The sequence below is a fragment of the Phocoena phocoena genome, chromosome 3 (genome assembly GCF_963924675.1).
Source record: "Phocoena phocoena chromosome 3, mPhoPho1.1, whole genome shotgun sequence".
In the NCBI taxonomy this organism is placed as follows: Eukaryota; Metazoa; Chordata; class Mammalia; order Artiodactyla; family Phocoenidae; genus Phocoena; species Phocoena phocoena.
The window spans coordinates 152,799,157-152,940,275 of record NC_089221.1 but is presented as its reverse complement, the minus strand read 5'-3'; the positions used below and the strand labels follow the sequence as shown (position 1 = coordinate 152,940,275).

Below are 141,119 nucleotides of genomic sequence, written 5' to 3'. Positions count from 1 at the left end.
CCTTTATGCTGTAGTTGTCATATGTCACATGTACATCTACGTATATTATAAATCCCATAAAACAATGTTATAGTTTTGCTTTAAATAGTTGCTGTGGATTGTAAAGAAATTAAGAGGAAAATGTTCTTTACTAGATATTTACCATTTTGGATACTCTTCAGTTCTTCCTGATGATCTGAGTCTGTGTAGTGTCATCCCCTTCAGCCTGAAGAATTGCCTTTAGCATTTCTTACAGGGTGGGTCTGCTGGTAACAAACTTCCTTAATACTTTTATTATCTGAAAAATGTCTGATTTCATCAGCATTCTTTTTTTTAAGGTTTATATACAAATTTTCTTTGTCTTTTTTTATTTTAATTTTTTTTTAACATCTTTATTGTGTCTGGTTTTTAAATCTTTCACTTATTTCTTAATCTTTGCCTTAACCATTCCATGGTTAAAATAAATGAATTAAGCAAATGCTATTTTATAATTAGTATGAAATCAAAAATACAACTTTTTCCCAAAAGTTAATTGCTGAGCTTGGTTTTCAAAGAGAACGAATCAGATCAGAATTCATCTTTTACCTCCTTATCTAGCTCTTCTTCCTGATTTTCTCAGTTCTGTTAATATTATATTGGTTTTGTCAGTCATTCAAGTTGAACTTCTTAGGATCAATATCTTCTGAATTATCAAATGCTGCTGTGTTTCTTTCAAAAACTACACCTCTGACATCCATTTAGTTTCCATCTGCATTTCTGAAATCCTGTTCATTGTGCACTGTTCTGTTCAAATATCATTCATTGGATTCTGTGCAATTTAGTTCCAAAACACTCAATCCAACAAACATGTATTGAGTACCTCATCATCATTCTTGAAGGATATTTTCACTGAATATAGAATTTTGGGTTGATAGGTTTTTCCCTTTTAGCAATTTAAAGATTTTCTTCCACTATCTTCTGACCTCCACAGTTTCTGATAAGAAATCTGCAGTCATTCAAATTGTTTACCCCTATAAATTGAAAACAGGTCACATTTTCCTCATTCTCTTTGTATGTTAAGTAATTTTGGATTGTATCCTGGACATTGTGAATGTTATATTGTGGATATTCTAGTGTGTGTTTTATTCCTCAGAAAAATATTATATTTTGTTTCATCAGACAGTTAACTAGGTTGGAATCAAGCTACACACTCTTGTTTAGGGAAGCAGTCCATATCTCAGTTTGGTTCTTTATCTTTAACTGGAGTCTGTCTAGTGCAAGAGTGGTTCTGGAGTCAGCCAGGGACCTGGGCAGAGTTTATTCACAGAATATGGGGTTTTTCCTCTATGGTTTCTCCTCCCAGAATATTAGTCACTTTGGATTTGTCTGATGTTTTCTTATGATTAGATTTAGGTCAAAACATTTTTGGCAGGAAATAATAACAAAGAGAGTGTTGTATTCTTCTAAATGCATCATGCCTTTGTCAGTTTGGACTGCTCTAACAAAGTACCATAGATTGAGTGGCTTATAAACAATGGAAATTTATTTCTCACAGTTTTGGAGTCTGTAAGTCTGTGATCAGGATGCCAGCATGGTTGGGTTCTGGTGATAGCCCTCTTCTGGGTTGCAGACTTCTGACATCTTGCTGTGTCCTCACGTAGTGGAAGGAAAGAGCTCTGGCCTCTTCAGTCCCTTATAATGGCGCTAATCCCATTCATGAAGGCAGACCCTCTCGACCTAATCACTACCCAAAGGCCCATATTCTAATACCATCACACTGGAGGTTAGGATTTCAACATATGAGTGTTGGGGGAACACAGATAATTCAATCCGTAACACATCACATCAGGGGGCAAATGATATCAGTTTGTGCTATTGGGGTTGTTAAATTTGATCCTCTAAGGTAATGTCTACCAGATTTCCTTCTGCAAATGTACCTTTTCCCTTTGTAATCAGTATGTCATCTGTGGGGTAATACTTTAAGGCTGTATGAACATCCTGTTCCCTAACAGGCATTCACCCATGGTTTTAGCATCCATTGGTGAGTCTTGCTTAAATTAATTGTGGTTATTGTAGTAAATGGTGATTTTTGTATTCCTGCCATTCTTCTGCATTAATTAGCTGACATTCTTCTGTAGAAAGAAACTTTTCCCTTTCCCATTAATTTTTTTAATGTGGTATGGATTCATTTTTTTAAATTTAATGTGTCATAATTCATTCTTTCTAGTAGTCATTTTGTTGTCCAAATTTGACTGGTGAAAGTCCCTTCAGGTGTCTTCTGTAACTTTTTGTCATGTGCCCGTCAGTTTTTTGAGCACTTCCTTACTTTTTAGTACAAGAAGTTGTGAGGTTGCTGTGACTTTTCCTGCTTCAGTCCTAGAATTTTACCATTTATCCACAGGTTCCATTCTTAATCATTATGCTATTTTGCCTTCTAACAATTTTTTTTTAAGCAGTACATCTTCATTGTAGAAGATTTAAGTGGGAAAAAAAATTTTTTTAATTGAGGTAACATTGGTTTCTTACATTGGAAAATTTTACTCAGAAAAAACTCACCCATGATTTGTTCCAGTTCAAGCCACTGTTAACAGTTTGATGTGTATCTTTTCCTTACTTTTTTGGTTTTATTTACACGCATACCTTGTTTCGTTGTACTATGTTTTATTATGTTTTTCTACAAATTAAATATGTGTGGTAATCCTTTGTCGAGCAAGTCTATCAGCACCATTTTTCCAATAGCCTTTGCTCACTTCATGTCTCTGTTTCACATTTTGGTAATTCTTGGCAATATTTCAAAGATTTTCATTCTTGTATTTGTTATGGTGATCTGTGATCAGTGATCCTTGATGTTACTACTATAACTCACTGAAGACTCAGATGATGGTTAGCATTTTTCAGCAATAAAGTATTTTTAATTAAGCTATGTACATTTTTTTTTTAGACATAATGCTGTTGCATGCTTAAAAAACTATAGTATACTAAGTACCTACTGTATAGCACAGGAAACTCTACTCAGTACTCTGTAATGGCCTATATGGGAAAAGAATCTAAAAAAGAGTGGATATATGTATAACTGATTCACTTTGCTGTACACCTGAAAGTAACACAACACTGTAAATCAACTATACACCAATATAAATTAAAAAAAAAAAAAAAAGATTACAGGGCTTCCCTGGTGGCGCAGTGGTTGAGAGTCTGCCTGCTGATGCAGGGGACATGGGTTCGTGCCCCAGTCTGGGAAGATCCCACATGCCGCGGAGCGGCTAGGCCCGTGAGCCATGGTCGCTGAGCCTGCGTGTCCGGAGCCTGTGCTCCGCAATGGGAGAGGCCACAACAGTGAGAGGCCCGTGTGCCGCAAAAAAAAAAAAAAAAAAAAGATTACAGTATAGTGTAGATATAACCTTCATATGCATTGGGAAACCAGAAAATTTGTGTGGCTCACTTTATCACGATATTTGCTTCATTGCACTTGTTTGGAACTGAACCCACAATATCTGTGATGTTGCCTGTAGTTAGCTTTGAACAGCAGGTTTGTTTTGAGACTGTTTTTTATTTTTATTGTTTAACAGTATAATGAATCCCTATGAACCTGTTTTCCAGCTTCAGCAATTACCAACATATGACCAGTCTTTTTTAATGTATAACATTCCTCACATCCACCTCCCACTAGATTTTTTGAAGCAATTTTCAGGCATATTATTAAATATTGTAATATTAAAAGATAAGGACTATTTTTTAAAAAATACAGCCACAGTACCATTGTCACACCAGTCAGCATCTCTCTTTCCCCAGTCATATCATAATTTCTTTCTTAATGGTTTGTTCAAATCAGGGTCCAAACAAGGTTTATGTGTTACATTTGGTTGAAGTCTTTCAAGTTTCTTTTAATCTGTTATCCTTATCTCTTCGTTTTCTTTATAGTTTATTTGTTAAAAGATTGGCTTTTTGTCTTTCAGAATTTCCCTCCTGAATTTTGCTGATTGTATCCCTATTCTATCTTTGGCATGGTCTTCTGTTCGGTTTGTTTTTTTTTTGTGTGTGTGTATAATTGCTTTACAATGTTGTGTTCGTTTCTGCTGTACAATGAAGTGAATCAGCTATATGTATACATATATCCCCTCCCTTTTGAACCTCCCTCCCACCCCACCCCCCTCAATCCCACCCATCTAGGTCATCATACAGCACTGAGCTGAGCTCCCTGTGCTATAACACAGGTTCCCACTAGCTATCTATTTTACACATGGTAGTGTATTTATGTCAAACCTAATCTCCCAATTCATCCCACCCTCCCCTTCCATCCAACCCTGTGTCCACACATCTGTTCTCTACATCTACATCTCTATTCCTGCCCTACAAATAGGTTCATCTGTGCTATTTTTCTAGATTCCACATATATGCATTGATATATGATATGTTTTTCTCTTTCTGACTTAACTTCACTCTGTATGACAGACTCTAGGTCCATCCATATCTCTACAAATGACCCAATTTCATTCCTTTTATGGCTGAGTAATATTCCATTGTATATATGTACCACATCTTCTTTATTCATCTGTTGATGGACATTTAGGTTTGTTCCATATCCTGGCTATTGTAAATAGTGCTGCAGTGAACATTGGGATACATGTGTCTTTCTTTTTTTTAATTTAATTTATTTATTTATATTTGGCTGTGTTTAGGTCTTCGTTGCAGCACGCGAGTTTTCTCTAGTTGCAGTGAGTGGGGGCTACTCTTTGTTGCAGTGCGTGGGCTTCTCATTGTGGTGACTTCTCTCGTTGTGGAGCACAGGCTCTAGGCACGCGGGCTCAGTAGTTGTGGCTTGCGGGCTCTAGAGCACGGGCTCTAGAGCACAGGCTCAGTAGTTGTGGCACATGGGCTTAGTTGCTCCGCGGCATGTGGGATCTTCCCAGACCAGGACTCAAACCTGTGTCCCTTGCATTGGCAGGCAGATTCTTAGCCACTGCACCACCAGGGAAGCCCCTACAGGTGTCTCTTTGAATTATGGTTTTCTGAGGGTATATGCCCAGGAGTGGGATTGCTGGGTTATATGGTAGTTCTATTTTTAGTTTTTTAAGGAATATCCGTACTGCTCTTCACAGTGGCTGTATCAATTTACATTCCCACCAACAGTGTAAGAGGGTTCCCTTTTCTCCACACCCTCTCCAGTATTTATTGTTTGTAGATTTTCTGTTGATGGCCATTCTGACCAGTGTGAAGTGATACCTCATTGTAGTTTTGATTTGCATTTCTCTAATAATTAGGGATGTTGAACATCTTTTCATGTATTTGTTGGCCACCTGTATGTCTTCTTTGGAGAAATGTCTATTTAGGTCTTCTGCCCATTTTTTGACTGGGTTCTTTGCTTTTTTTTGATATTGAGCTGCATGAGCTGTTTGTATAACTTGGAGATTAATCCTTTGTCCGTTGCTTCGTTTGCAAATATTTTCTCCCATTCTGAGGGTTGTCTTTTTTGTCTTGTTTATGGTTTCCTTTGCTGTGCAAAAGCTTTTAAGTTTGATTAGGTCCCATTTGTTTATTTTTGTTTTTATTTTCATTAGGAGGTGGGTCAAGAAAGATCTTGTGATTTATGTCAAAGAGTGTTTCTCATATGTTTTCCTCTAAGAGTTTTATAGTGTCTGGGCTTGCATTTAGATCTTCAGTCCATTTTGAGTTTACTTTTCTGTATGGTGTTAGGGTGTGTTCTAATTTCATTCTTTTGCATGTAGCTGTCCAGTTATCCCAATAACACTTATTGAAGAGACTGTCTTTTCTCCACTGTATATTCTTTTTTAAAAAATATTTTTAAAAAATTAATTGATTTATTTATTTTTGGTACATTGGGTCTTTGTTGCTGCGCGTGGGCTTTCTCTACTCTTCATTGCTGTGCACGGGCTTCTTATTGCGGTGTCATCTCTTGTTGTGGAACACGGGCTCTAGGCATGTGGGCTTCAGTAGTTGTGGCTCATGGCCTCGGTAGTTGTGGTTCACAGGCTCTAGAGCACAGGCTCAGTAGTTGTAGCTCACAGGCTTAGTTGCTCCGCGGCATGTGGGATCTTCCCAGACCAGGGATCACACCTGTGTCCCCTGCATTCACAGGTGGATTCTTAACCACTGCCCCACTAAGGAAGTCCCTCCACTGTATATTCTTGCCTCCTTTCTCATAGATTTGGTGACCATAGGTCTGTAGGTTTATCTCTGGGCTTTCTATCCTGTACTGTTGATCTGTATTTCTATTTTTGTGCTAGTACCATACTGTCTTGATTACTGCAGCTTTGTAGTATAGTCTGAAGTCAGGGAGCCTGATTCCTCCAGCTCTGTTTTTCTTTCTCAAGATTGTTTTGGCTATTCGGGGCCTTTTGTGTTTCCATACAGATTGTAAAATTTTTTGTTCTAATTCTGTGAAAAATGCCATTGGTAATTTGATAGGGATTGCATTGAATCTGTAGATTGCTTTGGGTAGTATAGTCATTTTCACAATATTGATTCTTCCAATCCAAGAATATGGTATATCTCTCCATGTGTTTGTGTCATCTTTGATCTCTTTTATCAGTGTTTTATAGTTTTCTGAGTATAGGTCTTTTGCCTCCTTAAGTGGGTTTATTCCTAGGTGTTTTATTCTTTTTGTTGCATTGGTAAATGGGATTGTTTCCTTAATTTCTCCTTCTGATCCGTCATTGTTAGTGTATAGGAATGCAAGAGACTTCTGTGCATTAATTTCGTATCCTACAACTTTACCAAATTCAGTGATTTGGTAGTTTTCTGGTGGCATCTTTAGGATTTTCTAAGTGTAGTATCATGTCATCTGCAGACAGTGACAGTTTTACTTCTTTTTCAATTTGGGTTCTTTTTATTTCTTTTTCTTCTCTGATTGCCTTGGCTAGGACTTCCAATACTATGTTGAATAATGTGGTGAGAGTGGACATCCTTATCTTGTTCCTGATCTTAGAGGAAATGCTTTCAGTTTTTCACCATTGAGAATGATGTTTGCTATGTGTTTGTCGTATATGGCTTTTATTATGTTGAGGTAGGTTCTCTCTGTGCCCACTTTCTGGAGAGTTTTTATCATAAATCGGTATTGAATTTTGTCAAAAGCTTTTCTTGCATCTATTGGGATGATCATATGGGCTTTCTCCTTCAATTCGTTAATATGGTTTATCACATTGATTGATTTGTGTATATTGAAGAATCCTTTTATTCCTGGGGTGAACCCCACTTGATCATGGTGTATGATCCTTTTAATGTGCTGTTGGATTCTGTTTGCTAATATTTTTTCAGGATTTTTGCATCTGTGTTTATCAGTGATACTGGTCTGTAATTTTCTTGTGATATCTTTGTCTGGCTTTGGTATCAGGGTGATGGTGGCCTCGTAGAATGTGTTTGGGAGTGTTCCTCCCTCTGCAATTTTTTTGGAAGAGTTTGAGAAGGATAAGTGTTAGCTCTTCTCTAAATGTTTGATAGAATTGGCCTGTGAAGCCATCTGGTCCTGGACTTTTGTTTGCTGGAAAATTTTTAATTACAGTTTCAATTTCATTACTTGTGATTGGTCTGTTTATATTTTCTAATTCTTCCTGGTTCAGTCTTGGAAAGTTGTTACCTTTCCAAGAATATGTCTGTTTCTTCCAGGTTGTCCATTTTTTTTTTTTTTTTTTTTTTTTTTGTGGTACGTGGGCCTCTCACTGCTGTGGCCTCTCCCGTTGCGGAGCACAGGCTCCGAACGCGCAGGCTCAGCAGCCATGGCTCATGGGCCCAGCCGCTCCGCGGCACGTGGGATCCTCCCGGACCGGGGCACGAACTTGTGTCCCCTGCATCAGCAGGCGGACTCCCAACCACTGCGCCACCAGGGAAGCCCCAGGTTGTCCATTTTTATTGGCATATAGTTGCTTGTAGTAGTCTCTTATGATCCTTTGTACTTCTGTGGTACCAGTTGTAATGTCTCCTTTTTCATTTCTAATTTTATTGATTTGAGTCCTCTCCCTTTTTTCTTGATGAGTCTGGCTAAATGTTTATCAATTTATCTTTTCAAAGAACCAATTTTATTGATCTTTGCTGTTATTTTCTTCATTTCTATTTTATTTATTTCTGCTCTGACCTTTATGATTTCTTTCCTTCTACTAACTTTGGGGTTTTTTGTTCCTCTTTCTCTAGTTGCTTTAGCTATAAGGTTAGATTGTTTATTTGAGATTTTTCTTGTTTCTTGAGGTGAGATTGAATTGCTATAAACTTCCCTCTTAGAACTGCTTTTGCTGTGTCCCATAGGTTTAGTGTTGTCGTGTTTTTGTTGTCATTTGTTTCTGTGTGTTTTTTGATTTCCTCTTTGATTTCTTCAGTGATACCTTGGTTGTTTATTAGTGTATTGTTTAGCCTTCATGTGTTTGTGTTTTTTATAGTGTTTTTCCTGTAATTGATTTTTCTTTTTTTCTTTCTTTTTTTTTTTTTTTTTGCAGTACACAGGCCTCTCACTGCTGCGTCGTCTCCCGTTGCGGAGCACAGGCTCCAGACGTGCAGGCTCAGCGGCCATGGCTCACGGGCCCAGCCGCTCCGCGGCATGTGGGATCCTCTCAGACCAGGGCACGAACCCGTGTCCCCTGCATCGGCAGGTGGACTCTTAACCACTGCACCACCAGGGAAGCCCTGATTTTTCTTTTAAATGCCCTTGGTATTGTTTTCTTTTAAACTTATTTATTTTAATTTATTTATATTTGGCTGTATTGAGTCTTTGTTGCTGTGTGCGGGCTTTCTTTAGTTGCCATGAGCGAGGGCCCACTCTTCTTTGTGGTGCACAGGCTTCTCATTGTAGTGGCTTCTCTTGTTGTGGAGCATGGGCTCTAGGCACACAGGCTTCAGTAGTTGTGGCATGCAGGCCTTAGAGTGCAGGCTCAGTAGTTGTGGCACACGGGCTTAGTTGCTCCTCAGCATGTGGGACCTTTCCGGACCAGGACTTGAACCCGTGTCCCCTGCATTGGCAGGTGGATTCCCAACCACTGTGCCACCAGGGAAACCCTCCTGTAATTGATTTCTAATCTCATAGCCTTGTGGTTGGAAAAGATGCTTGATACAATTTCAGTTGTCTTAAATTTTCCAAGGCTGGATTTGTGACCTAAGATGTGATCTGTCCTGGAGAATGTTCCATGTGCACTTGAGATGAAAGTGTATTCTGTCGTTTATGGGTGGAATGTCCTATAAATATCAATTAAATCTATCTGGACTGTTGTGTCATTTAAAGCTTGTGTTTCCTTATTTATTTTCTGTCTGGGTGATCTATCCATTGGTGTAAGTGGGGTGTTAAAGTCCCCCACTATTATTGTGTTACTATTGATTTCCCCTTTTATGGCCGTTAGTATTTGCCTTATGTGTTGAGGTGCTCCTATGTTGGCTGCATAAATCTTTATAATTGTTACATCTTCTTCTGATTGATCCCTTGATCATTATGTAGTGTCCTTCCTTATTTCTTGTAACAGTCTTTATTTTAAAGTCTGTTTTATCTGGGTTGAGTATTGCTACTCCAGCTTTCTTTTGATGTCCATTTGCATGGAATATCTTTTTCTATCCCTTCACTTGCAGTCTGTATGTGTCCCTATGTCTGAAGTGGGTCTCTTGTAGACAGCATACATATGGGTTTTGTTTTTGTGTCCATTTAGCGAGCCTGTGTCTTGGTTGGAGCATTTAATCCATTTACACTGAAGATAATTATGTAGATGTATGTTTCTGTTACCGTTTTCTTAACTTTTGGGGGTTTGTTTTCGTGAGTCTTTTTCTTCTCTTGTGTTTCCCACCTATAGAAGTTCCTTTAGCATTTGTTGTAAAGCTGATTTGGTGGTGCTGAATTCTCTTAGCTTTTTAAAGCTTTTTATTTCTCCATCAAATCTGAATGAGATCCTTGCTGGGTAGAGTAATGTTGGTATTTGGTTGTAGGTTTTTTCCTTTCATCACTTTAAATACATCCTGCCACTCCCTTGTGGCCCTCAGAGTTTCTGATGAAAAATCAGCTGATAACCTTATGGTGATTTCCTTGTATGTTATTTGTTGCTTTTTCCTTGCTGCTTTTAATATTTTTTCTTTGAACCTAATTGTTGTTAGTTTGATTAATATGTGTCTTGGTGTTTTTCTCCTTGGGTTTGTCCTGTTTGGGGCTCGCTGCACTTCCTGGACTTGAGTGACTATTTCTTTTCCCATGATAGGGATGTTTTCAACTATAATCTCTTCAAATATTTTCTCAGACCCTTTCTCTTTCTCTTCGGCTTCTGGGACCCTATAGTTCGAATGTTGGTGTGTTTAATGTTGTCCCAGAGGTCTCTGAGACTGTCCTCATTTCTTTTCATTGTTTTTTCTTTATTCTGCTCCGTGGCAATTATTTACACCATTCTATCTTCAGCTCACTTATTTGTTCTTCTGTTTCAGTTATTCTGCTGTCGATTCCTCCTAGTGTATTTTCCATTTCAGTTATTGTGTTATTTATCACTGTTTGTTCTTTTTAAATTTATTTTTTTATTTTTCGTTGCGTTGGGTCTTCGTTGCTGCACACAGGCTTTCTCTAGTTGTGGCGAGTGAGGGCTATTCTTCATTGTGGTGCGCAGGCTTCTTATTGTGGTGGCTTCTCTTGTTGCAGAGCACGAGCTCTAGGCATGCGGGCTTCAGTAGTTGTGGCACTTGGGCTCAGTAGTGGTGGCTCATGGGCTCCAGAGCTCACGCTCAGTAGTTGTGGTGCATGAGCTTAGTTGCTCTGTGGCATGTGGGATCTTCCCGGACCAGGGCTCAAACCCATGTCCCCTGCGTTGGCAGGCAAAGTCCCAACCACTGCGCCACCAGGGAAGTCCCCATCACTGTTTGTTCTTTATTTCTTCTAGGTTCTTGTTAAACATTTCTTGTGTTTTCTTGATCCATGCCTCCATTCTATTTCTGAGATTTTGGATCATCTTTACTATCATGACTCTTAATTCTTTTTCAGGTAGGTTGAGTATTTCCTCTTCATTAATTTGGTCTCGTAGGTTTTTACCTTATTCCTTCATCTGTAACATATTTTTTTGTTGTCTCTTTCTTTTTTATTTTTGATGGGCGTGACTCTGTTCCTGTCTTGCTGGTTGTTTGGCCTGAGGCGTCCAGCACTGGAGTTTGCAGGCAGTTGGGTAGAGCCGGGTCTTGGTACTGAGATGAGGAACTCCAGGAGACCTCACACCGATTAGTATTCCCTGGGTTCTGAGGTTCTCTTGTTAGTCCAGCAGTTGGACTTGGTGCTTCCACCACAGAAGCTCAGGCCTGACCCCTGGCCTGGGAGCCAGGATCCTGCAAGCCACATGGAAAAAAAAAAAAAAGGCAACAAACAAAAAGGAGTAGAACAATAACAAAGAATAAAAAATAAAGTAAAACTAGAAAAATAAAAAATATATTAGAAAAATATATATAAATGAAATAACAAGGCATAACAGAACCACAACAGCAAAAAAACAAAAGCCAGAAAAGGCCTTTGCATTGGGGGTTGCGGGGGAGGGGGCTTAGGCTTAGGACCTGTGCAGCCAGAAAAGGCCTTGGTGGGAGATGCGGGGTCTAGGCTCAGGACCTGCACAACTGGAAAAGGCCCTGGGGGGTGGCGGGGACGGGGCTTAGGCTCAGCATGGCCGGAGGGGTCCCCAGAGGGCAGAGGTTCAGGCCCAGGATCCCAGCAGGCTCGCTGGGGCCTGAGTGGGGAGGGGAAATGCTGGCTGAGTTCTTTGATACCCCAAAGGTCTCTCCCTGTCCCTGCTGTTCCCTTCACATGAGTGGGCTCCTCCGGACACGGGGACCCCTCCCCTCCTTCAGCTGCCCCTCAGGAACACCAGCCCCGTCTGACCTCCACTTCTACCCCCTCTCCCTACCACATCCTACCTGGTCACACAGGGGTTCCTCCCATCCTCTTAGGTGTCCAGGGTCCCCCACCAGCACCTGGTAGGTGCCCTAGTTGTGAGGAAACGTGAACTCTGCGTCCTCTTACTCCACCATCTCGACTCCGCTGCCCATGGTCTCCTGTTCTAAACTATAATTTCTGGAAACTTCTATTTTTTTTTTTTTTTTTTCCGGTACGTGGGTCTCTCACTGTTGTGGCCTCTCCCATTGCAGATCACAGGCTCTGGACGCACAGGCTCAGCGGCCATGGCTCACGGACCCAGCCGCTCTGCGGCATGTGGGATCTTCCCGGACCGGGGCACGAACCCGTGTCCCCTGCATCGGCAGGTGGACTCTCAACCACTGCGCCACCACCAGGGAAGCCCCTGGAAACTTCTATTTTGATATGAGGCTTGATCAGATTCAGTTTAGATTTTTTTTTTTTTGACAAAAGAGTAGCTCATAGGTGGTATTATGTATTTCATACTGCATCAGATTGTGAGAAACATACTGTCTGGTTGTCTTTCTTTTATGGTGTTAAGATTGACTAGTGGGATCAGCCTAATCCATCCATCAGAAAGCCCAGCTTTCAGCTAATAGTCATTGATGATCATTGCCCAGATCTGTTATTTCATTAGGGGTGTCTCTCAATATTAAAATAATTTTTTAAATTGTAAGACTAGTCTATGCTCATTGAAAAAAATTGCAACATAGAAAGATAATCATCCAAAAATAACCACCCGCCTAATTCCCCTACCCCAATTACAGTTAACATTTTGGTGTATTTCCTTTCAGTCTTTATTTTGAATTTCTGCATAGTATTTCATTCTGTATTTGAACACTGGGTTGTTTAAAATTTTCATTATTATAAATAATGCTTTGATAAAATATCTTTGTCTTATGATCTTGTCTAAATGCAGATGATTCCCTCAGAATAGATTTCTAAATTTTAATTCATGGGTCAGAAAATATGAATTATTTAAAAATTCTATATATATATTGTCAAACTGCTTAAATAAAAATGCCAGCTGTTAAAGGAAAAGATTGTGCTATAAATATTATGCACAAGTATTAGTAGGAGCTAGACAAGTGACTGTTTTTCTAAGGTCTCTAAATTATTCAGTGCCTCATAGATTGAGGAATTTTGTTCATAAAAATATAATGGTTGTAAACCCTTTATTTCTATATCCTAAGTAGGAGTTTATGGTTTAAGGATTTTTCTCAGTATTAATTCTTTCCTTGAAGTCTCAGGGTGGTGGGGGCACTGCCAAGCTTTTTTTTTTTTTTTAATTTATTTATTTTTGGCTATGTTGGGTCTTCATTGCTGAACGTGGGCTTTCTCTAGTTGAGGCGAGCAGGGGCTGCTCTTCATTGCAGTGCGTGGGCTTCTTATTGCTGTGGCTTCTCTTGTTGTGGAGCATGGGCTCTAGGCATGCGGCCTTCAGTGGTTGCAGCAGGCGGGCTCAGTAGTTGTGGTGCACAGGCTTAGTTGCTCTGCGGCATGTGGGATCTTCCTGGACTAGGGCTCGAACCTGTGTCCCCTGCATTGGCAGGCAGATTCTTAACCACTGCGTCACCAGGGAAGCCCCAAGCATTTTTTTATATGAGTACTTTTGCCTTCTATGGAAAAGTGTTGAGGAAACCAGGCTAACACTTCAAATGCAGGGGTCAGCTATAGCAGCAGTAAAGACTAAGGTCAAGAGCTCAACATTCAAGTGTACCTTCTTGAGAAAGCAAGGTTATCTCTAACCTTGAAAAGAAATTGCTACAACTTGAGTAGGGACAGGGCGCTTGTGTGGCTTCTCTGCAACAAAGAGGGCAGTTTGGTATTGTGGTACTGGCTTTGGAGTCTAACAGACTTGGAATCATATCTTACCCCAGGTATTTACAGGATTGAAGCCTCTGAGCCTTTATTTTTTCATCTGTTCGTTGGACCTAGTGATGCGTGCCTTTTTTAGGGTTGCTTATACTTAGGAAGTATCAACATAGTCATTAGGATTTTTTAGTTAGAAGCTATCACTAGTAGAATAAGGTTATTAAGTCTAGTACCTGAGAGAATAAGAATTTGTTTACTGAATGAGGCATATAGGGTCTTTTTATTTCAAGAGTATTTCAAATTGAACACCTGCCTCACCATATACAAAAAATATATTGAAGACGTAAATGTAAGTACTAAAACTATAAAACTGTCTTAGGGGTAAATTTTTTTTTTTTTAACACTTCCTTTGTGAAATTTATTTATTTATTTATTTGGCCACACCGTGCGGCATGTGGGATGTTAGTTTCCTGACCTGGGATCGAACCCGCATCCCCTGCATTGGAAGCAGAGAGTTTTAATTGCTGGACCGCCAGGGAAGTCCCTAGGGGTAAATATTCATGGCTTTAGATTTGGCAGTGGATTCTTAGATATGACACCAAAAGCACAAGCAACGAAAGAAAAAAATAGATAAATTGGACTCCATCAAAATTTAAACTGTTGTGCATCAAAGAACACTATCAAGAAAGTGAAAAGAAAACCTACAGAATGGGAGAAAATATTTATAAATCATATATCTGATAAAAGTCTAGATTTCAGAACATATACAAAATTCTTACCACTCAACAACAAAAAAGGACTCAGTTAAAACAAAACACTTGCGTAGACGTTTTCTCTAAGAATATATACAAATTGCCAGCAAGCACATGAAAAGATGATCAACATAGTTAATCATTAAGGAAATGTGAGTCAAAACTATGAGATACCACTTCATCCCCACTAGAATGGCTATTAAAAAAATGAAAATAACAAATGTTGGTAAAAATGTGGAGAAATTGGAACCCAGGTACACTGTTGGTGGGAATGTAAAATGGTGCAGCTGCTATGAGAAAAAAAGGAATGAAGTACTGTCACATGCTACGATATAGATGAAAACATATGTTAAGTGAAAGAAGTCAGTCACAAAAGCCCACATATTGTATGATTCCATTTATAAGACACGCCCAGATTCGGCAAACACATAGAGACAGAAAGCAGATTAGTGGTTGCCTAGGGCTGGGATCCTGGGGGGAAAAGGAGAATGACTGCTAATGGGAACCTGTTTCTTTTTTAGTTAATGAAAATGTTATAAAATTGGTAGTGGTGATAGTTGCACAACTCTGTGAATATACTAAGAATAAACTAAGAGCCATGAACTGTAATTCAGTGAATTATATAATATGTAACTTTATCTCAATAAAGGTATTATATTGAAACAAAAAAGAATAGTGACAGCAGAGTCAGGATGGATATTGAAAGTTTGAAGATAGCAGAGAAGATGTGAAACAATCTCTGGGAGAGTAGAACAATAAACTGACTATGGAGACATATTAGGATTGCTAGGCTGTATTGAGGGGCCGCTTAAGGTTTTTGGTCTTAAATATATTGTGAGCACCGTCAGCACTATTGTGCTGCTTAGGTAGGGGCACATAATAGGTGGAGAATTGGATTTAACCAAAATTGGGTTTTGCTAGGGAGTACAATAGAAATTAGAAATAAGTTGAGAAAATGTTCAGGGGAATGGTTGGTAGAATAACCATGAGATCTAAGTTAGGTAAGAAGGAAAGTGAGGACATGACAGGATGATGGACAGTGAAAAGGTGATAGCCTGGAATTAGACGTCCTAGTGGGACTGAAGGATTATTGGAGTTAGGGTATTAGAAGGAGTGAGTTGGAAAAGATAGGTGGTGGTGATGTTGGAAGTGGCATGATTATTATTGACAGGCTCAGTCAGGGTTCCTCACTGGAACCACAGAACACAGAAAATGAATCGAATGTTTTCCTTACTTCTCCCGAGGATGGTACATAACTGGTTGGTACTGTTCTAGATGCGGAGGACAGAGGTTAATGCATTACATACAGTGGATGCCTGAGGACATTAGGCTTACTTCTCTCTCAGAAATCCCACTTGAGAAAGGCTGAGATGGTATGATCCATGGGAGCTGATAGCAAAAAGGTAAAGGAAGTGAGAGGACAGATACTGAATGAATCATAGCTTAGGTTGAACTACAGAAACTGCAACTTTCATATTCTTCAGTCTAATATGTACATATTAAAATCACCAAGAATGATGGCAAGACTGGCAAAAAGAAAGACAGCAAGTGATATGTTAAAAGTTTCAACGAATAGCCAGGAAAAGGGATGGGCTGGGTGACCAGGAGGATAGTAGATGACTTCTTCAAGGTGGAGCAGCAGGCGTAGCAGAATGGTCTGTGCTTCAAACCAGGTTTTCCAGTAGTCTGGAAGCAACAACGAGGAGTAAGAGGATATTTACCCCACCTCCAGGTCAGTGGTATTGTGTTGTAAGGAAGAAGAAACAGCCAGTACAGGAGAAGGTACAAGGAGAAGCAGTATGCTCAGAGGACAGCCATCTTTCAGTTCGGGCAAGAAGATGAAGAGAAATTCCACAGAGAGGGTTAAGAATATTGAGGATTTTTTTGATCACTGACCCTAATTCCAGAGGGCAGAGCCATTTTGAGCGCAGGAGTGGGAGACTGAGTCATACTAGAAAAGTGCCCCCAGATGACGGATTAGAGTCGTGGGATGAGAATCTAGGTGGTGAGAGAAGCTATGGGGAGCTTGAATTTCTTGGGGGTGTCCAAGGTAAACAGATTTAAGGCAAGATAGAATTAGTCCTGTTTATCTCCACAGTGCTAGTCAGTGGAACTGTCTGCAGTGACAGAAATGTTCTTTATTAGTAGACTCAAACATGGTAGCCACTAGTCACATGTGGCTATTGAACGCTTGAAATGTATAATTCATGTGATGAAGAGCTGAATTTTAAATTACATTTAGGGGGCTTCCCTGGTGGTGCAGTGGTTAAGAGTCCACCTGCCAATGCAGGGGACACGGATTCGAGCCCTGGTTCGGGAAGATCCCACATGCCACGGAGCAGCTAAGCCTGTGTGCCACAACTACTGAGCCTGCACTGTAGAACCCGTAAGCCACAACTACTGAAGCCTGTGCACCTAGAGCCCGTGCTCCGCAACAAGAGAAGCCACCTCAGTGAGAAGCCCGTGCACCGCAATGAAGAGTAGCCCCCGCTCACCACAAGTAGAGAAAGCCCACGTGCAGCAATGAAGACCCAATGCAGCCAAGAATAAAATAAATTTATTAAAAAAAAGAAAAATAAATAAATTACATTTAATTCTAATTAAGTTTTAAATTTAAATAGCCACATGTGTCAGAATGGTAGATAATGGTTAGTTCTGTTGATGGCCTTTTTGTTGGGACTACTCTCGTAGGGAAGACTGGCAGCATTGAGGCAGACAACATGCAGGTGGAGGAGGCCTTCCCTTTTTCCCCTAACATCCCACTGAGAAAGTGCTAAGCTGGAGGATTGGTGGTCTTAGCAGGAACGTAAACAACTCTGTGGCCTCCCATTATTTTCTGCTGATGTGGTTTTGAGGTTGAGGGAGACAAACTGAGAGTAACCACTGTCATGCTGCCAAATCTCTCTTCTTTGTATATATAATTTTCACTTAACTCAGGGAGCCATTGTCTTCACTGTTTACAGTTCAAGGCCATATGTTTTTATTTTTGATTGCTTGTCTGCTTAGGGTTTTGGAAATAAGTGTGTGCTGATGTTTACATAGTATTGGTAATTGTTCTGTAATGCTTTGGTTATTGTTCATTTTGTTTGTACAAATTAGTATGGGAACCACTTAAGACTAAGACCTAATGCAAATTATAGACAGGCTGGTAGGTGTGTTCTAAAGATGGGCTTAAATCTTTGGCTAAGACTAAGAAATAAATTTGGAAGACTAATAATGAGAATTATATAATAATAAACAACTAATGATAATCTGAGTGCTTTCTGTGGGCTGAACACTCTTACAACTTATTTGGATTATTTGATGTGATCCTTACCAAAACCCATGAAGATAGATGCTATTATCATGTCATTTTGTGGTTAAGTCACCTGATACTCAGCTTAATTAACTTGCCTAAGGGAACACAGCTAGTCGAGTCCTAGCCTGGAGACCATTTTGTCCAACTGTAAAGTTGGTGCACATTATTCAACTGTGTGCCACTGCTTCTTTGTATCTTAACAGTGCCAAGCCAAGTCCTAAGTGCAGTTCCTTAGGGCGTTTTCCATCCAGTGGTATATAAAGGCCTGAGTTAATGGTCGTAGGTTTATAGGTGGCTCTCTCAGCTCTCAGTGATGTTCCTCCTTTCTGTTTTGCATACCTTGCCCAGGTAGTTGCTTTCCTGGTAGTTGTCTTCAGACTCCATTGTTCCCTTTTGAAATCTTTGGCTGTTGTCACCAGCAATTAAGTTTTTGGATTTAAGTTTCATACTAAATTCTCTGCCTGCGGCTTAGTTAAAATGGCTCTCTCAACACTCATAAACCAGAGTAGCAGACTCCTTTAGAGCAACTTACACCTTTCTTCTTTGTAGGGGCAGTAGTTTTTAAAGGAAAAATGTAGCTGCAGGGGCCAGTCCAGTCTGCTCTGATCATAACATTTAATAATAGAATTAGCATATAAGTCTCAGCCATCTGCCAAGTCTCTTTTCCGCCTGCCCACTTAGCACTTATCACTTTCTCTCTTCCCTCTTTTTCTCTTTCCCTTTACCCTCTTATTTCCCAGGAGAGCAGCCTGCTCTTATAGAAGAACATATATTACTTTAAAGTAAAGCTCATATTGCACTTCTGGTGCCATGTTTCTTTGTTATTTTAGCTTTGTGATCTTGGTCAGTTTATTTCATCGTCTATAAAATAGAGTTAGCGATATATGCCTTGCCAGGACCATTGTAAGGATTAGAGATTATGTTTTTTAAGTCCCTGGCACAGAGAATGTTCTCATAAAACAAGAGCCCCTTTTTCCTGTGAATCCATTGCTATGATTTAAATTGACAAGTACTTATTAGCATCTAATCTATGCTAGACTCTGCTGGGGATGGTGAAGAGATCAAGACAAAACCCAGAATCTCTGAATTCAGGTGTGTGATGTAGAAAGGAGACTGACATATAAACAAATAACAGAAATGTGCTAGGTGCAGAGGTATATATAAAGTGCTATAAGCAATTAATTCCTTTTCCAGCCCTGTTTGTGGAGTGGTTTCCAAGTATTTCTTTTGAGAAAAATCCTTGGTAGTCAAGATGGGTAATAAATAGAAAGAGAGAGAGAGGGGAAAAAAAAAACCTTAGAGGTTTCTGTAATCAGAGATGCAAACATTTTAAGAATTGATTTCAGCAAGGCACTTGATAAAATCTCTCATAAAGTCCTTGTACATAAGATGGAGAAATGTGGGCTGGCTGATAGAATAGGAGGTGGATTTTGAAGGTGGTTATACAACTATGTCCAGGATGTTTTTCTCCTGCAGTACTTTATTTATAAAATCTCTGGGTTGGAGGGAACCTTAGAAATAGATCATCTACTCTAACTTGTGCCTAAGACCTTGCTGTAACCTGATCTCTTTTTCTCCCTTTGAATTTTTTTTTTTCATACCCGTGATTCATTTATTTTTTAACTGGAAGTTTGTGCTTCTTAATCTCCTTCACCTATCTCTCTCCTCCCCCCATAGCCGCCACCCCCCACCTCCCTGGCAACTACCTGTTTGTTCTCCGTATTTACAACTCTTTCTGTTTTGTTATGTTTGTTCATTTGTTTCACTTTTTATATTCCACATATAAGTGAAATCATATAGTATTTGTCTATGTCTGACTTATTTCACTTTGTATAATACCCTCTAGGTTCATCTATGTTGTTGCAAATGGCAAGATTTCTTTTTTTATGCCTGAGTAATATTCCATTGTGTGTGTGTATATATATATGTATATGTGTGTGTGTGTGTGTGTGTGTGTGTATATATATATATATATATACATATATATATATATATATCATCTCTTATTTATCCATTCATCTGTTGATGGATACTTAGGTTGCTTCCATATCTTGGCTATTGTAAATAATGCTGCAATGAACTTGTGGCACATATATCTTTTCGAATTAGCGTTTTATTTTCTTCAGGTAAATACTAGGCCTTTTAATTTTTTGTGTGTGTCTGTGTGATACGCGGGCCTCTCACTGTTGTGGCCTCTCCCGTTGCAGAGCACAGGCTCCGGACGCGCAGGCTCAGCGGCCATGGCTCACGGGCCCAGCCGCTCCGTGGCATGTGGAATCTTCCCGGACTGGGGCACAAACCCGTGTCCCCTGCATCGGCAGGCGGACTCTCAACCACTGCGCCACCAGGGAAGCCCGCCCTTTTAATTTTTAATTCAGTAGTACAGAAAACTATATAGTGAAAAATATGCCTGCCTCCTCTTCCAGTCCCCAGGTGTCCCTGTCATCCTCCCTAGAGATAAGACATTATTAATAGTTGCTTCTGTGTATGATCATGTTTTATTATATGTATCTCTTTACACCTTGTATTATAGTTATTTGAATGTATGTGCTGTCTCCCTTAGTAAACTGTAAGCTCCTTAAGAGCAAGAACCATGCCTCATAATTTCCTATATCTCCCCAAACTTACACATTGAAGATTATCAATAAATACTTGCTTGATTAAGTATTTAAAGGAAATTTGGACTAGGGGAAGACAGGCTTCTCTGGTAACATGCCACAGTTTTCTGTGTCCTTGGCCGTATCTTTAACAGTCATTTTTCCCCAGTGACTTGGATGAACATGTAGAAAGCATGCTTGTCATATATGCAGATGACACAAAGCTGGGAGAGCTAATAACATCAGATGACAGAATCAAGACTTCACATGATCTCAACTGACTGGAATGTTCAACTGAAAAGAATAGGGATAAATATAAAGTCCTGTTAAAGGGGAAACATACCCAACAACTTAGTTACCCAAGTAAAGAATTAGGAGACCTGTCTTGATAACATTTTTGAAGATGATTTGGAAGGATAGGGGATAGATCTTAATTGCCTTTACTCTCAGTTTAAGCCAGTAGAATACCAGGATTGTCAATAAAGTAAACACAGCCTTGGCTGAATTAGTAGAATATGAGTCCAGACAAAGCAGCTTGTGGTTCTTGTGTTCTCTTTACTGGTCAGACTGCTTGTTGGAATATTGGGTCCATTTTGAGGTGCCACAAATAGAAGACTGACAAATTGGGGTGTATGTAGAGGAGATTAACTAGGAAGGTAAAACATGGGTATAGGAATCAGACAGATCTAGACTGTTCTAGGTTCTTCTGACTAGTTGTGATAGCTTGGCAAAGTCAATTCCTTTGAGTTTGTTTTCATATGTTTAAAATAGGGCAGAATAATAATACCAATCTCCAGAGGATCATTAAAAGGATTAGAGCTACCCTAGGCCCTCAGAGGTTCTGCAGTCCAAGTCTTATTAGTGATTGGCTTAATGACTAGATATAGTACCTGTTTTGAAGGTGGTTACATTTTAGTGGGTCAGCCAACTGAGTAAAACCAAGATTGTAATGTAGCTTGTTAAGTGTTCAAAGAGCTGACTTGTGGAAAAGGGGGTAAACTTATTCATACAGCCCCCAGTAAATGCAGATTAAGCCAGAATTGTTGTGTAGCGGTAGAATGGGTTTACCTAGGAGGAAGTGAATTCTCCTCAGTGAATGGATATAGTTGAGACTGTTTAATCACTTGTCAGGGTTGCTTATAGAGGCATTTATATGAGTGGGAGGTTGGACTAGGAGGATAGGTAAACTATGGCCAGCCAGGAGTCAAATGTAGTTAGACATCTGATTTTATAAAGTTTTATTGGAACATACCACACCCAGTTATTTATAATGTTGCCTATGGCTGTCTTCCTGCTATAATGCAGAGTTGAGTAGTTTTGACAGTTAAGGCGATGTGACATATCGCCTTCCAAGCCTAAAATAGTTACTGCCTGGTCCTGTACAGAAAAATTTTGCTAACCCCTGGTCTAGGTAAATGCTTCACAACCTAAATTATTTTGTGAACTGATAAGCTTTCTAAATTCTCTGTCATGGGGATGTCAAGTGTCAGGAGGGACAAAGGCAATATTTGAAGTGAGATGGTCACAGTTCTTCTTGTTAACTCCAAGGAATGAAGACTGGAAAACAGTTGGTTAATTAACTTCCAAGACCCTTTAAGAGAGTGTGATTTGATAAACAGACACCTTTTGCTATGAGAAAAGTATTTGTATGCCACTTGGACTAAAGTTGTCTATACCCACTAGAATTAGGAGGTGGTCCTATTGTAGTGGAAAAGACTGGTTGTGTTAACTGTTCTGAGCTCTCATTTTCTCACTTGTAAATGGAACACTTTTCAGTTTTGTAAAGATTGGAGCTAATGTGGGCACTCAGATTTAGCTGTCATTGCTATATATCATAAAGCATCTTATTGGAGTATATGTGTCACAAAGACAGAGTTTTCAATGGGAAAGTATAAATCCTTCTCCCTAGTGCTGCAAGTTAGGATAGTACACAAAAACCTTTCTTGGTGTGGACTAGATCTTTAGATCTAATGGCAAGTAGAGGAAAAATAGATCTCATTAGCAAATATGGGAATATCTTGCTGCTGGCAGTTTCAGTCCATATTATGCAAGTAATATTCTCTGTACTAGAAAGGCAGAGGTTTCCCAGACAGTCACCTTTCCCAGTGGAATAGGATTTTAAACTTTTCTTCTTCGAGTACATTTTGTCTTTTATATTTAGAGTCTACTGCCAACTAACAGTTTTTCTTTTTTGTTTTGTTTCTTTTTTTTGTTGTTGACAGTGTTGACTCGGAGACAAAAAGAGACTAAGAGAAAGAGCAAGAGTGAGAGTGGGACAGCTGCTCAGATTTCCCTAGACATTGACAAGTAGGTATACTGTGTTTATGGAGCTCTTGCTTATTAACGCATACCATCACTTAGACCGAATAAGAGACCAATTTCTCTCTTACCCTGGGTTTCTTCGGCCTGGCAATCACTTTGTTGCTTTAATGCCTGTATTTCTTTTTCATATTCCCAGTTTATGTCAGCATAAGTGGGTGGCCTCTCTATCCCTTTTTGTTACTCTGAAAAGACCCTGCCACCCACTCCACTTCCACCTTGCTCTTAGCTTTCTGTTTTCTTTGAATTTGCATATTGGTGTTTGGTGCTTTGGGGAAGCAGTGTGCTATTTTGCAATGTAATGGTACAGAAGTTGAGTTGCAAGAAGTTGGGCAATATTGAAGACTTCCTTGGGTTGTGGGTTGCAGCTTGACTAAGAAAGCACATTCATTACAAAGGGAGGCAGGGGCAAGGGGTGGGTCAGGTATAAGTGCTGCCTCCTGAAAGTAAAGACATCACCAACAATACATTAGAGCAGTTAGTCATTAGAAACATTTATCTTTGAAACACAGATCTGATCTTAGATCCTAAATTTCATGGCTGCCTTCCCTAATCGAGTTGAGCAGAGCTCCACTTGCTCCTTTTGGAATCCTTCTGTCATGCAGTCATTTTTCTAGAACTGTATTCATCACACTATTGCAGTAATTTTTTTCCTTTCTTTTTTGACATTTCTGTCTCCATGGCTAGTCTGTGAGTTACTTGAAGGCAGATGCTTGTCTTCATTCATGTTTATATCCCCGGCATCTAATAAAATGTGTGTGAGACAGCAATAACAATAATACCTGTTTGTTGAGCTCTTAATATTATGTGCCAGCCACTGTGCTGGGTGGTTTATTTACTTTGTAACTATCACAATAGCTGATAAGGTAGTATTCTTTCTTTTTTAGAAATAGATATAGAAACTGAAGAGAAATTATACGTAACTGGTTAAGATCATGTGGCCAGAACTGGCAAAGTCTACCTGACTCAAAAACTTAACGCTTCTTCTTACAGTGCTGCTGTCTCTTATGTAGTAGGGGGTTAATAAATGCTTTTTACATTAATTAATAAACCTTGAAAGGTACACTAGTGTAGCTTTTCTCATAAGTCAGAGTTTTACTTGTATTCTCTCTAATGATTAATTACTTGAGAGACTTATTTCTCCTATTTTAAAGACCCTTCCAGAGAAATTTTTCCTTAAAGGCAATCTAAATCTTTCTGTAGTAACCGAATAGCAACGGCCAGAAGTAGAAGCTTTGGAAAGTTTTCTTTAGCTTCTTAAAACTAAGATGATTTTGAGTCAGGCAGACCTGGCTTCTGACAGTTATTAGCTATAGGACTTCAAGGAGAATAGTACCTTCCTAATAGGGCCCACCAATTAATTGAGAAATTGTGTTTAAAGGGCCTTGTACCAGTTCTCACCACAGAGAAAATACTTCATAAATGTTCATTTTCTTCCTTTGTCTCCAGTGATTCCATTTTTACTGATGCCTAATAAACCTTACCTCAGGGACACAATTTCCTCTCTTTCCACAAACTCTACGATTATAAAAAGATAAAAATAACTGTATATATGAAGTTGTGCAAAAGCCTCTGGCAGAACCACATGGTTTTAGTAACTTCCTAGTGGATGTTGCAGGTTGTAGAATTAAGGAAGTCAGCATATAGACGGACTTGATACACTAATCAGACAAGTTCATCTACCATGGTAAAAATGTCATTTTGATTTAACGCTCTTGGTGTTCCCTTTTCTGTCTAAATTTTAACTTCCCTTTGAAGGAAACAATTATACTTAATTTGAGAAGAGTTTGACTGAAGTCTGGAGAGCAATTAGCATTGTTTGAGATAGTTAGAAGAGCTGATTTCATTATCATCCCACTGCCACAACAGCAGGGTAAGAGAAACAGCCAGGGAAAACCACTAATCACTCAGTCCTTTTGATTGGCATTGGGTTAGTTTTATTGGCAATCCTGCTGAGCGAATCTGCTTTGGTTGACATGTCTTCTTCACGGAATAACTTTAAGACATAAAAACACAATTTGAGACATATTTAGGAGCACAGAGGCAAAAGCAAATCTTAAAACTGCCTTTTCTCTCTTTCTTCTGATTGGCTAGGAATGAGAAGTGTTATCTCTGTAAATCCCTAGTCCCATTCAGAGAGTATCAGTGTCATGTAGAGTCCTGTCTCCAGCTTGCAAGAGGTGACCAAGGAGATGGGCCTGAAGAGAGTGATAGAGTATGCTCAACTGTGGAGGGGAAGCGTCCACAACGGCTGAGGAACCCAAAGGTATGTGTGGAGTGTTTTAGGAAAGGTTACCTAACCCTCCACAGTTCTGTTCTGGGCTTTTTTCCTCCCTCCTTCCTTCTTCTTCTGTTTATCTTGAAATAGGATTTGTGCTTTTTAAAATTATTCTTTTAATTAAAAAGTAATATATACTCATTGTAGAAAATATGGGAAGTTCAAAAAAAAGTATGAAGAATAGCGAAATTATCATCCATAAGTTAGTTACTCAAAGATGACATCTTCTAGTATTTTGGCCTGTTTTTTTTCTAGTCTTTTTTTAATGCATTTTAATGTAATTGACACCATATTATATATGTACATATACACATATGTGTACATACGTATACTTGTATGTGCATATATATATATACACTTACAATTGTAACATAAACACCTTCCTGGGTTTATTTTTAAACTGTTTTTTAAATTACTCTTAATGTTTTTATCAGACAGTCAATTAACCGTTCTCATATTATTGGACGTTCAGATTGTTTTCCAGTTTTTCTGTATTATAACGCTGTGTTTAAAACATTAATCAGTCTTTGTACCGCTGATTATTTCCTTAGAATAGATTTCCTGAAGTGGAGCTCTTAGGGCAGTGGGTATAAACATTAAAATCTCTTGAAACATACTGCCAGATTACTTTCCAGAAAGTATATCCAGTTGTATACCCACTGCCAGGAACATACAGTCAACTCTGTTGAACACCTCATGTGCCTAGACTTATTAGGAAACTGTAGCATGTGGTCCTGGTCACTGGGAAGATGTGCTTTCTGGGCTTTGTGATTAGAGATCAGGAAGAGCAAGTCTTGGCTTAGAGATCAAAGATAAAGCAGCAGCTCCATGTCCAAGGCTTACTGACATAGCAGTCACTGAACACTAAGATGGAGAAGCCATTATCTGTCATGATGAAAAAAAAATATGAAGAAAAGTATGAAGAATCAGGGGGAATTATCTTTTCCTTATATGAATGGGGTGATGTTTAGGTGGTAATTTGGAGTTAGGGCTTACGGGTATGTGCTTATACCATAGAGCTAGTTTTTTCTCTGTCATCGCTGCCTCTAGAAGCTAATTTGAAACTGTTATTTTCTATTTTAAATCTCTCCAAATCTATCATAGGTCAAAGGTTACTGTTCTCTAATACGATCTTGGTGGAATAATTTGCCTTGACTCTGGTATCCATTCTTAGATATATTCTTGGCATAAAGACGTATTCTTTTAATCATATTTGCTTTTTTACTGTGTACCCTCGTTTATTAGAAAGCAAAAGACTTTCCTACAGCTGTACCCCTACACCTCTTCTCTCCTGGAGATAGGTGTGATCTGGGCTAAGGAAGTTGTATTTTAGACTCTCTGTGTAACCCTTTCATCTATTTTTCTGTCACAGGAAAAAGGCTTCAGTGAAGGCCGACTCCTTAGTCTCTTGGAACAGTCTGAGTACAAGACTACAGGTGAGGATCCCAGGACCAGTTTTCTGAGCTTCTGTCTGAGGCCTTCTAGTAAAAATAGCCACTACCAACTCCCCTGACTTTTTGCTAGAGTTATGTGGTTGTACATTTGACCCAGTCAGCCAGCCTTTGAGACTTGGTCTAGGTCATCTCTCCCTAAGGAAGATGAAATACTCTGTCTTATTTATCATGTGTTTTGTATCAGCCTCTATAAAGCTTGAACTTTCTACTTGCCTTTTGAACTGGGGAAAAAACATTTCCAAATCAGAGCGGAATGTGGTACAAGCCCTAAGTACCTCCTAAAGGAATAGGCATTGAAAACTAGTCATTACTGTCATCTCCTAATGTTTTGTGCATCATTCATGTTACCTTTAGCATAGTGTCTCAACCTCTGTTCCTGAGGGACTGTAGGAAGTAATTCTGTCTCTGTGCCTAATATTTAAGGAGGAGTAGAGTGGATTGTTTAAGAGCATTGCATAGAGTTAGTAATACCAACTTCATAGATTGAAAGGATTATATCTAGTAAAGCTCCACACATATTCCCTGACGTAAGTAGGCTCTTGATAAATGTTAGCTGCTATTATTACTGTTGTTGTTGGTAATAGTTGCTATTGTTAAAATTTACTAGATGTAGGTGGAAGAGGAACTTTTGCTTAGGTCTGGTGAGATTTGCTTCCCATCTAGTTCTAATAGTTCATTCCCAACAAGCAAATCTGTTGTGCCTTCTGATGACTATAAAAAGGCAGCCTCTCTGAGCCCCATAGCCTGCTGCCTTTAGGTCAGCAGGTTGTGAATCTCTTCAGGTAGCAGATTTCCCTTGGCAACTCCTTGTTCCTCAAGTCCAGATTTGAAGTAGATTTATTCAGTGGTTATTCATTCAAAAGTGTTTACCTCTGTACTTTTGCAGGTAAGCCTGTTGGATGCTAATGCTCACATTCCATTGGTCTGGGGATTGGGGATCTGAGCTACCTGGATAAGCCTGATGAAGAGCAAGCAGTGCCCAGAACATAGGAAGCACACGATCAGTGAAAAGTGTTATGATTACAACACCACTAACAACATTATTACTTTTTCTGTCCTATCACAGATGCAGAGATAAAGACCAAGTTTTCAGAAACAAGAGCCTTCAGGTGAATTGGGGTGTGCATTGAAGTGTGGCTGACAGCAGTTCTAGAAAAGTACAGCCCTGGTCCTATGTTCTGTGTATAGTGTGATATTCAAACTGTTGAAGTAGAAAACTGTGGAACTGTGTGACTGCTCTCTGTATAACTCTGTGCCTGCCATATATCTGGGCTGAGAATTGGATAACTACCTCAAGTTCATTCATGGTGTCAGAACAAGCAGAGGAAAAGCTGTCTTACTCCTCTTTGCCTCTCTATCCCCACCCAACCCTTGTCTTCTGACTTAAAATTCAAGCAGCTTGGGAATTTGGGTCTGAATCCTCATTTCTTTACTGCCCAACTGTGTGGCTTTGGGTATGTGATTTACCCAGTGTCCTCATCTGTGAAAGGGAAATGATAGTACTTATCTGATTGGATTATTCCAAAGAGTACATGAACTAATAGTATATGTAAATACCCCTGGTACACATACTTAGTGCTTATTAGTAGGTGTGTATTGAATTCTGATTTTTTTCTCCTTCTCTCTAGGGTGCCTTCACCAGGGGTAGAAGAGGCAGGTTGCAGCAGAGAGATGCAGAGTTCCCCTGCACATCTCAACTTAAATGAGTCTCCCATCAAGTCTTTTGTTTCTATTTCAGAAACCACAGATTGCTTAGTGGACTTTAAAAAGCAGCTTACTGTCCGGTCAAGTAGCCGGACACGGACCAAAGCAGGCAGAGGAAGAAGGAGGAAATCCTGAATTTCTAGGGTCTAAAGGTTGACAAAACCATTAGCAATAGGGGTGGGCCATGTTCATTAAGCCTTAGTGGTCTCCAGTTCATTGTTATGCAAGTTTTGGCCCTGCAGTTTCTACCACCAGCACCCACTCAGTGTTCTGGTTTTTATGTTTTCTATAAGCTATACAGACAACTGTGTGTAGTATCCTGTTTTATAACAGTCTGTTTGAATTCACTTATGGTTAAAAAGAAAATTTAAATATATTTATCTATGTTTGTATGAAATTTTATTTCAATAAGATGGAGATTTTCTTTTTTTTCTCTGGGCTTAGGGGAGGGATATTTTAATTATGGAGCTAGTTCTCAGACTCATAAATTGCATGTTTCGGAATGAATTCCATTACTGGTCTCTGACATACTGCCTATATTCACAAAATGTGTAGTGCACAGTTCTGAACACTGTGTGGTTACTCTTGACTTTCTCTGACATCATTCTGGAAGATGCCAGGGCATTGAATTCTACTTCTGTTCTGCTGTCCTTAACATTCAGTGACTTGTCATCTCATCTTGCTGCCTCACCCAGTTAAGAATTCTCAGCCAGAGCATAGGACCTTTGAGGGATATGTCTGACAATTCTTGCCAGGAGTTTGTAAGTGAACTCTTAAGTTATTAGTTCCTATACAATTACTTTTTCTTCCTAGATTAACCAGTGGGGATGCCTTGCATATTCATCTGCTAAAACTGAGATTAGTTCTCTTGCCATCAGAGGTCATAGCAGCAACAGGAAATAACTTCTATTTCAGTTCATTAGTAGAGGAGTGCACATTCTCAACCACATTACCCAGGACCTTCCAGTGAAGAGCAGAGATGTGGTCTATCCTCAGTGCATAGGCAGACTCCAAAGATGAGAGGATGTTGAATGGCAGAAGCAACTGCCTGAGGGAGATGACCAAACAAGGATGTTGAGAAAGCTAGCTTTGGCCCAAGTTGATTTGAAGGTGTAGTGGGAGATGGTATGAGGTGGCTGCCGACCAGGAAAGGATCCTGGGACAAGATAAACAGGGCACCACTCACACTCTCCTAACTTCTGATTTACCAAGTCCAAAATTTTCTTTTCCTTTATTTTAAAACAAACATGAAGTGTGTGTTAGACTGAGGAGTTCAGAGATAGCTAGAAGTAAGGCACAGCACAGGCCTTTAATGCATTGTTTCCTGCCTAGCTGCCTTTGCACACAAGCTCTTTGAGTTAGAAAAAGGCAGGATGGCAGGCTCACCATGTCTTGGTGTTGGATGGCACTGACATTGTGGCCAGCATCACATTAATATTGCTGTTATTTTTTGAGCAATTGCTATGGTTCAGGCAATGTGTGTAGCTTCATTTATTCCTCACAGCAACCTTATGAGGTAGGTATTATCCTCCCCAATTTTCAGATGAGGAAACAAAGGTTCAGAGTAACAAATTAAACCACTTTTTGTCCATGGAAGTGAGACCACAGTGCCCTGCCTCATCAGTCCTAATGAAAATGCTGTATTTTGACTCTAGTACTGATTATTTTCCTGTTTTCCTTCTGAGAAATAATTTGGCCCATCAGCTTAACTCTCACTAGTTTTCTCTCAGTAAATGGCAATTTATTGGAGGTAAAGTTCCATAAACAGGGAATAGTATGTTTATCTCTCTGCCTGAAGATAAGAAAAGATAAAGGGCTGATTCTAGAAAGTGAATTATTTAACTTAAAATTGAGCAGTCTCCCTAGAACATGAATCAGTGGCAAATTGTTGGAGGAAGGTGTGGACCAGCAGGACGAGTACTGGTCAGCTTATTTATTAACTAATGTGGAGTCAGGGGGAAACGGCCATCTCCCCAGACCCTCCCACCTCTATCTTTGGTAAAAGCTGCTCATTTGTCTTATTTTCCCAATACCAGTGGTTTTTGTGGGAGGGGCCTTAGTAAGACAGTGAAGAGACAAAGTCAGTGAAAAGAGTATGACATCAACCTGAGTCTGAACCCCTGCTTCTGATACAAGTTAACCTCTGTGAGACCTAGTTTCCTTTTCTATAAAATAGGAAAAATCTTACAGGGTTCTAAGGAGTAAGATAATGTGGGTAAAAGCACAGTATCTGTCTCATAGAAGGTGAGTGAACGGCAGCATTCGTTACTCAATGTGATGCTAGTTTTGTATGTCATAAGTAGTGTTACAGTGAGAGGAGGAAAAGCCAGAGAGACGTGAAGAGCAGATGTGAGAGGATACAGTTCGACTACCTTAGTTCCATCAAGCACCAGCCTTCCACAGCAAGCTCGGGTGTTTAGAGCTTGCCTAGGACCCCTGGGTTTTTGGGTTTTGTTTCTTGTTTTTGTTTTGTTTCTTCCGAAAGATGGGAAGCAGCTGTTCTGATGGTGTTGTCAACTCATGAAGAGCTGGGAAGATCCAAGCATTTCACAAGCTATTGTGATAAATTGGGAAAGAGAAGGTAACTTCTGTGTTAGGCACTGTGGTTGTGTTATTTCATTTCATCCTTATAACAGCCCTCTAGCAGAGGCTGTGCCTTGCGCATTTCCCCTGGGCATTCACTGTTCTATTACATACCCGCAGGGTCCTATTGCAAGAACCTGTAACTCTCTGCCTTAGCACTTCTCTAGGCTAGTGTGTGGCACAGGCTGGGAGTGCCAGGGAGTGAAGGCCCCTGAGGCAGCCATCAGCCAGTAAAAGATGGAAGTTGGAGGATAAATTCTCCAGCTTCCTCACCTTAGGTGGATGCATTCTATCTGTCTCCCAGAGTTCCCCTGTGGGATTGAGCCTCAGTGGCTCCCAGCAGCAACTTAATTATGTATGCTCTATTGGCTTCCTTCCCTTCCTATCTCACTTCCAACTCCCCTGTCAGTGCTTCCTGGATCAGGGCTGGGACTGGGGTGAGGGGCCCTCACTCTTGGGTTCATGTAAAGGCAGCGTTGACACTTGTGTGAACCTAAGAGGGATTCTCTACATTTTATAGCTAGGCACTTCACATGCATTGCCCTAATCCTAATCATGGCCTGATTACTTCCCAATTAAACCTTTTGCACTCAAATTAGGTCTGCTTCTGGAGGAGCCCAACCTAAGGCATTAGTCTCCATGTTTTATACATGGAAAACTGAGGCTCAGAGAAGTGAAGGAATTCACCTAGGTCATACAACTGGTAACTGAGATGGGATTCAAACCCAGCTCTGTCTGACACCAGTGCTGATTCTGTCTGCTATACCATACTACCTCCTACTTCCCACTTGAGTCACAAAACTCAATGGAAATTTTAAGTTTGGGTGGGCTCATTCTCACCTGTGAGGCAGAGAAGCTTTGGCCCTAAGTTGATTTAGAAGGTGGGAATTGGGGTGAGGGGAAGGCAGGTAAGTAAGTAGATGGTAGTACCAAGTGGGAAGATGGAAGAATGTATAAACCCAGAGTGGAAAGGCTGCTGAAGCCGTATGTACCAGGAAGGCAGGAAGAGGTTACTTATTTCCTCTCAGTTTCAAAAGCCCTGGACTATTGAGGTTGTGGGAGGGCTCTTCAATTTAACAAAAATTAACTGATATCTATCCCACGTTAGATATAGAACTGGGCCCCGGAGCTCCAAAGGTAAATAAGAATCATTCTTTGGGAGCCCATAGTACAGTGGGGGGAGACAAACAGATTCTTTTAATAGACTGTAGTTTATGCAATGATACGAGATCAAGACACTACGGGATCAATAGACAGGTTGCTACTCGGCTGGGATTAGGGCCAGGAGGAACTTGTCTAGGAAGGCTCCCAGCACTGGCGATGTCTGAGGTGTAATTTAAAGGATAAGGAAAAGTTAGGTGAAAAGGCTGGAGAGCGCAAAGGGAGAGTCATTCCAGACAGATCAACATAAACAAAAAACTAACAGTAAGAAGCAGCTTGATGGGTATAGGAGAGCTGCAAGGCACATTGGAGTAAAAGGGCATGGAGGGAATAGCAGGAAGCTTATTGGGGCCTGTGTGCCTGGCCGTGGGGCACTGTGAGCTGTGAGAAGCAAGCCTGTGAGCACATCGGAGCGGGGAGGGCCTGGGTCTCATCCCAGCCATGGTACCTGGGCTACAGCCCACCTTTCCCCCAGCTGACTGCCTCTCCCCATTCTTTAGTTCCTCCTGGACAGCTGGAGATTGGCACTAAGGGGCTATGAGGAGCCTTGTGAGGACTTGTCCTTCCCTTTTTTGGTCAATGGCCATCTGGTGTCTGAAGAGAACTGCTGATCCTTGCTGTGCCTCTGCTACAGTTATGGCTGTCATAGTTGTTCACAGATCTCAAGCCCAGACTGCCTCCTCCTTCCATAGGCCCTGACACAGACCTTCCCTGACACTCTGCCTAGGGTGTTGGGACCCCTGCTGCTGGGGAAATAGTCATAGGTTTCTAGAAACACAGACAAAGAGCCCTGACATTGCTTGTCAGGGGTGTATCCTCACCCTGGCTCAGGAGACTGCAAACTGACTGTCAGCATGAATCACATTCACATTCAGTTCTATATTCTCTCCCCACTAAGAAGTTGAGAGAGACTGGAGCCGCAGGCTAGGCAGGATGCTATGTTTTGAATGATGGCCAGTCTATCCTCCCCACCCCCATTCCCAATCTCAGAGCCTACATGCCTGATTGCTACACAGTGAACTGTGCAGAAGGGCTGATATGTGGCATGTTTCCAGGCCCAGTTATGCCAAAACTGATTCAACAGCCGCCATCCCTGGTCTCCATCCTGGTGTCATGTGGAGGCAGAGTACTGTTTATGGTTAACGGTAGGGTTACTGTTGATGAGGTAGCCTGGAGTTTTAAAGTATCTGCTCACCAATTTCCCTGGAATGAAAATTGGTGCAGCGTGTCTAGTCTCCTGCCATGGCGAGTATCTTAGTCCATTTGGGCTGCAATTAAAAAGTACCACAGGGGCTTCCCTGGTGGCGCAGTGGTTGAGAGTCCGCCTGCCGATGCAGGGGACACGGGTTCGTGCCCCGGTTGGGGAAGATCCCACATGCTGTGGAGCCTGCGCGTCCAGAGCCTGTGCTCCGCAATGGGAGAGGCCACAACAGTGAGAGGCCCGCGTACCACAAAAAAAAAAAAAAAAAAAAAAAAAAAGTACCACAGACTGAGTGGCTTATAAACAATAGAAATGTATTTCTCACAGTTACGGAGCCTGGATGTCTGAGGTCAGGGTGCCAGCCTGGCCAGATGGTCAGATGAAGGCCCTCTTCCACGTTGCAGACCGCCAACTTCTTGTATCCTCACATGGCAGAAGAGGCAAGGGAGCCGTCTGGGGCCTCTGATGAGGGTACTAATCCCATTCATTAGGGCTCCACCCTTATGACCTAATCACCTCCCAAAGACCCCACTTCTTAATACCGTCACCTTGGGCATTAGGTTTTCAACATAAGGGTTAGGTGGGAAGGGAACAGAAGTATTTAGACCACAGCAGTGGGCACAGTGTTACCCCAACTTTCTGTACATTCAAGAAGACTAGTTCAGGGAAACCAGCTTGGTGGCCAACAGCCCCACTGCAGCTGAGATTCCTCTTCCCCTTCTAGTAGAGAAGCCCCATGGTGTGAACCTACTCTTCCTCCTTGGCCTGTAGACTAAAGGCTGAACTCCACAGCCTGGCTGCCTCCTCTCCCACCATGTGTCCTCACCTACATGTATCCTCTTGAGGTCCTTGGAGCTGTTCCCCAATTCCATGAAGGTGCCTTATGCTCCACAGTTTTGTACATGTGAGGACATACTGCCACTCTTCCTTCAGGGCTCAGCTTCCTCAACTTCTGCCCACTCTGGGGCAGAGTTAGCCTCTTCCTCTTGTGCTTCCACATCGCCTTGTGTTCATTTAGTAAGTCGTTACACATTTTGGAAAATTGTCCATTGGACTACATATTTCCCAGGCTATTCTAGCTCCTTTCCAGGGGTGAACCACTGCGGACTCTGAGTGTTTGTAAAATGGATGGAGCTCCCAGCATTGCAGAGGGGATATCCCAGGCTCCTTGACCCACTTCAGGACTCCCAACTTCCTGTGGCGATCTTGCTTAAGTTTGCACCATGGCCCTGCCTAACCTGGCCTCCTCTTAGGGCAGACTCAGAGGGAAGTGCACCTTCCTGAATTAGCTGGTGTCTAGTGAGAGGGTGGGGCTTGGTGACATTATAAGTCAGATTACTCGTGAGTTTCACTTTTGAGTACAAAGCAGTTCAGTGGGACGTCTCATTGAGAGAGAAGAGCTGAGGTCTGAGGAGAGTGACCAACTGCTGCTTCTCCCAGGTAAGATTCTCCTCTAATTCCTGCCTGCCTCAGCTCTAGCCCATTCCTTACCCTCATCTCTCCTGCTTAGTCCATCCTGGATGAGTGGAGGCTGGAAAGGCTAAGCTGGTTGGTCCTCGATAGTGGTTCCTAACCTCAGCAGAGGTCCTGGGATACCTTTCAGAAGGAAGGCTCGTTCCATGTAGCTGATTCAGCTGAATTAAGCCAAGAGGCCCACAGTTATTCAAACATCCCCAGACCCTGGGCTGGGTTCTGGGGATCTAGTGATATGGGAGACATGTCCTTCCCCACAGGAACTCTCAGCTGGAAGAGACAGAAATGAATACATTTACTGGGAGTGTAAATACTGGGGTTACTTGGGGGAAGCTTCAGTCTCTGGTATGTAGAAGTGCTGAATAAATGAATAGAAGAAGAAATGAATAAGAGTGAATGAGTGATTAAGCTGGCTGGGCCTCGAAAGGAGAGTGAAATCTCACCATGTGTGTAGCCCTAGGCCCCTCCCAAAGGTAATTGCCTCAGTTATCCCATTTTATCCTCAAAACAGACTTCTAACATATATGGAACATATGTTTGACAGATGTGACAGAAACTGAGTGTAGGTATATGTGACTTTGGGGAGATTTTTTGGAAACTGATTTCTTGCTTCTCTGAATAAGAACTCCCCACCTCTCAATTTTTCAAAGCTGTACTAGCACCTACCTATTTCAAGCCCTGTGCTGGGCATTGAAGAAGCAGAGATGACTCAGACAGCAATTCCAGGGAAGGCTGTGAACGAAGGCTGGACAGCAGGAGACAGGATGAAGCTCATAGTCAATGTGGCTGGAATATGAAGGGGAGTAGCAAGCGAGGAAGCTTGGGTTGAGGACAGTGTGAGGGGGTTGCAAAGTCACAAAACTTTTCTTTTTCTGCAGTAGAAGCCATCACAGTGTGAGGGCTTACTTCACATTGTGGGGAATGACATGATAAAATCTATTTTTGCACAGTCACTCTGGTAACATGTTTGGTGTGGGTAAGGTGGCGAGATGGCCACATGGGAGCACAAATATCAATTAAGAGGCTGTTGGAATAATCAGATGGGTGGAAGGTCTAGGACAGTGGCTGTGGAAACTGGGAGGTGGAGACACATGGGAGCTTTTTCCGCTCTCAGCTCTTTCAGCCTGAGAACTTGTGTAGAGGAAGTGAGGGTCAGGGATGTATAGCGGCAACGTGAATGCCTCCAGCCAAGGTGAAGGATGGGAAGAATTTCGTGGGGAAAAGTGAAGGAGGAAATGAATGTGGCTTTGACCGTTGAGTTTGAGGAGGCTTCTCTAGCATCCAGAGATGCTAACAGACCATTGGAATTTGAGATTTGGCTCAGGACAGGGGTAGATTTGGGAACCTTCACACAGGTTTTAATCAAACCTTGGGGATGAGTGAGATAAAGAGGGAGTGTGGAGAAGCAGACTATGGCCAGAAACTTGGGAGCCCCATTGTTTAAGAGGAGAGGAGCGAAGGAGTTATTGACGCAGACTATGAGAGACTCAGGAAGGAGGCCCAGGGAAGACTGACTGTTGCAGCCAAGGGAGAAGAGAATTTCGCAGTGAAGAGAATTCTCATGGCTTTGCATGCCTGAGAGAGGGTGAAAGCATGGGGACTGAGGAAAAGGCTGGTATTGGGCAGTCAGGAGATCATAGGTGGCCATGGGGAGGGCAAATTCATGGACAAGAGGGGAGTGGCAGGTGGGGAGGGGTTGCAGAGGTGGGAAGGTAGCTTTCCTGAAGTTTTGCTGTTAAAGGAGGAGAGGGAATAATTCAGTAGCCAGATGCCTTCTGCCGATCTTGGGCCCTCCATTGCATTTCCCTTTTCTTCCACCCCTGCAGGGCACCTGAATCATTGAAGGCTCCTTTGGAAACTTCCTGGTCCCCATTTTATTTATATGTAGATGAAAATAAAGTAGGCCTTGAGATGGAGAGACCTGGTGTGGCTGCTTTGTGAGGAGCTGCACCCTCAGCTATGAGCACAGGGCTCTTTCAGCTCAGCATCATCCCACCTTCCAAAACCCACCCTGACGTTTATGTTGCACATTACAGTTCCCAAAGCATTTTCCCTGTTGTTACTCTTTTTAATTCTGATGACAGCCTTGTGAAGGTAGATATTATCTTCTGTTTTTTACAGATGAAGAAACTGAAATGCAAAGAAATCATAAATGATTTGCCCAAAGTCATGGCATTAGCGGAACCCCTTTCTGAAGCACAGATCCACCCCTGTCCACTTCTCTCTTCAGCATGAAATTTGCACACCTTAACTTGGCATGAAGGTGCCAAGCCAGCCTGCTTGCTTCTCCAGCAGGTCTTTGGCCCCTCCTTACCTCACAGCCTTTGCTCCAAACCTTTAGCACATCCCTGAACTCCCAAGTACAGCAGCAAGTCCATCTCTGTCACTGCCTGTGTCAGTCATACTGTGATTATTGGTAAAGCTGTGAGGTCCCTGAGGGTGTGGCCTAGGTCTGCTTTGTCTGTACCCTGGCATGTGGCACATTAGGCATTAGGGACTGGTAAATGTGAATGAATGACTGAATGAATGGCATTGGGATTAGAAATTAGCCTTCCCAGTGCTCTTTTGTTGTACATGCTCTGGAAAATGAGGGCTTTCTGGTTGTTTACTAAAGGATTTTGATGGTCAGAGATTCTGAGCTCTGTCCACATCTTCCTTCCTGGTCCCCTTCAGAAGGAAGAAAGTTAAGGGTCTGTATCACAGCCTCCGAGGTTCATCACAACCTGTGGAGTACGTGGTTCACCCGGGAACCCTTTTCTCCCATAGGAGGTCACCCCCCACCGTGGAACCACATGGACTCCATTGGGTCTCTGGGGTTGCAGCAACGGGAAGGAGCCCCCAGCTGCCCCCAAGAAGGCTTGCCCTGCCCCTCAAACAGCTCTGAGCTGGTAAGTTCAGCGCTGGGTTCCTGTCTCGTGCCTATTCAAGGCTGTCAAGAGCAGGAGCAGCAGAAGATGCCATGCGGCCACTGGCTCACACCCATGCAGCCCTTTCCTGTTTACTGAGCCTTTCATATCTGATCTAGTAGCTTTCTCCTTCAAGGCTCCACACCACTGCAAGGTGAGGATTATCTCCTCATTTTACAGGCGAGGAAGGGGGCTTAGAGAGGTGACGTACCTTGAGTTTAAGGCGTGACAGGAGCTTGAGCTGAGGTGTTTCATCTCCAGAGTCTAGAAAGGACCCTCCAGGGTTTTTCTTGTAGAAAGCTGTGTTCTTGAAGCCCTTCCTTCTCCCACTTCTCAAGTCATTCCTGCACATCTTTCACCCCTCAACACGGCCACTGAAGTCAGGCACACAGAGAGAATTTCAGTGCTGAACTCAACTTGGAGGTTGTGCAGCAAGGTTATTGTGCCTCAGGTTAGCTCAGAGTGAATTTCTCTTTTTTCTGTCATCTTGACCAAGATTTAGAAGCCCTTGCCTACCACACCCTCTAGCAGGAAACACTCGGGTAAGTCAATTCACATCTCTTCGTCTCTATTTCGTCAACACTGAAAATGGAGGAAAATAAAGTCTAATCCTCCCACCCCTGGAGGATTAAGTGAGCTAATGGAAATACAGGACCTGCACAGAGGAGGCATCCACGAAAGGGTTCTTGTATTGTTCCCTGCAGTTTCTTTAGCTTTCCAGCCCATTCTGAAACCTGCTTGATTTGGCTTGTTGCCCAGACGAGAGGGGCGTCACTCCTCACTGCATTTCTTGCTCCCACTTTACCCTTGTCCAACGTCTGCCCCAGACCCTGTAAACATTTCTTCTGTGCACAACCCCTAGCTGGGCCACAGAAGGGTGCAATGACTGTGCCGCTGTGCCTGCCCTGCCAGGGCTTGCTCTAGGGCCTGCCACCATCACCTCTTTCACTTTACACCACTCTCTTGAGACTCTGGCGCTGGTCCCACACCCACCCTGCTGGCTTTATTGCACACACCTGCAGTTTAAAGACAATTCTCTTCAGCTTTGGGGGAACTTCACATGGATGCCAAATTTCCTGTGGCCTTGGGCCCCCACTCAGCACTGCAGGCTTCAACCTCAGCTCCCCTTCCCATGAGGATCTAAGAACCACGTGTAGTCGGAGCCCAGTCCCATCTGAGTCCCTTCCTGGTGCCTTCTGCCAGGACTCTTTTTGTCACCAGAGGGGTCATGGAGTCAGGCTCCCCAGGCTAGTTTTACCTTGTGCTCTGAGGAAAGGGAACCCATGTCCTATAGGCCAGCCACTGTCTCACCCCTTCACATCTACTGTCTTCTCAGTCCTCAAAACATCGCTGAGAAGTGGGTGCTATTTTTGTTCCTGCTTGACAGAGGAGAAAACCTGCTCAGAGAGATGAGGTGGGCCCTGACTGACGGACACAGCAAGTTGGTCAAAGGATCCAGCATTGAGGCCGCATTGAATCCACCCTCTCTCTAATGCTTTGCTCCTCACTCTCCTGGCTGAGGTCTCTCCCCACTCTTCTTGGGGGAGGTTGAGGGGAGACTCCAGTAGCTTATCCTGTCTGCTGTGCGCCCACCAGCGTCAGCCAGGGAAGTCCTCCTGTGTTTCTTGAGGCTTCTGCCATCTCATAGTCACTCCTCTTGCACCTCTCACTGCAGCTGGGAGGAAAAGGAAGAAAAACATCGATCTACCCAAGCCATTGACTTCTCCGTAACTCTGATGTTGTCATTAAGCAATAATAAAACACCCCTCACATCTGAACAGCACTTTACACTTTCACATACATTATCCCCTTTCTTATGCCACCGTAACCACTTAGTCAACAAATCCTGAGAGCCAGCCACTCCTTGTGGCCCTGAGATACAGCCATGAACAAGACATGGCTCCTGGGTGCTTTTGAGTATTGTTATTCTCTTGTTAAGTCTTACCATGTCAGAAAGAAGTTTAACTTGCCCAGGGCCACATAGCCAGGAAGTGGCAGGGCAAGGACTCAGATTTCAGTTTTCTCATCCCATGTCCTGTGGGGGTTTCTTTGCTGCAAACTTCATCAGCTTTGGGTTCTTTTCAGGTGTTTTTATTAGTTTTTATAAGGCTTCACATTTATGTGGAAACATCTCTGCAGTCAGATCTGGGTTCAAGTCCTGCTCTGCCCCTTAATAGCTGCTTGGATTAGGCAGATGACTATACCTCTCTGAGCCTCAGTTTCCTCATGTGTGACTCAGGAATAGCTCCTCCTAGCATGCATGGCTACTGGAAGCAGTAATGTGAATATGGAACTGAACATCTGGACTCCAGTTAGGATCATTTGCCTCCTTAGGGATCTGTTTCCCATTCTTTTCCTAAAGCAGGGGTGGGACTGAGTCGCCCCCATCTCCCTCAGTTGGCAGCCTCTCCTCCCTGGCTCTCCCTGCCTCCTTATCCAGGTGCCTGAGTGGTACTTTATAGATATGGGCCCAGTGTGGGGTAGCGGGTCATAGGAATGGAATTCCTATGAGACAGACAGTGGGGACCCGGGAAAGGCTAAGCCTGGAAGAATGGAGTCGGGGGCTGGGACCCTCTGAAAAACCCAGGGAGGCTGCTGAGGCCTCTTTGAAGGACAGGCCAGAGGGTTGTCCCAGGGAGGTTTCCACACAGAAGTGAGATACTGGAGCTTTTCTTAAGCTCCCCCAACTCAAGCTTCTGCTGGAAAAGAACCTGCTGTCCCATCCTCTGCTTTCCCTGTCTTGCCCGCCACTCCCTTCACTCTGATCTGCGCCTGGCCAGCCTTCCCCAAAATCCATCCCCTTGCTCTGAAGAAAAACCCTTTGTGCTCTTCCCCCATATCTTCAAATGTCTCATTCCTTTCCTTCATTTAGGTCACCTCCACGGGGAGACCTTCCCTGACCAATATCCAAAAATACCTCTTCCTCTCCTGGTCACTCCTGAACTTCTATCTCTGCCTTCCTTTTCTACCAGTACTACCAGAACCATATTACATGTTTCTGTGCTTATTTTCTGCCCCCTACACTGGAATTGAGTTCCACAAGAGCAGACTCAGCTGGCTGTGCAGTGTATGGTGCTTAGAATAGTGCTGGGTACATATTAGGGGCTCAGTCAATGTCTGTGTGAAGGATGGCCAACTGTGGGAGGACTGTCCTCCATGGTGTGGCCCCCAAACTCTCCTGGCTGGGCTTGCTCAGGCTCCAGAGTGGAGTGTATCGGAAGAGGGAAGCCCCTGAACCTGAAGTTCATCCACACATTTGTTCATTCATTTGCTCATCTAACAACAATTCACTGAGCAGCTCGGCTCTGGGTCCTGGGGAACCAGGGCAAATCACTGGTGGGATGACAGGGGAGAGGTCTTGCCAGCCCTGAATTCAAAGAAGTAGAGGGGGTTGGAAGGAGCTGAAAGGATCCACAAGGGAATGGAGCAGGAGGAAGTGGGTGGGTCTTCCCACCAGAAAGGAGCTTTCTGAGGGTGCAGGAGCTGGTGTAGGCTGTGAGCAGCAAGAAAGCCACAGTGTGTGAAGAGGCGAGGAGTGAGGCTGGACAGGTGCTGGGGAGCTCAGCAAGGCTCACAGTGGGCTCAAGCAGGGCTCAGGCCAGCCCCTGGGGAAGCTAAGGGAGGGGTGCTGGTCTGGGCTAGGGAAGGGAGGTATGAACTGGGCCAGGCTGGCCTCTGTCCTGTTTGGAGTGGGGGAACTTCGCTAGGCCAACAGGGCTCCTGCCCAGATGTCGGCCTGTTTCTCCTCAGGTACAGGAATGCCTGCAGCAGTTCAAGGTGACAGGGGCACAGCTGCGGCAGATCCAAATCAGCCTCCTGGACTCCATGGAGCAGGCCCTTAAGGGGCAGGCCAGCCCTGCCCCTGCTGTCCGGATGCTGCCCACATATGTGGGGTCTACCCCACATGGCACTGGTGGGTGGTATAGACTAACATGGGTGGCCAGGACTGGTAAGAGGGTTCTGATCTGGGGAAGGGGGGAGTTCCTTACCCCTTTCTCCATCTCTAAGGTCCCCATCTCTAAGGTCCCTTGATGAGACTTCACAGGCCTTGGGAATGTTTCTGGGAAGAAGAGGGCTTGGTCTCACCAGCTGCGTGCCTTTCTGTAACCCGCTTTCCCACAGAGCAAGGAGACTTCGTGGTGCTGGAACTGGGAGCCACAGGGGCCTCACTGCGTGTTCTGTGGGTGACCCTGATGGGCATTGAGGGGCACAAGGTGGAGCCCCGAAGCCAGGAGTTTGTGATCCCCCAAGAGGTGATGCTGGGTCCTGGTCAGCAGGTGAGCACTCACTGCACAGGCTCTGGGCCCGGGGGCAGCTGGGGCTCCAGTGGGCAGAGCTAAGCCCCCAACCCACCCCACAGCTCTTTGACTTTGCTGCCCGCTGCCTATCTGAGTTTCTGGATGCGCTCCCCGTGGGCAATCAGGGTCTGCAGCTTGGGTTCAGCTTCTCCTTCCCTTGTCACCAGACAGGGCTGGACAAGGTGAGTGGCTACAGGGACAGTGGGTGGAGGGGCTGCAGCCCCATGAAGGTTGTTGGAGGATTGACCTGAATTTTCTGCCTCCAGAGCACCCTCATTTCCTGGACCAAAGGTTTTAGGTGCAGTGGTGTGGAAGGCCAGGATGTGGTCCAGTTGCTACGAGACGCCATCCAGAGGCAGGGAGTGAGTAGAGGAAGGGGAGCAGGGAGGGATGCCCATGTGGCCTGGGCCTGGGCCTGGGCCTGGGCCCAGCACATGTAGGCTGTCCCTATGCTTCTGGGAGAGCCTGCTTTCCTCTCGTGTTTATACCCTTTATCCATGTAACCTTCGGGTAAATGCTGCTACCATTCTCATTTTATAGGTAAGGAGACTGAAGCTAAGAAAGGTCAAATAAACGTTCAGGACTGTAGGGGGAAACAAAGATGAAAAGACTTGACCCTGTCCTCAGGGACCTCACAAGTCTAGTGGGGAAAACATTCCAGTAAAAGATTGTCCCTGTTGAGAATGTGGTTCCGATGACTGTGGGAGCACAGGGAAGGGTGTACTACGACTTGAGCAGAGACTTGAAGGAGAAGTTTGCCAGGTGCATAAGCTGGGGCAGGGGATGAAGGTCTGATTTCAGAGAAGGGCATATTCAAAAGTCTGGATGCCTGAGAAAGGCCACTCTGGATCTGTGCCGACTAACCACCACGGGTGCTGTGTGAGTAGCTGGAAGTCAGGGCTGAGAGGAGCAGGCTTGGGGAGCCACGCCAGGACCAGGGTGAGCAAGAGAGGTGTCTACAGCATAGCCTTCAAGGTGACATGTTTGCTCACCCTTGTCCTGGTCCTGTGGGGAGCACTGGTGTTCTGGAAGTGATGGCTGAGGCTGAGAGCCCCTGAGACCTCCAGGGCCTGAGCTGGGGGCAGAGGAGCCAAGGGGCAGGCGTGGGATGGGAGGAAAATCCTCTATAGGGTGGGAAGGCCTAGAGCATATGTGACGCAAATGTGTGGGGCATGCGGACACGCATTTCAAGGACTCTGTGTGTCTCCGTCAAAGCCAGGGCCCCAGCCCTGCCCATTCCCCAGGTTCCCTGACCTCTGTCCTCTCTGTTGTCCAGACCTACAGCATCGATGTAGTTGCCGTGGTGAATGACACAGTGGGCACCATGATGGGCTGCGAGCCAGGGGTCGGGCCATGTGAAGTTGGGCTGGTTGTAGGTGAGTCACAGGCATTTGTGATGGTGGATGGAGGGTCTGGAGGCCTGGTGGACAGGCCCTGATGGGGTGTCCCTGCCAGACACTGGCACCAATGCGTGTTACATGGAAGAGGCACGGCATGTGGCAGTGCTAGACGAGGACCGGGGCCGAGTCTGCATCAGCGTCGAGTGGGGCTCCTTCAGTGATGATGGGGCCCTGGGGCCAGTGCTGACCATCTTCGACCGCACCCTGGACCACGAGTCTCTGAATCTGGGTGCCCAGAGGTGGCCTAACCTTCTGCTCTAGCCCCATCACTGCTTTGTTCCCCTCCCGCTCTGTTGTCCCTGTACTCCAGCCCTTAGGCCCCTCCCTCTCGTTTGCTCCTAGGCTCTCCAGGTTGCATCCTGGGGGGCCCTGGCCAGGCTCAAAGAAGGAATGGGTTCTAGAACGAAGAGTTTTTAACTCTTGGCCCTCCCTTATTCCTGACTCTGGCCAGCTCTGGCAGGGGTTGGGGATTGAGAGTAGCCAAGCAAAGAGTCTCCTACCCTCCTTGGGTCCTTCTACCCTCCAGGAGCCCCCATGAACCTAATCTAAGCCAGAGGGGGCAGTGGGGTCTGGGTAAACACCCAACTGTCTCCTAGGAGGCCATTTGCTTCTGGACCCTTCAGCAGGGACCGCAAAGAAAGTGACCTCTCTTTGGGAGTTCTTGGAGGCGGGGCCAGGTGGGCTGAGGGCTTAGGAAAGGCTCTGTCCAGCCACCCTTCCTGCCTGTAGGTTTGAGAAGATGATCGGGGGCCTGTACCTGGGTGAGCTGGTGCGGCTGGTGCTGGCTCACCTGGCCCGGTGCGGGGTCCTCTTTGGCGGCTACACCTCTCCTGCCCTGCTAAGGCAAGGCGGCATCCTCCTGGAACATGTGGCTGAGATGGAGGAGTGAGTGCGGGAGGCGAGTGGGCTGCGACAGAGGGGTTCTTGACTTGGGAATGGGGAGGATGCTCTTTCCCTGAGGTAGCCATGGAGCTTTGGTGGGGGCAGGGAGCTTTGGGGCTACTTCAGCCCCAAAGTAGCACCCTGTCCCCGCCAGTCCCTCTGCTGGGGCAGCCCGTGTGCACGCTATCCTGCAGGACTTGGGCCTGAACCCAAGGGCCTCAGATGCCGAGTTCGTGCAGCACGTATGTGCGGCTGTGTGCACGCGGGCTGCCCAGCTCTGTGCAGCTGCCCTGGCTGCCGTCCTCTCCCGTCTCCAGCACAGCCGGGAGCAGCAGACACTTCAGATCGCTGTGGCCACTGGAGGCCGAGTGTTTGAGCGACACCCCAGGTATTGGGAATATAGATGATCCTGTGTTAGCAGGTAGCAGGAACAAGTGTGTGTTTGTGATACACACCCAGAGGGCACTCTGGTACCACTGGTGCAAGCCGATGGGTATGAATGGCACCCAAGCAAAGTGAGGACAGACAGGGGCTGGGGAGGCCAGAAGAGGTCAGAGGAGAGAAAGAGGCTTCTCTTGGTTGTGCAAGGGAGGGTGTCACTGGGGGCACTGGGCGTATGGTTGGTGCATAGATGGGTTTAGAATTGAATTGATTTGAAGTGAGGTAGCCCAGGGCTTCTGCAAGCCCTTGCAGGGCCCAGGGCTTCCGCAAGCCAGGTGCCAAGCCAGGGTGCACCTGATGTGTGTCTGTGTAGGTTCCTCAGCATCCTGCAGGAGACAGTGATGCTCCTGGCCCCCGAATGTGATGTCTCCTTCATACCCTCTGTGGACGGGGGCGGCCAGGGTGTGGCAATGGTGACTGCTGTGGCTGCCCGCCTGGCTGCCCACCGGTGCCTGCTGGAGGAGACCCTGGCACCATTCCGGTTGACCCGTGAGCAGCTGGCAGCAGTGCAGGCACAGATGCGAGAGGCCATGGCCAAGGGACTCCAAGGGGAAACCTCCTCCCTCCGCATGCTGCCCACTTACATCCGGGACACGCCTGATGGCAGTGGTAAAGACTTGGCCTGAATGGGAGATGGGCTCCTGGGGGTCACAGCATGTGTGGGGGTGGAGCTTCCAGCTTTGACCTGGCACTGAGGGTCTCTGCCCCACAGAGCGTGGGGACTTCCTGGCCCTGGACCTGGGGGGCACCAACTTCCGGGTCCTCCTGGTGCGTGTGGCCACTGGAGGTGTGCAAATCACCAGCCAGATCTACTCCATCCCGGAGTGCGTGGCCCAGGGCTCTGGGCAGCAGGTACCCACAACCTGGAGCTGATGTCAGGGGACGGGGAAGGGCCAAGTGGCCTACTCCCTGACTTGCTCCACCCCTCAGCTCTTTGACCACATTGTGGACTGCATCGTGGACTTCCAGGAGAAGCAGGGCCTGAGTGGGCAGAGCCTCCCCCTGGGTTTCACCTTCTCCTTCCCATGTATGCAGCTCGGCCTGGACCAGGTGAGAGAGGGAGGGCTGCGGGAAGCCATCCTCAGGGGCTTTCCACCAACATACTCTTCTTGGAGTGGGCAGGAGGCCTGGAGAGGGCTTCCTGGGCTAGGGAGAGGGCTGGGTGGAGGCACTGCTGGGCTGGGCCTGCACCCAGCCTCAGTTTCCCCAGATGTGATGTGCCCAGGTGGATGGGATGCGGTGAAATGGCCTGGAATCCAGGGCCATGAAAAGGCGTGGGATGGAGAAGGACATGGTTACCCCTGGGGGCTGCCAGTGGGCAGGAGAGTGGAGCCAGCATTAGGTCTGGGCACTTGGGAGCAGTGCAGGTCAAGGCTGGGACTGACCAGAGGACACACTGGCTGTCTCACCCACAGCACTGTTGTAATGCCGAGGGTATCTGCAGGGAGCAGATTGTTCTGTCTCTCAAAGGGGCTTGTGGTTGCATGGTTTCTTTGCCCTCTCTCCTATTCCAGGCCTTGCTGGTATCCTTCTCAGGGCCTGGTTGGGGTTGGCAGAGGGGCAGGCACAGGTCTAGACACAACACCCACTCAGCACACACCTCTGCATCCTTCATCAAGAATGCTAGACTTTTCATGCACACACCTAAGGCCTGCCATGGAGACGGCTCCTCCCAGACCTCTGATCCAAGCTCCCAGGAATCTCCTCCTCAACACCCCCAACTTCTGCTGAAAAGCTCCTGTGATGAGGAGCTTGCTGGCCCTGAAGGTGCCCACCAGGTTCTTCCACACCTGTGGTCTCTGGGAAGCTCTGCCTGCTCTACTCCAACCAGCCTTCCTATGGTTTTCGCCTACCCTCTGCTCCTGCTCTGACCTCTCAGACACGGGCCTCTGTGCTCTGCTTTCCTTTGGATCATGCAGTCAGCAGTGTCTCTTTGCTCATCTGCTTCCTCCAGCCTGAGTTATTCTGGCACCTTTTGATTATTCCTTGTAAGGTGTGAGAAGCAGGTGGGACCCTGTGCAAAATCAGGCATGCGAGAAACACGGTCCTACTAACAGAATTTAATTTCTATGTTGAGCCCACATTCTTTTCAGGAGTGAAAACTTAATGGTAATCAATTCAGGGATCCCCTTATCCAGGTAGGGGCCCCTCCTTTGCTGTATAGAATGTGCAGACAAGCCTGGGATGTGGGGGAAACGTCCAGGCCCCAGCCATTTGGACTCTGCATCTTGCTCTCTTGGGTCTTGACAACTCCCTTGATACCTTACCTTCCCCTCCGTGGGGAAGGAGGGCAGAGGCTGCCTCTGTTCTCAGATTATCCAAATCCCTTCTGTGTCCTCCCCTTCCCCACAGGGGCATGCCCAGGGTGGAGGGCCTAGGACATCTTTCTCAGGAAGCCATCTGGAACCTGGCTCTAACTCCTGCCCACCTCACCTTCCCCAAACCAGGGGGTCTTTCTCTCATCTGGGAGTGGGGAAACTTTGCTGTTGCTCATGATCTGGCTCTCCCTCTCATTCACTCTCACTCTCTCTGGTTTCTGTTTTTGAGACAATGAGCACAGAACACTCTATCTTGTGGTTTTATGGGGAAAGGAATAAAAGGAAATATTACTGGGGGAAATGTCAGTTAATATGTCTAAAGTCTCCTGCCCCAAAGATTCCCAGACCTGCTCTCCATGCGTCTACTTTGGGCAGAGCAGTCATTTTTTCCTAACGGTGGGTGGAATAGTTCCCCTGCCCTCTCCCTCAGAGGAAGCACAATAAGAAAAGAACAGCTAGGCCCCCATTACTAAGTTCACAATTTAAGGCCAGTTTCTCACAGTAAATTGTCTTGTCCCCTCCTGTCCTGCCCAGGTGTCTGGTTTCTGGCTTTTCCATTCATCCTTCACTAGTATCTGGAACATGCATGTGAATCTCCCATTGACACGGCTCCGTCCTAACTCTGAGAATTCCTTCCTTTCATGTGACTCTTGCTAGCCCTTTCTGGAAGAGCAGACGCTGCTGTTATTTGGACCTCTGAGCCTTCTCTGTCCTTCCCTTTCTCACACACAGCACTCATTTTACCAGATCTGTTAATTCCTAACCCAATTACAAAGGGCCATTCCTTCTGGGCACATGTCTTTTTTTTTTTTGTGGTACGCGGGCCTCTCACTGTTGTGGCCTCTCCCATTGCGGAGCACAGGCTCCGGACGCGCAGGCTCAGCGGCCATGGCTCATGGGCGCAGCCGCTCCGCGGCACGTGGGATCTTCCCGGACCGGGGCACAAACCCGTGTCCCCTGCATCGGCAAGCAGACTCTCAACCACTGCGCCACCAGGGAAGCCCTGGGCAGATGTCTTAAAATGGCCAGACCCTCAAACTATCTGAGCATTCTGGCACTAAAAGTAGAAGACGTAGGTTGGATGGTTATTAATAGGTTTCTTCACACTGGAATCCTCCTGGGGAATTGGGAGGGGGCAGAAGGCAAGGCCCTTAATCGCATGACAGAGTAGGCACAGAATCCTATGTGGGGAGGGAATCATATACTGCATTCTGATGGGATGCAGGCTTTGGGGAGGCAAAGTGAGATTCCAAGGGAACTCTAGCTTCCTGCTTCGTCTTGGTCCCACCCCAGGGCATCCTCCTGAACTGGACAAAGGGTTTCAATGCATCTGACTGTGAGGGCCAAGATGTTGTGTGTCTGCTGCGGGAAGCCATCGGGCGCAGACAGGTAAGTAGTCTGCCTGCAGGGGTGCTTTGGAGTAACGGGCCTTGAAGGCAGCAAAGGGTCTCCCGCTGCCTGATGTGGGGGGCCCTCTGTAGTAGAGACCTCTGGGTCCAGTGCTAGTTGCTGTGACGACCACGTTGCCCAGCAACTAGCAGCATCCTTTTGTGTGCAGGCAGTGGAACTGAATGTGGTTGCCATTGTCAATGACACGGTGGGGACCATGATGTCCTGTGGCTACGAGGACCCCCATTGCGAGGTTGGCCTCATCGTAGGTGAGGAGGGCCCTGCTGTTTTGTGCCCCTACTGCCTGTTGCTAATTTACTGCCTCCTGTTGATTTGAACATTCCCCTGGCCTTGGGGATGTGGCATCACCCTTACCTGACTCAATGGGGCTCTGGAACACTCTGTTGGGTTGAGGGTCTGGAGCTTCGGTGTTTAGCCCAGCTTAGCTACTGACTCACAGTCATCTAAATTCTCTGAACCTCAGTTTGCCCGTCTGTTAAATGAATGTGAGCTTTGGAGTCATACAGATTTGGGTGGAAATACTAGCTCTGCCACTTCCACTGGTATGACCTTGGGCAAATCACCAGAGCCTCAGTTTCCTCATCTCTAAGGTGGAGATAATAATGATGCCTATCTTAAGGGGTTATGAGGATGAAATGGGAGGGGACAAAGTGTAGCATTATGCCTGGCTCATGGCCTACAGAGTATTTGGAATTGGGTGGGACCCCAGTGATGGGATGGGTGTGTGCAGAGAATGAGTTGAGATGGTTCTTTGAATAGTCCAAGATTCTAAGTCTTTTTTAAAAAATTTTTAATATTTATTTATTTGGCTACGCTGGGTCTTAGCTGTGGCACATGGGATCTTTAGTTGTGACACGCGGGATCTTTAGTTGTGACACGCAGGATCTTTTTAGTTGCAGCATGAGGGATCTTAGTTGTGGCATGGAGGATCTAGTTCCCTGATCAGGGATCGAAGCCGGGCCCCCTGCATTGGGAGTGTGGAGTCTTAACCACTGGACCGCCAGGGAAGTCCCCAAGATTCTAAGTTTTTATTAAGCACCTCTCCTGTGGCCAGTTGGGGGCTGGATGAAGGGACAGGAAGACACATAAAGAAGGGGAAAATATCTGCCTTCTCGGAACTGACTGTTTAGTGAGGGTTGAATCCAGAAGAGCACGTGGCCATCAGAGAGAGCTGAATCTGACTCTAAATGCCAGGGGAACAAGCCAAGATCAGAAAGGAAGGCGTCCTGACATAAGTGAGACTTGAAAAGAAAGCCTTGAAAAGAAAAAAAGGAATTTGGCTAGAAGGGGGAGGAGGGACCCCCATAGCTCCTTGGACATCCGTTTCTTAGAGCTGGAGGTATGTGGCAGCCTCGAAGGAGACTGGGAGCTTCTTGAACATAGTGTCTGGCACCGGGAGATGCTCGAGAGAGGCAGGCCCAGATTGCTGTGTGAATTAACAACTGGATGGAGTAATTCCAGGGTCCAACAAACCTGTTTAGAGCTGGCTGTGTGTTGGGGAGAAGAAGGAAAAGCCTTTACCCAGGGTATGCCTTCTGTCTAAGCTTCTTGGCTTCAAGGTCAAATCCAAATGTCACTTTCTCTCTGTAGCTTTTCCTGACTTTCTAGGCAGGAAGACTCACCTGTGCTTGGGTGTTCCATGATGCTTTTCTTTGCACTTCTATTTGGGCACACACAGGAAGTATCAGAGTTGGCTGCTCATTGCCCAACCTCTGGCCACTGTGGAGCTCCTTGTGTCTCATTTTTATGTCCCCGGTTCCTGGCCCAGCACCTACTGTTTGACTAAAGACCTGGAAGGCCAGTCGAGGAAGGCTTGGGCCTCTCTCACCCATGTGACAGCAGGGGCTGTCACACATCTCTCAGGGGAATGATGTGAATGACGGGCATTTTGGGAGCACCCTGGGGTAGCATGGGAGATGCGCTGATGGTGGTGCTGGTAGGGGAAGTAGTGGAGTCCTGGGGGGCTTGATGGTGGCAGGGTCTGAAAAAGGGATGCGAGGAAGGAAGGAGGACCGGTCTCCGGGCAGGCCAATGAGCATGGGGAGATGGAGAGGTAGGAAATGAGCCCAGATTTTGCTATCTCGGTGGGAAGGGCTCAGAGGGATCTTGTCTGCAACAGTAAATGGCTTCCACCCCATCTGGCCTCTCTGAAGGAACTGGCACCAATGCCTGCTACATGGAGGAGCTCCGGAATGTGGCAAGTGTGGCTGGGGACTCAGGCCACATGTGCATCAACATGGAGTGGGGTGCCTTTGGGGACGATGGCTCTCTCAGCATGCTCAGTACCTGTTTTGATGCAAGTGTGGACCAGGCATCCATCAACCCTGGCAAGCAGAGGTGAGGGTTGGGCTGGGCAGGTATGACTGGTGGTGGCTGGCACTAGTGATGTGGCTGGTGGTGGCACGGGGCTGGGGCCTCCTGCCCTGTGTGCACACACACTTTCACGCAGGTTTGAGAAGATGATCAGTGGCATGTACCTGGGGGAGATTGTCCGCCACACCCTCTTGCATTTGACCAGCCTTGGAGTTCTCTTCCGGGGCCAGCAGACCCAGCGCCTTCAGACCAGGGACATCTTCAAGACCAAGTTTCTCTCTGAGATTGAAAGGTGCTGAGGCCTGCATTATCTCCTTCCACCTCCCGAAGGACTCTATCGTTGGGTGGAATGCTGGTTGGAGGGAGGTGCACCCAGAGGACGAGAAAGCCATGAGAGGGGGTGCTCATGCAGCATCTTGCCTCTCTGTGCTCTATTCCCTCCTGTCCCCAGTGACAGCCTGGCCCTGAGGCAGGTCCGAGCCATCCTGGAGGATCTGGGGCTGTCCCTGACCTCAGATGATGCCCTGATGGTCCTGGAGGTGTGCCAGGCTGTGTCCCAGAGGGCCGCCCAGCTTTGTGGGGCAGGTGTGGCTGCCGTGGTGGAGAAGATCCGTGAGAACCGGGGCCTGGAAGAGCTGACTGTGTCCGTGGGGGTGGATGGAACCCTCTACAAGTTGCACCCTCAGTGAGTCTGGGTGCCAGGCTGGGCAGGGAGGCATGGCCAGGTGGAGCCCGGCTGACCTGGTCTTACCTCGGCCTCTCCCCCTCACAGCTTCTCCAGCCTGGTGGCAGCCACAGTGCGGGAGCTGGCCCCTCGCTGTGTGGTCACCTTCCTGCAATCAGAGGACGGGTCCGGCAAAGGTGCAGCCCTGGTCACCGCTGTTGCCTGCCGCCTTGCCCAGATGACCTGTGTCTGAAGAAGTCTCCAGCAACCAGCTTTGTTGGACCAGGGCTGGGACCCCATCTGTCCCCCAGCCAGGTCCAGACACCCAGGACTTCCAAAACAGCCATGTATGACCCCTCCATGGCCACTGGCCTGGACCCCTAGCTCTCCCTGAGAGAAGTAGCACTTGGGTTAGCAATATATATATATAATTTATTTACATTCACGTCCGCTAAAATCCCTACGTGCCCTGGCGGCCGGGCAAGGCTGTGTACATAAGGCCAAGTGTAAGTGCACGAATGCACTTAAAACAGAGTCAGGGCACAAGCTTCACATGACAGGCCCCGCACGGGGGCACCGGCCAGCCCCAAGAACGGGCACGCCACGGCACGCACACTCGCCATTGTCCAGCCCGGGACTCCCGTTGCATATTCACACGCCCCATCGGGCAGGGCTCCTCGTGGCTGGGGGCAGGGGGGGATCGGAGAGGAGCCGTTGGGTGTCCCTGGGTGGGTGGGAGAAGGGCAGCATGTGAGAGGCAGATGTGGACTGACACCGGGCGTGAGAGACGTGAGCAGCCTCCAGGTGTACAGCATGAGATGCATGTGTGGGGGGATGCATGTGACAGGAGCACACGGGACATGTGTGGGCACATGCCCGTGTGGTAGTTGTGTGCCTGAATCCAGGGGCCGCCCCCTGTTCAGCTGTGGCCCTCAGTCCCACAGGCTTGGAGCCAGGCCCCTCAGATGTGCCCCTACCCAGCAGGCACAGAAATGTTTGCATAAGGTCCAGCTCAGGCAGGAGCTCCGGGGGCCACGTCCCAAGCCCATCGTGTGCATGTATGCCCGTGTGTATGCGGTACCCTGGCTGGGGCAGGAGGAGAGGTAGCATCACACGCACATACACACACACAGATGGGCTGGGCCCAGCCCGGGCTCCAGGCACTGTCCACCCTGGGCCCCGGGCAGAGTCGGAGCAGGTGGCAGTGCCAGCCCGGCCAGGCAGGCCATGGAGGGGAAGGAGTGCGGGCAGGGTCTGAAGGGTCAGTGTTAGGGGATAGCGTCTGCCAGGAGGGGGCCTGTCCACACAGCTCTACCCCGGTGGTGGCTTCTGCCTGTCCCTGGCGGGTGCCAAAGCTGGTGAGAGTGTAGGCTTTGTGGGCCTCGCCGGCCTCAGCATTCGGCCTCTGACACTGTGAAGAGGCCAGCATCTGGCTGGCCAAGTCCGGCCACTGCTGCAGCCAGCTGGCTGAGGTTGCCGTTGGGGAAGTGCCGCGCCTCCCACAGGTTGAGGATCATGGCTGTGGGGCTGGGCTTGGAGGCAAAGAAGCTGAGATGGCTGCAGAAGGGAGGGGAGCCCGTCAGTGGCCTGGCTTCCCTCAGGCTGCTGCCTCTACCCTCCTAGACCACCCAAGGACAGGGCCTCCCCTCACTCAGCAAAGGGGATGCCCCAGCTGCTGGTGGCTGGGGCACAGGCCCCAGAGTGTGTCTTGTCCACCGCCCTCCCCCCCACCATCCTCTCCACCCAGGCTGGACTGCAGGTGGCCTTCACAGCCCCTCCCTGCCCATCTCCCACCCACCTGTCCAGGTGGAGTTTCTGGGCCAGAGTCCGCCAGTCGGCACCCCGGCTACAGGGTGGATCCAGGCTGGTAATGATCTTCTGCCGAATGAGGAAGGGGATCTTGAAGGCACTGGGGCCCACTAGGGCTGGGAGCCCCCCTTCACTCTCCAGGGCCAGCAGCTCAGCGAATCTCGTGTCCTGGAAGTGGGGAGGGGTGGAGGTAACCGCTACAACTTGCCCAGCCCAGCCCACTGCTACCTCACGCTGGGGGAATGCCTGGACAACCTCAGGGCATGGGGACAGCGTGGGCACTGTTGCTTCCCGGTGGGCCAGGGCCCTGCTCACTGGAGCATTGAGGTGCAGTGACCTGCCCACAGTCACACAGCCAGTGAGCAGAGGAGCCTTCTGACCTCATTCTCCTTCCCACCCCATCACTCTTCCCTAGGTCACCTCTGCCACCCTCTGCTGACCAGCAGAACTCTGCTGATCACTCAGAACTCACTGCTGTCCTCTCACTGCCTCTGTCCTCCACACTCAGTTCCCTCATTGCTGCCTGTCTAACTCTTACTCATCCTTCCAGGCCCAGTAAAAGTCCCTCCTCAGGGAAGTCCTCCGAGGTCCCCAGGCCAGCTCCATCTCCCCCTCCTCTCCCTGCTGCTCCCATCTCCTCCTCCCCAAGTCCAATAGCATCTGTCTGCATGTGCATCTGCACCTCCCTCCCTGGGAGACCTGGAGGGAGCTGCCAAGCGGTTTCTAGGAGGTGGGCTTGGTGGCAGGGTGGGCCCAGTGGGGGAGCACATTATGGCAGTGCTGCCCACCTTGGTGATGTTGAAGTTGATGTTGAAGCTCTGCCCGTCGCCCTCCACCTGCCATACCCACACCTTGCAGGCCAGGTCGCTGGTGCTGGGGCTGACGCGCTCCAAGGTGAAGGTACAGTGCAGGTACTGCTGTGTACCATTCCAGATGTGATAAAAGGGGATCTCCTGGGGGTGGGGGGTGACAGAGAGGTGGCATCAGGTGTGCCCAGCTCAGGTGTGCCCAGCTCCAAGCACCTTGAGCGCCCGCACCTGGTAGCTGACGAGGAGCTTGCTCTTCCACAGGGAGCTGGGCACGTCATGGATGGACAGGCGCAGGTTGTGGTAACTGTCCTTGAAGTGCAGGATGCGAGGCTCCTGGATCAGCTGTCCTCCCAGCTGCTTCTCCAGCTGCACCACCTCCTGCAATGTCCCAGGTGTCAGCCAGGCCTGGGGGCTGGGAGCGCCCCTCTCTACTGGCTCCTCCCTAGGGCCAGGGGTGGTCAGCCGTCAGAGCCGGCCTCCCTGTGGCAGGGTGGGGCTGGAAGGTACCTTGAGTGCATCGTGGGTGTCATGCAGGCAGTAGACTCGGATGTTGTACTCGAGGGAGGTGCAGGCCACAGGGGCAAACAGAAGCAGCTTGAGGCGCTTGGCCGCGGCCACGCTGAGAGCCTCTCCCACCAGTGCGAATCGGCCCAACTGCTCCGTGAAGACATAGCAGGCGCCGGCCTCCAGCTGGCAGTAGTAGAGGTGGGAGGGCGCCTCCTCGCCGAGGTGCAGCACATCCTGCAGGCAGGGCCTGGTGGGTCAGCTCGCAGCCAACCACAGCTCTGAGGAGTGGCCGGAGACTGGTTGGGGGGGTGGGGTGGGGCGTGGCTCAAGGGCCAGGCAGGAAGCCAGACACCACCCTGAGCTTGGGGTGGGGTGGGGTGGGGTGGGGGAGTGGGAAGGAGGCTTGGGGCTCACCTCCCAGCTGCCTTCGCAGGACTGCTTTTTGAGGTGCAGGCTCCAGCTCTCGGGGCTGGGCTCCCCACAGTGGTCCATGGCAAGGATGACTGGCCGGGTGAGCAGGACTCCGGGGGGCCCACAGCTAACGATGGGACTCAGCAGGGTCTGACAGCCGGCTAGGGGCAACCTCAAGTGGGGAAATATGGGTGGGAAGGGAAAGGCATCAGTGGGCCACCCTGGGACCCTGGGGTTAGGGGCTGTGGAGCTGGGTGGAGCTTAGGAGCCCCTCTTCCCCTGCCCTCCCTCGGGCCAGGCCAGACCAGGCCCAATAGTGGGGTGGGCAGGGGCGTCACGGTGACAGCAGGAAAGGACAGGACCCGCCCAGTCCCAGCAGCAGGGCCCATGCCCACACCTCACATCCTCCGGCTTGTGCAGTGTGAGGTAGATCTCGTAGATCTTTCCTCGGGGTATGGCGTCTGGGGGGATGAGGAGGCTGATGCCTGTGACAGAGCGGGGGGACAGCCGGGGCTTACCAGGGCTGCAAAGACACCAAACACCTCACTCCGCCAGTCCCTCCCTGAGCCTCCCTCTGAGGACTGACTGGCGCCAGCCTGGCCTGGGAACAGAAGTGCCACTGGGACTGCCAGGCTGGCCAACCACCCGCACAGGCATGAAGCTGAGTCAGGGAGACCCCAAGAGTGGCTGAGGGAACTCAGGTGGGAAATGCTTGCCTAGTTAGCTTGGGCACAGAAAACTCTGGAACCCCCAGGTACACTGTGCCTACCTGCCCCATCATCCACTTAAAACCTTCCCTGCCTCCAGGCTAAAGTCCAGCTCCTTGGCTGGATATTTAAGGCCCTTGGCCTGTGGGCCTAGCCTGTGCTGCGTACTTGGCTGTTCTGGAGCCACCACCCTAAGTGTGCCTCTGAGTGCTCCACCCTCCTGGCCTGCTCAAGTTCCTCCTCTCTCCCTCGGCTTGGCCACCTCTGGGTGGGCACCCCACCTCTGGTGACTTTGCTCCCTTTTGGGCAGTGGCCCCCTGCAGGTGGGGCTGGGGCCTTTAACAATCTTGCCTACTTTGGTAGCCCTCCCTAGTCTGAGTGCCATTGCACACACGTCCTGTCTGGCTGATTCGCCTTTGTCTCAGCGTCTTGCAGGGGCAGCATCAGAAAGCATCTGCTGGGGGAGAGGTGGTTCCAGGGGAGAGGCAGGGGGCAGGCCACGGTGAGGCCAGGGGCTGGGGAGTCACTCTGGGCATGGCAAGGAGCGGTCCTGCCCCACCTTCCTGCCCTTTTAGGACAGAGAGCCCCTATATCAGGAGGGGCCTCAGAGGCTCATGACAGGGAGAGGGGAAGAAAGTCTATGGCTATCCCACCAAGTCCAAAAGCATATGCGTGCTCTCCAGAGTGGGCAGCTCTGAGGTGGGGTGGCCGGAATATCACAACTTCCCAGCAACTGAAGCCCAGGAGAGAGAGGGAAGCCAGTGGTGGTGTATTTGCAGCTACTGCTCCCTTCTCTATCCTGTGCTGCCTCCTGGTACCGGCTGCCAGGGTTGGTGATATAGTCTCGGTGATCCACGTGTGAATGCTCTCTGTGGCGGGGGTACCCTCACTCAAATACTCATTCAGTGAATGCTAATGCTGAGTTCTCAGGAAGGTGGGGAAAACCATGAGCCCTGCTCTCACGAAGCATTCAGTCCGCGGGGAAACAGATAAGTGGACGGCAGCAAAGGATGCTGGGTGTTGGGGGAGAGCAGGGTGGAGCACAGCCCACCTGGCCGCTCGCCCCACCAGGGGAGTGAAGGGTACATGGTCACTGAGCGCCCACTGTGCGCCTGCCTTTTTCTAAGAGCTTGACATGGACCATCTCACCTCATCATCTTAGCAGCCACGTGAGGGGGACATGAGGCATAAAGGGACAGCTACCAGACCCGAAGGAGAAGTAGCAGTTAAGCTAGTGGATGGGGGCAGAGAGACGGCATGTACAAAGGGCAGCCCAGTGTATTTGGGCTCATGAGAGCCCACCGTGGCTGCCAAGTGCAGGAGAAATGTGCATGGGAGGAGAGGCCACTGCAGCTGGCCACAGGGGACGAGTCCTTGTGGTTTTGTCATGTGGGCTTTGAAGGGAAAAGTGGAAGCCCCAGAAAGGGACATGATCAAGTGTGGCTCTAGTGAGTAAATGCTTGGAGCTGTGACTCAGACGAGAGGTAGGTGTGGTGGCCTAGCCCAGGAGAGGCAGCAGGAAAGACAAGCAGGAGGATGCAGGAGCATTTGAATGGAGGAAGAATGATGGGATCAGTGTGTGAATGAAGCTGGTGTGAAGGTGAGGGGGGAAAATGAAGAAGGGCAGGAGGCCAAGGTGACCCCTAGTTTCTGTCTTGAGCAACTCGACTGTGCCATGCCTGAGGAAGAGAAAACTGGGAAGGAGGAGGTTCTGGGGGAGGGTGGGAGACGGTGCTGTTTTAGGCACAAGGAATCTGAGGTGCTGTGAGACATCCAGATGGAGCTGTCCAGGAGGCAGCTGGGTGTACGATTCTGTCACCCGGGAGAACTGTGGCTGGGGATGGAGGAATGGGAGTGATCTGCACAGACATGGCGATTAAAGCCATGGAGTGGGTGAGATCACTTGGGAAGAGGGCGCCAGGGTTGGGGGTGGGGGGGGGTGTGCTCTGAGGAACACCTACATTTAGGGAGCAGGCACCAGGAGCAGCTGCAGAGGAACAAGGAAGTCAGGGCCATGTGGGGTCACCTAAACCGAGGAAATAGAGAATTTCAGGGTGGGAGAGGGGAGACACACCAGAGGCTGTGGCGCTTTCCCGAAAGATGACCATCAAAAGGGTCTGTGGATTCTCTATGAAGGTGTCTCTGAGACCCTGTCCCAGGGGTTTCAGTGAGGTGGTAGGTGGAGGAGCCCCTGTCCAGGCATTTTTCCTCTGCTGTCTCTCCACTAGTTCCCCAGATCCCTGGGGCCTAGGGCCCGGCACACACAGGCTGGTTGGCTGTGTAAATGAATGGACAGTAGTCCTGTGTCCTTGGGCAACAGAGGGAGATAGCTCTGGCCTCAGCCTCAGTGCCAGCCCCACTGCCAGCCAAGACTGGATCCTCTCCAAAACTCTATCCTCTTTCCTTGCTGGGCTGGCTCAGCCCTCGGGGTGAGGCTGAGAGGCATAGGAGGAACATCAAGGCTGTCCCGGTCCCGTCCTCCTCCAGGAGGGACACATGCTAGTCTTGTCTCTTAGAGCTCCCTGGGGCACTCTAGGGTCCTTCCCACCTGTATTAGGGATCATCAGCCGGCCCCCAAGGAAGTTGAAGGTCCCATAGGCCATGTTGCTGGAGCCGCGGGGCAGGGAGCGGAAGTAATTCTGGGTGGAGAGGCGGGAGACGAAGTCCTCAGCCTCGGAAGTGGGTGAGCTGTGGTGCAGCGTGTGGCGGCCGCCACCCAGCGGGCTGAGCAGGTGCCCGTTGGTGAGCTGGAACTTGGGGCTGGGCCCATCTTGCCGGGGACACAGACTGCCCTGGTAGGTGGTCGTAGTGGTGCTGAGGTCTGGCTGGATGGTGAGCAGATGGGGATTGTCTGCAAGGATCAGACAGACTTAGAGAGTGGCACGGGGGGCAGCCCTGTCTGGGCGGCCCTTGGCATGGGGGTCCGGCACGAGTGCTGGGGACAGGGGCACCCCACCTGCTTTGCTGGGCTTGATGCTGACGGGCTGGAAGCCTGAGGTGAGAATGGATGAGTCGGCCACATCCGAGTCCAGTCCCTCCTTCTTGCGGCAGTACACAAGAATAAGGACGAGCAGCAGCAGGAGGAGGCACACGGCCACGGCTATGAGGCCCACGTAGAGCGCCACGTCCTCTGGGCCGGAAGCAGCTGTGGGAGAGAGTGCAGGCTTGGGAGGGGTAGGGTGCAGGAGGCCGGGAAGGAGAGGTCAGCGGTCTACACCCCAGGAGGATGCGGCCTCCACTTCTTGGGCATCAGCACCAGTGGAGCAGCAGACGCTGGCAGCAGGGAGCATGGAATCGGCACACATGCATTCCAGTCCTGCATCTGCCACCACCTTGCTGTGTCTCTCTGAGCAAATTGCAACCCTCATGAGCTCAATTCATGTTGAAGTTGCTGCTGATGGAGAATGGAGGAGGGGAAGAGCCACTTTCCTGGGTGGCCTGGAATCAGGCTGCTAGGCTGAACCTGCTCTTCTGGGGCCCAGGGCAGCTGAGACTGAGGGTGAGCTCCTAGGATCCCCAAAGCAGGGAATCTGCTTTCTGGGGAGGTGGGGGGGGGTCTGCCATTCTGGTTCCTGGCCAGTCCCTGGGCCAGGAGCAGGGGTGCTGGGGCTCTTCTCCTTGTCTGCCTCCCACAGGCCTGGGGCAGGGCTGAGGAGAGAGTGATTGACTGTCTGGAGGAAACTATATTGATTTTAGAAGGGCTTTGCATAATGGAAGAAATGTCCATCAGAAAGGAATTGACACAGATAATCAGGTTTTTAATTGAAAGAATGGGGGAGGGTGTGTTCTAGAGACAAAATCCAACAGAGATCTTTAATTGTTAGTTATGGCCTTGTAATTAACAGGCGTCACAAGTCTGGTGTCCCCACAGGACTTCTGTGTGCACTTGGGGGAGGGGCGGAGGTAAAACTGCAGGAGAAGACAAGAAGGGGGTCGGGAGGTGATCCCAGAGGCCGGGTGTGCACAGTAAAATCTCCAAATGTATGCATGTCTCAGGGCAGGTATGGGAGGTATTGGGGTATATGTGGGCACATGTTGGGTGTGTTAGGGATGGGGTTCCCCAAGGTCCTGAGCTTTGAATAGGGGGTGCAGCCTGTGGCAGGGGACTGATCCCTTAGCCACCACCTCCCGGGGGCAGGGCCGGGCCAATCCTGGCAAACTCAAGAGGACTCCCGGGTGGAGAGGACTCACTGTGCACGCAGAGGTCACTGGTACAATTGCGGGTGTCCAGGTCAGTGCCTCGGCACTCCTCACCTCCGTTGCGGGGTGCTGGGTCAGAGCACTCACGGCTCCGCCAGTGGGTGCAGTCGAGCCCACAGGCCGACCACTTGCTCCACGGGCTCCAGCTGCCATCCACTAGATGCGAGACAGACATGGACAGAGAAGAGATGGCGTGGTCAGCCCAGGGAGCCAGTCCAGGCCATCTGCCAGTGTGGCCCCACTGGGAGTCCGGACCTGGTGCAATGTCAGGGCTAGGGCCAAGCCTGCCAGGCTGCAAGCCCTCTGGTGTCCAGCGGGCCTGGATGATGCATGCTAATGACAAAAGGCACGATGACGCTGGGCCTGCTTGCTTCTACCCACACCGGGGGCCATCCTGGCCCTGGGGCAGTGAGGGCACTTGGTCGCACAATGACCCTCTGATCCCAGGCACAGGTGGTTCTGCAGCACCAGGCTGGGGCCTGCCCCACACTGACTGTACCTGTCCTGACTGCACCTTAGATCCTGTGACTCAGCCCCTCTGCTGAGGCTGGGCCTGGACACAGACTGAGCCCTGCCTCCGATCACACTGAAACCCATCCTGGCCTCAGACTGTGAGCCTGGCCCTGCGTGCGTGTGGGCGGGTGGGATGGAGCCATGGGGAGCAGGCTGGTGGGCACGATGGAGCCAGGGCACGGAGATGGCGTGGTGAAGAGCGATGCGGGAGGCGGCAGCCGCTGGTACCTGGGCACAGGGTGGCGCAGGCTGTTTTCTGGACATTCTGCCCCTCACAGAAGGCGCCCCCGTTGAGAGGCGCCGGGTTGGTGCAGCTCCGGCTCCTTTTCTGCCAGCCGCGCCCACAGCTGGCGCTGCAGACGGACCACTCGGTCCACGTCGACCACCCACCGTTCACTGGCCGGACAGAGAAGGACTGGGGTCAGGGAGCGGGGGCTTCCTCAGACACACTGGCCCAGGGGCCGGGGCAGGATGACAGAGGGGCTGTGAGCTGGAAACGGGCAGGCTACAGCTGTGTTGAGAGAGAGGCCCTGGAGGGGAGACCATGCTTCTGCCCATTGCCCCCAGGGCCTGGCAGCACCCGCTCCACAGCCCCTTCTCCCTGTGGGCACCAGCCCTAGCTACAACTCCCATGTTCCTCCAACCCAAACCCCAGCCTTTCACGGGGGTTACTCCCGCACCCCTCCCTCTTTCTGCTCCTGGGGGTGCCCAGGTCGCTCTACTTCCTACCCCGGGGACACAGGAGTACAGGCTGTGGTCTGCCACTTTCCTAGACTCCCATCCTGTCCACTCATCTCCTTCTGCACAATGGCCTCCTGCCCACAAGTAAGCCAAGGGATGGTCCAGCCACAGATGACCATCAACCTGCCCCCCATCTCCACCCAGATATGCCCTTGGCTCCCTGACAGCCACAGTAAGCCCTCTCCCTGTCCTTCCCAGTCAGGCCACGGTTTGGCTTGCCTGGTCCTGGCTCTGCAGGGAGCCAGCCACATGTGGTTGCCCTGAGGGCAGCCCCAGTGCCTCTCCTATGCCCGGAGCCCTTCTGCCCCACCAGCACCGGGGCCCACCGTAGACGATGACAGCAGCGGAGGCGCTGCGGCGACGAGCTACGATGTTCTTGGCCACGCAGGTGTAGTTGGCCGTGTCGGCCAGGCGGGCCTGTCGCACCACCAGGCTATGCTCCCGCGTGATGTACACATTGGGGTCCAGGGATGGGTCCACCAGGTCCTCGTTCCGGAGCCACTCCACCTGGGGGAGGGAGCCATGCCACTGTACTACCTGACTATGCTGGCCCTGCCCGGAGCGAGAGTGGCCCCTGGGGTGGGGGATCAGCCTGCAGGGGTGGGCAGGCGGGACTTGAGACCTGGGAGCACTGCCCACCTGTGGAGTGGCACTGGAGCCCTGCTCACCTCAGCTGGGGGGATGCCCTCTGGCGGGCGGCAGGGCAGCACGATGCCCTGCTCCAGGGACACCTCCTTGGCCAGCGGCTCCTGCTCAAAGTTCTTGCGCAAATCTGGGGGAAGAACAAGAGTGTCCTCCAGGCTGAGTGCCTCACGCCAGGTCAGCCTGGCTGACCCTGTCCCCTGGTCCTGCAGGGGCCATGGCACATGCCAGAAGGAAGTGTCAAGTGCCCAGGGGGACATGGGGGTGGCTGGGCAGCGTCCATAGGCACTCCCTCCACCCATCAAGGCAGGATCTGAGGATTTCTGATGAGACCTCCTCCCCCAGTGACACCCTAGGGCCACCTCCGCCCTGGACTCACAGGCAATGCGGATGTAGGCCTTCTGACTCTTGGTGGTGCCCGAGGAGCTCCACGCCACGCACTGGCACCAGTACTCCTCCAGCCCAAACACCTTCTCCACCTGCTGCCTCGAGACATTGATGCGGACCTCCATGGCAGGCAGTCCTGAGGGTGGAGGGGTGGGTAGCAAGGGCCGGGGCCATGCCTAGCCCCCAGGCCTCTCTGTCCAGTCCCCTGCCGGGCCCCTGCACCACCATAGTCCTCCCTCTGCTCAGCAGGAAAGCGGATGGACTGGGGGTGGGGGGCAATGCTCTGCCTGGAGGGAACACTGGGGGGGCTCAGTGGGAGTCCCTTTATATCACCTGAAGGTCAAGAGTGGGTGCTTAGCACTTCCATTCATTATACTTTGCTACCCAAGGCCTGGCTCCCTGGAGTCACTTACAAAAATATCACTACAGGAGCTTCCTGTTGTTTCAGAGACAAGGGCACAGAGGAGCTTTGGGCAGCAGGGGCTGGCAGAGGAGGTGGGGCAGATAGGCTAGCCCTGGGACCTTTGTGGGTTAAAAAAGAGGGTAAGGAGCGATCTGGCTCACCTCCTGGGGTTAGTAGGTACATCCTGGTGAGCGATAATATAATAACAGCTATTAACAAGATAATTACAGTGATTATGTTGTATGATAATAGACCCCTGGGGCTTAGTAAGGGTTTCCCATGTGCTGGCTTATCTTTTTCAATCTGCTCTCCTGGAGGTATTGCTCCCACTCCACGGATGAGGAAACAGAGGCTCAGAGAGGCAGTGACTTGCCATAGGCGTCCAGGGCTGTCTGCCGTCTGAATCCAGAGTATGTTCAGAGTGCTCAGAATCCCAGGCGTGCGAGGGGTTCACCGGAGGAGGGTGCTGGGGGTGCCCATCCCACAGGGAGAAATGTTGGCGAGGGGGAGGGGGCAGCTCATAGAGGGGAAGCTGGCCTGTGATGGGTGGCCGGGACCCTCTCTACCCTGAATGGACTGGGCTGGAGGAAACACCTCTCAAGGATGGACACAGTCCCCCCATGTCTGCCACACCCAGAACCAGGTGTGGGGCATCTGGGGAGGGTCCAGATTTCTGAGGACCCAGGAGGGGGAATACCAGTCCTCCTCCAGGCCCCTGGCCCTCAGACAAAACAGTGTCCCCAGGAGTAAGAAAAGACTGTTTCCAATTTTTCCTCCTCCTGACCCCAATTTCCCTTGGGTCATTGGCTTATCAGAAAGAGGGAGAGAGGCTGGTGTTTCCATTGTTAACAGAGAAATTCAATTAGGGCTGCATTGCAGGAGGAGCCGCCGCCAGGCTGAGCAGGCAAGCCAGGAGGCTGTTTTCTGTCTTAATTTCTCTAACGTGTCTTTCCCTGACCCCTGCCCAGACCCCTCCTCATGAGTCTCTCCGGCTCCCACACTGGGCTCCCAGATTTTCCTATCCCTCACCCCTGCCCTCCCCGTGAGTTCTCGCAGGATTTGGGTGGTGTGTATCACCTCTGGCTGAGGTCACAATCACTGGGCTAGATCCCTCCATTCTGGGCACTGCCTACCCCATCCTCTAAGGCACTGGATGTGTGCATTCTAGCGGTGTGGGATGAGGGCTGAGAAGCGAGAAAGGGTCCCTTACAGGGTCTGTGCATAGGAGAGGGGCCCTGGGCACCAGCCAGCTGTCAAGCACACAGATTCTTGGAGCATCTGAGAAGGAGCTGTGCACATACTCGGGGGTAGAGACAGGGTCCTCCCTCTCAGCCTTTGGGGTTAGTGGTGGGAGACCTCCAGAACATTCTGAACTGGATACTTTTCCTCTCTTGGGTGGACAGGTCTATGGATGGACTGCTCTGTCCCCCATGGTGGTGGGGGGAGCTCATGCACCACCCAGGCAGCTCAGCTCAGGGAGAACAGCACTAAATTTAAGTGCTCCTGGGACCTCCTTGGTGGTCCAGTGGTTAAGAATCTGCCTTCTAATGCAGGGGATGCGGGTTCCATCCTTGGTTGGGGAACTAAGATCCCACATGTCTCGGGGCAACTAAGCCTGTGCGCCGCAACTACTGAGCCTGTGCGCTGCAACGAAAGATTCCCGAGTGCCTCTACGAAGATCCTGAGTGCTGCAACTATTTGGCTGCAACAGCCAAGTAAATAAATAAATATTAGAAAAAAATCTTAAAAAAAAAAATTTAAGTGCTCCTATTTCTTTTTCCCTGTCTCCTCCACACTTCTGTCCTGCCATCTCATCTCCTTCTTGCTGCCACGAATAAGGGCCAGGTTTGTCCATGAGGTCTAGATCCAGGCAGTGCCCTTGAGCCCCACAGGCTCTGGGAGGTGGGGAGACCCAGAGCCTGCCCTTCTGGTCCTTGAAATGAGGGGCCGTGCCCTCCCTGCTGCACGTCAATGAGCAGCCTGGCTCCTGGGAGCAGTTTCTGGGCACGGCTGTGTCCGCACCTGCCTGGTAAATGTGAGCAGATGCTAGCCTTGGGGAGGGATGGGAGGATGTAGGGGTCCCTGCTGCCCCAGGCCTAGGAGCGTGTCGGGTGTGTGCTGGCGTGTGAGTGCCGTGGGCGTGTGGGGAGGCCCTGGTGTGGGCATGCTGAGGGTTTCTGGGAGGTGGAGGGGTGGGGGTAGGGGGCTCTGAGGGCAAGTGAGGGCTTAGGGTACCTTCTTACCAAACTGCTTCTAATAACCAGTCAGTTTGTTTAATACATGATAAATCACACTCCCAGACCAGACTCCAATGCTTGGTTTTGCAAATTTCCAGCTTTTACACTATCAGTGGGTTTGGGTTCAAGAGATTTCAGGCTTTGGTCCCCTCCCCCTGGCCTTCTGGATGGGGAATGGGGGCGAGCAAGGGGGAGATCAGGTGCTCTCTCCTGGGGTGTCCACCCTGCCATCCCCACCCCCATGCAGAAATGGGTGGGGCTTCAGATTTGAGCTGACCTCTGACCCCATCATACCTGCCTGACCACAGAGCATTCCTGGCTCAGGGTCTTGGGTCTGTGTGTAGCATGGTGGTGCCGCCCATGGCCTGGGCAACTGTTTGTGGGTAAGCAAGAAGCCTATCTCTTTGCCTCAAAGCACTCAATGGCTTTGGGTTGAGAAGTCAATAAGATCAATGAAAATTCAGATTTGCAGGCCATGGGAGGCCTGAGGTTGGATGCTCAGAGCAGGAGGGGGCCCTGGTGGCTATGGGGACTTGTCCCTGTGAGCTCTGCTCTCTGCCTGGCTTTGAAGGGAGCAAGGCCAGGAGAGCCTGTTGGGGAATGTGGGCTGAGGGCTGGCCTGGCCTGTGACTGCTATGTAGGCAAGAGCCTGGGTCTCAGCCAAGCCATGGATTCCGGACCTCGTGATGGCAGGAGACAAGGAGAGGTATATGTGGGAAGCCAGGAAAGGGAGGTGTGAGCAGTTTGGGGCTGGCCTGGCACCTTCCAAGAGGTTCCAGGACAGGCTCTCAAGGCTGTGGGGAGACAGGTCTCTGGCTGTGGCTTGCTCTTCCTCACCTGTCCTTTCCTTGGGGGACCTACCTCAGCAGCAGGAGGACTCATAATGCTGCAGAGTGGTGCTGGGCCCTAGGCATGGGGTAGGGAGAGAGGAAAGACCTGGGGCTGGGCTCCACCTGGGTGTGAGAGATCTCACAGCTTCCCCGACCAAGGGGGGGCCATCCTCATCCCCATTTTACAGAGGAGGAAACTGAGGCCCAGGGAGGGAAGGGGGTCTTGCCGCAGAGGGCACCAACCCCATGCATTCCCCTCCTGAGAGTGGGAGGCAGAGCTGGATCACCTGCACCAAGAGCCTTGTGGGCTAAATTCTTAGCACCTCACCGAGGCCTGGCACAGAGCAGGTGCTCAGTTAAGACCTGAGGACTGCAAGGAGGACGCTGCCAGCAGCAGGTGTGTGTAAGGCCAGGACAATGCAGGGCTCAAGGACCTGGGCAAGAATCACTCACTAGGGGGCTGACACTTGGGGGGAAGAAGACCAGCACCTGGTGACCCTGGCAGGGGAGGATGGGGTGTGACTTCTGTGGACCAGAATGCCTGGTTGGAGCCCTGGATGAGTCAGGGCCATCTGTGATAGGACAGGCTGGCTCTGAGATCTAAATCACACGCTGATGAAACTCAGGGCTTGTCTGCTCACATCTGGGTTCTTGTGAGAGCTTCCGAGTTCACCAGGGCAGGGCCCCCTCCTCCAGTCTCCCTCTGCCTGGCACCAGCTTCCCACAGTGCAAGTGTGGCTGCAGCTTCCTCGTCTTGCCGACCACCCCCCCGACCCCCACTTCTGCCGCTCCAAACCTGGGCCTCTGGCCAGCCTCCCATTCCCTGCATTTGTCCTTTGGCCTGATAAACAGTCATTCCAGCTGGTTTTAAGACTGAGGTTGGATGTTATCACCCCACCCCACCCCCACTCCGGGAATCCTTCCTGGGCTGCCCAGTCCCTCCCACCAGGAGCATGGGCCACCCCTCTGGGCCTGTGGTCCCCTGCCTGCCCTTGGCATCAGTGTGAGCTGTTCTGGGTGCCACCTGCTTGCCCCTGTGACTCAGGCCTCACTCAAGTGGCCATACTGGGCACAGGGTCTGTGGGCTGTATGTCTCAGGCTGGCTGAGCCTCAGTGGGAAGGGGCTCAGGACTTAACCTGAGGGCTCATCATGTGTGTGGGCTCCACAAAGCATCAAGGCGAAGGGGTAAGAAATGAGCTTAACTGGGGTCCAGTTAGCGAGGAGGAGAGGCTGTTAGCTCTGCCGGGCCTGCTCTCGGGGAGCGTGGGAACCCAAACAATGGCTCTCTGCCCCCATCCCCACTGCCTACTGCCTAAGGCCAGGGCTGGAGGTGGGGAATGAGGTGTCCCACAGAAGGGGCACTTCTTGGGTCTGCCTCTCCTGTCAGCCCCCCACACTGGCTCCGAGTGTCACCCATAGCTCTGGTCATGTCACTCGGTAGCTTGAAATCCCACAGGACTGTGACCTCACTCCAGAGCCGGACGGGTGAGGCTCCTGGATGGCACCACTGCCCGCTGCACACACTCCACACCCTCCCTGCTAAGCCTCGACCCGCACGCCGGCCCATCTGCCTCCAGGGTTTTGCTTGTGCTGTGTCCCTTTCTGGGGGTGCCTGGGACGCCCTTCTCCTCTTCTCGCCCTGACCAGGTTTACATATCACCTTCCCCGAGGAGCCTCCCTGGGCAGCCACAGATCCCAGAACTCAATGAGAGGTCGCTGTGCTGCCCCCATCTCCGTGGGGCTGTGTCAACGGCTCAAGGGTGGGTGCTCAGGGAACGTGCCAACGAACGGACCAACGAATGAACCAACAGATGCACAAAGAAAACAAGCACGGAATGTGAGGTCCGTGATCTCTTCCATCATCTGGGATCCACTCTTTTCAAACCTTTCTCTGCTGGCACCACTTGCCAGGCTGCCTCTGGGTCTGCCTGGGCTCAGATGCAGTGGCAGGGTCCCGCCCCCCCCCCCCCCCGCAACCCACAGAGCTCCCTGGGGCATTTTGGGGGGCTTCCCTTTTACTCACTCCCCCACCAAGTGATGAAGTCTTGTGAGGGTGGGCCTCCCGGGGAAGGCCTTGGTGTGTACACAGTGGGTCCCAGGTGTGGGAGTCCTGCCTCTCCTGGGGACCTGGGGTGGTGCACACAGAGTGGTTAGTTTCACCCTGGCCTCGGCTCACAGGCATGCAGCAGGGGCAATGGCAGGCCCCTCTGTGGGCCTCCATTGCCTCTGAGTCTGAGACTCGGTCCCCCTTCGAGTGACCCCGCCTGGCACCCCAGCCTGGTCTCACCGCTGCTCCCATCCATGCTGCGCTCGATCACGTGGTCCACCTGGCGCACCCACTCCCCGTTGCACTTGAAGAAGATTTGCGTGGCGGGCATGGCCTTGCACACCAGCAGTACCGGCTTGTTCTTGACGATGTACACGTCCTCAGGCTCCACCAGGAAGTGGGGAAGCAGGTCTGGGTTAGAGCCGGGCACCGGGTTGGCCACTGTGGCACTCTGCTGGGCCCCTGCAGCAGAAGCAAAGGGGGCAGGTGAGCTGGGGCCTCTGCTGGACTTGCGGGGCCCTCCCGGGGCTACCTGCCTGTTCAGGGGCTGGGACCGAGCCAAGAGGAGGCAGCCAGTGGGGCCAGGCTCTGCCACTTCCAGCCCAGCAGGCTGGGCTGCTGAATGCCTCCCTTAAACTTCAGTGTCCCCTTTCATAAAATAGGGGAAGAAGCAGCCCCCTGTGGAGACAAATACGGAAGTGCCAGCACACAGCAGTGGTCAGGGCTCATTACCACGCTGGTAGAAGTTTAGGGATCTGGTGAGGCAGCCCACTGCCCTGGAAGGCCCCGGGGGTGGGGGTGGGGGGTGTGGGTGGAGCAGAGGGGTGGGGAGTGGTGGTGGGGGGGTTGGGGGGAGAGAGGGAGGGAGGGAGAGGGCCCTGGGCAGCCTGGGGCTAGGGAGGGCAGGAGTGCCCTGGCTGCCTCGGGGGCTGCTTCCGGGTTGCTCCCCATTCCTGGCCCCTGCATGTAGTAGGTGCTGAGAAAATACCAAGTGAATGAAGGAGGAGAGGAGGCTGTGATGAGTGCAGATGTGAGGGGTGTTGGTGGCAGGGCTACAGGAGAGGCCCCCAGGAGGGGTGACTTGGGGTGAGCCTGGGCTGCTGGGTGGGTCCCGGGGAGGGTGGGAGCCAGGAGGGTGTGTCTGGGAGCCTCAGGGGCCCGGCCCATGTCCCACCCTTCAAGGAGACCAGAATATGGGTTTCCTCCTAATTTTAACTGCAAACCACAGCCATCCCACAAGTCATTTGTTGCTAATTACACAGGTAATTGGCTCTGAGGTTTTCTTTGGTGGAGGTAACCCCCCAGAGCAGTCTGACCGTCTGCTCCACCGGCAGGACCCTTGAGAGGGTGGGGAGGGGCGGGGTGGGGGGGGGGGAGTGGGAGGATGGAGAGTTGGGGCACCCTCAGCCTCCACACCCACCAAACAGGCCCCTGACGGCCTGGCCTCTCTCAGGGCTGCAGTGATTTCCCCCAACACACACTCACAGGCAACAGGGGGCTCTGGACATAAAGAGGGAAAAGCTTGGGCTTCAGAGACCCATCTGCTCCCTGCTAGTGGTGACCTTAGGCAGGTTACCCATTTTGTTGTCTATGACATCTATGGAGGTCCTGTCTGCCCCATGGGGGAGTCTGGAGGTGCCTCACGCAGTCGGCCTCCTGGCTCCACTACCTCCTTATGGGCAGCCCAAAACCCATGGAGGGCTTCTAACAGGGAGGCCTGGCTCCTCGGGCCCAGGGGGGCATCCACGCTGCCCCTTCTCTCTTGCTTGCACAGGGACCCTCTCTTTCCAATGTGGGAGTCTGCCCTCTCCACCCCAAGACTGTGATTTTGGGGAGGGGATCTGTGCCTGGTCCTGTAGGCACCGGGTGGGTGAGCTGGGAATGTCTGCAGAGGCTGAGAAACCTGGTGTGACTTCAGTTAACCCCTGCTTGTTTCCTTGCCTGCAAAATGGGGGATGGTACCCAATTCTTAGGGCTCTCATGAGGATGAGGTGAAAAAAGGCACAGTGCTCGGAAAATGTTGGCTGCTATCCATACCCAGTGCTTTTGCACTGACAACGCTCCTTCAGTAACTCTCCTAGCAATCTCTTCAGGGGTGGGGACTGAGGAGGAAACTGAGGCACAGAGCCAGCAGGTGTCTTGCCCTCCGTGTCTGCAGCAGTGGGCTCATCCACCCCTCCTCCCCCCGCCCTGGCCTCTCCCCAGCCTCTCTCCCCGCTACCCCCGACACTTTCTGCTGCTCCGTAAGGAAGGCTAAGCTGCCAGGGAACCACACTTGCAGTTGGGAAGACAAGCTCCCCTTGTCCCGCCCTGCCCCATCCTGAACCACTTCCATGGGGCTCTGCCAGTCCTTGGGTCTCTGTTTTAGGCTGAGGAAGGTGGGGATGCAGGCAGAGGGGAGGAGCCATCTAGTCATCTTACAGATGTGGAATCTGAGGCCTGAGGGAGAAGTCACTTCCCCAGCCCTGCAGCTCCAGCCCTGGACTCTGGGGGGGCCCACATCCTGACCCTTTTTTATGACATTCACTTGTCACTCAGCCGCCCTGACCCAGGCAGCGGGCTCAGCCGGGGCAAGGCTGAGCTGGGCTCAGACCTCCCAAGGTCTGGAGAAGGGTGGGCTCCCAAGTGTGGGCCTGGTAGGTCCAGGAGCCTCTCTAGATACTTCCTGGGGAAGCCACGGCATCTTTGCAGACCCCAGGGCTGCACAGAGGAGGGCTAAGCTTGACCCCTGAGCAGGGCCCACAGGGGGCTGGGGGCAGGCATCACAGGCTCCAGAAGGGCATGCGAGACCTCAGTGTCAGCCTCCAGGCCTGCCCACGCCTCGCCTCACAGAGGCTCAGTGTGATGGCCTGTGTCTGATTACCGGCTGGGAGCTGGGTAGGCAGGGGTCCCAGCTGGGGGTATGGGCAGGGAGAGGGCACATGGACACCTCCCCCCCCGACTTCCCTATCGATCACCGCGCCAAGCACTGCTCGTGTCAGCCGCCCGCTGAACCCAGCACAATCCCTCATGTCTGCATTTAACTGCTAATGAAAAATAAATGTACTGTGACCAATAAGGGACATAGCTCACTTCTCCTGGGCCTCCGCCACGCCACGCTGGCATGGTCTCCCCTCCCCATCCCCCTGGGGGTCATTTATTGGGTGGACCCAGGGGCCCCCTCCAGGCTGCAGTCATGACCGCTGGCAAGGACACTCTAAGGCCATGGGTGGGGGTAAATTCAGCCCCTCTTGGGGCTGCTGGAAGCTTGCTGGGTGGCCAGAGCTGGCTTCCCCTCCCCCTGGCCCCTTCGCCCACTACATGACCTCCACCCTTGTGGTCGGCACCTGCAATCTGCCCACCCCCCTCACCATCCCAGTTAGGTCTCTCACTGGGACTAAAGCACAGTGAGAGCCTTGGGTCTCTCCCTCTCCACGTCGCAGGCCACTGGCATGAGCTATCTTTCCCTTTGACGTGAAACCCTGTACTTGTCTATCGGAGAAAACAGCAAGCAGTGCATGCTCAGTGTCAAATGATATATGATGTTTTCAAAAGGGCACGGACTCTAGTTCACTGCAGTCACCACCACTCCCTAATGCCCCCTTTCTCCCTGCCGGCACTTTCCTACCTTCTCCTCAGGGCCCAGTTCTATCGTCACTTCTTCTGAAAGAGGACTCCCCCACCTCACTCTCTCAGGAAACCACACATGCCATTTCGCCCCCTCTGCATCCAGGACCTGTCCTCACTGGTTCTGTAGCTCTTATCACAGGTGAAGCAAGCATGTGGCTGAGGCCTGCCCAGCTCGAGGCTGCCTAGAGCAGGTGTTGGCGAATGGGGACTCGGATTTGGGTGCCTACTTCTGCTCCCTTCTGGCTGTGAGCTGATGAGCATGGGAGGAAGGCTTTGCAAAGCAGATGCACTGGGGCTGTGGGGGAGCAGGCAGGGGCAGGGCCCGCTGGCCACACAGGCCCTGCTGTATCCCGAACTCCACCCTCCAGCTCGCCAGAAGCTCCGTCCGCCACAGCCTCGCCAAGTCTCTCTTACTTGCCCAGCTGCCCTCTTGGAATTCAGTTAGAAGACTTCTTTCATTTACTAGCAGATCCCTGAGAACTTGGTCACTGAGAACTGCCGATGGGGCTGTATGGACGCTCAGGGCTTGAAGTGGGAACCCCATTCCCAGTGAGCCTTGGGGCTGGCCAGCTGGCCCCCGCCTGTCTCAGGAGGGCACTGGCTGCCCAATCAGCCCCAGCCGGCACCCCTGCTCTGGCTGCCCATGAAGGGTGGGAGCCCCAATCCTAGCAGTCCCCACCTACAGTGTCTTCTTAGGGATAGCAAGGGAGACCACGTCGTGTGTAAGAGTGTGTGTGTCTGTGTAGGGAGGCTGGGGGCTAGAGGGGGATAAGAGACCCCTGGGTAATGGGCCTTGGCCAGAGCTGAGGCTGGGACAAATGCTACCTTCTCCTTCCCCTCTCATGGTGCTCTTATGACCTGAAATGTATTCATTCACTCATTCTTGCATTCATTCAGTGAATACTTATTGAGTGCCAGGAACTGTTCTGGGATTTTGCAGTGAGCAAGACAGACACATCCTCTGCTCTCAAACACTTTCATTCAAAATGGAGAAGCAAAAGAAAATAGAGGATTCAGAAGCTGCCAAGTGTTCTGAAGCAGGTAAAAAGGGGTGCTATTTCGTAAAGGGTGTAGGTGCAAGGGCTCTAGAGGGGAAGAGGGCTTGGGGCAGGTTCCTCTGTTGAGGTGATGTCTAAGTAGACCCCTGAGGGCCAAGGCCGGGAGGAAAAGCATTTTAGGAGGAGGGAACAGCAGAGGCTGTCAGACAGGAAGCAGCCGGGTTTGTTGTGAGGACAGCGAGGAGGGTGGCCAGGGCAGAGGGAGTGCAGGGGAGATGAGCAGGATGTGAGTCAGAGAGGGAGCAGCGGCCTGATCTTGGAGTTTTATTGGGAAGGGGTGAGGAGCATCTGGGGGGCTGTGTGCAGAGGAATGCTGAGATCTCCCTGCGTGAGGAATGGGTGGAGGGAGGCAGGGGTGGCAGTGGAGAATCGGATGGGGAGGCATTCTGTGGAGTGGACCATGGTAGGCCTGTCCCGTGAGGTCTAACTGGGAACTCCCACCCAGACATCCAGTCTCAGCCAACAAGCCACCTCCTCCAGGAGGCCTTCTTGGATCCATACTCTTTGTCACTTTGCCCCTGTGCCCACGCTGTCCCCTAAGCCTTCCTCCAGGGTACATGCCATATTCAGGACTGGGCATGCTGCCTCCTCCACTAGACTGTGAACTTGCTCGGAGCAGGAGCCCAGGTCTGACCTGGATACTGATGGAGTGTTTGTTGAGTGACTGAATGACCACCCCCTTTTTTCCCTTGAACTTCAGAAGATTTGCCTAAGGGTTGCCCCCTTCACTCTTGTCCTGCAGGGAGACCCAGAGAGAGCTCAGAGAGGCCCACAGGCAGAGCTGTGGGCAGGGAGAGGCTCTGTGCTCCAGCCTGCCCTCTGCCATCCCCCAACATGCTGCTGCTCTGAGGTTGAGCCCCCCTTTTCTCACCTGCAGCCTGGGATGATAAGGCCTACTCGTGTAACTCTGAGGCCCAGGGTGGGTGTGAAAGTGCTTTCAAATGTTTTATTTTTCAAAGCGCCATGAAAATATGAGGTGTGATTAATCAAGCTATTAATGAACTCGTGTTTTCTGAGTGAGGACTCAGTCTCACGGAGCAGGGTAGGAGCGCTGGGGGCAGGGTGTCATCTGGCCTCTCTCAGCTGGGAGTAGTGAGCACTGTTTCTCAAGAACAGCCGTGCCAAGCCCCTGTCCATAACTTGACAGGGGCTTGACAGGGTCTCCTTTTTATCCCTCCAACAGCCCCGGTCTGTGTCAATGGCAAAGGGGAGGGGCAGCAAGCCCCTGCTTTCGCTACTTCCCTGAGAAATGTTCTGGAGTTGAAGTGGGGCGGAGGAGAGAGAGGGGGCTGGGGACCTGGCAGCCTCTGTCTTTCTCTTCCTGGCTGTCCACCCAGCATTGCACCCCCTCACCCCTGGGCACCTACGCTCCCAGTCTCCCTGGCTCCCTGGCCTGGAGATGTGCATTTGGTCGGTCCGCTAGGGGCCTGGGTGTCCTGCTCCACAGGCCCAGGCGGGGAGAGGAGAGTCCACAGGATGGCGCACCACGCCCTTCACCTGGCATTCGAGGCTCTACTGGCCCAGGGCCTGACCTGTTACCTGGCCTTGCCTCTAGGGCCTCCCTTCAAGTATGTAGGATGGCATCTAGACTACTTGCAATTCTGCAAAGGCTTGTGCATACTCTGGGACCCTGCCTCCCTCCCGCGTCTGGCTAACAGTACCCGCTTTTCTGCAGGGAATGCCTGGCCCTCACCCTACTCAGTCCATACAGTCATGCGGTCCTGGTGGGCTGACCCCATCTCTGGCCCCAGAGGTAGGTATACTACACTGACTAGTTCCCAGACAGGAAGGTCACCCCATCCCCATAGATGGGACTTCGGGATTTGGGTTGGGCTGCTGGGAAGAGAGAACCTCTCTTTCTGCTGGGCCAGTCCTGAAGGCTTTGCAGGCCATAGGAGGCCAAGTGAAAGGGGAGGCCATCCACGGGTCTGAAGCAGGGGCTTGGAGAATGGAGACAACCAGGGAAGAAAGAGGTTGACTCCTCGCTGTGTTGAAAGCCTGGGATCCCAAGAAGCCAGAAGGCAGAGCTACCCCTGGATTCCTTTCTTTGCCTAAAGCTAGCTGGAATGAGGATCCTTTCATTGCGTTGATCTACGCCCCCCATCTGCTCTCTGCCTGGGTGACTTCTACTTGTCCTTCAAGGCCTGCTCAAACACCCCCTCCCCCAGGAAGCCTTCCCTGACCCCCAGACAGAGCTGGCTACACCTCCCCTGAGCTCCCACAGCCCCTGGCCGAACTCACCTCAGTACCTCCCACATCATATGGTCACCATTTATGAATCTGTCTCCCCATGCAAACTGTCAGTGCCTTGAGGGCAGGGACTGAATGGTGACGTCTCTCCCAACCCTTGAGCATCCCCAGAGCCTAGCCAGGGACTGATACATAGCGAGTGTCCAGCAAGTGTTTGTTGAATGAAGGTTGAATATCATTACCTCGACTGGGACCAGAGCCCAGAAAGGAGGGCTGAAAGTGGGGGGGGACACACACTCAAACTTGGCTGGGAGCCAGCTCTGTTTACCTTCCAATCAAGCAATCGATCAATTCTAGAAACACCCGTGCTGGACCGTGGGGAGGTGGACCAAGGGGACTGTGGAGAGGCTCATGTGCAGGGTTGAGGGGAGACAGAGGGGGCTGGGAGCCATGGCCACAATGGTGGGGGACAGAGGGGGTGCAGACACACAGAGGAATGGGGATTTGTGCCTTCCTGCCCATCTACACCCCTGTGGCCTGAGACGGCGTCATTATTATTTTTAAAATGTGGGCCTTCCCTGGTGGCGCAGTGGTTAAGAATCCGCCTGCCAATGCAGGGGACGTGGGTTCGAGCCCTGGTCTGGGAATATCCCACATGCCACGTAGCAACTAAGCCCTTGTGGCACAACTACTGGGCCTGCGCTCTAGAGCCTGCGAGCCACAACTCCTGAAGGCTGTGCGCCTAGAGCCCGTGCTCTGCAACAAGAGAAGCCACTGCAATGAGAAGCCCGCGCACCACGACAAAGAGTAGCCCCCACTCACCGCAACTAGAGAAAGCCCGCCCGCCACAACGAAGACCCAACGCAGCCAAAACTAATAAAAAAAACGATGAGGGAGCTTCACTAGGAGGCTCTGATAAGCAGGGTTGAAATCTGCATTTGCTGTTGGAGACACACAGACAGCGGCGGGGTGGAGGAATGGTGGGCAGGAGGCCCCAAGACGACAGATCTGGGGGCTACACGAAGAACCCTGAGGTTCCAGGTGGCAACTCAGAGCCAGAGCAAGCTGGGGGGTGCGCCCCAGAGTTCTTCCAAATCCATCATGTAAAAAACTCTGCTCTGCCCACCAGCTGCTTCCGAGGCTCACCGACTGCTGCAGACTCCTATGCTGTCCCTTGTTTCTTGAGCCTCAGTTTCCTCATTTGGGGCAAATAGCACTGACCCAGCCCCAGGATGAGGTGGGTCAGGAACGACATCCTGCCCAGGGCCTCCAGGCGTCCACCAGTGCTTCTCTTCTTTCGCTTCCCGGCCCCATGGTCCATCCCTCAGTCATTTGTCTCCCTGGCTGTTGCTCCAAACGTCTCAGGACTTCTGGGAGGGAAGGGACGGGTCTGAGCCCAGGCTCTTCTGCCCCAGCGCACAGTCAGTGAACAAGGGAAAGGATGACTGCAGGCCCTCCTGTCGGGGAGCACGCAGGAGGTGGAGGTGGCAAGGTGGGGTGACAGCCCCTCACGGTGTCCCTCGGAAGGGAGGGCTGCTCCCCTGACCCGTGCTCACACACAGACGTGAGCGGCACTCCGGTTTCTATGGTAACGTGCACGAAAGTGTCACAGAAGCGGCAGCCACCTCCCCAAGATCGGAGGAAAGTCACCCTCTTCCCCAGTGGGCTCCAGGGGCCTGGTCACAAGGACAGACACAGGTGTCACGAGGAGGACATGCAGACAGGCTGAACTGCAAAGAACAAGGCGGTTGGGGCTGGGCACGCTGCCACCTCACCCGTGTGGCTTGTCCTCTGGCATCTGCACTCGGGTGACTTCTACCCGCCCCTCATTTCACAGACAAGGAACATGAAGCTCACGACTTGCCTAAGGTCACACAGACACAGAGGGCAGGTATGCTCTCCACGCCTCCTGGCCCAGGCCAGCCTAGGGCAGGAGTTATGGGCCTTTCCTGGACCAAGGTCTGGCCCCACCCACCCCACCACGCCTTGCTCACTTGGCTTACCTGCTGACCCTTCTCTGCTTCTTAAATCCTCCAAGCTCCTCCCACCCCAGGGCTTTTGCACTTGCTCTGCCTACAATATGCTGCCCCCTGCTCTTCCACAGCTGGCCCCCTCTAAACCCTCAGGTCTCAGCTTCAACTTTCTTTCCTCCAACAGGCCCTCCTTGACTGCCGTGTCTGAAGTAGCCCTTCTTTTGTGTGGTTTTTTTTTTTTTTTTTTTGACCGTGCCAAGCGGCTTGCGGGATCTTATTTCCCTGACCAGGGATCAAACCCATACCCCTACAGTGGAAGTGTGGAGTCTTAACCACTGGACCGCCAGGGAAGTCCCTGAAGTAGGCCCTTCTAACTCAGCAATGCCTCCCTTTCCCAGTCTATTTTCCTCATAGCACTCACCGCTATGTGAAGTCATCTTGTTTGTGTACTTGTTTGCTGGTTATTGTCTAGGTCCCCTTCCCCGGAAACGTGTCATGACAGCAGCTTGTCTTGTTCTCAGCTATAGTCCCAGGCCTGGCGCATAGTAGGTGTTTGATAAACATGTGCTGAATCATGAATGAACAAACTCGGTCTTCCAACTCTACGCCCAGAGCCCACACTGGGCGCCACACTCCTGCCACTGCTGAGAGCCCCTAAACCCACCAGTGAAGGGGACTTAGAAACTATCAGGATGCCCAGGGAGAGAGTGCTTGATGGGGGGGGACAGGCCTCCAGGGAACCCCTCCCAGGTCCCCTTCTGGCCGCAGGGCCTTGCTTTGGACCAGAGAAATAGTTAATAAAGCTGAGGCTTAAATAAGCATTTGATTAACAAACGATAAAATAGCTATTGTGTCCCTGAATTAAGCTGTAATTGTGGCTGATAATTGGCTGGTTAGAATTTAATAAGCTGCAATTAAATAGAATGGAATCCAGGGTAATTATGTGGTCGCACAGCCCAGAGAGAACCAGGGAAGGAAGGCTTTTTCCTGCTGTGGAATCTTCCGCTGGTGCAGTGTGTGTGCTGTGGGTGTTTCTGGTGGTGGTGTGTGTATGCACGGCAGGCCTCCTCCACTTTTCACCTGGAAGAGGCGGGCAGGTGGGTGCTGGCCCAGCACCCTCACCACTGCTCGGCAGGAGATCATCACGCAAGCTCTGAGCCCTGCCAGGGCCTGGGGCAGCTCCAGCTGAAAGAGACATAAAAGGATCCCTGGCACAGTTCCCTGCAGGGTGGGAGGCCGTGGGAGGGTGGCCAGAAGGGCACTGGGAACACGGGGGAGGCAGACAGGCAGGGAGAGGGTCTGCCTGCCTTCCTAATGAGAAAACTGGGGCTCAGAGAGGGAAAGAACTTGCTCAAGGTCACACAGTGATCAGCGACCGGGCTGGGCAAGATTTTCAGGTTGCCTTGTATCGAGGGTAATTCTGAGTGGCCAGGAGGCTGGAGGACACTTCCCTCTCCCCACCACCCCTTGCCAGCTCCCAAGGCATCCCTCCCCATTTCCATCCTTCACCAGGTAAATACACAGGCTAAGTAAGGATGGTGCAACTGTTCCACACATGCACCCTTAAGACAAGCTGCCCCCCATGCTCCCATTTCCCTCTCCCGTGGCCGGCCTGCCCGCCGGAGGCCCTGGTGGCTGCAGAGCTCCCTGGTCTCTCAGCCTGGCACAGCTATCCCTGCTCCCAGCCCAGGTGTGGCCCCCACAAGTCCAAGGGGATAATGAACAACACTGCTCAGGCACCATCTATGACCCCATCAGCACTTTTACAATGTTGCCAGCAGTTAATTTAATTAAGGACCCTGTCCTGGATATGCTGGCATTTCATATTTCACTGGTTTAGTGTGAGCCCGGCCTGAGCAGGGGCCAGGGGTGGTCCAGGAGCGGCAGCTCTGCTCCCCGGCTGGGCTCAGCTCAGGGTGCACAGGGCAAGGCAGTCGCACCCCTCCTCCCGGGATGGAGCCCAGAGACAAAAGGGGGGCCACCCAGAGGGAGGCCACCCAGTGATCTGCCCTCGGCCGGTGGGAGACACTGCCCACAACCCCAGCCAGCACGAGCACAGGCACACAGGCTCACACACACACGTGCACATGTGCACACATGCTCACGCATGCATACACCCATACACAGTCATACCATGATAATAGTGGCGAATTTTACATGGATTGTCTCATTTGACCCTCATGACAATTCTAGGAGCCAAACTATTTTAAACCTCCAACTTCCAGGTGAAGAAACTGAGGTGGGGACAGGTGAAGTAAGTGGTGAGTGATGGATTCCTACCCAGGCTGACTACTGTGTCCCACGCCCTTAACCAGGTCACACTGGTTCAGCAAATGTGCTGGACACGAGCCACACAGCAGTGCCCAAGCCAGACTCATGTCCCTGCCCTATGGAGCGTCCAGTGGCCACAGGCCGACCTGGGAAGTCCTGGGCACAGTGTCCCAGAATTACGCTCGCCACACCAGTGCTCGGGCATTTGTGGGCACACACACCAAGTCCCCTGGGAGCACACGTGCACACCAGCACTGCTCACTCTCCTCTGGGCTAAATCTGGCCAGGGCGGCTGATGCCCTCACTAGGATGGTGACCCTGTAGCCACAGGTCACCTACAGGACCTACAGGAAAACCCCGTACCAGATCCAGCTCCTACCAGCAGTGGTGGCGGCCGGGAGCAACCGCAGCTCCTCCCCTGTCCCTTGTCCACGCAGCAGCTTGGCTGTGCTCTGCCCTCTCCTGGGGCCCGTTTCCATAGCTCCTCACCTTCCCACAAGCTCCTGCTCTCCAGCCAGGGCCCCTCATCCCCCCTCGCAGCTGAGCTGCATCTGACATTTTCCCTGCCTCTGGGTGCCCCACAACCTCACCCCGGGCACTTCCCAGGCTGGGCTCGGGAGCTCCCCCAAACTTCCTGCTCCCAGAGCTGACACTCAGCGGGAGTCTCAGAGCTGCTGGGCCTTCTCACCTCCTCACCATCCACTATTCTATCCCCCCCAGCCTCTCTCCCACCCACTCCCTCCTCTCTTGCAATTTGGGAGCTACCCCCCACCTCCAGCCCCCGAAACTTGTCCTCCTGGGACCACCTCCCGGCTTTGGTACCATCAACAATGCCACCACAGTGCTATTTCTAGAAAGAAAATCTGATCCCACCCTCCAAGCCCTGCAACGGTTCCCACTGACCGCAGGGTAAAGGTCGGTTCCCCATACACCCCACATCCCCCTGCACACCCGATGTAGCAGCCTCATCTCTTGGCACCAGCCTATACCCAGCAGTCAGCTCAGCTCATCCACTAATCCCCTCTCCCAGCATGCCCAGACCCCGCCCCCACCCCAACTTTCCCCTGTACCTGCAGGGCACCCCAGACACCCCAATGTCCCCCAGCCCTGTTAACTGATAACTCAAGGTGTCACCTCCTCCGGACACCCTCTCCAGCTCCTCTCTGCATAGGGGCTGCACTGCCCCTCTTCCGGCTCCCCGGCTGACAGAGCATTACCCACTGATGTAGGCCATTGGTCAGTGGCTGCCTCCATCACGCTGTGCACCCTCAAGGGCATGCAGCAGGCCCGAGCCACCTCTTCTCAGCAGTGTCCAGCTCAGGCACTGAGAAGTTGGGGGTCTGGTACAGTTGAAATCTCCCCCGTCACTTGACAGCTCCTGGGCTGGGCACTGGGCTGTGCCTGCCAGTGACAGGTCCAGGGCATGGACTCGCTGAGGGCAGAAGCAGAGCCTCTGGATGGGCATCAGGGGACTGGGTCCCCAGTCCCCACTCTGCCTCCACCTGGCTGTGTGGCCTTGGGTAAGTCATTGCCCTCTCTGGGCCCCAGAAGGGATAGGACTGCGTCAGGGCTGGCGAACTCAGGTGTCTTCAGGGGCTGACGAAGCCCAGGAGAAGTGGAGAGTGAAGATGCCCGTCCAAGGGGCCAGCTCAGCTCAGCCAACCACTGCCAGGTGGCAGGCCAGCCAGGAGGTGCTGGAGTTTTTTTCTTCCAAGAAAAGCTAGAAATCATTTTTATTTGAAATTTCCTATTTTAAAATGTTGACAACTAATTTAAACACTTAAACACCGTGTGGGCCAAACAAGTTGGCACGCCAAAGCCAGACTGGACAATGTCCGAGGTCTCCTCCGACTGTACAGATCTAAGAACTGGGGTCACGGCAGGGCGAGGGGGAGCCCCCCTCTCCATCACTGCTCTGCTCTCCTGGTTTCCTCTCCTCCCCTACTCTTCCCACCCTGGCCAGCACCCACTCCATCATCCTGTCTTCTCCTTGGGACCCCTCTTCATCATGGCCTCCTGAAGGTGGTCCCCTGGGGCCTGGCAGAGGCTGGAGGGGGTCATCTGTCCATCACCCCAGGTGACTTGGATTTAACTGTCATCACAAGAGTCCACCCTCAGCTGAGGCCTGAGGGCATTGCCCCTTTCCCAGAGGCTGAGGGTCTGAGAACCGGCAGTGGGCTGCTGCTCCCGGTTCTGGATAGTGGTGGGGGCAGACGGCAGCCTGAGGGCTGCTCTGCCTTTCCTGCCTTTGCTCTGGGCCTCAGATCTTGAGCCGGGGAGCAGGGAGAACGCTGCTGGAGACACAGGCAGGTCAGGGGTGGGCACTCCATAGAGGAAATCCTCTACTACAATCCCCCCAAATCTGGGCCGGCAGGAGCTCAGGCCTGGCTGCGACCTTACAGCTGGGAAGAGGGTGTCTGACCACGCCCGCCCATCAAACCCCAACAAGACAGTAATGAGCCCTCACCCCATTTTAATTACCCGCTGTCCAAATAATTACCAGCTTGTTTATTTCACTTAATGGCAGCCGTACTTTTTCCTCCTGATATTGATTTCATGTTTTCCTGGTTTGTTCATTATCTTTCCTGCCCCTTTAATAGGCTTGGAGGTCTTGCGGGTGGAGGAGAGGGGGCTGGAGGAAGCAGGGGTCTGAGGGAACACGGAGGAAGGAGAGATGACCTGGGCCTCGCTGTGCAGCCTGAGGTGAGTCACTGCCCTCTCTGGGCCTTGAGTCCCAGAATCCCAGACCCCTGCACACCCTCTTGTCCTTGACGTAATTAGGGTGGAACATTTTAAAATGAAAGAAAGGAGGGAGAGGGCAGCAGGGGAGAGAGAGGCTGATGTACTTCCTCCCAAGGGCCCCTAACGGAATAGGAAGAGACTCAGACAAGCGTGAAGGTAGGAGGGGTACCGGAAAGGGTGGGGTTGAGTGACACTAAGGCCAGAACGAGGTGGGTAGGGGGTGCTCCTGGAGGCCAGCCTGGAGGAGGCTGCAGTGTGCAGGCCATTAGCCAGTGGGGGTGCAGAGGGGCCGGTGGGTGGCCTCCTCATCCCTGTGTCCCCCAGGTCTGATGGAGGAAGGAACAGGAGCCTCTACCTTCAAGAAACCCAGCCTCTCCCTAGGCCTGACCTCTATCCTTGGCCTCCACCTCACCTGCCTGCCATTGCCATGGAAACATCGGTGATGCTGTGATGTCATCCAGGCTGCGACAGAGCAGCTCATTTCTCTGATTTGGGTTGGGATGCGGTGGGGATGGGGGGCAGCAGTAAGGAGAGATGGGGGTGAAGGGGGAGGGGAAGGCCAGGGCTTCTTTAGGTGAAGATTTAGAGAGCCTCTTGAAGGGGTCATTAGCTCTTAATAAATCACTAATAATTGCATGAATATTTAAATCTTAATAAAAAAATACAGTAGGCCCAGTGAGTTTCCCTGTGTGGGTATTTATTGCTATCAGTCTGGAATATGTAAAAGTTGGTATTGGTCTCATTGAACTGCTGTTATCGCCACAGCTAAATGGGTAATTGGGAGTGAGAGACGCCATCAGCAGATATAACTTACATACAGTAAACTGAGGGCATTAACTGGGGGTTTATTATCAATTATCTCTGCGCTTGTTCCCCTTAAAACGAACTTTAAGAATATTAATGAGAAAATTTACAGGTCTTAATGAATTGAGGGAAGCGAGAGGGTGCAGAGGGCCCCCATTTTGGCCCCTGCATGGTGCTCTCTCTGGGACCCTCTGGCTCTCTCTGGAACAGTGGCCTGTTCCTAGGGGGTGGTCGTCCCCCCAAGGGAGGCCCTGGAAGGAGGGCTCTTGGGTCAGCCCGCCAGGTCACAGACACCTGCTTTCCTGCCGGGACCAGTGGGGAGAGCCGGTCAGTCCCCGAGGCCGGCCCTGTCTCTCCCCAAACCCCCATCCCAGAGAGGGGCACTGGGTGGGAATGGGGTGGCTTCATCCAGGCAGCCTTTCTTCCAACGAAGACCCCGCCAGGGCCTGATCCTGGCTGTTGGATGCGGAGAATCAGCTGGGGCCTGACTTCAGCTGGATATGGATGAGGCAGACCTTCATCTGCCCCCAAACCAGGACGTGGGTGTCGCCATCAGAGCAACCCAAATGGAGTGTGAGGGGGGGTGGGAGGCCGAGAGGGAATGTGAGCCCCTGTGGAAGCTCTGCGGGCAGAGTATCTGTGTAGCATCCATGTCCACCCTGATCCGGAGCACGTCTGCCCCCTGCTGAAATGCTGGCTTACTTCAAGGTCGGCATGAACTCCTTCTGGGCCAATTCACCACCCAGCAGCCTCGGCTCTCTCCAGGCCTCCCCGCCAGGGCTGTGCCGCTTTCCCTGGCATTCTCGGCCTCTCCCACCAGGCCCTGGGTAACGACCTGGATTTTCCATGAAGGACAAAATCAGGCCCCTCTCTCAGGAGCTTACTCATGGGAGACAGACACTGGCTAGGTGTCAGGGCCGTAAGTCCAAGGTTACAAGCCGTAAGTCAGAGTTCTGTCAGAGAAGCACCGGTGGCATGAGAGCACATAACTGGGCGGGGCGGGGCGGGGCGGGGCGGCCAGTGCTGATCTGAGGTGTCCAACAGGGCTTCCTGGAGCTGGTGTCACCGAGCTACGTAAAATGCCTGGATGACCAAAGGGTGATCAAGGATGCTCAACTCCTCTCCATCAAAGACAAGAAAACCATTTGTTTAACCCTTTTGCCCCTTTCCAGCACAGATTCCTTCTCTCTTTTCCCCTCTGGGCTCCCGTTCTGCTCTCCCTCACCCTGTTCCTGACTCAGCCCCTACAGTCGGGCTTTCACCTCCACGTCTCCCATCTGCCAAGGAACCCCCTCTGTCTGAGTTAAGAGCTCCTCCTGGCCTCTTCCTTGAGGGCTCTGCCCAGGCTCCTCCCTCCCTCCTGTTCCTCTCATCTGCTTTCTCCTCGCTCCTGGAGAACAGCAGGCTTCAACGAGGACGTCAGAGCAGAAGACTCCAAAATCCCCACTGTAGGACCTTCAGGCCCAACTCTGCAGGACGTTTCTTCCTCTCGGCCATCCTGTGTGGCCCCCCGTAAACAAGTCAGCTCCCCATGCAAACAGCACTGTCACTGCCCTGGCTGGAAACCTGTTGGCTCTGCCTCTTCTCTTTGTTTCTTGTTCCTTCAGATGTCACAGGCCACTGTCCTCTCAACTCACCAACACCCAGCCTTTCCTCTGTTCTTCTGCCCCTTCAAGCTCAGTCCTGCCTCAGAGCCATTGTGCCTGCGGTTCCCTCTCCCCTACAGCTGAGGGTGCTGTAGCTCACTTACTCTTCATTGTCCTGGTCTCGGCGCTCAGCACCTCCTCAGAGAGGCTTTCTCTGAGCGCCCCATCCATCCAAGAGAGCACGCCTGTCATTGTCTAGTGCCCACCGCCTCTGATGGGTTCCCTATTTGACTTGTTTCTTTGTTGTCTGTTTGCCTGGAACCAGAGGCCCTGTCACTACATATTTCTGAGTGAAGGAATGATTATGTTTCTGGAGAACCTGTTCTGTGCCAGACCCTGAGCTCTGGGCTGCAGAGGGTCTTTGGGGCGCGTACCATCTGGCCGGGAGAGGCACAGAATGCAGTGTGCGTGCCCTGCCGCAGGGTGGGTGGGCAAGGGAGGGGAAAAGGCAGCGGCCTGGAGGGAGCAGTAGGGAAAGGCATCCTAGGCCGGGGGAACAACAGTAGCAAGTAATTTGAGGCAGGACATATCTAGTGGCAGCATGGATTGGATTAGAAAGGGTTTGAATCTGTGCAAGGATACTGAACATGGAAAAGCAGGGAAGGTTCTGGAGCAGGGCCGATGGGATCGGAGAGCTGTAGAGAGATGGCTCTGTTGGGGAGGGAAGGGAGAGTGAAGGCCGTCACCACAGTACAAGGAGCTGTCTGACCCTGAACCGGCCTCTGGAGAGGCGGAGGATGTTAAAAGCCTCTCCGTGGGGTTGGGGGCAGGGTAAGGAGAGTCACCATCCTGGCTGGGAGGAAGGCAGGCGGGGAGCAGAAGATGACTTGGTCATTTCCTGCCTGGTTGAGTGGGTAGATGGCGATGCAGCCAGGCGTAAATACCTGGAAAAGCCTTGGGCCACTGCTCACACGCGCGGGAGGGCAAGATCACTGCCCTCTGGACAAGCTGAGAGCCACAAACCCACGCTGCCGCAGACACAAGTGTGCGACGGCTGCTGTCTGTGGGGGCACGGGGTGGGGGTCCGTGGCTAGACCGAGCCCTGCTCACTGCGGGCGGGTCCAGTCGAGGGCTGAGCTGCTGAACCTCAAGCGCTGTTTGGGCCTCTGTCTTCCAGCTGGAACAATGGGAGGCCAGGCTGGCTTTCAGAGGATGCAGACTGCTGGCCACAGGCCCCTAGGTGTGTCTTATGGGTTTACATCAACTTTTAGAGACTAGGAAGTTTCACATCAACGTTGGTATCTACCCCCACCGAAGAGTCGGAAGCTAGGGCCACACCAGGCCTTTGTGCCCGTGAGCCACCATTGGCAACACTCTTCAGGCATGGCACAGTTCACCGTGTCCCCTCTGGGCCTTCCCTGCCTGGCCTGCTAGAACCAGTGGGCGCCCACAATTGGCTCAGGTCATCCCCAGCATCCCTTCTAGCTCAGTCTGGACACCGCTGTCACCTCACACACACCTCACCCAGAGAAGCCTGGTGGCCTGCGGGATCCCAGTCCATCTCAAGGACATAATAAGGCCTGGGGCCTCTCATCTGTCTACTGAGACACTTCCATCAGCTTGGACCTGCGTTTAGTTATGGCTTTTATTTAAAAAGTGCTTCTACTACCCCCAAACACTGCCCCATTTGCTTCACTCTCTCCAGCCCTCCACTTGTTTCCACGCCTCCGGGCCCCTCTCCCTCCCTGCTGCCTCCTGCCTCTGTAAATAATCCTCTCCTCTGGGCCTATAATTAGCCCCGAGTAGAATAATTCATAACAAACTTTATTTCTTGTGGCATCTTTCTTGCTAACGTGTCATTGAGCACCTCGCAGGATCAGCAGGAGGGAAACCAGACTTCGGAAACAGCTGAGCACCCTCCCTGAGCTCCCCACCCGGCTGTCTGCACCCATGGGAGCTGGGTCAGCAGGGAAGACCCAGTACATCCACCTCTGCCAACCTGAGCAGGAAGGTGGGGCAGGGCTAGGGTGGACCCAGGGTGTGGACGACTAATCCAGAGACTCTTCCCAGGGTAATCATAATTGGAACAGTAATAATAATAGTAATGGCAGATAACAGCTATATAGCATTTACTATGCCCCTGGCTCTACTTTTTAAAGAGCAGTGCTGTCTTTTTATTTTGACATACAAAGTAAAATTCACCTCCTCTAAATCTATAGTCTGGTGAGTTCTGACAAACGTATCCAACACCACAATCAAGAGAGAGAAGAGTTTCATCCCCCCAAAATGTTCCCTGCGTCCCTTTGCTATCAATCCCTCTGCCAGCCTCAGCAACCACTGATCTGCCTTTTGTCGCAATAGTTTTGCCTTTTCTAGAATCTCATCGAAATAGAATCATACAGTATGCAGTCTGTTGTGTCTGGCTTCTTTCACTTAGCACAATGTCTCTGATGTTCATCAACGTTGTCGCCTGAATCGGTAGTTGGTTCCTTTGGATTGCTGAGCAGTATTCCATTGTTTGAATGGACTGCAGCTTGTTTATCCATTCACCGGTGCTGTTTCTAGATTTTGGTGATGACAAAGCTGCCTTCGGTGGACACGTCTTCGTTTCTCATGGAAGTGGGGTTGCGAAGGCAAATGGTAAGCATGTGTTCAACTTGACAAGAAATTCTCCCTTTGTTTCATATACTATACATATTTGTACATAGCATCTCACTTCATTCTCTCAACAACTTTATGAGTTAGGTACTATCACTATCCCCATTTTACAGGTGACAAACGGAGGCTCAGAGAGGTGAAGTAACTTGCCCAAGGGCACACTGCTAGACATGGCAGAGCCAGAAGTCTGGTTGCAGTCTCTGCCCTAAGGTCCCTGCTGTACTGCCGCTCACAGCTCTTCTGGGCTCAGCCCTGGGCAAGGCCCGGGGTGGTGGGCAGAGCTCTAACCTGGGAGCTGAAAGCCAGAATCTGAGTGCCAGCTCCACCTCTGACTAGTAGTGTGCCCACGGAAGTCCCTCTGACTCTGGTGCATCCCTATCTGCAAATGGCACCCACAACTGCCTACGTCACCGAGTACTCTGCGGTTGAAGGAAATACATTGGAGCAGACATTTGGTGCCCTTACAACTTCAGCTCTGTGATGATTACCAGCCTGTCCTGACCCCAGGACCTCCCAAGTTTAGCAGAAGGGACAAGAATGGTTCCTGACACACCCACTGCCTCCTATGGCTTTCGACACATGACCAAGTCACACTGCATCCATTCAATGCCTAGTTGTTCAGCCTCCTCTGCTATAGACTGAAAGTTTGTGTCCCCTCAAAATTTATATATTGAAATCCTAACCCCCGGCATGGTAGTATTAGTAGGTGGGCCTTTGGGAGGAGATTAGGTCATTAGTGTGGAGCCCTCATAAATTGGATTAGTGCCCTTGTAAAAGAGACCCCACAGAGCTCCCTCGCCCCTTCCACCATGTGAGGACACCGAAAGAAGATGGTGTGTACAGGTGCAACAGGAAGCAGGCTCTCACCAGACACCAAATCTGCCAGTGCCTTGATCTTGGACTTCCCAGCCTCCAGAGCCATGAGAAATAAACCTCTGTTTACAGGCCATCAAGTGTGTGGTATTTTGTTATAGCAGCCCAAATGGACTGAGATGCCCTGTCTGGTCGATGGAGTTTTCCAGTGAGGAAACCAAAGCCCATACACCCAGAGTGAGGGAGTCAGTGGGCAGCAGCCCTCCCGTCCTCAGCCCCTAAGGGCAGTGGGGGCACCCAAGAAGAGGGCAAAAGTGGAGAGGCAGGAAGCTCTCCCCAGCCCCATCCCCACCTGCCTTTTCAAGGCTGTCAATGTGGGGTCACCTAGGCAAGTCTCTCCAACATCTGGTCCCGTTAGTCCCACTGAAGAATGAGATTTCTCTGAAGTTGGCTTGGATGTAATACATCCCCTTGGTTAGTGATTTAGAAGATGATCGATAGGGAGGCCTGGGACAAGAAGCCTCTCTCTTGTCCTGCCCCCCTAGCTGTCTCTAGGAAGTGCTCACAGGGCCCACAGGGGACAGAGAATCCCCACTAGTCCCTCACATGAGCCCTTGGCTACCCTGAGCTCTGCTCCAGACCAGCAGCCCCTGGACAGGGTGAGGATCCCCATCAAATGGGGAAAGACATCAGGAGATGTGGCCAGCCCCTTGCTGAGCCCAACTTGTTATTAAAACGAGAGCACGGAAAGGAAAAGTGCTGATGTGGGTGTGTCACATCATCGAGGGAAGCTGTAAGTCTCAGTGGTGGGAATGAATAGTGGCTCTGGCCCCTCCCCAGACTCACAGCCCAGCCCCTGTCACTGCACCCCCTCAGATTTACCCACCCCACCCCGTGCCTCTGAGTTTCTTCCCTCCTCCCTCTGACACGCAGTTCCAGTCTCCTCTCTTTTAAACCAGCTGGCGCCTTACAAGTCCTTCCTCTCCCCCAACAAGTCCCTCACCCCTGGCCAATGCCAGAGACGCCTGAGGAAGGTTAACACTTTAAAGAGGAGGCAGTGTAGCCACAGTGGGAAAAGGAATCCAGGGTGCTGCCAGCATCCTAGTGTCTGCTCTCTCGGGACCCCACTGACCATCCCCCAAGTGCCATTACTCTCAGGCGAGGCCACCTCCTCCATGCACATCCTCTGCCTTTGTCACATTTGGACTGGCCCTGCCAGGGCAGCTTCAGGGGCTAACACTCTACCCACAGATCGGGCAAGTCCAAGCTTTCACTGGGGGTGACGACAGGGGACAGCCCAGGCTCTGTGGACCTGGGCACCAGGGACAGCCCAGGCTGCCCAGCCAGCCAGCTCTCCTGGCCTGCCTGTGGCTCAGCAGTGCTGTTAACTCACCCCACTGAGCCAATGTGACAGCGGCCATCCATCACCCAGCTCCAGCACACGTGCCCTGGGATGCATGTCCACTCCCCTCACTGCCTGCAGATCAGGGAATGGTGAGCGGATAGAAGGGAGAAGTAAGCACAGTGCTGGGAGGGATCAGAAGAGTCAGAGACAGCAGTGGTGTCGGGAAGGCAGGAGCACTTGAGAAGAGCCTCGAAAGTGGTAGAGGGTATCAGTAGGTGGATTAAACAGGTGCAAAAATCACAGAATCAGAATAAAACAACTAGCACGCTCAATAATTGGACACCTGTTAACTGCCCTTCCAGCCTCCATCTTTCCCATTTCCCCAACAGCAGCTCCATTTCTTTGGGGATCCCCTGCTGTTCCACATTCAGTCATGTGGTTTGGGTGGAAATGACCCCCATCCCACTTCCCAGCTCCTGAAGTGGGCCCTGATTGGCTTAAACCAACTGTCTTTCCTGCCCTGACTGTGAGGAGTGGTTTGGGAGAGGCATGGGAGCCAGTCAATGAGGTCCTTGGAGACACTTGCTCCCCTAAATGGTGTGGGGCAAGGACGTAGGGACTAGGCTGCTGCAGTCATTCTGTTACCAAGAGAGGGAGGCTATGGAGTTGCTGGGGGCAGCCCTGAGGAGGCCAAGGATGTAGCTGACACCAGAGAAGGCAGAGCAGAGAAACGGAGAGAGTAGTTCCAGAGTGACATTGCTTGAGCCAGTGGATCAAACCTTGCCCGAGGTCAGCCATACCTTCGGGCTTTCCAGTTACAAGAGTCAGTAACATCCACTTACTGTTTAGGTCTGTTTGAGTTGAGTTTTCTGTCATATTGCAACCAAAAGATTCTTTGAGAATCCAGTTTGGCTAGAGTGTAAGAAGCAGAAGAAGAGAGTAAGAAGATAGAACTGGCAATATGGATCAGGAACAATTTACCAAGGGCTTGAATGACAGGTTGGGGAACTGCTATTTATTTCCATAGGCACTGGGGACTCATGGGGCATGAGTGGATCACACTGGGTTCCTAGCATCCTAAAATACCCTCTGAACGGGCCTCACCAATCCCTATTTCCTACCTCTCCAGCTCCCTTCCACCAGAGTTAAGCCGCAGAATCAGGTTTGCAGGAAGGCATAATCTCTTCAGCCTCCATGGCCACCTTGCCTGGAACAAGCTCTGGGAATGTCAGTGGAAGCCTAGCGGGTAGGAGTCCATCCACACCTGGGAGAATGGAAGCTCCACAGGGCAGGTGTTCGCTTCATTCCATAAAGTGCTGCCAGCGTCTAAGACAGTGACTGGCACACCATAGGTAGGTGCCCAATAGTCTTGGCGAATGGATAAATGATTTCTCTGGAGATGGTGGCGGAGGTAGGTAGCAGAGGTTGGAGAGGCTCAGCTCCAAGAGCCAGCCGAGGCACCGCGTTGGGCTGGCCATGGTGCTGAAATCCCTGTGGCGCCCAAGACCGCTATCCGTGGTGCCAAAACAGAGCTCACAGCTAGTTACATGGCCCAAGCAAGCAGACTCCATAACCTTGCCTCCCCTGCTAATCCCAGTCCCCCAAGACCTTCTGCACAAGACAGACAGCCTGGCACAGACCCAAGCAAGCCTGTTTCCTGATGGTGACCCTTTACCCAGTGTGGATATCAGTTCATCCTAACGTGCCCAAGCTCTCCAGGGTTGTGGGTCCCTGAAGGGCTTGAACATCAGCCTCTGCTGGGGACCCTGGGAGAGGCAGCCAGGCAGAGATGGACTCTGGGCAAGCAGCCAGAGAGAGAAGCTGCATGCCAACAGCATTAACCGGAGGGTCTGGCAGGAGATTCCAGTCCTCACCAGCTCACGCGCACTGCCAGGCAAGGTGCCTGTGCTAGAAGACAGTACACGGGGGGTGGTGGTGGCTGCTCTGTGATGAGAGGTGAGATGGCAGGGACAAGCCGGAGACAAAGGTTAGCACTGAGAGTGAAATTCTGGGAGTTGGGCTAGGGAACTCCTGGAATGGAGTTTAAGGGGGATGTGGGAGCAGCAATGAGAGTGATGGACTGGGGAGGAAGTAAAGGGAGTTTCAGAACAGAGGTGGACTGGTGAGAGGGGAGCTATCCCCATCAGATAGGAACAAGCTAGTCCTAAACACAGACTCAAACACACACACATGCAGGGACAGCGCTGTTAGGTCTGGCCCAGGCGTTTGGCTCTGCTAGGGACTTCCTCTCTGACATCATTCCCACAGTGCAGAGGCCTCCTAACATGCTAATTCTACCCAAGAACCACTTTGATTCTGCTATCCATGAACTTATCTCAACCTTTCTGGAAGCAATTCCAGCCTGTATCACCTCTAGGGGAAATGATTTTCAAAGTTTATTCCCTGCTGAGTGCAGCAGGATTTCTGGTTACTGGTTTTAAACTTCCCTCTCCTGAGTTTTGGTGGGGGCCAGGAGTGGGAAGGGGTTCATTCTGTCAGGCTGGGATTTAGTGAAGGAGCCGTGTTCCCTTCTCTATGCCCTTTCTGATTTTATAGATTTCTACCATATTCCCTCTTAGCCTCTCTCCGTACAGTGAAGTTGTCCCAGGTGGGCTAGAATGACTTTATATGACAGTTTCCTTCTCATCACAACTCTCCAGATAACATCCACTCACAGTTGCACTGAACTTTACAGTTAACCTACACATTGTCATCTGAGTGAGATCTCAGTCTCTCCCTCTCTGTGAAGCAGGTCCCCAGGGATCATTACCTCCGTTTCACAGATGTACAAACTGAGGGTCAAGGAAGGGAAATGAATTACCCAGACCATATGAGTCTGTAATAAAACCCAGGTTTCCCCAATCTTGGGCTGGTGCTCCCCTAAGGAGACATGACCACAAGCACACCAGAGTGCCGGATGCAGGTATACCTCACTCGTGTGTTGGGAGGAGAATACTTTTGGCTCACTTCAAACTCCCTTCCCAAGCATGCCCAGATTTCGATTGCCCTTCTGGGTCCCTCTTTAGGAAAGAAGCTCCAAACACCCTCCCCGAGACACCACCCACATCCTCACTTCCCCCAAACTGAAACTTGCTGGCCATTCTCTGCCCAGCCCATTGCCTGTCAAGATAAGAGTTTCCCAAAGCTTATCCCTCACCAGCCTGGCATTTTTACTACCACCCAGGAGAGTTTAGCTTTAACTGCAAACTTGGTGATTTCACTGCACACATTCTCTTACAGATCTTTCATTTAAATGTTAAAAAAATAAAAGATAAAAAAGATAAGCTCCAATTCTTGGCCGAGCTCACATCTTACACTTCTCTACCCAGAAGACTGTTTATTCATTCAGACCTTTTGTTTCCTTTCTCTGTCAGCTCCTTATCAATGATAAAACAGTTGCTACAAATTCCAGATGAATCCATTTCTAAGACATACTTATACATGGAACCCACACCCCAGAACACTTAGGATACACCCAGAGGACACACACACACACACACACACACACACACACACACACACATAGACATACACCCTTTATCAAGGCACCTATTAATATTGGTGCTGGTTCCTCTATGCCCATGCTCAGGCACACAAGTGTGTGTCTACCCCCAACCCCTGCCACACTTCCCTCCACACTCACTCACACACCTGCACGTTGAGGAGGAACTTGGCGCTGCTCTTTGAGGAATCCAGTGATTTCCTATGTTTGACAGGAGGGAAGGGGACGGAGCCAGGCAGGGAAATGCCAGCACACGAGAGAAATGGATCAGAGGCTCTGGAGCATCTGGAACTGTTGGGAGGGGATCAGGGAATTTCCTGAAATTTGGACCAGGGTGGTTAGAGGATCCTGGATGAGGACCTCTCTCAGCCATGGGCAGGGTGCCCAGCTGTCTCCACCTGGGAGCATTCATGTGAGTCTCATACAATGAACACACACCAGACCAGGCAGGCAGCCTCTGTTCACATTTAGAAGAGCAGGTGGTCCTAAGCCCCCAGGGGCTGGCCTTGTGGGGCAGTCATTCCTGCTTTCCAAGCATGCAGTGAGGTCACCTTCACCCACGAGCACATACTTCCTGGGTCACATCAATACTGATGTCTACCTCCAGGTGTACAAGCCAGCTCCTGGCCAGAGGCCCCATTCCCAGGCTCATGTGATGCATGAGAACATCCGTCACGCCACCAAGCCACCCTGAGACCACCTCTCTCCCTGGCCATGCTGCCTGCCGAGTGCAGGGGTTGCCCACAGTGCCAGGCGGGGACCTGGAACTACCCCATGTTTTCATGAGAAGCAGCTGCCACCCGAAATCCCAAATGGGTGATGACTTCCAGCCTAGACAGTCATATGAGCACCAACCAGGGCCCGGAGCACTGCCATCGACCTCTCACACTCCATTCTGTCTTGGGGCTGCCACCTGGCACAGGGTGGGCCCAGCCTGCCAGCCACTCTGGCTCAACTACAGGAATGGAGCACAGCGGGGCTGGCCCGCACCGGAGGCCTCACAGCCCTCATGTGGCTCCTCAGAGAACTGGCAGAGATGAGGGAGAGACACCGGCAAATTGAACTGTCATTAGGGAACCATCTCCCAGCACCTGGGGACAGCTTCTCCCCAGGAAGGCAGGGTGGCAGAGCTCAGACTCCTGCAGGGGCACAGGCAGAGGGTGAGAGGGAGGGTGGGAGGCACTTACACCGCAGGATAGATAGTTCTCTGAGCAAGCAGGGCCCTGCTCCCTTCTGCATCTGTTCTGCTGCCTGGGAGTTCTGAAATCAGATCTCCCTTGCTCTCTTCTTCGTCCTCTCCTGGCATTTTTCTTCCCCTCAGGGTCCTCAGAGGAGAAGACTCCATAGAAAGATCTTTAAGTGAATGGCCCCTCCCGGGCCCTGGGGAATATATTAGAGTTCTGAAGTGATGGCCAAAATGGGGGAAGTAATCCAGGGCAGACAGGGAGATGTATCGGGCAGGCCAGGCTGCTAATGCCAACAATGTATCTTGGCAGGGCTGGGAAGCCATGGGCCACTTCTCATAGGCAGATAGGACAGGGCCTGAGAGGAGGAGGGAGGAAGGGGGACCCGTCTCATCTCCTTCTTTGTTCTCCTCTGCACTCCCGACAACATGCAATCATTTCATTTCTTCATTTGCTCACTGGCTCGTTGCCTGTCTCCTCCACTAGAACATCAGCTCTGGGAGCGTGTGCGTACTGCTCCGTCCTACTTCCTGGCGTACTCAGGGTCCAGCTCAGACCCGTCCCCACCCCCCAGTAGAGATGGTGTTCAACAATTATTTGTTGAAGACATGAGTTGAGAAATGAACAAATGAGTGGGTGAGTGAATGAATGGATGAGCAAATCCACCCAGGGCAGACTCACAGCCTGCACCTGAGCCCATCCAGAGACAAAGCCAGGCCGCTGAGGTGGCTCAGAGAAGCCCCACCCAAGTCCCCGGCAATGGCCTGAAGATTCTCTCAAGTTGGGCTCCTCCCTACTCAGACTTGGCCCCAGCCCCAGATGTTTCCACTGCTCCCTGGGCTTCAGCCCATTACCCATGTCCTGGAGGCGGAAGCAGCCACCACTTGTGCTGGCCCCGTGCTTGGCACCAGGCAGGGAAGATCTAAAAAAGCATGAGTCCCCACAGAGGCCGGCCCTGTGCAGACCCTTGATGCTCCTCCCTCACTCCTCCTCTGTCCAAGTCATGACAAGCCCTGCCTGTTCACCTTCACCATGGCTGGAACTGTCTCTTCACAGTTGGGGTGCAGGACTCGTCAGCCCTCATCTGGATCATTCTGGTACTGAGCTGTGCTCCCTCACCCATCGATCTGCCACTGGGCCACCATGATCCTTCTAAAACCCAGATCTGATCACATGGCTTTCTGGATTTAAAATCTTCAGCAGCTTCCCCACTACCTCTGGAATGGCTTGAAACTCCTTGATGTGGCATTAAGGGCCTTGCATAACGTGGCCTCAACTTCTCTTCACAGCCTTAACTTCCACCACTATTACCATGGAAACAGCAGGGACTGCACTAACGTGTCCAGGCTCTCACCATGCACCCTGCCCTGAGCCGCGCACGTGGCTTATTTGATCCTCTCATGCTATAGGATAGGTGACGGCTGTCCCCGTTGTACAGATGAGGAAAGTGAGGTGTAACTAAAGCAGAGAAGTGATTTGCTCCAGGTTGAACAGCAGTAACAGGAATTATTATTAGAGCTGAAACGTTTAGGGCATGAACTCTATTCCTGGTGCTGTTCCGAACATGTCACAACTGGTACTCCATGTAGTCTTTAGACCAGCCCTCTGAAATCAGACTGCCAGCCAAACGTTCGCCTTTTCCATGCCTTGGTTTCCATGTCTGTAAAATGGGGAGCATGATGACAAAGCTCTGCTGTGAAGCTTCAATGAGATAATGTGTGAAAGAGCTTAGCACAAAACAGGCTGGTTCCCGAGCAGGGGTGTGCCATGATGGGCTTTGGGAAGATGCAGGCACAGCAGTGGGGCTGGGCTGGTTGAGGGCAGGACAGGGGAGGACCTCTGCCAGGAGGTGGCATTCAGGGTCTGAGAGGTATTGGGGGGCAGAGGAGGAGGAGACAGGTGCGAGGTTACAGGGCTGGCTCTGGGCAATGCAGAAGTCCAAGATGGTAGCCAGGGCGCTGATCCTGTGTGGCTGGAGGATGGGGGGGCCAGAGCAGAGCAGGGTCGTGGGGAGAGGGCCTATTTAGGGAGACAGGTCCACCCACGTGCCAGCCCCAGCCCAACACCAGCATGGCTTCTATGGAGTGGAAAGAGGGGCCAATCCAAGGTTCACCCTGCAGGGGATGCAGCCCCTAGGACACTCCTTGGTATGTGCTGTCTTGAGGACTCCTGGGCTCTGAGGCAAGGACCCCTGCTGTGTCGCAGTAGAAGGTGATGGACAATGCCCCTGGCATTGGAGACCTGGCCCCAGGGACGGGGAGAGGGGCCCGGGGGGCTCCATACCAGCTGACTGGAGTTGCCAGCTGCAGTCCCATAAATCGCACCCTGGCCCAAGCTGGCAGTCCATTAACATGAAAAATTTTATCGCACTTTACAACCTCCCTGTCTTGTACCGCGACAGCAGGTAATTAAAACAATAATTGTTTTCTGATGTTGCTTCTGCTGAACGATAAAAGTTTCATTTTCCTTTCGCTGGGGTGGGTGGGGGAGGGGTCTGATCTGGGGGTGCGGGGGTGGGGTGCAGGGCCACAGAAGTTTGGGAGGCGCAGAAGGGTGACGCAGGGCCTCCTGTGTGACCCCCACGGAGCGAGGCCTGAAGGAGCCTGATTTCCAGTTGACCAAGCTCTGAGCACATCCTGTCACACACACATGCCAGTGCACACCATACGTGTCCCCTGCAGGCCTGTCCTTCATGCCCAGACCTCAGCTGCCCTGGAGAGGGCCACCCTGCTTGGGAGCCCCCGGGAGGGAAGGAGAGGGTCCCTGGCTAAGAAGGCTGGCAGCGGCTGGGTCCTGGAGGAGCCGGTCTGTCCAGCGCCCTAGGGGACCCTCAATGGCTCCCATCCACTCGGAGAGGGAGGCACAGATAGGCTCTAGAGAGTGGGAGTGATGAGGAAGTGCGGGGATCGGAGGCTTGCGAGTACCAGCCCTAGTGCTAATGAACTCGTACTTCCCAGGTGCCTGGAAGCCTGGTACAGCAGAGGTGGCTTGCCTGAGAGGGCTGGCGTCCCTCAAGTCCCAGAGAGAGCTTGACTCAAGGATAACAGGATTCACGGTACAGCGAGGGGTCTTCTGTGCCCCCTGAACAATCATCTATCCTCCCCACACCCATCCATCCACACACCCACCTACCCGTCCACCCACCCATTTACCCACTCATCCATCCAGCTAACCATCTATCCACTCTCCCGCCTGTGTGTCCATCTATCCAACAAATCCTGAGCTTCTACTTACTGCCAGGTATTGTTCTAGGCTCAGGGGACACAGTGAGCAGTGAGCAGGCCACAGCCCCTCAAGAACCTTATGTCCTAATGTGGAGGGAAGTAGAAAATAAGTACACAAGTCAATAAAGAAGGTCATCTCTGATGCTGATAAGTGCCACAAAGAAGCTAAGACAGAGTGACAGGCTGCTACTTGAGGTTAGGGGGGAGTCTCCACCTCTTGGTCCTGAGACTTGCCCACTCTTTGCCACCTCCAGCCTCACACCCAGGAAGCCCGAGGTGGGCACGGGTGCGTGAGGGATGGTGACTGGTGTGATCTCTGCTCATGCTGGTACCTACAAATGACGTCACACCTGGGGGCTCCTCCACCCCCTCCAAAGCCCCCTAGGCCTGCAGTAAATCACCCTGATGCTTTAAAACAAATATTTCTTAATCACTAAAAATTGAAATGATTTCATGTGAAAATGTTAATGTATTCGGAATCACAGCCGCACACTGCGTCTGACAAATTAGCACCCAGCCCGCCGCATTGTTTGTAGCTACATTTATCCTGGTGACGAGACACACACACAAATCGGAGCAGAGGGGCAGCGAGGGCAGCTCCTGGCTGGGGGCGTGTGCGGAGGAAGAAGGGAGGGGTTGAGGGAAACGGAGTCCCAGAGGGCAGAAAGAGGCCTGACCTTTCCCTGACAACCAGCCTGACCCACTGCAGGGCCACGTGCCCCCAGCTGCCCCTGTCCCCCCCAGCCTGCCCTTTGAAGCCAATCCTGGGCCATGTAACCCACACCAGGCAGGGCTGGCCGGCCTGGCGGTGGCCTCCACATGAACTCAGGCACTAGCAAAGCTGGAGCACCAAGAGAGGAAAAAAAACAATTTTTGCAAGAATTTAATGATTTCAAAAATAAGCATGAGGATGTGGAAAACTGGAACCCTCACACATTGCTGGTGGGAACATAAAATGGTGCAGTTGCCGAGGAAAACAGTCTGGTGATTTCTCAAGAAATTAGACCTAGAATTACCATATCACCCAGCAATTCCACTCCTGGGTAACAAACACTTGCACGCAAATGTTCAGAGCAGCATTATTTACAATAGCCCCAACACTGGAAACAACCAACTGTCCATCAACCGATGATAATGGATAAACCAAACGTGGTCTACCCATACAACAGAACATTACTTGGCCATAAAAAGGAATGAAGCACTGATATGTGCTACAACATGGATGGACCTCGAAAACATACTAAGTCAGAGAAGCCAGACACTAAAGGCCACACACTGTATGATTCCATTCATATGAAATACGCAGGGAATACCCAGAATAGACAAATCTGTAGCGACAGAAAGCAGGTTGGTGTTTGCCAGGGGCTGGCGGAGGGGGGGGGGGGGGGGGCGGGGGCGGGGGCGGGGGCATTGGGGAGTGACAGCTAATGGGGTCTCCTTTGAGGCTGACGAAAGTGCTTTGGAACTAGATAGAGGTGATGGTTGCACAACACTGTGAACGTACTAAATGCCACTATATGTGCACTTTAAAAATGGTTAATTTTAAGGTATATGAATTGCACCTCAGTTATATATATAACAACATACTTGAGAAGGGTGTGAATCTCAACTGCATTGGACTCCCCTAGCTCACTTTACAGGGTCATACCTGATACTGGGAGGAGGTGGGGACAACAGGCACTGAGACTGCAGGCTGGTGCTGAAGGGGCCTGTCTTGGCTTCTCCCCACACCCTCCCTTCTCCCCACCCTTAGCCCGCCCCTTTCCATTCTAAGGCCTCAGGACCAGCGCCATGACAGCCCAGGCCCTGGTCATCCTCTCCATTTCTCACATGAGGCAGAGGAGTATGTCTGGTCTGGGGCTCACCCTCTGAACTCAGCGCAGGCCTGGGACCCAGGGCTCTTGACCCCCCGTCCAGGGTGACATGCAACCACCCCAGGCCTGGGCTCTCTTGCGCAGTACCCACACCTCTGAGCAACCTTCCTCACCCCTGTGGATCCTGTCGGATCTGCCTTCAGAGGGACTTCTAATCACTCAGCTCCTCAGACTGTGCCTTTCAGGAAGCTGAGGGGCACATAGCATACATGAACACAGAGACAAATCACGCTTTCTCTCCACCCAGCTCTACACCTCCCTGCGCCCAGACCGCAGTGGACCTCCGCTCCTTCCTGTCATTCGGGTCTCAGCTCACATGGCACCTCCTCAGAGGGGCCTGACCATGCCAGCCAACACGCCTGCATCTGCTCACCTGGGGTCACAGGTCACGCATCCCTCTCTGCCTGCCTTCCAAGTCCTGAAGAGCATTCCTCATTATCTCAATCTGTCTGCTTGTTTGTTCACGGTCATCTCCCCCCACCAGAATGTGAGTTCCTCAAGGGTGGGGACAGTGCCGGCCTTGCTCACTGTGTATCCACAGGGCCTAATGCAGGGCCGGGCACAAAGTAGGTCCTCATCAACGCTTATTTGATGACTGATGTGTCCCCATCTTCACTCGGCCTTCTCCCCCAGTCCATCCTTTTGGCTTCCCTCAAAAGCTTGCTGGGGCCCTGGGCCTTCTGCCTCACCCCCTTGCACAGACCTGTGCTCAGAGGGGCTGGGCCTGGGACCTGGCCTGCAGTGGCCGTTTGACTCGGGAAGTCACTTCCGCTCTGAGGCTGCCTGCAGAGAGCTGTGTGCAAGGGCTTTGCAAGCGCCGAGCAATCACACCTGTCCTGCCCCTGCTCCCTTTGCACGGGCTCCTGCTCTGAAGCCCTCAAGGATCCCTCTCTGTCTCTAATATCCTTCCCTCACAGCACTTCACATTCCGAGTGGCCCCTATGCCCTGCGCACTCACTTCATCCCCGATCTCTAAGACTGGTTTCATGCTGCCCAGCACAGGCTCTCAGGTGGCAATTCCTGGCCCCGTCCCAGCATGTGTACCCTCCCGGCCTCGTCGGCGGGGCCTTTCCCTGCAGCCCTCCTGTGGCTGCCTCCCTGTCCTTCTCAAAACTTTAAACTCCTCCCCAGGCTCCCATGCTCTCTCTTTGGCCTCCTTCTGGCTTCCTCGGAATCATTCCCCAAATCCTCCTTTTCCATCTCGGCCGCAGCCATTCCCCAGTCACCCCTTAAAACGGGACTCGAGCTCACAATGCCCATGACCAGCTCCTTCTGAATGGGCCTCCCATCTCTACTTCCCGCCCTCCCTGCCCCTCAAAGTGCCAGTCCCAGGTTTCCCATAAGCTTTCAGACTTTCCACCTGACTAGCTGTTGCCACCTCAACTGAACAGGTGAAATCTAAGGCCCCAAATGCAGTCGCTAGAGCCAGAAGGGAGGGGAGGAAAGGCTTCCATACAAGTCCTCAGTGTTGTGCTGGGGTTAGAACGCAGCCTCAGTGTGCCTGGGCAGTGGGGGTGTATGGGAGACGGGTGTACACCTGCCAAGGTGGCAGCCAGGTCCCAGCCCCTACCTGCCCAGGAAAACAGGCTCTCAGTGCCCAGATCTAACTTTTCAAGGGAAGCCCCAAATCTGGACTTTTATGTGAACTCTCTATTGTCTAGAACGTTCTGTCTGCCACCTGTGGGTTACATGCCCCGCACACGGCCACCCAGACACCTCTGGGTGGGTGCTTTACCCATATCGTCCTATCTTCCTCCTGAGACCCTGCGCCAGGCCCCGTTCAGGTGCAGGGCACTGAAATCCAACCAAACTGGCATAAGCCTAAAGCGGGATATTCTTGGCGCAAGTGCTGGGAAGGCTGGGGGACAGCCCACAGGACTGAGAGAAAAGCTGCAGGCTCCTGAGTCTCTAGGGCCTCGGGGCCACCAGACATCTCCCCTTTCTGCTTGTCTCTGTGTGCTGGCCTCACTCCTCTCTGCAGCCAGGCTCTCTCCATACAAGGGGGAAATGGCTGCCACTGGCCCAACATCTCTGCCTGCATCTTCACAACTGCCAACCTCCGGGGCAGAGAGGGCAACTCCTCCACCTCCAGGTGGTAAAAGCCATGGGTAGGATCCTGATTGGCTCAGCCCAGGTCACGTGGCCACCCTGGACCAATCACTGTGCCTAGGATCTCCACTAGGATTTGCCAGCCTGCTCAGGTGTTTTCTAGGGGAAGGATGGGGCCCCATAATTGACCACATGGTATTGGACAGGAGGTCACCTAAGGAAGAGTGCTGTGCTGGTGAGAACGTGTGTTGAGTAGTCAAAGCAACAAGCACCAAAGAAACTACAAAATCCCACGAGATGGGAGCCCTCCAGAGAGCCCAGTTCCCAATGGGTAAGAAACTTCTCAAGGCCAACCAGTAAGAGTGGGACTGAGAGTGGAGCTGAAGTCATTTCCAAAGCTCCATCCTTTCCCCTTTACCGTGGAGCCTCACCAAGGCCACCTGCCACCAGTCCACAGTCTCCCTGACAGGTCCTGACAGGGTCTGTTTCAATAGCCCCACAGATGGGGAGCTCCCTGCCTGCCAAGGCCACCGGTGTCACTGCTTGTTAGGAAGGTCTTTCTCAGCCTCCGGTGTCTCTGACCTGCTGGTCCTGACCCTACCCTCTAAGGCTGCACAGAACAAAGCAAATCCACTTTCCCCTCCTGCCTTGGGTGCCTTGAATTACATAGGACAGCCCCATCATCACCCTGACCTTTTGAGAACTTCTCTCCTAGGACATGACTTTGCCTCTCCCTTGGTTACCCACTGAACCTGACCACCCCTGTTACATTCCCCTTGCTTCACTTGACCAGAGCCAGTTTCTGCTACTTGTGGCCAAAGTGCCTGACTGACGTCCACGCTCTAGGTAGGGCCTGGCAGGGTGAAGCTCCCTGGGTGAAGCGCACAGCTCTTGGAGCCCTGTTGCTCTTTAAGCTTCTTCCCTGCTGAGGCTCCCCGTCCATTTTCTGTTTCTGACATCACTTCCCCAGGCTTGAAAGCTCTGAATCATGTTTGCCTCTTCCCCGTCCCTCGCCCCCCACATGCAACATCCAGAGGCTCCTCCCTTCAAATGTCTCCCACATCCGTCTCTCTGACTCCATCCCCGCTGCCTGCTCCCTGAGAAGGGAGGCCTCGTCATTTCTTGCCTGGATGACCGCTGCAGCCTCCTGGCTGGTCTCCTTGCCTCCAGCCTCTCCCTGCTCTCATCCACGCGCTGCCAGATCAATCTTCCTTAAACACCGCTCACTGCCTGTCAGTCCCCAGCTCAACGATGTAGCCAGCGCTGTCGCTCACTGGTCCCCCACAGGCACTGTCTGCTTCAGCCGGGCTGCACCTCCCAGCTCCCCTGTATACACACTGTCACCAGGGAACGCCTGTGTGCTCTTCCCCTTCCCTTCACTGTCTGGCCAATGCCACCACATGCTAATAAGGTCCTAGGCAGAGTCCCTCTCCTCCTCTGGCCTTGGGACACCCAGAGTTGGGAGTAGAAGAAGAGGGGTGGCCAGGGACCAGCCCTGAAGCCACGATCCAGTCTGCAGGTCAGCAGATGGATTGTCCTTGCCTGGCCTGTCTGGGCTCTTGAATGTTGCTGTGACCCCTGTCACCTCTACACTCTGCATGTCCTGGGAACCCACCCCAGCTTCCAGGCTGTCAGGAGTCAAGTCCTCTGGATGAGTCATCTTTCACTACATCAACCTTCCTTCTCAAGCCCTCTCGTGAATGCTCATCACCCCAGAACGAGCACCTTCCCAAGATTCTAGATCTGCAGTGTCCTCCCTTGATGCTCTCTGCCACTGCTGTCAACCAAGAACCCTGCTCCCACCACCACTTCAGGGGGTGTCACAGAGGGAGGCCAAGAGTGAGCATCCCCACTGCTGTCCACACAGCGTCCGCGGCAGTCCCATTTATGGAGCGTTCACCCCGGGTTTGGTATTGGGCTAAGTGTTTCACACAGAGTAACTCATTTAATCCTCACAATCTTACGAGGTAGGAGCCTTTCATTATCCAGATTTTCCGGATGAGGAAATCAAGGCACAGAGAGCTGAAATCACCTGTCTTAGGTCACCCAGTTTAGGATTCTAACTGTTCCAGGGCCCCGACTCTTAACCACAATCCCCTAGCGCCTGACTCCCCACCCCATAGCTCACCAAAGAGCTGGGGAGGTCAGTGGGTCCTGCGGGGAGAGGCCTAAGGAGACTTTGTCACTCCCTTCCTGTGACCACTTCTTCAGAGGGCTGGGGTGACCAGGGAATAGCGATGTGCTGGAGCCAGCTCATCCTGGCTTAGGAGAGCCTGTTGTTAAAATTTCTGGAATTTTGCAAGCTGGTCAACATCACACTTGTAGCTTAAAATAGGCTATCGTGGGAGTATTTACACCATGGAAATCGGCAAATCTGTCCTGCAGCTCTCCCAGAGAGCCAACTGTTAAACATTTACCAGCACATCACTGCTGGGGAGGGGATGCTGACCACCCTCAGAAGGGCGTCCTAGCCTATGGGTGCCAGGCTTCAGGCAACTCACACTAAAGACAAGCTCCCCAATGGAGCCAGGAGTCTTAAAAGAAAGGGGTCTTGAGAGGATCGAGTGGGTCTCAAAGATGGACCTCTGGCTGTGTGATCCCAAAAGATCTGGAGGAAAAAGGACTCTCAAAAATTGTCAGGGCAGCTGCAAGACATCTAGGTAGGCTCATATTCTAACCAGACATGCCCAACATGGAAAGATGGCCCCAAACCAAGGACAAAGCCACCGATGAGAGGCATGGACGGGAGAACCATGCAGGGAAGGGTAAGCTCAGGTCCAGCTGAAGCTTGTGGGAAATGCCAAAGCAACATGGGGCAGGAGGGGCTTGGAGGAGGAGGACCAGGAAAGGGTGGGCCTTCTGACTGGTTGGGGAGGGCGGGTACTGGAAAGCTGGCCTCCCCACCCCACCATTTTACACCTGAGGACACTGAAGTGGAGAGGCAGGACAAACACTAGTAAGAAAGCACTGAAGGCCAGGCGAGATCAGGATAGGTCGAGTGTTTGTTGCGAATGAGTTCAGGTCTCTTGGTCCTAATAAATTACACCTCAGGTCCTGGCACAGGGACCTGCTGAACCCCGCTGCTGACCTCTGAGAAAGGAGTGGGAGCAGTCTTGGGGCAGGAGATGTGTGAGCTGTGGCCTAATTTTCAAAAAAGGAAGAAAGTTGTATTTGGTGAATGCATCACTTAGGTTCTTTGAGTGCAAGCAACAGAAAATGATTCTCACAAATTTAAGCAAAAAGGGGGAAGTACTGGTGAGAGACTGGGTTGCTGAGAGAAGGGAAAAGAGGCTTAAAAAGCAAGCTCTGAAGCAGGAAAGGAACCAGGATAGGGAAATTACTAACCTGTCTCACTTGGGCCCTGCTGCCAAGATGAAGGGGCCTGTCGAACACTGACTAAGGCTATACCAGAGGAGAGGTCAGGGAATTCTGATGGGACTGGGAATGGAAGCTGGACAGATACAAAACCCAACAAATGTCCACTGGAAAAACCACAACCTGGTGAACCCGATGCAGACCCCAGGAACGATTCTGGTAGTGCTTCTCAGTCAGCTGCAGATGACCAAGGGGAGCAGGGACACCGAGAGACATGCTGGAACCCCCAAGTACCTGTCACACCAGACCAGCTTCCCTTATCATAAGATTACTGTTCTGATAGGTCAGGGCCGGACTGGAAACGGACTGGAAACAGTGTGTCTGGATTTAATATCTCAAGATCAGCAAATGGAGATATACGAACCAGGTGACAGCACATTTAGGGGAAGGCAAAACCTTCTGAATGGCCAGCATTGTTTTCTTTTTTTTATTTTTGGCTGCATTGGGTCTTCACTGCTGCGCATGGGCTTTCTCTAGTTGCGGCGGGCGGGGGCTGCTCTTCGTTGTGGTGCACAGGCTTCTCACTGCAGTGGCGTCTCTTGTTGTGGAGCTTGGCTCTAGGCCCGCGGGCTTCGGTAGTTGCGGCACTCAGGCTCAGTATTGTGGCTCGTGGGCTCTAGAGCGCAGGTTCAGTAGTTGTAGCATATGGGCTTAGTTGCTCCACAGCATGTGGGATCTTCCCAGACCAGGGCTCGAACCTGTGTCCCCTGTATTGGCAGGCGGATTCTTTTTTTTGCGGTACGCAGGCCTCTCACTGTTGTGGCCTCTCCCGTTGCGGAGCACAGGCTCCGGACGCGCAGGCTCAGCGGCCATGGCTCACGGGCCCAGCTGCTCCGTGGCACGTGGGATCTTCCCGGACCGGGGCATGAACCCGTGTCCCCTGCATCGGCAGGCGGACTCTCAACCACTGCGCCACCAGGGAAGCCCAGCAGGCGGATTCTTAACCACTGTGCCACCAAGGAAGTCCGGCCAGGATTGTTTTCTAACACAGCCGATTAATTGGCTAATGTTGATCCAGGCTTGGGTCAGCCTCAGGCTGTGTCCTTGGTGCTAGTAAGCATTTTTCTTAAATACTTGGGTAAAATGTACTGATGACATACTGGTTAAATCTGAGGATCATGTGCCCATCGCTTCTCCATGAACAAGAAGCTGTGAGTGGTGGCAAACAGCCTGGGTAACAGGACAGTGACATAGGTGGCTTGGGCCCAGCTAACCTGTGCAACCATAACCCCTGAAAGTGGGGACTGGCTCACTCATACAGCACTTGAATTGGACCAATGAGGAAAGACCAGGACATTTGTTGGATGGCTAAGGGAAGAGGGATTCTCTCTTTCCCCCTGGATTGGGCCTGCAAGGATGTAGCCCTGGTAACCCTGGCAGATACCTTGGTACTGTGAGGGGAAAGGCTGTTGGAGAGTGGCACCAACACCCCCCATCCCCTGCCAGAGCAGAGATGAGGGATGTATCCTGGTCACACTGTTCTCCCTGGATCCAACCATGCCTGAAGCCAGAGCTACCCCTGGCCTTTCAGTCACACATGGCAATAAATCTCTCTCTCTTTTTTTTTTTTTTTTGCTTAAGCCAGTTTGGGTTGGGTTTTTCAAAATTTGCAACAGACACACTTAGTATCCTATGCTAGTCCACACCAGGGCATTGTGTCACAGTGGGATGCCCTGCTGGGACTGACATCCAGACACAGCTAACAAAGATGTTCAGGGTAGAGAAGGGGGCTTGGAACCTGCTACATGAGGAACACCTGAGTGGATGGGAGGTGCCTGGCCTGGCAAAGGGCAGATAGGGCCCTGTCTTAAATAACTGAAAAGAGAAAAGCTACCCTCGTGTGGCCCCAGAAGGAAAAGCCAAGAACTATCTAGAGGAGCTTACTGGGAAGGATTCCACCTCCCATAAGAAAGTTGCTCTGAACAGCCCGAGCCACCTGAAGATGTGTGGCCCTGGAAGAGCTGGAAAGCCGACCCCCAGGGGGTTTTATAATCAAAATCCTGTGGCCTGGACATCCCAGCCCAGGATTAGAAAGTACCTGCACCCTGGTGGTAGGATGGTGTGAAGAGGCAGGATACAGGGGGGAAATGGGCTCTGGGAGATGAGGGGATTAGCCCAAGATCATGCCCAGAAGCAAGGTCCCCTGACTCTCTCCAGTGGGCTTTCAAGTCCATGGGACACCAGACAAGGTCCTGACAGTATATGGACACATGGGGCTTGGTTCTGCTCCCCGCTGGTGTGGGTGGGGGAGGTGAGGCTGAGCAGTAACAAGGTCCCAGCTCTGCCACTTCTCTGAGCCTCAGTGTCCTCATCTAATAAATGGGACTAACCTCACCTACCTCCTGGGTTGTCCTGAGGTTCTTATCAGATGATGCAGGTAGCGCCCAGCACCGGCCACGGTTCCTACCATCACCAAGGTAATGAAGAATATAAGGAACGGCAGTTTCAGCCACCGAAGCCTCCTCCTTTCCCCGCCGCAGGCTTCAATCCTCTTAGCAGAGGAGAATGAGTTTGGATGTCAAAGACCTGGGTTGGAACCCCAGGCTTGCTTACGATGCCCATGCGGGGACCTCGGGAAGCCATGCCCTCCCATATCTGTAAAATGGGACGGACCACAGCGGCGCACTGGAAGCCTACAGAAGGTGCCCCAGAAATCTCCTCCTTTCCGCCGCGAGCTCAGCCTGGGAGTTGGAGCCGCTACATACACCAGACCGCCAGAGGGGCCCACCGCCCAGCTACGTCTCCGGGGTCTGAGGGAAGGCGGCGCCAGTGGGGCCTGCAGCCGGGCGGGCGCGGGAACCGAGGAGCAGCGGAGGCCGCAGAGCCGCAGTGCCCGGAGGCTGGACGCCTGCTCCCCCGGCGGCAGCCGAGCGCTCAGCCAGCAACTTGTTAACAGGCCCCGAACAAAGAGCCGCTAATCCGGCGGGCGGCCGCGGGCGGGCTCGCGGGCGGAGGGATCCTGTCCCTCTTCCGCGCGGCCGCCGAGTTTACTGCGTGCTCATTACCCGGCGCCGGGCGGGGGCGGGGGCGGGGGCGGGGCCGCGGGCCGGGACGCGCAGCGCCCCTTTTCCTTGGACGGCCCCGGGGCGCGGCCCTACCCAGAGCCCCGGCGGGCGGGCGCAGCGGCTAATTGCTAATCCCCTGGGCTCGGGCTCCCATGGGCTCGGGCACCTGCCGCCCCACGGCTGCTCACGTGCTCCGCAGCTCGCCCGCAGGAGGCTTGCCTCTAGCCCGCGACCCCCACCCGCCAAGCTACCCGGACAACGTGGTGGGGAGTGGGGAAGGCTCCGGTCACGCCTGTCACGCCGAGACCATAAGGAATCACTCCTACCTGCCAGTGCCTGGCATCCTTTTTTTTTTTTTTCTTTTTTTGTTGGGGTGGGGGGCGAGAAGGGCTGGAAAGATGCAGATGTGGAAAAAGGCAGAAGCCCCTCAACTCCATCTGGTCTCTGCTCCAATAAGGAGGGGGTAGGGTCTAAATCGGGGTGTACCTCCCTGCAGGCTCTGAGCTGGACATGCTGGGGTGGGGCACGGGGAGTCCCACCTGCCACCCTGGCTGGGGAGGTGTACTGCAGAGGTGAGATACAGGGATCAGAGCTCCCTCTCCAAGGATCAATCTGGACTGACTCCCCCTCCCCAAACCTCAGCCATGTATTTGCCTGGAGCTCAAGGTGACCCTGAGCCTTCTAGAGGGACACAGCTCTGGCATCCAGGCGTGCAGAGGGGCCTGAATCTGGGGGACTCACCCATCAGGGCACTGGCCCTTGGTGCTCTCACCATGGCCCACTCATAGGTGGGGAGTTCGGGGTCCCCTCCCCCATCTAAGCGGAACCTAAAATTTGCCCTTTGTGGCCTACTCTGGGGAGCAGCTGCCACTTAGGCCTCTCCTGATGGCTATGAATCTCCCTGTTTCCATCTCAAACAGGGCTGGGATGGCGCAGCCAACAACCACACCTGGAGAGCAGGAGGGGCAGGGGACTTCTATATGCCCTGCCCCTGGGCGTCAAAGTGGGCAGAGAAAAGACACAAGGCCTGTCCCCCATCCCCAAATGGAGACCTCCCCTCAGGCCTATGCCCTTTTGCCTGGACCCCCAGCTGCACCCTCTCCCACAAAGAGGGAACCAAGGACTCCCCCACTCCCCATAGGAGAGGATGGAACAGTGCCCTCTGCCATATCTCTCACCAGCAATTGCTAACATTTATTGAGTGCCTACTGTGTGCCAAGATTGACATGCCATCAGTCTGCCTAATTCACACATCAACACTGAGTTAGGTCCTCTTATGACTGTTTTAGAGACAAGGAAATAAAGAAGTACAGGGAGGAGCTGGATCCACAGCCAGGACGAGGGTGAGGCAGGGGGTGCCAAGGGTACAAAATGTAAGGAGGCACTCACCCTCAGGGGCTGACCCTGTACTAGCACAACTTAAATTTTGCACCCTAGGCCCCTCCCTTGCCTCACCCTAGTCGGAGTCCTGGTCCAGACCCTGACTCCAGGAGCCTGCCAACTCAACCATCCTACCACCTTCTCCACGTGCCTGGGGTTCTGGCTCCCAGGGGACCAACGACTGCCTGCAGCATCTGACATCAGTCCCTGGGAAGAGGGTGGGCCTTAGGCACTGGCACTCTGACCTTCTGGGGTCCTGAGAAGGCCTGTTTTTGCCACTGGGGGAGTTCACCAGCTAAAGCATGACCCTGCTTCCTTGCCTGGGCGCTGGGACTCACAACTCCCACCTCTGTCTCACAGTCACCTTCGGCCCTGCTGCAACAGCCACGTAGCTCCAAAGCAACACAGGCAGCTGCTGCCAGTGTGGTTGGTGGCTTTGGCAGGTGCTGGGCAGGTGTGAACAATTCCTGGGGGAACCTGCTGCTGAGTGCACAGTCCACCCCAGGCTCACAAGGCAGCCTCTCTGGGCACAGCCCCCAGTAGTCATCAAGCCCAACCCTTTAGTATACAAAGAGGAAAACAGCCCAGAGAGGTTAAGTGATTTGTCCAAGATCACACAGCAATCAAACAGCAGAGCCCGAACAGAAGTGATTCCATCCAGGGCCCCCACCCCTGCTTTGCTGCCATGTTCTGTGTGTGAGACCTGATCGTCAGCACACAGTTCCAGGACAAGCTGAGCCCAAATCATCATGTTCACAGAACCCCCAAACAAAGCTCTTTGCACTGCAGCAACCAGTGTCTGAATCAGGCCCTGCAGGGGTGATGTGTGTATAGATGGGGGGTGAGTAGGGTGGTTCTTCCAACTAGAAGCAATGATTCCTCCTGAGGGCTCCTGCCTGGGGCTGGAGCCACAAGAGGTGAAGCAGCTTATACAGAGACCATCTTCTCTCGTATATATGAGCTTGGGGCCTGATGCATCTTAAGACTCCACCCTGTCCTAACTCATGTCCCTTCAGGTGCCAGGGAAAATGGAGGAAGGAGGCAAACGCATGCCTGCTCCATGTCGGGGTCCACCCTGGGTGCTCTATGTTGCCCATCAACTCGTAACTATAACCTCAGGAAGCAGACGTGACCCCATTCTACAAAGGTGAGAACAGGCTGGGGAGTAAAAGTTACTCATCCTAGGTCAGGTGGCTTAGACTGAAACCGGGCCTGTCTGCCTCTTAAGCACTGCCCTTTCTACTAGACCTGACAGGAGGAGGGGGCCAAGCCTCCCCAGAAGGCAGGAGGACCCTTCAATGCCACTCTCATGGGAGCAGACAAGAGGAATGGAGGGCTGAGCCAGCAGAACTGACTGCAGGAAGCTGGGCGTCCATCTAGGTGGTGAAGATGGTCGGGGCCCAGGGGCTGGGCTCTGCTGGGGCTGAGCCTCAGGAGCTAGGAGCCCTGGGTAGGTGCCCACAGAGCCGCCAGTCTTGGTGTCAACTCCGGCCCTGAGGATGGGGGTGGGGCCCGAGGAAGGGCCCCCCAGACAGACTGTCAGGGTCAGGATGGCTAATGCCACAGCTGGGTGCCCCTCAGCCCTACCTTCCAGGGGCTTCAGTCTGCAAGTCTGGGGCCAGATGACATTACTTGCATGAGAAAACACCCACCTGGGAACATCTATGCCTGGGAGGGCTGCGGGTGGGCAGGGAGGTTCCTATTCTACATACATTGGCAAAGCTGTGTGAGGGACTCACGCTCCCGTGAGCTGGTTTGCCATCCGTGTGTGGGGCGTCAGCTAGCTGGTCCCCGCCCTGGACAGGAGCCATCTCCAGCCTCCCTGGAGCAGGGCAGTCTGTGTACAGGCACAGGGATGAGGAGGAATGAGGAGGGCTGCGGAGGGGACAGAGCAAACTTCTCTCCTTCTCCCCAGCTGCAAGAGCCCTCCCTGCCTATCCAGAGAACCCGAACTCAAGCAGAGGAAATAAAGAGAAAAAATAAGCATTTGACTGGCTGTGACTTGGAGCACACCGGGGGCTGAGAACCAGGTCGCAGTGCCGCAGACAGTGGCAATATGTGTGGGAAGCACTGGCGTGAATGAGGAGGTGGCTCGGGCCAGATGCCTCTGGCAGCTGCCCCAGGCCCCATGTGCATTTCCAGGGCTGAAGAACCAGTACCTCTGTCCTGTAGCCCACTCAGAGCTCCTCAGTGTGCCGTGACCCCTGCATGGGTCTTAGGAAGAGCTGGGGAGGCCTCTTGGAGGGGGCTGGATTGAAGCTGGGGGCTGAGATAAGCAGAAAAGTGGGGACTGGAGGCAGCAGGGAGGCTTGGCCTGGATCTGGACAGAGCTGAGGATGTTGGGGTATAGGATGGGGAGCGTGGCTGGCTGGCTGCGGGGGGGGCACCAGGTTCTGCAAGGCAAGTACAGTGTGTGGAAGCAAGAGCTTGTCTGGGGGTGTGGATGCCCAGCCCACCGGCAGTCAGAGCCAGGGAGGACGCCCAACCTACCAACACATCAGCCCAGGGATGTGTGGTGATGCAGGTGTTTCCTAAGGGCTCCTGGGCTCAGGGTTCAGACTTTACCTGCTGGCACTGGGGCGCCACAGAAGGCTTTCTAGTGGGTTCTAGCCTGGGTAAAAGGGGCATTAGTGTAAGTGGAGGAGGCACAGGAGGGGGATGAGTTGGGGGTGGCCACTGCACTGGTCCAAGTGAGAAAGGTGAGGAAGAAAGGGCTGGGGGAGGAGGGGACAAAGGAGGAGAGGGACATGAGCAAAGTCACAAGTAGGGCTGAGCTGGAGGACTTGGTGACAGATTAGACATGAAGCATGAAGGAGAAGATTAGAGCCAAGAGAGACTCTAAGGTTTCCAGCCCCAGGCTGGGGGAAAAAGGGGAGGGGGGACGGCAGGGCCCCTGGGAGGAGGGGACTGCAGGAGAGGGTTGGCCTGGAATGAGCAGGTCTGGGTACGTTCATGAGACAGTGCGCACGTGCGCACGCCTGTGTGTGTGTGTGTGTGTGTGTGTGTGTGCGCGCGCGCGTGTGTGCATCTGTGTATACATGTGTCTCTGGTGGCAGCCAAGCCCAGCATTGGGGCCTTTGCCTGGAAAAGTCCTCCAGCCCTGGCTGAGGGCAGCTTCTGCCTCTGAGACTTCATGGCTTGAGTCTGCAGCTCTGGGGCCCAGAGCAGCACAAGGCAGGATGAAGGGATATAAGACAGGGGGTCCTGGCCCCCAGCTGAGGCCAAAGTTGGCTGCTCAGGAACCAGGAACCAGGCCAGTCAGTGCCTCTTGGCTGGGGGGGGGGGCGGGGGGGGGGGTCTGGTACCTGGATCAATGCCAATCCCAGGCTCCTAAGGGAAGCCCCTCCCAGCACAGGCAAGGAGAGGCGGGTGGGCCAGTCAGAGGGCCAGCCCTCTTCTGGGGTGCCTGGGGGGACCCCAAAGAGCAGACCCCCATCCCAAGGCAGGGTGAGTGAGAGCAGTGTATCTCTTAGCCTTGAAGAATTAAGACACCTTCCCAGCAACCAAGTGCTCCAGCCTGGGGGTGGGGGGTGGAAAGAGGGGTCCAGGACCGGCCCTGAAGGTGGGGGAGGGGCCTGAGGAAGCGGCCACTGGGACGGACTGTTGGGATCAGGATGGGCAGTGCCACGAGTCAGTGATGCCCCTCGGCCCAACCTTCCAGGAGATCCAGCTCCCCGTGGGCCCCGCCCCCTCAGGAGTGCAGAGATGGAGGCAGGGAGACACAGGTGCCTGCAGCTCACAGGGGCGGGGAGGCAGGTGCCAGCTGTGTGACTGGGCGTGAATGGGAAAAGCCTGTGAGACACGTGGGTCCCTGTGTGCGCGGGCACAGAGAGGGCCCACTCAGGTAAGTGTGCTGAAGGGACAGGCTCTTGTGTGATATCAGAAGACAGAGGGTGGGCACTTAGCCTGGAGAGCAGGAGGCTTCAGAAGTGCTGGCCCCCGGCGCCCCCTGCCGCCTGGCCAGCCTTCCCTCCCTCAGCCACTCACAGACACATTTCACTGGTTGCTGTTGCCAAGGAGCTAAATGGGCGGTGTGGGAGGAGCCGGGGTCAGCGCAGGGCCAGCCTGCTGGGCACCTGTGCCTGGAGCCTGTGGGGGCCAGCAGTAAGGGGCCCGAGATGACAAGAAGGGCCCCATGCCCTTCAGCAGCCCCTCACATGGGCCTGAGAGTTGATGCCCAGAGGCAGGCTCTGCTCCAGGGCAGCCCTGTGGCACGGGTGCCCACTGGCCAGCTCCCTCGGCAACCTTGCACAAGGCCCCAAAAGGTGCCTCAAGACCCAGGAATGCGGTTCCCCCACTCTACAGCCTCCCAAGGAATCCACACAGCACCCCCGGGGCTGCGGCACCCTGACTCACCAGTACCCATCACCGTCTCATCTACACACCCTCACCTGTGCCACTGCTCACAACCGTCACACACGTGCGGTAGGCCTACCGTCACACACGCTCATCTGGCCACACGCATACCAAGGCTGCACACACTGCCAACCCGCGTCATCGCCAGGGCACACATGGCAGCCCATGGCCCTCACACGTGCTCACGTGGGCAACATGCAGATATGACCACACAGCCCTCTCGCAAGCATCTGACTCAGTAAACATGTCCCGGCCCCTACTGGGTATCTAGCAACACCTCCCTTGTGTGTGGAGCTCTAACACCCCCAGATCACCACAGTCAGTGGTGCAACCCGTACCCCTGAGCGATGCACACACTCCTAACACACACATGTGTGCAATATGAAGACGCACCCAGTGGCAGTGCAGCCTCCCAGCTCAGTCCGGATGAGGAGGGGAGGTCATGGGGCAGAGGGGTTTGGTAAAGTGAGGATTTGGTGGGGGGATGATGGGGTGATGGAAAGGGAGAGAGAGTGGATGGGATGAGGTAGAGGGAGGACTGAGGGGGGCAGGATGCAGAGGGTGGCCAGGCAGTGGTGGATGCAGGATGCACTATGCAGAGACCCTTTAAGGAAACAGCCATCAGCCTCGATCATCAGGCTGGTTTCTGAGCTTTCACTCATTCATCTCCAGTCAGTCTGGCTTCCCATCTCAGGAAACCCAATGCTCCCTTCTGACACACCTGGGATTAACAATGGCCTGGCCAGGCTCAGCAGCACCCCCACCCCCCACCCCCAGGGTCTCAGGCCAGCAAGAATCAAGAATTGCTAGGGCAAACTCCATGCTCCCTTGATCACACGAATGACACCCTCCCCCCACCCCCCACCCCCCCGCCATACACACACTCAGCTCTGCTAAGTGCACGGGGGTCAGGCACAGACCAGGAGGCCCCCAAAAACTCAGCCTAGGTGGAAGCTCAGGGACAGCAAACAAAGGATGCAGGGGAACTCCCCCCACCCCCAGGAGGTGGGCTGAAGGCTGAGTTATGGGGCAGGAGAGGGTGGCCAAAGGGACACGAAGGGAGGGAGAGGGTTGTTTAGAGAAAGGGAGGGGAGGACGCGGTAGTAGATCCACAGCATACACCTCTGGCCCCCACACACCAGGAATGCCAAGAGCCACAGCGCGGGTCAGGGGCCCTGGCGCTCTGATCGTGCCGGCTACAGGGGCTGGGGGGCTAGTGTATGCGCCTCCACGCCTGGGTGTGTGCGTGTGCGAGTGTGTGTGGCGAGGACAGAGGAGGACACTGTGTTCCGGACGTGGGCAGAGGCCAGGTGCCAAGCTGGGAATTGTGAGTAGCTGTTTGGGACAGATGCTGCCGGGAAGAGGTATCTTAACCCCCTTCCTCAATTTCCTGGGCACTTGGGATGTGGTCAAACCCCTCTAATCTGCTAACCGGCAAAGTCAGACTCCCCGGGGCGTTGATCTAAACCCCCGACCCTGCTCTGGGGCCGGGCAACCAGCAAACTTCCCCCGCCTGCAGGCGTGGGGTGTCTACACTCGCCAGCCCCACGCGCTGACAGCTGCTCCTGTACTTGGCAGAACCCAGGCTTCCGGGCAAGCGCGCGGGGAAGCTGCGCAGCAGCAAGAGGCGGCCCCCGCGTCCCGCCTCGCAAAGTTTGGCCCCCGGGGGCTCCAGGCCGGGTCCGGCAGCGCGGATCAGGGACCCCCAGAGCAGCGAGCGTTCGCGCGCACGGTCCCCCGCAAGCCTCCCCAGAGCGCGCGCATGACTCACCCGAGCCGCGGAGCCAGGCGGCGAGGACTATGCCCAGGAACGCTGGCCACAGGCCGGACCGGACGGCCATGGCCGCGGGCGGGCAGGCGGGTGGGCGGGCCGGGCGCGGGGCCCCGCGGACGAGAGGGCGCCTTTCAGCGCCTCAGCCCAGAGCCCCAGCTCCGGGCACCCCCGGGGCCCATTGCCAGCGGTCTGCGCTGCCTCCGGGCGGCCGGCTGCGGGGCGCACGCGGCGCGTGGGCTCCCCTGGGCAACAGGAGCGCAGCAATGCAGCCGGGGCGGAGCGCAGCGCCAGCCGCGCCGCGCACCGAGCCAGCCGCCGCGCTGAGCCCGCAGCCTGGGAGCCGGCCGGCGGGCGCCGCAAAATCCGGACTGGAGCACCGGAGCGGGGCGACAGCAGGGCGGGGCGGGGGAAGGAAGGAGGGGCCCCGCCGCCCTGCGCCGCGCGAGTGGGCCACCCTCCAGCTCCGGGGATCCCTCCCGGCGATGCCCGAGGCTCCCCCGGGGAGGGGCTGGGGTGGTGGGCGGGGAGGCCTCCCACCGCCCCACGCGATCTCCAGGGACCAGCCAGGAGTCTGAAACCCGGAGCGGATCGGTTCTCCGGATCCGGGCTCTCCCGGGCCCGCCAGCCGGCGCACAGGTGGCCCGGGAGGGGCCCAGGGCTGCGGCGACCCCGGCCCGGCGCCAGGCTGCAGACAGAGGCCCGGGGCAGGGGTGCCCGGGGTAGGTTCCGCTGCAGTTCTCTACCCCCAGCCCACCCCAGTCCGCGCCTCCCGGCCGCCCTCCGAGGCAGTCAGCGTGCCGCGGTACGCCACCCAGCCCGTAGCTTGGATAGGGGACTGCGGGAGAGCTCCCGGGCTCTGGCCCGCTAGCAGAGGTACGCGGGTAGGCGAGACTAGGCGCCACCCGCAGTCCCAGCCACGTAGCCTGGTGGACCTCAGAGTGACCCCAGGTTTCTCTAACCCCACAGCACCGTTCACCTAAGGAAAACAATCCTAGGACGCAGCGCAACCGACAGGGCGCGCGGTGTTTGCGCCCGGAGTGCGCACCGCGCCGGAGACGTGGGCGTGAAGGAACCAACCGGGCTTTGGGAGCTAGAGAGATCTAGGGTAGGGTCTAGGAGCCTCCGCCTTCTAGCTCTGTGACCTTGGGCAAGTCATGTCGTCTCCCGGAGCCTCCAGCAACGACCGCTGCGGGAGCCTCCTGTTCCCCATCCCCCATTCCCTAATCTGGTTAAAATAAACAGAGGGTTGCCTTGAAGGAGAAAAGAAATGACAAACACGCACCATGTGCACGGGGAGAGTGGTTAGAAAAAGAGAGGTTCCTACTCTGGCTCGGGAGGAGAATGGGAAGGGTGAGGGCACGGTCGCAAACTAAAATGTCTACAGGGGCCAGTCGATAATATAAATGGATGCTGCATGCTGGGCGATATAAGAAGGGTCTTCGCTTCCACAAAGAGATATGAGCTCTCCTGTATTTCTTGAAACACGAGGCCCTCTCTCGGTCTGTCTTTTGTTTCCCACTTTTGATAGAGAAGGGTTGTGAGAAATGTTTTGCTTTCCTCTTAACTCTACTGTGAAAAACACCAGCCAATGTCCAGATACATATCTATAGATGCTGGGCTTCAGTGCCAAGGAGGCAACGGCAGCGCTGGGGACTGGGCACAGGGTCCCATCTCCGGCACAGCTGGCTCTTCTCCAGGTGCCAGTTTGGGGGGGGGGGGCCGGTAGGGCCACATCTTCCAAATTTTCGATAAAAGCCATTGTATCAGTATATGAGATTTTCTGATTTAAAATTTTTAACTAAAACAATTTTTTAAAAAAATTAACTTCATGTGAGCCCAGATGAAGATGTCCACAAATATCCACCAGCTCTGGGGTTTGAACTCTGTTTTGGGGATTGCTTGTGCATAGTCAGTGTCAAGGGGCCCTGATCTACCCAACAAGAGAGTGTGTGTGTGTTTTGTGTGTGTGTGTGTGCGTGCACGCGGGCGCATATGTGTGTGTTGGGGGGAGCAGTGTACCTAGGCTGCTCCCTCTGGCATTGTGCCCCACCCCACTCCCAGGAAAGAGGTGGGTGAGAGAGGTGAAACAATAGCAGGACCTGCATTTGGGGCCTCCAATAAGGGGGAGATGATTAGGAACTGGGATTTGGGCACTGGAGGGAAGTAGTTGAGGATGAAAGACGGAATGGGGCTGGGGTATAAGATGATATCATAATGGTGTGTCCTGGACTCTGCTGTCTGCCTACATTTATAATTTGGTTTGATACTCACAGGAAATCCTGTTAAATGAACATTATTATCTCCATTTTATCAATGAGGTAACTGAGGCTTGGGGAAGGAAAGTACCTTATGCCCAGGGAGAACCTTATTCAATGATTGCAAGGTTAGTTGAGATGACTCTGTGCAAGGTTTGATTTCAATGTCCACACTTCGTACATTTTCCCCTGCAGTCTTTGCCCTGGGATTAGAATTTGGGAATGAGGTTTGGGGTACAGGAAAGAAAAGGTTCTCCTCTGTTCAGTTTGGTTGCTTTGGTCCTTTCTCTGGCCCTCTCTCTTCAGCCAGAATAAGACGGTTTGTGTAGCAGTCAAGATAGACTAGATTATGTTGTGGTAACAGTCCCCAAGTCTCTGTGGCTTAAATAAACAAAAATTTATTTCTCACTTATCCATCATATGGGTCTACTGCTCCAGATCTTCATCACTCAAGTACAAAGCAGCCACTCTTAGGTGAGGGAGAGGAAACGGGAGCTCTGAAAGTACACCCACCAGCAATCAATGGCTCATCCCAGAAATGACACTTCCACTCCCAATTCAATGGCCACAACTGGCCCTGCGGGCCCACCCAAGAGGACAAGAGAGTGTATTCCTACCACATGCCTGGAAGGCAGCCACTGAAATATGTGGAAAGCAGCAGCGATGACCACAGCCTCTAGGCCCAGCATGACCTGCCCCCTACCTACTCTGCAACTCTGCTTGTGCCCTAGCCATAGTGGTTTCCCTTCTGTTTCTTCAGCATACAGATTCATCCTCACCTCCAGGCCTTCCTGTTTGCTTTCCTGTCCCCAGATCTTTACATAGATGATTCCTTTTAGTCACTCAGGTCTCAGGTCAGCTGTCCCCTTCCAAGTGGTACTCAGGGCCATGTCAGGAAAAAGAGCAGGGATACCCTGTGGAGACAGGGGAGTAGACGCCTCACCGGAATTCTGCTTAAGAACCCAGGTTGGAGGGCTGCCAGGAAGGGCTTGTCTCAGACCCAAAGGTTGATGGCCAGATAGGAGGGCTCCTGACATCTCCAACCTCCTTTGCTCTTGAGCCCCAGACTCAAGGGAAAGGAGGAGCCAGATCCTGCCTAGGGGGGACCCTCCTGCCAGTGTCTGTAGCCCCCTTGCAATATCCCAGTGACAGAGCACAGGTTTCACCACCAACTGCTCTGCTGGCTGGAAATGTCTCCTCTCAAGGGAGCAGGAATCTGCCCCTCATTGAGTTCATCTTCTGGGGCCACATCAAGCATGCCTGCCCCCTCTTTTCTTCTGTTATTTTAGAAAACTTTCGTTTCTTTTACTTCAGAACACAAAGTCTGGGTCTACCCTGGATTTTCGCCCTCCAGTGCTACTGTTGCTGGCACCCTTGACACACTGGCCCCCACTGTGGGATCTCTCCAACGGGACCACTCCTCTGAAGGCATCTCCTGAAGGAAGCTGGCACATTTCTTGCCCACATGGCCTTGTGCACTGCATGAGCAGAGTCCCAGTCAGCTGTTGATCAGTGACATCGTACTGTTAATGCCCACCAGACTGAGGGACCTCAGAGCTCGTGGTGAGGCCTTTGTTGACTTGGAGATGTGCCAGAAGCTCCTATGATGGTGATTAAAACGCATATCTCCAGGCCCTGCCCTATCCTGGTTCTGATTCAGTGTGTCTGGGGAGGTGTCTAGGAATCTGTGCTTTTACCAAACCTATACCATCCCCTACTAGCTATTTTTACTGGTGTCAGTGGTCTGAAAACCTCGCTTTGAGGAACACTGCCTTAGGTCTCTGCCATGGGTGCTGCAAACAGCAGGGTGTTACCCATCTACCCTGGGTCACTGGCTTTCTGAATTTAAATTCAGAGACTTCAATTCATCCCAGTTCCGTTCCATTGTATTACATCTAATCCCTCTTCCCCATATGGAGCCATCTCAGGATGTGGAGGCTGTCAGGCAGGGGACTTGATATTTTCTTCAGCTTCCTGTCATTCCCAGATGAGGGCGGGAAGTCATATATACTTTCAATCAAGTCCTTACGAAACAGGTGGCTCAGGGCAGAACCAAGGACAGATATCAGTGGCTCCCCAATCTACACTACCTGCAAGTTGCACTGGGACAATAAGTCAGCTTCTCTTTCATCCACTCGGGAAACCTCTGATCACACCATCCTTCAGCTCACATATAACTGCCGCATCCACAAAGATAAATGGAAATACCCTGCAGAATCCCAGACTCATGAGCCTCCTGCTTTGCTTTGATCTACCAGGCCAATAACCCAATCAAAGGAAATCAGTTTGGCAGGAACGACTTGTTCTTGGTGATCCCAGATTGGCACTTGATGATCTCTGCCACGATTCCAGCATTCATATCTGCCCACTGCTCAGCATCTAGTTTCTGTCTTCTGAAAGCAGCATCTTCCCATCTTTCCTTTGAGGGATCACCCCTCCCCACCATCAGTGCATGAGATTCATGTGGGGCTACCCCACCCCAGTTCCAGAGGATGGCACAATGCTTCAGGACCCAAAGCATCCACTATTCCCTGAACAATGCGATTCATGAGAGGATGCACATATGACCCAAGCCAAGCCACTGAGGCTCAGTTCTAGGACTTTTGTTGGAACTAAGGTGAGAAAGAATTTCTTCCTTACTGGACTTGAAGAAGGAAAGAGGTGATCCTGGGACTGCCATCATGTGAGGAGCACATGCCTGAGACTAAATCTTGGGCAGAGAAGAGCAGAGCCTGGAGAAGGGAGAAGGGCTGAATCCTGGTTCTTCGTTCAACCCCCCTGGATCCAGCTGCTCCTGAAGCTACCAGATACACCCCTGGTTTTTCAGTTGCATGAGCCCTTTTTTGTTGTGCTGTTTAAGCCCATTTGGGTTTCTGTCATTTTCATTTGAAAGAATGGTACGGAATCATCTTTTATAAAAATCTGTTCTAGAGCCTTGCATAGGATAGAGCAAGCACTTATTAGTGCCTAGTGCTTGCAAGTCTCAGTGTTGCCCATTGGGGGAAACTGCGGCCTATGGGAGAAGACATAACTGTCCTTCTAGTTGTACATTAGAGTGTAATGAGAGCCCGGTTATAAGACAAGTGAAGAATGTGTAGGGGTTGAGAGGGGAAAGAGAGCTAGAAACACACCCCTTCACAGGACCCCCAGCAATATCTGGACCAGTCCCTTCCACACACAGAATACCAACATCCACCCATGCCTTGAATCCAACACAGACACACACACACACACACACACACAGACACACACACACACACACAGCATGCAAACATCCACTCACTCTCTGCTCCTAACACAAATACACTTCCCACACCCAACTCAAATCACACAGAGGCACACAATCAATAATACCATCAATCAATACTGAATCAATATTGGGCACAGTCAATAAAAACACATACTTTCTCTGTATATATTTACATACATATAAAAACACTTCCAGATATCCCCAATTCTTTCCTGCACAGACTATTTTCGTGTCCGTTCTCCATGCAGCCCCATGCTACTGAGAACTTTGTGCCCCGGGACTCCTGTGCCTCAGCGCATGAAGTGAGATCTTGTCACCGTGGGGCCTTCAGGACCAAGGACAGCGCCTGGCATTTCTTGAGACTCACCACGTGCCCAGCACAGGACTAAGCTCCTTACCTGGTTTATCTCTATCAATCTCACAACCCCTTAGGAAGGAGATGCTATTATCATCCCCACTGTGTAGATACAAAAACTGAGGCACAGAGAGAGGACATAACTTGCCTAAAGCCACTCAGCTTGTAAGGGATGGGACAAGCAGTTAAACTCAGATGCTGCTCCAAAAATGTTTGCTGAGTGATTGAAAGAACCTTCAGTCTAACAAATGGTTTTATTAGAGACACATGCTCCTGTGATATATGTGCTATCACACACACACACACACACACACACACACACACACACAATCAGATACACACATCCAGAGATAACCTTTCCAGCTCCACGAGCTCCACGGTATCTCAGACTTGGAGGTTTCCCCCATTTCTAGTGTCCCCACTGGGCACTCTCAGGCAGGTTTGAAGGTGAGGTGTTCCTGATGAGGGGGCTGTGTGAAAAGGAGGGGGTGGGGAATCATCACGAAGAGGCAGGATGAGCTGAGGAGGACGGGATTGGACCAAGTGGAAGCCTGGCACCATGCCCTCTGCAGATGACCTGATGAGCATTTTGCAGAGTTAATTTCATTAGCGTCTCTGGGAGATGAACAATTAGCAAGATGCTCTGATGCCTTTAAAAGATTAAGAGAGTGAGAAGGATGCCTTTCTTGCTGCCCCACCCGACCGCAGTGTTCCCCCCCTCCCCGTTCTTTCTCTGTGCTTCCTCCATCTCCATCTCCATCTCCCATCCATTCTCATTCCATCTTCCCCTCCCCTGCCATCATGTCCTCACAGAGTCACTTATACCCCCCGCCCTGCCCCACCTCACCCTGCTCCTCGGCCACCACGATGGCCCCTCCCTCCCTCTTCCAGGCTCCCATCTGCCCCTTGGCAGCCTCATGTTGGACCACGGCCCACAGATCATCAGTTGGTCCCCCAAGTTCTGATCACTCAGACACCCAGGGCTGGGGCTTGGCACTGGCCCAGTCCTGCAAAGAGGCACAGCTTTCCTTTGGCACTCACAAAGGGCAAGGCCAGGTAGGGAGTCTCTGTTGTTTATTGATATTGCCACCAGGTCCTTGGCAACTCCCAGAGAGGGTTACAGTCCCTGACAACTGGGGGTTCCCATTGCAATCCCAGGGCAGGTCTGGTGGGCAGGGCTGAGGTAACCTTCTCCCTCCTCCCTGGGACTGGGAGGAGGTTGGAGCTCCCTGAAGGGAGGCCCAGGTCAGTGTGGCTCTACTGAACAGATGGAAAAGGGGGCTCCAGACACTTGGGTCAGTGTTTGTTTCAGTCTCCAGCTGCACGGTTCTTGTGTTAGGGCCACACTACTCATTGTGTCTTCTTTAAGTCCCGGTCAGTTGGAGGGGTTCTGGTCCAGCAACCAGACTCTTCCCAGCCTCTTTGGAGTGCCCTGGAGCAGCTCTGATATAGGGAGGCCCTGCTGGCCAGGGCCCAGTCTTTGTGGGTTGAGATTCCCTGTTCTCGGCTCCAGGCAGACCCTCTCCTTTCAGATCAGATGATCCCCGATGGTTCTAAACTCCCTTCCACCTCAGAGGCCTCCCTCAGTCAGCGCATCAGAATACCTGGGAGCTTGCTAAAACCCAGATTTCTGGACTCCTTCCCAGGCTTATACTTGTTCTCCAGGTGGCACCCAGGGATCTGCATTTTAAGAGGTTTCCATCTGAGCCCTCTAGACTGGGAACCACGGCACACGATGTCATGGGTCATAGGCCGCTGGAGACAGAAACTCTGGCTCTACATCATGAATTCTCAACAGGGGCAGTATCGCCCCTGAGGGGGCGGGATTTGGTTCTTTGCAGGTGGAGATGAGTGAAAAAAATCTGACTCTTTCTCTATATGAAGAGCAGATCTATATACGGTACCTAAACAGGTAGTGTATCTGCGGTATTAAAATTTCAGAGAGGGGGCCATTAAGGAAAAAAATGTCTACTAGGATCCTTATGGGGGCGATAGTGAAAAATAGGTTGAAAAACACTGCTAACTACTGAAAGGTCCTAAGAAGCATGAGAGCATAACACAAACACTCCACACTGGGACACATGCACACACACACCCGGGTGCGCACACACACGTCAGCGCACTCTACACACAACACATCGAGAGGCTTCTCCTCACACGTATGCAAATACACAGGCTCCCATCTTCACCCTCCCACACAGACACCAGGAGGCTCCAATAACACTGCATTAGTGAAGAGAAGGCTAGGTTAGGATTTTAATAAGCCTTTAAATAAATAAATATTATAAACCCCCCTTTACCAGGGCCTCTGGGCTTCTTATTAATGTGACATCCCTGGCCTCACGCTTCTTGAGAGCAGAGTTGTCTCCATGCATGCGGGCATGTTTCTGAGATTGTGAGTGTTTTGTGCATGGCTGTGAAGGAGCATGTGTGTGCCCATGTGTCATGTACATGTGTCTGTGAGGTGTGTGCCGGGGCAGGGTGTTGTGGGCAATAGGTCTGGAAGGAGTGCGTGTGTGTGTGTGTGTGTGCGTGTGTGTGCGCGCACGTTCCCATGCATATACACTTGGTGGTGACTCTGGGATTCTTAGCCAGACACTGGCCTATTTCCAGGGAACTTGGTCTCCAAATTCTCCCTGTTCATCATTGTTTTGCTTACTTTTGGCAACTTACAGTGCACGCTCCATAAATATGTGCTGAATGAGTGAGTGAATAAATGAACGTAGTTTACAAGGCATCTTGACCTCTGTTCTCTGAATTAAACTTCATAAGTTGCCCCATGTCCTAGGTCTCACTGTGGTCATTTTGCAGGTGAGAAAACTGAGGCTCGGGGAATTGAAGGCAGCACTCACACCATCACCATTCAGTAAGTGGTAGTTGAAAACAAATCTTCTGGTTCTCAGACTTTACTCGGGGCCTATTGCTACCCTGCAGGCACTGGGGAGACCCAAATAGGGTGGTCCAGGATCGCTTCCAGGAGCGGCTGCTGAAGAGGTGGTCATGTTGGAATCCAGCATCCACAGCAAGATCCTCCTGAGAGGTTCGGGACAACCCCCATCCACCTTTTTCCTCTGCTCCTCCCTGGTATCACCAGACCCCTGGTCCTCAGAGCCTGCTGTCCTGGTCCCTGGAGGGCCATCTGAAGCTAGGCAGAGAAGATAGGCGATGTTCACCCAGCGAGGCAATTTTGACTCAGTCCCTCGGGGGGGTGGTACATACTGTGTGCCAAGGTTAATTAAACTGGTAATTAGAAGGAGAGATGCTTAATCTATCTGGTTAATAAAATAACCCCCTTGCATGAGCACGCAGACGCTGTCACTCGGCCGGGTGGAAGCCGAGAGGCTGCAGCCCTGGCATTATGGGATCAGTAGAGCAGAACACTCCCCGCTCCCTTGGGCATTGGCTTCCCGCCCTCTCTGCTCCCCAGGTCCTGGAACCAATTCCTGGGTCTGCCTCTGTCACCTTAGGGTGGGATCTTGGAGGGAGCTGTGAGGAGGGTCAGGTGCGGGGAGGTAGCCAGGGGTGCCCTGTCCCGGGGTTGCTCCTAAGTGAAAGGAAGCACTCACAGGGCTTGCCAGCCATTGGCCCAGCTTGCCATGGGTTGTGGGGCTCCTATGCCTGCTGGGACCCTCTCGTGCCCTTCCGTGACTCTTCATGTCACTTCCTTCAAGGGCTAACTCTGACCATCACACTCTAAATAACATCCTTGGTGAATATCTTTACAAATTAATTTTTAATTTCCCATATAAAACATGAATACCTTATTTTTCTAAAAAATATAAAGACTACACCACCCCCAATCTCAGGTTTTTTCAGGGAAGAGACCGCTGGTGAAAGTCTGGTGTGTCACCTTCGGGGCCTTTCTCTGTTTATATACAGGTAAAATATGTTGAGATAACTAGATGTAGTTTTGCTTGATGTTAGATTTTTATAATATGGTATCTTACTGTATGCTTCATTCTGCTGTGTGTGTGTGTTTCCCCCACTCAACAATGATGTGGAGAATTGATGTTTTCTTCAATCAGATTTCACACTGAAATGGAATTTTCCAGTTAGGGAGAGGAGTCTTCCTCGCCCTCAGAAGCTCAAGCTAAGAATGGCCTGGGACTTGTATCAAGGCATCCCCTGGATGTGGACTCACAGCCCTGTGGGTCCACCCTGCACTCCCCAGGCTCACTGCCCGCTGACCCATCTGCCTGAATGCTCCCCTGGACCCTGCTACTCCTCGGCGATTGGAGTGAGCCAGGGTCGCAACAGTGCCCCTTCCCTCCTCCGGCCTCTGTCGCAGAGACACCAGGACTGCTCACGGAAGGCTATCTGTGTGTGAGGCTGCCACAGCCCCACTGCAGCAGCCACCCCCTGTCAACCTCACAGGCCCCCTAGCTCAGGTGGGGGGAGGTCCTCAAAGAGACCAGCTGCCTCCCACTTCCCACCTCCAAGAACATACACGGAGGGGCAGAGACTGAGTGACACCCTCCCTGGGAGCTGCTGTGAGGACAAAGGCGCTCAGCTCACCTGTGTGGCTTGCCAGGCAAGAGGGGCAGCGGAGCTCTCTCCCAGCTCCTGGCAACAGTGACAGGCAGGCCCAGCTGATGGGCAGAAGGCAGCAGGCAGCAGGCAAGGGAGGAAGTGTGCCCATGCAGGGGAAAGGGTTTTATTAACCTCCTAATGATTGGTTTAATGGGCTTTGAAGTCAGGTGAATTCAGCAACCGGAGCAGGTGGCACTGAGGCTGCAGTACCTGAGCTGATGTGAAGTGGGGAGCCTGGAGGGGCTTCAGCTACCAGAGCCCCAGGTTAGCTCCTAATCTAAAGGGGGTAACAGGACACACTTTTTTAAAGGGCAAGAAGCAGGTTAGAGAGTGAAGGCAGAGCTAGACAGGGCATGGGCTCAGCCTACCCATCCATCCACCCATCCACTCACCCATCTAGCCGTCCACCCATCTACCCACGTACCCATCCATCTACCTATCCACTCACTCATCTATTCACCCATCCACCCATCTATCCAGCCACCTACTTACCCATTTCCTCCCTGACCCATCCACCCATCTACCCACCAACCCATCCATCCACCCATCCACTCACTCATCCACCCATCCACCAACCCACCCATCTATCTACTCCCCCACTCACCTATCCTCCCACCCACCCACCCATCCACCATCCACCAACCATCTCTCCAGCCATATACTCATTCATTTAACAAGTATTTATTGACCCCCATGCTTTATGCCAGGCCCTGTGCTATGTGTAGATCCTGTTTTCTTGGATCTGATTATTCCAGCAGGAGTGTCAGGCAGGAGAGAGACTGGCAATAAATAAACCAACAAGATAATTCCAGATGGTGAAAAGTATAAAATGGTAAGGTGAGAGAGTGGAGGATAGAAGGCATGGAGGGCAGGGAAACTCTCTGAGAACGTGGTGTTTTAGCTGAGACCCGAATGAGGAGAACGTGGCAGCTGCTTGAAGATCTGGGGGAAAGTGCTTCCAGCAGAGGGAACAGCAAGTGTGAAGCATCTGAGAAGGAAGTGAGCTTGCTGCCTTTGTGCTACCACAGGAAAGGTAGTGTGGCTGAGGCATAAGGGGGTGGCAGGAGAGGATATGGGGGATGGCGTCTGAGAGGTGGGCAGGGACTAGATCCCAAGGACCCTTGAGGTGGAAGGAGGGGAAACCGGACTATTCCAAGAGCAAAGGGAAGCCAGTGGAGAGTTTAGACAGGGAAGTAATATGATGTGATCTGCCTCTGAAACTCATTCTTCTTGATGCCTTTAAGGGATGACCACAAGAAAGTGGGGGAGGAGGGTGGTGGCCAGTGATTTCTAAGTCCCTTTGGGTTCCCAGATCCTGTAGTTCCTCACCCCTCTCCAATTCTAAAACAACATGAAGGATAATCTCTAACATTTGAAGGGTGTTTTCACCGTTTACGATTCACATTCGCGGAATGATTCTGTTTAATGCTCACGGTAGCTCCGTTCAATATCAAGGAAGTGGCCTCCTCTGAGCCCCTGCAGGGCAGCCCCAGAGTGGAGCCTCCCAGCCTGAAGCCCTAAAGAGTGCTGCTCTACAGTGCCAGCTGGAAGGGTGAGAATGCCGCTGTTGGTCTTGCTGCGAACGTCTGTTATTTGCAGCTGGGCCCCCAGACCCTTACAGCACTCCCTTGTTCCTTTGGAGAACCTCCTCCACCACCACTCACAGTCTTTGTGGTTCAGATGGAGCCAGTCCCACTTCCTGGCTCCAGGGGTGGCCAATCAGAATTCCCAGTATACTGGCTTCCCGCTCTCCTGGCTTCCCGCTATCCTGGTGGTTGGTTCAGGTTAGGCCCCCAGTTTGTGCCAGTGAGAATCAATCCTGGGACTTAAACTGGGACTTGAGCTGATACAGGAGATGCTCCCTTTCAGGTGGGGTTGGTCATCTGTCAGCATGGTAGCCTGATATGAATGGCTGATGGCCATCCATTGACAAGATCCTGCCTAAGGAGGGAACCACCACAGAGGAGAGCTAACAAAGAAACAAGGAGAGAGACTTGTTTTGTTAGAGCACCCTGACCCAGCCATGCCTGAAGCCAAACCTCTCCCACCTTTCTAACTTTTCAATTACAAGAATCCATGGATTCCTTTTTGAGCTTGAGCCAATTGGAGATGGGTTTCTGACCCTTGAAGCCAAATGGGTCCTCACCGGTGTGCGCCTGTACAACCCTTGAAGGTTTATAAAAACACTCTTACACACAAGGCTGGGTTCATTCTTAGAGCAATTCTGGGAGTTAGGCATTATTACCTCTGTTCCACAGAGGGGGACTGCTAGGCCAAAAGTCAAGGTGTGTTGCCAGGTACAGGGCTGGAACTTGGATCCAAGCCTTTAGTCATTCTCATGCTGGAGGATGAGTGCATCCTCCTTGAACAGCTCTCCTCCAGGAACCTCTTTTCAGTCGTGAGCCAGACTTCTGTTCACCCTTCCTTTGCCCCCCAAGGAGCAGGCCCCACTTTGCTGACTTCTCTTTCCTAGCCATTGCTCCAGCCAGCGTGGGGTCCTTGTAAGCCTGCTGCCCGTGGTTCCCTTCCACTGATATTTCAAGCAGGCGTTTTAGGAATGTGACTGTGAGTGACTCTAGGGAGACAGACAAGGCCCCTAAGGCCTTTCTCCAACCTGCTGGGAAGCCACAAGTCACAGAGGAGAAGTGGAATGTACAGTCCCAGCCCTACTCTTTTTTATAAGCAGTATGACTTTGGACATGTGATTTAAACTCTCAACTGCCTCATCTGAAAGTGGAACTAGTAGTACACCAGCTTCAGGTAATAAACATTAAATGAGGCAAACTGAGTAAAACCCATGGTAAAATGCACACTGGCATCATAAGCTCCATTGGCTTCATGGAGTCTCTCTGGTCCTGGCCCCTCAAAGTCATGTGCTCCTCCAGCTGCATTCCCCTCTGTCCTGTGCAGTTTCTTGGACGTGTGCTCCCCACTCTGGGGACACTTGGCCTCTTCTGGGATTCACTCCTTCACTGAGGGAATATTTACTAAATGCCTATTGCGTTCCAGGCTCTGCTCCAGACAGTGGGAAACAGCAGTGAACAAGACAAGAGCTTGCATTCTACAGAGCAGGGACAGACTACAACCACGCACGTTTCACATACGTGCTACGCAGAAAACAAATGAGCAAAACCCAGGGAGACGTGACAGTGTTCAGAGGAAGGAGGGGGGCGCTAACTGGTGGGGGAGGCTTAGCCACTGAGACCTAAATGATGAGAAGAAGGCAACCAAGGTAAGAACTGATGGTTTGAGCGTCCCAGGCAGAGAGCACAGCAAGTACAAAGGCCCTGAGGTGGGACTAGGTTGGAGGAACAATAGGCTGGTGTGGATAGAGAGCTGAAGGAGGAAGAGGTAGGATATGAGGTTGGAGAGGAAGGCAGCGCAGACCCTGGGGCCCTTGTAAGCCGTGGGTAGGATCTGAGCTTTATTACATGTGCAATGGGAAGCCATGGGAAGGGGTGGTAGGCAGGGGAGGGACGGATCCTACACTCATTCTAGAAAGAGCAGTCTGGCAGCTGTGGGAGGAGGCATGGCAGGGACAAAGAGCAAGCAGCGCTGCTAGCCTGAACCCCTGCCTCGTTCATGCCCTTCCGGAGCTAGTGCCCCCAGCCCAGCCCACCCCCGTCAAGCAGGTGGTGTCGGGTGCCCCTAGAGTTTTCTGTTTATCTGCAGGTCCCTGTGAGCAGCTCTGTGCACCCAGAAAAAGATGCACGTTGATAAACTTGAGCAGGCATTGTGGTTTCTCCACCAACCTCAGCTTCTTTTTGATGACTCATCCCCAGGGATTAGCACCGCCCCTCGGCCCCCCCCCGCCCCCCCCCACCCTCTCATTGGAAATGGTCTGAGGTTTCCTATTACTATCACTGACAAAGGCACGGCTCCTCCCAGGTAATTTGCACCAAAGGAAGAGCGCTTCCCCCTAAAGGCAGAGACTACTTCCCTTCTCAGTAGCATCTCAGGATTTGGAGGGTCCATGGTCCCCCTCCAGCTCTGGCTGCGGGGGGCAGCCATTTGAGCAGCAGCGTGTGCCTGTGTGGACGCTGTACCCGGGTGCCCTCAAGGCCAAGTGTGTGAGAGCTGATGACCGAGGGCCGGAGGCAGGCAAGGATCCTGCTGGAGCGGAGAGAGGCCCCGGCCTATGGTAACCCAGCCACCACTGCTTGTCTGTTCCCATCAGCAGAGCCATCGGCCTTGCCGGCTATTTTGTCTGTGTTTATTTATCTGTCTGCCTGTGTCTTGCTCTAGCTTCTGATGTGGCTGTCTCTCAGTCTTCAGATGCCCCCTCAGCTGGAGCCAGTATTTCTGAAGACAGACACAGCCTGCATCTTTCTCCCGGGGGCCGGGCGTGCACGCGTTCCGGCCACGGGGTCTGGCCGTCTCTCTGGGAGCTGGTCCACGCCCTGTGAGAAAGAGCAAAAACAGCTCCCCGGGCTGCACAGTACTTTACAGTTTGCATTTCTCTGTCCCACGCGTGTGTTTAATTATATCCTTGCCTTGTTCCCAAAGGAGTTCAAGGCACTAGTCCTCTGTTCTTCCCAGTGGCACTACAGGGTGGGCAGGCACCAAGCTAGCCCCTCGGTAGGCAAGGAAACGGAGGTTCAGAGGGGCTTTGAAGATCATGGAGCAAGGTCAAGGTCATGGACTGGGACTTGAGCCTCCGGCGTGGGTTGGACTGCTCTTGCAGGAAGTTTCCAGAGCCCTCCTTCTCCTGGAGGTTTGGAGCTTGCTCCGCCTGGGGGTGTCCCTGGCCACCTGCTCTGTCACAGGTTGGGTGGGTAAAGCTGGATGCCTCCTGGCTTGTTCAGGCCCCCGGTATCAGCCTCAGCCCTTCTGGGTGGAGCTCTGGGGGAGGCTCTGGGGAGCAGTAAATTGGGGAATCCCACAGGAAGTGGGGGAGGGAAAGGGGATTGAGACTCTGGGCTGGGGGCTGGAGGCAGCATGGTGGTGAGGGCAGCTGTGAACGCCCCTGCCTGTGCCCCACTCGGCAGCCTGGTCATGAGGGGCTGAGGCCTGGGGAGGGCTGGAGGGGTCTGGCGGGGTCGTGGTGGGGGAAAGAAGGGCCTGCCCAGATGACAGCCGGTGACAGGATGACTTGGAGCCCAAGCTGCTGCCGCTGCAACAAAGGAGGGGACGACGGGGCTTGGCAACGGCTCTCCCAGCTGCTCTGGGTTTGAAGCTGAGCCACTTTGCTGGCTCCAGCACAGCGCGAACAGGTGGCAGCAAGATTGGCACAGCCAGGAAAATCCATCTTGCGGAGGCCAGCGTGCAGCAGAGCGGGCGAGGAGCGGCCAGACGGAGGGGGAGGGGCTGCGGGGAGGAGACCCTCCACTCCCTCCTCGGGTCCAGCCACCCCTGGGGACAGATCCTCTCCACCCCTCCCCCAGGTGTCCACATAACGCCCACGCAGCCACCTCTGCACACCCAGGCCAGGGCACTCAAGAGCCCTCACGGACACTCAGGGCTCATGGGCTGACCAGGTCTCCTCCCCAAAGGCTCTCGTAGGACACCTGCCTTCTCCTTTCGCCCCGCTGCCCACAGCTCCCAGCCGGCTCACCTCTCTGGCTTCTGCCAGCTGGGCTGTCTGGCACTGGGGACACCTGAGCACCTGGTGGGGACAGAGGCACCTGGGCCTTCCAGATGGGCTCCCAACTCCAGGAGTGGCAAGTCAAGGTTTCTTGCCTGGTTTCTGCTCTGTCAGGATGGGGAGCCCCCAGCACATGCAGAGGTGTCTGGTGATTTCCCTGGGAACGGGCCCACCTCGCGGTGTCCTAACTCCTGACTGCGGGGCTCTACCAGCACCTCGTGAATTCTGCCTTAGTGAGGTGATGTTTGCCTCTCAGCAGTTGCAAGGCTGTGCATGGTGCTACCTATATGCTTAGTTGATGACCAAATAAACCAGGTGGCCCTGCTTTCAGTCAGTCCTCATTCAGGAGGTGGCTGTGAAGGGTCTCCTCTGGGCCGACTACTGTTCCAGGTGTGGAGGACACAGCGGGAAAGAGGGCAGACAAGGTCCAGGGCTCATGGTGCTTACATGATAGAGGGACGAGGCAAACCAACAAACGAGGTAATTTTAGATAGTGACAGGTGTATGTCGAAATAGAGCGGTGTCAAAAGGAAGTGGAGAGGTGGTCTTCCAGATGGGGTGGCCAGGGAGGGCTTCTCTGAGGATGGCGCTTGAGCTGAGACCTGGTTGAGGAGCTGATCATAGAAAGCACTGAGGAAGTGTTCCTGGCAGAGGGAACTGTGTGTGCAAAGGCCCTGAGGCAGAATGACCATGACCAGTTGAGGAACAGAAGAAAGACCAGTGATTTTGGGAACAGTTGGGACCTGGATCGTGCAGGTCCTGAAGACCATAGGGAGGAGCTCAGCTTTTATCCTGAGATGAAAAGCCTTTGGGGGAGAGATCCATCTGATGGCTGTGGGGAGGTCGGACTGGACCAGGTTGAGGTGAGGAGAAAGGCATCTGGAGAAAAGGCAGAGGGAGCTGCTGGTCAGGTGAGAGGGGGGAGCTGGACTGGAGTGGAGGTGGGGAAGAGGAGAGAAGCAGCTGGATTGGGGTGTGTTTTTGAGGCTGACACTGCAGGACTGCTCTAGAGTTGGATACAGAAGAATTAAAATAGGTTTGGAGTTGAGCTGGGGGGAGGGAGCATTCCCTGGGTTGGAGAGGACTGGGGACTCCCACATAATTAGGGAGGGGACATAGAGGAATTCTTTCTCCTCTTCTAGAAGTAGAACCCAGTGGGGATTCCCACACCCTGCAAGGCCCAGAGCAGTACGTGCTCCTGCCCCTGGTCCCCACCTGAGAGGTGAGTTTCCATCATTACCCCACGGACACATCCTTCAAGACCCCAGCTCTCCTGTACATTCTGAGCAAGTCATGTCCCTTCTTGAAGATGGACGGCACTTTACAAACTCCATATGCTCAGTTTTCTTTTATTATTTTAATTTCTAAATACTTGGGAACGTTTCCAGCATTGGCTTCTGCTATGATTCTGGTGCCAACAAACACACTTTGCTCTGTCCCCCTCCACCTCACCCCTTCCTTCATCCAAACCACACAGATTTCTTCCAACCTGGAGGGGATTCAGGAAGGGAAATTCAGCCAGCACGTGGGTGCCCCGTGGGTCTGGTCAAAGATGAAACTGACTCCAGAGGCTGTGGGGGACAGCAGACAGGGCCTGGCCTAGTGGGAGGGAGTCCAGGGTCTCGATCAAATTGGGCGTTTCTAGAGATGCTGTCAAAGGGACCATGGCATGGGATGAGAACTGCAGGCTTCCTTTCACCACCCAGTCCACCCAGGCATCCTCCCAGCCTTCTCTCCTTCCTGAGTCCCCAGGGGCTGACATCCCCCTTCCTCTCATACTAAGTTCCCCAGCACCCACTTCCTCCAGCAACTGGGCTTTTCTATGGCTCAGACTCTACTCCCAGGGTCTTTGCTCTTCCCTGGAGTGCTTTCCCCCCAAACCTTTACAGAGCTCATCCCCTCTCACCCCGGTGTCACGTCTTCCACAAAGCCTTCCCTGGACACCCAGTCTGAGCTGGCTCCCCTGAACAGTCCTTGTGACTTGTGCTGAAATCTCGTGTATTTCTTTGATGACATGTTCCCATGGAAGCAAGACCTTATCCATCTTTGTTTGGTTTGCTGCTGTACCTCCAGTGACTGGAACAGTGCCCGGAGTGGAGTAATAAATACATGTTGAATGAATGAATGAATGGGTTTTCTGCCATCTCCTCGTCCTGCCAGTTCCCATTTGTGGAAGGGAGACGGAGCGTTCTGGGCAACTCAGACTTAGGTATATGGAGGACCAGGACCACGTTTATTGACGGACCACAGGTGCCAAGAGCAGTACAAGTGACCTCATTCAATGTGTCACCCTCATTCTATATGCAAGAAAATGAAAGCTCAAAAGAATAAAAGAACCTGCCCAGAAGCAGACAGATCATAAGTAGAGGAGCCACGGCTGGGATTCTCAGCTTTCCTACTCAGCACGCTGCAGATGGACCGCAGATAGATGACCAATTTTCAACGAAGTGGAGTAATAAAGTGCACTTACGCCCCTACAATTATGGATCATAAGTCAATGGCACTTTGATGACTCAGAAAGGGGTGATTTCGGAGCCCTGCGGGCCCCTGTCCTGCTGGGTCTTGATCTCACACGTGGCGCCGCACCTATGCACAGCATGCGGTGAGGAGCCCTGCAGGGACCCTGGGGGCTGCTTTCCAGGCTACACCTCTTATCTCTGCAGATCATCCTTTGCCTTTTTATACCAAAGAAAGAAGAACAGTGCACTGATGTGGGCTTCCCTGTGGAATGTCCTCTTGACCAGCGACCAGCGGGAGTCTCCAAATCCAGCCTCGACAAGGAGGGGACGGCAACACAACGGGTCCTTCTGTTTCTCCTACCTGCTGTGCCCCTTCCCAGGGCATCTGTGAAGCCTAGGCTCACCTCCTCCACAACTGCACTCACTGCCAGGTTTTCAGTGAAGCTTGACCTGGCGGGCTTGCAGGCACTGCCACCCCGTTCCCTGCTTTGAATTCATGCAGATCACCCACCACCATCTAACACACCGGCATTGTAACTACTTCACCCGTTGGACTATAAGCTCCATGAGGGCAGGGTTTCTGCCAGCTGTGTTCCCTGTTGTGCTCCCAGCACCTGGCACACAGTAGGTAGGTAGTCTGTGTTTGTGCAATGAATATTTCCCCAACTTTGGTCATTCACATCCCACTTACACACTTTGGTCACACCTGTGTCCCCCTTGTCCTAGCTCATGTTTTTCTTTCCAACAGCCCCCCTGTAAAACACTTACAGAAATGAAATGTAAGGAAACTTGTTTTTATCACTGCCATAAATGGAAAGCCAATATCACTTGCCATAAATAGAAGACAACTGTTAAAATAAATGCCACAAAAACAAAATAGCGTGAGGAAATTTGAGCAAGAGCCTGTTGCCTGCAGAAGGCAATAGGCGGAGGCCTGCTCTCTCTTTCTCTCTGCTAGAAGGAGGGGTCAGGGAGTGCTGGAGAGGTGTGAGAGATGAGCTAGCAGCAAAATGAGACTTTGTCCTCGCTGGGAGGTTTTAGAGAGAACCGCCATAGGGAGCAGCTTTCTCACCATCTGGGCGAGACAGTGTGACTTGACTCCACTCTCGGCACCTCCTAAAATCCAACCCCTGTCATGGTCCTCATGGCACACTTTGGGGGGCACAGAATCTGGACAACTCCGAAAGGCTAGGTGTGGAGGGACTGCTTCTCAGACGCACCTGGCATTTGGGACCATGCTAGCCCCTGACGTGTCTTTGCGGGGATTGGGAAAGGGCGTTCCCTCAGGACAGAGGTGGTACCATGCCTTTGTGGGCAGAAAAAGTCACCATATCGCCTGGCTTCTGCCTTCCTGCAGCCTCCTCCTGCTGGGCTCCCAAGGCCAATCAGTCTGTATCTCTATCTTAGCACTTATCCCAGTCCTGCTTGCTATCATGTGAGCTTGGGCTGAGCCTGTCTTCCTCACCTGACTGGGAGCTCCCCGCTGGGGGGAGTGTCCCGTTCACATGTGCATCTTTCATCACTTGGCAGAGTGTCCCGCACATGACCAGCTTTCAGGAAATATTTGTGGACTTGAACGGAATTGGTGATTAATCAAACTCCCAGTAGGCAATATTTCCTCCTGTCCAGTCAGATAATATCAAAAATTCATCTACTCTCTCAGCTCTGGCTTTTTTTCTGAAGTTTTCCCCGGACCAGGTGGGTAGATGAAGACTCTGATCTCCCATATCCTTGGGAAGAATTTCATTTTCCTGATTGCTGAGCTCTCCTTCCTGATCTTTTTCTCTGTCTGGCCCAGCTGGCAGGGAGTTTCAATTAGGATGCTTTGTGTTGCAAGTGACAGGAAAACTCAGGTCTAATGGTTACATCACGGAGGAGTTTATTGAGCTATAGAGTTTTAAAGTCTGGAGGTAGTGTTAGCATCAGGTGAGGCTTGGTCCAGCAGCTCCAATGATGTCACCATAGACCTTGCTTCTCTCCTTCTTACTTGTCTAACTCCCCTGTTTCACTCTCAGGCTCTGCATGGAGCTTCTCCCTACACCCCACCTTGGGCAACTCCTGGCTATCCCCTCCTGGTAGCAAAATAGCTGCAGCCATCCTAATCTTACACCACATCCTTCAGGGGAACAATGAAGACCTCTCCCTGTCTTCCTTGTAAGACAAAGAAGACCTTGCTTTCCCAGAAGCTCTAGGAATATTCTCATGTCTCATTGACTCTGACTTGGTGACCTGACCATCTCTGAACCAACAGACACAGCCAGGAGGAGGGAATATGCTGAGTGGCCAATCAGGGTCTGCTCCTGAAGGTGAGCATGGAATCAGTCCACCAATCATAGGCTGAGATATGACAGGGGTATTCTCAAGGGGAGTTCGGAGGACTGTTTCCTAAAGGAAGAAGGGATGGTTACTTGGCAAAGCACAGATGTCCTGAACTGTGGGGGAGGTGAGCCAAGCGAGCCAGCTACTGTGGGGTTTGTTGGACTTTTTAATAAACAGCTTCTCTTCCTCCCTGGGATGTGGGACTGTTGGCTGGGACCAACCCCTGAATCGAGGTGCTGCTGGGTCTGAAAGGGACACAAGTAAACCATGTGGAACCTGTCTCCAGTCCCCCCACAAACACATAGATGGTTAGGACTGGAGCAACCATCAGCTCAGAAGTCTTAACCTGGGATCCGCAGACAGATTTCAGGAGGTACAGAAACCTCTGAAGTCACTTGGCAAATCGGTGGGGTCCTTTGTGTGTGCACATTTCTGGGCAAAGGATCCACAACTTAATGAAGTCTCACAGAGGTCCGCAGCCTAAAAGAGGTTCACTGAGAGGGGCAGCTACATCCAAGGTTGAACAAGAGCTGGAAGCAGAATCCAGAAGAGAGGTTGGGTCTCCCCGTTCCCTGCCCCCGTGCATCTGGGTGGGATATCACCGCGATGTTCTCATTGTGTGCGTGGCATTCCACACGCCTCTCCTCACTTAATTTAATCCTCTGCATGTGCCCTCAGAAGTAGCTGCTGACCCCGTTTTCTGGTTGAGAGAACCCATGATGTGCTCGAGGTTACAAGTGGCATAGTGGGTTCAAGCCCAGGTCTGACTCTACAGAGCCCTTCTTCACAGCACACCAAGTCCCCATGGGTCCTCCTTGTGACAATGCCACGTGTGTGGCCGGGCCTGAGGTAGGCAAGAGGCTGCTCTTGGTCTTGGCGGGCCCACAATGTCTCTTTTATATATAGATATATATAAGTTTATTCATTTATTTATTTATGGCTGCTTTGGGTCTTCGTTGCTGGGTGCGGTCTTTCTCTAGTTGCGGTGAGCAGGGGCTACTCTTCATTGCAGTGCGCGGGCCTCTCATCGTAGTGGTTTCTCTTGTTGTGGAGCGCAGGGTCTAGGTGTGTGGGCTTCAGTAGTTGTAGCACGCAGGCTCAGTAGTTGTGGCACATGGGCTTAGTTACTCTGTTGCGTGTGGGATCCTCCTGGACCGGGGCTCGAACCCGTGTCCCCTGCATTGACAGGCGGATTCTTAACCACTGCGCCACCAGGGAAGTCCCCCACAATGTCTTTTAGAGGTTGTCTGGTTGCTCCCAGGACCCCTGCTTCTCCCTGGGTGGGGATGATTTCCCCACAGCCCGCAGAGGAGGCTGGAGAACCATTCAGAGCAACAAATTCAGCTCAGGACAGCAAGCTAACATTTGGAGACCAGAGTCTCCGTTCCAGGTGCTTTTCATATATGATCACTCTCTGTCCCCTCAGCGCCACTTGGCAGATGCCATCGACATCCCCATTCTGCAGGCAAGGAAATGGTAGCCCTGGGGGTGAAGTCACTTGGCCTAGGTGACACAGCAGTGGTATGGCCGGGATTTGAACCCAGGTCTGTCTGAGGCTAGAGCTGGTGCATTTTCCCCCACCTTGCTCGCTGTGAGCAAGTGGGCAAAATCTTTTACCGTTCATTTGAGGCACCCGGAACAGCTGCAAGGCTGGCCTGAGTGTCATTCGTTCCCTGCAAATTGTCAGGGAGGTGCCAGGGACCACGGCCTGGTTGGGGACAGCCTGGCCCAGCCTCATTGCTCTTCCCACCCTCCCAGCCTGCCAGTCTCATCCAGCACAGAGGTCACCGGCCGCTCTGCCCGCCACAGGGCCCGGCCACCCGTGGGCTCCGGCACAGGGCTGGGGTGCGTGGGCGCTTTCTGCTCCAGTGTGCAAAGCCACTGCCACCACACAGTGCTCTGAACGGCTCCGAAAGCCATAAAGCAGCCGAGAAAAAATGACGGCGGGTGAGAAAACGGGCCACGGAGGAAATTAACTCGCACCCAGGGAACCGCGCGGCTTTCTGCTGACAGAGAGGGCCGGCTACCTCATAAAACTAAACACTTAAACTCTCCTCTTTACAATAATTACAGCGCCTTGAGTGCCTCTTTCCCCTGCCCTGGTTGGCCCAGGCCGGCTCTGCGCAGGGTACCAAGGGGGAGAAAGGTTGAAGTGAGTGTGACTGCCAGGGTAAGGGTCCCCGCAGCAGGAGGACCGGCCAGAGGAGGTTAGAGCTGACCGGGGACTTGGGGACTGACTATTTCAACCCCCTCATTTGAGAGATGAGGAACCTGGAAGCCCAGAGAGGGTTTGTGACTAAGCGAAGGTCACCCAGCCAGTTATAGGTAGAACGGACTAAAAACAGCTCCTCTCCCCGACGGGCAGTTAGAGCCATTTCCACCGAATCACTGCCCTAATTCCACAGACATTTCTGAAGTCCATCCATAAGCCAGACTCTGTGCCGGAGCCCAGGGAAAAGACCAAGAGGCTGTCTTGGCTCCAATTAGAATGTCAGCTCCTGAACACCAGGGCCACATCTGTCCCCTTCACACTGCATCCCAGCCCCCAGAGCAAGGCAAGACACAGGAATCCATCTGGGGCGACTTTCAGAGCAGCAGCCCTGAACCCCCTGCAGGAACACAAGTGTCCTTCTCATTCCCTGGACATCTGAGGCAACTCCAGGAAGACAAGGTAGCCAACTAGAAGCTTCTCAGCAGCAAAGAGCCCCAGGAGCCAGGGTGTGCCTGCCAACAGGGCCAGGTGCCAGACTGCAAGCCAAGACGACAAGGCTTCCCCTTCCCAGCTGCACCAAACTGCTTTCTGGGCCTTTGACCCCAGCTTCTGTCTCCTCTTCTCTGCCTTCAGGGCTGCCCATCGGCTGGGCTGCGGAGGACTCCTGCCACCTGTGACCCTACACCTGCTCCTCAGCCTCCTCCACCTCGCTCCTCACTCAGACTCCTCCCCCCAGGAGCAGCCTTTCTCTCCTGCCTGGCACATGGCTGCCTTCTGTACTTCAAACACTCCCTCACCAGCCCCCTCCCTGAGTGAGGGGCAGCTGTTGTTTTTTCCTGCAGGCATCCTTCCCCTCTGTGGGACCACCCTTCCCTCTCCTTCAGTCCTGGAGGTTTGGAAGAATATGATCACTCCGGAGGGGTGGGAGTGGGTGTGGTACATGCCCCTGGCCTGGCCAATCAGTGTATCTCATCACCCTGGTAACAGAGGGCAGTCTGGAGATGGACAGAGAACCTGAAATCTAATCCAGGTGAATCCTGTGATGGGGGGAAGGGGTTATCTCTTTCTGCTGGGACTGCTGAGCTGAAAGTGTAAGCTTGTTGCTGTAGAGGACTTGAGAATAAAGCCAATGCAGAGGAGAGCAACCTCAGATGGGGACTTACAGCTTCTTGATGACTTGTTGAGCACCTGGATCCAGCCATGCCTGAAGTTATGTGAGCCAGGAAATAATATTATTTATAATAATATTAATAATTATTCTATTGTATACAATTATATATTTATGTGATTAATTATATATTAATTAATAATACTTATTACTGTGATTTTTATATTGTGAATAATAATTTTATTATTACTATTTTCTTTAGCCAGTCTGAATTTAGTTTCTGTCAGTTGCAACCAAAAAATTCTAAGTAATGTGGCAAGACCCCTGTTTAAGGACCCAGTTAACAGTGTAATGGCCCCTCCCCTGTTCCTTCCCATGGAGTAGCCTCAGAACCTGCCTAAGCCCGAGGTCTTGGCTCCGTTATTTTACTACCTCTACAAGGAAAGACTGCTGTCCATCACTCTGGGGACATCCGCATTAAGCAGAAGCATCCAGCTGTTCCCACCCAGGCCTCTGAAGGTCCATATCATGACTTCTTCCCAGAACCTGGCTCCCAAGAAGGTGAACAAGAATCCAGCCAATATAGCCAGATCTAGAGTTTTATATTTTCTGTGATGCATCATCATACATGTAGATTTGTTAGCATATGCATTTTTGTATTAGAATGTACACTGGGTTATTGAAAATGAAGGAGAAAATGAGGAATGAACATATGGTGGCCCCTGCTCTACTGGCCAGCCCAGCATCTACCCTGCACCTCACTCTTTGTGCCCAGATACTTTCCCTCTGGAACCACCCCTCTCAGGGAGTGGGCACTTAGGACAGGCGCCCAGAGCCTACCATCCCTGACATGATGTCAGGGTGAAAACATGACCCTGGACAAGTCAAGAAGTTTCCATTCCATGAAGAATAAAGTCCTCTCTTTCCTCTGGGGTACTTGGCCTATAGAATATAAATCTGAAGCTGCTGGGGACCACCGTGGAGAAAGAAGCTGCCAAAGAATGAAGCCAATGCAGAGGAAGCAGACCTGGATGGGGGAGAGGGAGCAGAGTCCTGATGACAGTGTTTTTACACCTGGATCCAGCCATGCCTGATGCTGCAGCTCATACCCTTGGACTTCTCAGTTCTCTTATTTTCTTGAGCCAATTTCAGTTGGGTTTCTGACTCTTGAAAGCAAAAAAGTACTGACTAATATAGAAAAGTATTCCAAATAAGTCATTTTAAGGAAATAACAATGACATTTTGCAAGATGCCAAAGTCATAAATGACTGTTCTGGCAGAGATGATCAATAACAGGAATAATGCACTATGAGAGCAGACTGGCTTCTCTGTGTGGGCCAAGCTCTGAGTAGCCAGATGAATAGAATGGTGCATTTTTAAAAATAAGTTTATTTATTTTGTTTATTTTAGTTTTGGCTGCATTGGGTCTTCGTCGCTGCGTGCAGGCTTTTCTCTAGTGGTGGCGAGCAGGGGCTACCCTTCGTTGCAGTGTCCGGGCTTCTCGTTGTGGTGGCTTTTCTTGTTGCGGAGCACGGGCTCTAGGCGTGCGGGCTTCAGCAGTTGTGGCTCGCGGGCTGTAGAGAGCAGGCTCAGTAGTTGTGGCGCAAGGGCTTAGTTGCTCCGCAGCACGTGGGATCTTCCTGGACCAGGGCTCGAACCCGTGTCCCCTGCATTGGCAGGTGGATTCTTAACCACTGCGCCACCAGGGAAGCCCTAGAATGGTGCTTTTTATCTTGCCCCTTTGGTGTATGTCGTGACTCTTGAGGGACGGGATGGCTTCCACCAGCCTCATTTACCAGATGGCTCTTGTATAACTTTGTTGACTGACTCAGTTTTTCCTCCCTTTCCTGTCAGAGGGAAACACAGGAGGCCCCATTAGAGAGCAGGAGTCTGAAGGCTGGCCTCCCACCCCACTTCTGGCCCAGAGGGGAAGAGAGTGGTGGCTCCAGGCAGAGCAGGGGCTGTGAGTCAATCCCCACCACGAGCACCACGAGTCCTGCTCCTGGTACAAGCTGTGGCCTGCACAATGCGGGGGGTACCAGCCCGCAGACCATGATGGGCGAGTCTCCCCACCCTCCACCCCACAAGAGCACTCCACATGGTCCTGCCTGTTCCCCGCCAGCTCCTGAACGCTAGCTTGACAAAGACTTCTAGCTGGAAGATGTATCACCCAGGAAAAAAAATTGCTCTCATGGCCCTGTTGTCAATAATTTGCTTCTGGAGTTCTCTTTATCTCTATTTCCCCTTTTTGCACAAAGGAACCAAGACACAGACGTCTTTGCAAAATTCTCCAAAGGAAGTTGCCAAAGACCTTTAACCTCCTAAGTTCTCTCTCTCTCTCTCTCTCTCTCTGTCTCTCTCTCTGTCTCTGTCTCTGTCTCTCTCTCTCTCTCTCTCTCTCTCTCTCTCTCTCTCTCTCTCTCTCCTGAATCACGCAGACCACATGTTACTCCCCTACTCAAAAACCCTCCTGGTAGCCCACTGCCAGCTGAATTGAATCCAGATTTTTGCGCTGATTCTAAATGCCTCTGGGCCCTGCTCCCCACATACCTTTCCAGAAACAGCTCTTACTACTGCAGGCACTCTGGCTGCTTGCTGCGCCCCCCTTCCCTGAGCACAGCCGTGATTGCCTGTTGGGCTCCTGCTGCTCTGCCCCTGGAATGCCCCCGTGGGCTTGATCACACTCCTACACGTGCAGCCACTTCTCTCCCTAGTCAGCCTGACAGGCGTACACATTGCCACCCGTTCTAAGAGGCAAACAAGCAGGCAAACAAGCTCTCTGAGAGGTCGGAAGAGCCACCTAAGCCCAGATATTTATGGGAAGAGGGTCGAGAATCCAGGCCTCCTGTGTCTGGCTCCAAGCCCAGACCCCTTTCCCGGTTCCAGGATCTCCGTTCCCATTCCTACCTTCGGAGACACGGTAAAGGTCACACCAAATGCCCTCCTTTC

The 141,119-nt window shown here is 52.0% G+C and overlaps 3 protein-coding genes across 4 annotated transcripts in view; 2 read left to right on the top strand and 1 right to left on the bottom strand.

Annotated features, from left to right (window-relative positions):
- Positions 1-28,420, top strand: part of UIMC1 (ubiquitin interaction motif containing 1) — a 191,398-nt gene extending 162,978 nt beyond the window's left edge. Inside the window, exons 11-15 of one of the 2 annotated variants that reach the window (XM_065873423.1) lie at positions 22,500-22,584; positions 24,691-24,862; positions 26,247-26,310; positions 27,395-27,437; positions 27,957-28,420. In XM_065873423.1, the coding sequence (XP_065729495.1) occupies positions 22,500-22,584; positions 24,691-24,862; positions 26,247-26,310; positions 27,395-27,437; positions 27,957-28,167 (575 nt within the window). In that variant the 3' untranslated portion in view covers positions 28,168-28,420. Of the gene's footprint in view, positions 1-22,499; positions 22,585-24,690; positions 24,863-26,246; positions 26,311-27,394; positions 27,735-27,956 lie in introns of those variants that run through there. The other variant, XM_065873424.1, reaches the window with a different exon arrangement.
- A 5,662-nt stretch (positions 28,421-34,082) lies between these two features.
- HK3 (hexokinase 3) lies at positions 34,083-51,517 on the top strand. Its single transcript, XM_065875346.1, has 19 exons — positions 34,083-34,417; positions 37,217-37,338; positions 41,107-41,269; positions 41,479-41,633; positions 41,717-41,836; positions 41,921-42,016; positions 42,931-43,030; positions 43,110-43,293; positions 43,784-43,939; positions 44,091-44,324; positions 44,691-44,986; positions 45,090-45,229; positions 45,308-45,427; positions 47,989-48,084; positions 48,254-48,353; positions 50,259-50,442; positions 50,555-50,710; positions 50,870-51,103; positions 51,191-51,517. The coding sequence occupies exons 2-19, from the start codon at positions 37,243-37,245 to the stop codon at positions 51,333-51,335; spliced, it is 2,775 nt and encodes a 924-aa protein (XP_065731418.1). The 5' UTR covers positions 34,083-34,417; positions 37,217-37,242; the 3' UTR covers positions 51,336-51,517.
- A 956-nt stretch (positions 51,518-52,473) lies between these two features.
- On the bottom strand, positions 52,474-114,165 carry UNC5A (unc-5 netrin receptor A). Its single transcript, XM_065874086.1, has 15 exons — positions 114,096-114,165; positions 67,567-67,788; positions 61,801-61,944; positions 61,448-61,551; positions 61,106-61,286; positions 59,517-59,681; positions 58,282-58,470; positions 57,874-58,176; positions 55,016-55,103; positions 54,622-54,790; positions 54,208-54,441; positions 53,929-54,078; positions 53,680-53,844; positions 52,881-53,059; positions 52,474-52,639 (listed from the first exon to the last, which is right to left on the bottom strand). The coding sequence occupies exons 1-15, from the start codon at positions 114,163-114,165 to the stop codon at positions 52,474-52,476; spliced, it is 2,529 nt and encodes an 842-aa protein (XP_065730158.1).
- Positions 114,166-141,119: the final 26,954 nt, after the last annotated feature.

Bases quoted from the DNA above. Each gene is read 5' to 3' on its own strand.
- HK3 (XM_065875346.1), top strand. From the start codon at position 37,243: ATGGACTCCATTGGGTCTCTGGGGTTGCAGCAACGGGAAGGAGCCCCC. The intron at 42,017-42,930 runs GTGAGTAGAGGA...TCTGTTGTCCAG, and splicing joins ACGCCATCCAGAGGCAGGGA to ACCTACAGCATCGATGTAGT. The intron at 48,354-50,258 runs GTGAGGAGGGCC...GCCTCTCTGAAG, and splicing joins CGAGGTTGGCCTCATCGTAG to GAACTGGCACCAATGCCTGC.
- UNC5A (XM_065874086.1), bottom strand. From the start codon at position 114,165: ATGGCCGTCCGGTCCGGCCTGTGGCCAGCGTTCCTGGGCATAGTCCTC. The intron at 67,789-114,095 runs GTGAGTCATGCG...CTTCTGCTGCAG, and splicing joins CGCCTGGCTCCGCGGCTCGG to GGGCCCAGCAGAGTGCCACA. The intron at 58,177-58,281 runs GTGGGGTGCCCC...TGATCCTTGCAG, and splicing joins CATCAAGCCCAGCAAAGCAG to ACAATCCCCATCTGCTCACC.